Below are 144,179 nucleotides of genomic sequence, written 5' to 3'. Positions count from 1 at the left end.
CAGTTTCGGTTACTGTGGGAAGATAAGCAGATTTCTAGACCCCAAGAAGAAAAGGTTCAGCGGGATGAAGTCTCATGACTGTCACATGATAATGACGCAGATACTCCCGGTTGCCATTAGAGGGATAATGGACAAGCACGTCCGTGACACGCTTACTAGTCTCTGCAACTTCTTCGATGTTATCTCTCGAAAGTCCATAAGTGTGAAGCAGCTCCGAAGGCTACATGAAGAGATTGTTGTCATACTATGTGAGCTTGAGATGTACTTCCCGCCCGTGTTTTTTGAGTCATGGTGCATCTGTGTGTCCACATCGTGGACGACATCATCGACCTCGGGCCGACATTCCTTCACACCATGATGCCGTTCGAGAGGATGAATGGGGTCATCAAAGGATTCGTTTGTAACAAGTCCCGTCCCGATGGGAGCATCGTCCAGGGGTATCTAATGCATGAGTGCGTCTCCTTTTGCGAGAATTATATAAGCGTCGGAGACCCTGTTTTGGTTTTCCCGTCAAGAAGCACGATGGGAAGCTCGAAGAAGATGGTCACAACAACGGCCGGAGGGAATTGCACGTGGACTACTCGGATCGACGGAACGACTTTGACAGGGCTAACTTAATAGTGCTACAACACCTAGATGTGGTAGATGATTATGTGGGACGACACAAAGAAAGCATCGCAAAGAAGTACCGTGATAAGGGGATGCTCAAGACGGACGACGAAGTTATTGTAGAGCACAATGCGACTTTCTTGCGTTCGTTCAAAGAGCAAGATCTTGAAAATCCCGTGGAAGAGGGCAGTTCAGACGGATTGCTCATACACGCCTTAGCACATGGCCCTGCGCCCAAGCTCGCGACCTATCAGTCGTACGATATCAATAGGTACACATTCTACACGGAGGCCAAAGACATGGACAGTGATTACCAGAACTCCGGGGTGACAATTCAATGCGTGCCCGACGCCAAGAGCACAACTGAAAGATTCTACGGAAGGGTCAAAGAGATCTCGGAGCTTGACTATGCTGGAATGCATGATGCAAAGTTTTTCCGTGTCAGATGGGCCAATGACGTCGTAAGACAAAACAAGTATTTCACCACCATGTCTATACCCGACGCGAAGAGCACTCCCGTGAATGTTAACACCATCGCCAAAAATGAGCCATGGGTACACGCTAAGCACGTGACACAATGCTTCTTCATAACCGCCCCGTCCAATCCCATTCGTGTTGTCGTGAGGAGATCCAAAAGGAGTATCGTCGGAATGGATGGAGTCGCCAACGAGGAAGACTACGACCAATATAGCCACCCGATGATGGAAGATGAACTCTGAAAATGTTGAAAGTGATGGTATTTTTCATGCATTTACTTATTTTTTTGAGCTAATTGACCCTGTAATTGAAAAGCACTACAAATGAACTCTAAAAATGTTGAAAGTGATGGTATCATCATTTCACCCACATAGTCATAATTTCACCCACATAGCATGTGCTAAAAAGTTGAGAGGGTTACGACAAAAACTGGATGCACTTCATGTACAGAACGAACAATCTCTTTCGAAGTATCAGGGTTTCGAACGAGAACTCATCTGTTACAAAAGGATTTAATTTTTTGAACTTATTTTAACTCCATATTTTTTGTGTGTTCAAAATGCACCATTCAAAGGCACATCATAAATTTTCAACAATTTCTGACTTCATTTGGTATTTGTCGTGCATTTACTTATATTTTTTGAGCTAATTGACCCTGGAATTGAAAAGCACTACAAATGAACTCTGAAAATGTTGAAAGTTGGCATGGTATCATCATTTCACCCACATAGCATGTGCTAAAAACTTGAGAGGGTTACGAGAAAAACTGGATGCACTTCGTGTAAAAACACACACAATCTCTTTCGAAGTATCAGGGTTTCGAACGAGAACTCATGTATTACAAAGGGATTTCATTTTTTGAACTTATTTGAACTCCATACTTTTTGTGTGTTCAAAATGCACCATTCAAAGGCACATCATAAATTTTCAACAATTTCTGACTTCATTTGGTATTTTTCATGCATTTACTTAATTTTTTTAGCTAATTGACCCTGAAATTGAAAAGCACTACAAATGAACTCTGAAAATGTTGAAAGTTGGCATGGTATCATCATTTAACCCACATAGGAAGTGCTAAAAAGTTGAGAGGGTTACGACAAAAACTGGATGCACGTTGTGTACAAAACGGACAATCTCGTTCGAAGTTTAATACATTACTACACATCACGTAAAGTTTAATACATTACATAGATTTATATTTTGATCCCTTACCTATGATCGCTTTCGAGGTAACCATGGAGCATCTTCATTATTTAACGGGATGGTTGGGTCAATTCTCACTATGAAGGGCGGAATTTCATCAAACTTATTATAATGTGCTGACATGTCTGTCTTGTCCTCGATCTCCATGATGTTTATTTTCCCTGAAAGAACTATGTGACGCTTTGGCTCATCGTCTGATGTATTCATTTGCTTTTTTTTTCCTTTTTTCGGTTTGAAGGACATGTCTTTCACGTAGAAAACCTGAGCCCCATCATTGGCTGGGGCAAATGGCTCGTCTCTATAACCAAGATTCTTGAGATCAACTGTTGTCATTCCGTACAACTGGTCTACCTTTACCCCTTCTCCATTCATTTTCACCCAACTACACCAAAACAAAGGGACCTTAAAAGTAGGTCCATAGTCAAGTTCCCATATCTCCTCTATGTAACCATAGTATGTGTACTTTTTCCCATTCTCGTATGTCGCATCATAGAGGACACCAGTATTTTGGTTGGTGCTCTTATTATCTTGGGCGATCGTGTAAAATGTATTCCCGTTTATCTCGTACCCTTGGAAATGTAATACAGTCGAAGAAGGTGACGCGGCAAACAAGTAGAGTTGATCTCCAAGATTGTTGTCATTCATGAGACGTGCTCGCAACCAACTGCCGAAAGTATCCATGTGTTTTTCTTCAATCCAGGAGATAGCTTTCCCCGGGAACTTGGAGCGTACAAAATTCTTGTGTTCCTCGATATACAAAGCCACGAAGGTGGAACTTTTTAGAATTGTGTAGTGTGCTTGAGTGAAAGAATGCCCGTCCTACATATCACTGCTTTCTTTCCTAGCATGCCTTTTCCACCCAGTCTTCCCTCATGTCGCGATTCAGGAACACCAATCGGCTTAAGGTCACGAAGAAAGTCCACACAGAACCCAATGACCTCCTCTGTTCCATAGCCCTTGGAGATGCTTCCTTCTGTCCTAGCACGGTTATGAACATATTTATTTAAGACTCCCATGAACCTCTCGAAGGGGAACATATTGTGTAGAAATACAGGACCGAGAATGGAAATCTCGTCGACTAGGTGAACCAGGAGATGTGTCATAATATTGAAGAAGGACGGGGGGGCCACCAACTCAAAATTGACAAGACATTGGACCACATCCTTCTGTACCCTTTCCAGACGTTCTTGATCGATTACCTTCTGTACCCTTTCCAGACGTTCTTGATCGATTACCTTCTGTGATATTGCATTGAGGAATGCACATAGCTGCACAATGGGTAATCAAACAGTTTTTGGAGAAGCCCCCTCAATGCAATCGGAAGCAACTGTGTCATAATCACGTGGCAATCATGAGACTTCAGGTTCTGGAATTGTTTCTCTGCCATATTTATTATTCCCTTTATATTAGATGAGGAGCCAGCGGGGACCTTCATACTGCTAAGGCATTCAAAAAAGATTTCCTTCTCTCCTTTGGTAAGAGCGTAGCTGCTTAAGTATTGACGCCCTTTATCAGTCTTCTTGTTGTATGGGTCTTTCATACGTTGCTGCTCCTCCCGTGCTTCTGTTGTATCTTTTGTCTTCCCATACACGCCCAGGAAGCCTAGAAGGTTCACGCAAAAATTCTTTGTCACGTGCATCACGTCGATTGAAGACCGGATCTCTAGGTGTTTCCAATAGGGTAGCTCCCAAAATTAAGATTTCTTTTTCCACATGGGCACGTGTCCGGTAACGTTGTCTTTCGAAAGAGAATGACCGCCAGGAACCTTTCCATAGATTACTATTTGATCCAAATCCTTGACCATAGCCAATAACTCATCACTAGTAGGGAGGTTAGGCTTCTTCCAGTGATCTGCCTCACCGTTGAAATTCTTGCCTTTCTTTCTTACGGGATGATTGGTCCGAAGAAATCGATGACTCCCCAGGTAGACAACCTTCTTAGATTTTTCAAATATGCACCTTTAGTCTTATCTAAATAGTGTGTGCATGCATTGTATCCCATGTTTAACTGTCCTGAAATGTCACTAAGAGCAGGCCAATCATTGATGCTTACGAACAGCAATGATCGTAGGTCAAATTCCCTCTGTTTTTGCTCATCCCACACACGTACACCTGGTTTGGCCCACAACTGCAAAAGTTCATCAACTAATGGCCTTAGGTACACATCAATGTCGTTGCGAGGTTGCTTCGGTCCTTGGATGAGCACTGGCATCATAATGAACTTCCGCTTCATGCACAACAAAGGAGGAAGGTTGTAGATACACAAAGTCACGGGCCAGGTGATGTGATTGCAGCTCTTCTCCCCAAAAGGATTCATGCCATCTGTACTTAGACCAAGCCATAAGTTCCTTGGCTCATCTGCAAAGTTCGGCCACTCCCTCTCGATTTTCCTCCACTGCGACCCATCTGCGAGGTGTCTCAACTTCCCGTCTTTCTTACACTCGTCTTTGTGCCATCGCATCAACTTGGCAAGCTCATTGTTTCTGAACAAACGTTTCAAGTGTGGTATTATAGGAGCATACCACATAACCTTAGTAGGAACCTTCTTCCTGGGGGGCTCGTCATCGCCCTCAACATCAACAGGGTCATCATGTCTGATCTTGTACCGACATGCAGTACATACCAGTCATTTGTCCATATTCTCGTACTTCTCACCGTGGTACTGGATGCAGGCATTAATGCATGCATGTATCTTCTACACATCTAATCCAAGAGGGCAGATAGCCTTCTTTCCTTCGTACGTAGTCTCGGGCAATTTTTTATCCTTTGTAAGCTTCAGCTTCAATATTTTCAGTAGCTTCTCAAATCCCTTGTCAGATAAACCAGTTTCTGCCTTCCATTTCAATAGTTCCAGTGTGGTACCAAGCTTTGTGCTGCCATCTTCGCGATTTGGGTACAACAACTATTTATGATCCTTTAGCATGGCCTCCAACTTCAGCTTCTCCTTGTCTATATCGCATTCTCTCTTTGCATCATAAATGACCCGACCAAGACCATCAGTAGGCTCATCTGATGCTAGTTGTTCTTCACCTCCTTCTTCTTCATTGTCTTCCATTGCAGTATTACCATATTCTTCAGTGAACATAGGATAGTTGTCATCATCATCTTCTTCTTCATTATCTTCCATCATAACCCCTCTTTCTCCATGCATGGTCCAACAAATATATGTGGGCATGAAACCTCCCCGAAGCATGTGGCCTTGAATGGTTTTCGAGCTAGAGTACTCCTTCACGTTTCGACAGTCAACACATGGACAAGGCATAAAATTATCCACTTTGTTTGCCTCAGCCACATCGATAAATTTATGCAGGCCTGCAATAAATACGGAACCGTGTCGTTCGCCGTACATCCATCGCTTCCGTGCATCGATCTGCATCATACATGAATAGTGAAATGACCACCGTACATGGACACATGCAATGTTTTTGTATCAATTACAGATGAAAATGATAAGGTTGCTAACCTCGTTCAAGGATACCATTTTGTGTGAACTTAAGTATAACTCGAGCATTAGTCCTGGTTTGTAATGTACTCCAAAGTGCGTCGGTCACCGTACATCCATTATCGGTTCATCTGTATTACGAAATTAAGTATATCAAAAAACCATTGCAGAACATCATGAATAGATAAATGACCAAATTAATACAAGTTCATCATCACATTAAAACCAAAGCACAATAGTGATCAAATGTTATTATTGCAAAAATAATTCCATAAAGTTCTCTCATAAAACAACATAAACCTATGTAAAACATTTAAATGCAACAACAAATGCGATCAAAATTGCAACTAAGGTAACAATTGACCCAAGAGCATAATTATACCAAGCATCTTTATCAACGGCATATTTTTTAATATTCCTAATCTTCAAGCGCATTTCATCCATCTTCAAGCGCATTGCATCCATCTTCAACCACATTGCATCCATCTTCATCTTGCGATCATTGACGACATCGGCAACATGCAACTCTAGTTCCATATTCTTCTCCTCAATTGTTTTCAATTTTTTCTTTAAGTAATTGTTTTCTTTTCAACCAAATTTAACTTCTCGACAAGAATTTCTATGTGGGTTGGAATTTTTGTTTCACATACCTCCTAGATTAAAAAATATATGTCACGTTGTTCGTCATAATTCTCATAAACACTAAATAAAACAAATAGTTATAAAAGATGATATATATCACATCTGAATCGTAGACATGACGAGGACCGACGGAGGCGGATACCAAAACCATCACACTATATAATAACAAAAAATAATGAAAGTAAGTAGTTTATACAAGTATCTATCTAAATCATATAAGTAAGAATTTTTTTTTAAAAAAGAAGATAAGAACAACAGGCTCACCACAGTGGTGCTCGCGACGAGATCGGCGCGGGCGATTGACAACGATGAGGACGGGCACGGGATGCCACCTAACATATTTGCAGACTCTAAGAAGTTAATTTGAGCTCAAATTTTACATCTAAATCAAAATAACTCCCACATACACTCCTACACTAAAACCCACAAACCACGCTACTTCTAGAGCATTTGAAATGAGCTAAACTAGAAGTGAGAGATGAAAGGATGAAGTAGCTAACCTTTTAGAACACTTGTGTAGTTGGTGCACGGCCAAACCTAGACAAATATTGAGGAAAATGGAGCTTGGAGGTCGAGCTTGGAGAGGAGAAAGCTTAAGTAGTGTGGCTCGGGCATTTCATCGAACACCTTATGTGCATGAAATAGAAGGGTGCCAAGAGCATGGCATGCACAACTCAACAGCCAAAAAACACAGAAGAGAGTGGGCAGGGGCGAGGGTATATATAGGCAAAACTTCAGTCCCGGTTTTTGTCTAAAATCGGGACTAATAGACTACCATTTAGTCCCGGTTACAGCCCCCAACTGGGACTAATGCTCCGCGGCACGCCATGTGGCAGTCGCTGGATCTTTAGTCCCGGTTTTTGCCCCGAACCAGGACTATTGCCCTAGCAACTCGAACCGGGTCTCGGTTTTAATTTGAACCGAGACTAATGGTCTTTTCTGCTTCGGCCGAAAGACCCATTTTCTACTAGTGTTATCATGTGTTTGAACCATCGTGTCATTAGGGCGACATATTAGAATCAAGTCTAGTGGTGAACAATGATGGATACTAAATTTGTTTAAATTTGAAGTTTTATAATTCATTCTAGGATAACTAGAGTTCATTTGGGTATTATTAAAAACATTAATTTTGCAATTCGAAAACAAATTACAACTTATTTGATGCCCCTACAAACATCAAACGTCTGCAAATTTGTTGTAACTTCGATTTCTTTCTTGAGCTTTAACTCTTCCTAGAATCATGTTTATATCCATGAAAGAACTCTCTTAAGTCTGTGTTCTCTCTTGAGAACATGGACGTTTGTGTATCAGGTGCCAAGATATTACTATAAAATGATACATCGGAAAGTTGAAGGAAGGAAGAAACTCAAAATATTACCAGTTTATTGACACGTAGATGTGAAGATAATATCAAGCCTCCCCCCGCTACAAAATAAATAGAAGATAATACAAAGTGTGCGTGTGGGGGGGTGTTGCCTCGCATCCAATGAGCTTTGGGCCATTGACGTGTGGAGGGCCTGCCCCCCCCCCCCCGACGGCAGGAGGGATCCCGTTCTCGTTCTTATTAGGTTTGACGTCTTGGTTAGGGCTATGTGGCGGGGACGAAGTCCGTCAATAGAAATAATGTCTCCCATGTTCTATCCCCGTCCAGATTATGCGTCTAGCTTCATCGGACGGTGTGTGGATGTGTGTCTTCATCATTTCTCGCGGGATTCGGTAGGTGCTGATATTTGGTGGATCTGTTTGAATTTGCTTTTCGTTTGTCTTCGTTTGATGGTTTACATGTTTGATGCTTCCAATCTATGACTTTCTTCATCAGCGATGGTTGCTGCTGTGGTGTGCTAGTCCTATGGGGCCTTAGCCCGACTACTTCTTGACTGTCCACTACAAAAATAGTCTTTTCCTTCAAAGGAGAGATTAATGGGTAATGGACATTGTATTTCGACTTGACGCAGACGATAAGCAAGATGACCAGCATGATGGAAACAACCAAGATGAAGAGGAACCATGAAGATGAGGACATCCAGGATGATGACGACAACCATGAAGATAAGGACACCTAGGATGTTGACTATATCCAGAATGATGAAGTTGAGCAAAATGATGACGATGAACAAGATGATGAGGATTGTTAAGATGTGGTTCCTTCCTTTTGCATGGCCCACATGCCGGATTAATGGACATGGCCATGCAACAGTCTAAGGGGTCTTGGACCGGCCTGATGGTTCGACTTCTAGTGGCATGATGCAACCTTGGGTTGTTACACCGTTACCATGATCTCGAGAACTTGATAGGCATATCACACGTTGGTGGCTCTACTAAGAATGAAATGAGCAATACATGTCTTAGGCCGGGATGGAAACAACTTGTATGGGGTCACACTAACCACCCGTTTGAACATGCATAGTGGTTTCCATTGGCGTCGATCGATGACAAGGTCAGCAAGCTCTGAGATCCAACATGGGGTGACGGGCAGGCTTGGGAACTTGAATGAGCCACTATTATTCTTGTTTCTTAATGTCAATAACATTGTTATATTTCCTTTATCCATACATTCATAGTTGTAGCCTCTCTAGAAAATTTGAATTTGGTGTAGGTTTGTTTAGGTCAAACACATATTCAACGTGAAAAACACTAATTTCTTAAGGTGGGGGGATACACATCCATTGGTTTTTAGTCAACACAAATTCACGTATCAAGCTTGAAACTTATTAAAAACACTATTCCAAAAGGTAGAAATTTCAATTTAACAAAGTTTGGAATGTAAACATCATTATTCAAATTATATTTTGAGCACAACATGGAATTTAAAGTCTCTTGGGCTTTTGGGCGAGGGCCTCGACAAACACATAATATTAGCCTAGTCCTCTACAAGGTATAAATCTCGGAAACAAAACAATTTCAAATGAATCAGAAATTGTTTTTGATCTTGAGTTTTAAAATTTTACAAAGTTTTAATAAATTAACCTAATTTAAATTTGTTTTGAAGGCAGTTTGAATCTAGCTCCAAAGTTTGGGGTTACAAGTATTTCTGACCAAACCAAAATATGCGGAACCTCAATTACCCTCGACAAAAGCTAGAACACACACACCTAATAATTAATATCTTAACTTAACAAAATCAGTTGATCATGGAAACAAATACCTAACACGACACTTTTAATGGATACATGTAAATATAAAAATGCACTCTAACTTTATATACCTATGCCTATATGAAATAATGAGAACAATTAAATTGTCATTTAAGGTAATAATATCAAAATGCAACATGATAAAACATGTTGAAAAAATGCATATATAATTTACATAGCGCTACCAACCATAAAAGTTGTAGATAGTACGTCACGCACAATTAGAAGATGGATGATAAATGCATGACATATATATTTATATATAAGTAGGAAAAGGAACATATCAAAGAATAAACTATGTGTGTAGAAGTCAAATATTTTTAAATTTTATCATGTTCGGTGACAATTTTTCTTGATACAAGATCAATATTACGTTCTCAATATTACATTTTGTAAAAACTAACCCACACATCGAGCATACCATGCATGCATCAATTGATGCAAAGACAGAAAATAACCCTCCTTTTCTTTTTCTTTTTGACCGGCAACCCTCTTTTTCTTACGAAAATAAAATAAAAACTATATATGTTCGGGATAGCATGTGGCGCAGGTACAAATATATGGATTATGAGTTTTCCCTGTCTTCAAACTACCGGTAGATGACATTCACTCATTGCCCATACATAGCCTTTGTTGATTAAAACTTGGCACCGCAGTTTGATGCGTGATGACTAAATAGTTAATTTAGTGATTAGATTGCTGCCTATAGAAAAGTTAGTGAACTGGTCTATTGATTTGCTTCCGTCTGGCTGTCCGTCCGCCTCCATTATACATACGGTGCGCCGTCGGTGTACCTGCCACGGGAAAGATTCCGGAGAGTGCAAACAAGGAACAACTCATTAAACCATGAGAATTTTACCTGCTGCTCCGGAAGACAGCCCACCACATGCAGGTGTTGGAACACTCGGGCGCTATATATGTCCCGGGCTGCTAATCCAGGAGCAGCAGCAGCAGCTTAAGCTTCCCCTGATTAATCAGCCATCGTCGTTTTCTTGCATAGCCAAGGGGAGAGGCGAGAAGATGGGTTCGAGGGCTGTGATTGTGGCGCTGCTGCTCGCGGCGGTGGCGGCAACCTGCGCGCGGGCGCAGCTGCACGAGAAGTTCTACAGCGAGTCGTGCCCCAGCGTTGAGGACGTGGTGAGGAAGGAGATGGTGAGGGCGCTGTCACTGGCGCCCAGCCTCGCCGGACCGCTCCTCCGGATGCACTTCCACGACTGCTTCGTCAGGGTAAGCAGCATTTTGCATGCATCAGCATCAGTACCTGTCCGTACCCCGTTTGTTCGCCCTGCAGTGGCCTGACCACCGCCACCGTGCGACGTGAATGCAGGGGTGCGACGGGTCGGTGCTGCTGGACTCGGCAAACAAGACGGCGGAGAAGGACGCGCTGCCAAACCAGACGCTCCGTGGCTTCGGCTTCGTCGACAGGGTGAAGGCCGCGGTGGAGAAGGCCTGCCCCGACACCGTCTCCTGCGCCGACGTGCTCGCCCTCATTGCCAGGGATGCAGTCTGGCTGGTGAGTAGAGTACTATCCTAGCCATTTTGCAAATGAAATGACACGGTACCTGTGGGTGTGGAAGCCAAATCCTAATGCTGCTCGAGCTCGATCATGGTTTTTCCAGAGCAAGGGTCCATTCTGGGCAGTTCCTCTCGGCCGGCGAGACGGGAGCGTGTCCATCTCCAACGAGACCGACGCTCTGCCACCTCCCACCGCCAACATCACCGTGCTCACCCAACTCTTCGACGCGGTGAACCTTGACGCCAAGGACCTCGTCGTCCTCTCAGGTAACTAGCCGTACCATTTCTACCTCTCAGCTTCACACTACTTCAGTCATGCTCCATGTCTAATTAGTACAGTAATTAATGGATATGTGCATGCTCTGTTTCTCCTACGTACATATATAGCCGCGCACACCATCGGGACGTCGCACTGCTTCTCCTTCTCCGACCGGCTTTACAACTTCACCGGCATGGAAAACGCCAGCGACATCGACCCCACGCTGGAGCCGCACTACATGATGAAGCTCAAGAGCAAGTGCGCCAGCCTCAACGACAACACCACCCTCGTGGAGATGGACCCTGGGAGCTTCAAGACCTTCGATCTCGACTACTTCAAGCTCGTGAGCAAGCGGAGGGGCCTCTTCCATTCTGACGGTGCCCTCCTCACCCACCCCGTCACCCGCGCCTACGTCCAGCGCCACGCCACGGGCGCCTTCAAGGAGGAGTTCTTCGCCGACTTCGCCGCCTCCATGGTCAAGATGGGCAACGCCAACCCGCTCACCGGCAGCCAGGGCGAGATCAGGAAGAAGTGCAGCGTGCCCAATCATTAAATCGCAGAGAACTGCCATGCACTTTTGATTTGTTACCATCCATCTTTTTCTGTGTAAAGTTTATTCATTTATTATTTCGTTACAGCCCTGTAAAGTTTCCACCAAGAACACATGACCATATTATAAACATTGTTATACTCCCCCTTGCAATATAAATTACTCCTGAGTAGATGCAATCAATCATGCATGCGATTGCAAACATGCCATGCATGCAATGAACCGGTAACAAAGTTGGTACGCACATCAACAGGCCACATGCGCTGCCCTACTAGGCGACACCCTGATCTGCTGTTGACGACTATATAATTGGCGGGGCAACAACATCTGGTCAAGAACGGACGTACTCATTATCGATGCAGCTGCAGGCATGACCTGTGTTTTTTCAGATCAGCATCTGATCTGATGTGTGTTCCGCTGTGCTAGCAGCCAGCCCCACAGCCTCTCTGTCGCTAAACATTTCTGAGCCGGCGGCGTGCAACTGATGTGCTGGACGTTAGTACAAAAGGCAAGCACTTGTTTATTTAGCCTCCCACATGCCATGCACAATTATGCATGGCTTCTTGTTGGCGCCATCTCATCCTCACCAAACCTAAAACTAAGCTAGCTTTCTGCAACGGTACGATCGAGCACTAGCACTTGAAATGCCAGTTGCCAGGCGTACTAGAGTTGTACAAAAATGGAACTTGTCCTATAGAAGTATATTCAGTTTTGGTTTGGTGGGATGGCATCAACAACAAGCCATGCCTTCAGGGATCCGGATTCTTCGGCCTTCCCCACCCACTGTTGGCTTCAGGCCAAAATTCTGGTCCCCTTTCTTCTGGATGATTTCTGTTTGAAAAAATTCATCAGAGGTTCTTATACTTGTCTTGATGGTCATTTTAGTCATTGTAGTGAGAAATATCCAAAATACGGTCCTTATAGTTGTCATTGGAGTTCACATATGGTTTAATATATGATTTTGTGTACGTATTTACTTAGTTGACGTTTGACTGGCCTCGCCACATGGCTTTTGACCGAAAACTCAGCTCAAGGTCTCGCTTGGCTGCTATTTGTTGATAAGCCAGGGGGTTTTCGCAAAAGTAACGCACATTTACACCCAGCACCCCACATGGTCGGACCGCAGCAAAACCACCTGGTCAGACTGGAGCTTACCACCTCAGTCGTCTCTTCTCTCCCCGTCGCTTCTCCTCTCCCTCTCGCTCAACCCTAACCAACGCCGCCGGCGTCGCTACCGGCCACCGCCGCAGCCACTGGAACTGCCTCATCCACTGCCGCCACTGGAACCGCCGCATCCACTGACGTCGTGCTTCCCGCCGTCACATCCAATCCCCCATCCTCCGCTGCCACCACGCAAGGGTCGTCGTCGTCATGTCATCTTCAAGCTACGTCCGCTCTGGACTGCGTGACTGCACCGTCGTTGTCCCATGGTCGGTTGTCCCAACTGTAGTGACCCTATGACCTTCTACCGCTCGACCACTGATGACCATGATGGTTGGGTGTTCTACAAGTGCAAGAAACACACTGTGAGCTTCCTGTTTTCACTCCCTGCTCTTGATCTGAATTATTTAACTCAACATGTTTACTGAATTTTGACATTTAACTGAATTTTGACAGTAAAACTGAATTTTGCGAGTTACTAGTTTGTTTGATCTGAAAATGCAGGTGACCTATGATTTTTGGTGCTGGGAGCTAGAATATATGCAGCATCTGATTGAAACTAGGGTTCTTATTGGTAATGCTGATGTTGATGCATTTGGTGCAGCTCATGGTAGAAGGGAAGAGCCTAAGATGAAGAGGAATGAAGCAAATGCAGGAAAAGGGGCATTGTTGAAACAGGCAATGCATGATGAGTCAATTTTGGCATACCTAGTGAGAAGAACTTTGCCACCAAGCAGCAAGCTGCTATGTTGCTTGGACTGGGTAGAGAAATCCTAATTGTGATGAAGCTCGTGCTCGCTAGTGTCATGGTGCTTTGTGTTCTATGTTTCATCCTAATTATGAAGAACTGATTAAGTTAGTTGTCGTAGTTTATAAGTTAGCAGAAAATAAAGTTGCTGGTCTATGAAGTTGTAGTAGTTCTTAAGTGAGAAACCTGCCCAAAGTTTATCTAAGATGTAATGTAATGGTTGATTTTGTTATGGATGTAATGGTTGATCTACGAAGTAATATAAAGCATGTAGCTTCATGCCTACATATTGTCACATAATTGTACTTGTCAATATTAATTGTGTGTTTTTGACTTAAAATGGAGCAAATGTAGATGGCTTCAAATCATTATCTTGAAGTGGCAAATGTTGAAAAGCAGCAACACTCATAAGAAAGTCATTGACATAGCTCAGCTCAATTTCGAAATATAATTACAACATAAAGATACAACATTAATATATTTTATTAAGGATCCCCTTAAGCTTCTTAATCTTGTCCTTTGTCTCCTCTTTGTGGTTGAACAAATCACCAATCATGTACTCAATGTTGGGGAACGTAGTAATAATTCAAAAAATCTACATGTCACCAAGATTAATCTAGGAGATGCTATCAACGAGAGAGGGAGAGCATCTTCATACCGTTGAAGATCGCTAAGCGGAAGCGTTACGATGAACGAGGTTGATGGAGTCGTACTCGCGGCGATTCAAATCGCGGAAGATTCGATCCAAGCACCGAACGAACGGCGCCTCCGCATCCAACACACATACAGCTCGGGGATGTCTCTTCCTTCTTGACCCAACAAGGGGGGAGGAGGAGTTGAGGGAGAACTCCGGCAGCACGATGGCGTGGTGGCGGTGGAGCTTGTGGTTCTCCGGCAGGGCTTCGCCAAGCGCCACAGAGGAGGAGAAGTGGAGGGGTAGGGCTGCGCCAAGGGGGAGTGTTCAGGTGTGTCTGCAGCCCTATCACCCCTCCTTTATTTATAGGGTGAAGGGGAGAGGGGCCAGCCACCCCTAGATCCCCTAGGAGGGGGCGGCGGTGGCCAAGGGGGTGGCTTGCCTCCCAAGTTGGTGGGAGGCATCCCCCACGCCCTAGGGGGTGGCTTGCCTCCCAAGTTGGGCCCCTTTGGTGGTGCGCACCAGCCCATCAGGTAGCTAGTTTCCTCCCACTTTTGGCCCATGTGGCCCTCCGTGATAGGTGGCCCCTCCCGGTGGACCGCCGGAACCCTTTCGATGGCCCTGATACAATACCGATAAAATCTGAAACCTTTCCGGTGACCGAAACTGGACTTCCCATATATAAATCTTCACCTCCAGACTATTCCGGAACTCCTCGTGACATCCGGTATCTCATCCAGGACTCCGAACAACTTTTGGTAACCACATATATACAATTCCCATTACAACTCTAGCGTCACCGAACCTTAAGTGTGTAGACCCTACGGGTTCGGGAACCATGCAGACATGACCGAGACGCCTCTCCGGCCAATAACCAATAGCGGGATATGGATACCCATATTGGCTCCCACATGTTCCACAATGATCACATCGAATGAACCACGATGTCGGGGATTCGATTAATCTCGTATACAATTCCCTTTGTCTATGGGTATTATACTTGCCCGAGGTTCGATCGTCGGTATCCCTATACCTTGTTCAATCTCGTTACCGGCAAGTCTCTTTACTCGTTCCATAACACATGATCCCATGGCTAAATCCTTAGTCACATTGAGCTCATTATGATGACGTATTACCGAGTGGGCCCATAGATACCTCTCCGTCACACGGAGTGACAAATCCCAGTCTCAATTCGTACCAACCCAACAAACACTTTCGAAGATACATGTAATGCACCTTTATAGTCACTCAGTTACATTGTGACGTTTGATACACCGAAAGCATTCCTACGGTATCTGGGAGTTACACAATCTCATGGTCTAAGGAAATGATACTTGACATTAGAAAAGCTCTAGCACACAAACTACACAATCTTGTGCTATGCTTAGGATTGGGTCTTATCCATCACATCATTCTCCTAATGATGTGATCTCGTTATCAACGACATCCAATGTCCATGGTCAGGAAACCATGACCATCTATTGATCAACGAGCTAGTCAACTAGAGGCTCACTAGGGACATGGAGTGGTCTGTTTATTCACACATGTATTAGAGTTTCCGGTTAATACAATTGTAGCATGAACAATAGACAATTATCATGAACAAGGAAATATAATAATAATCATTTTATTATTGCCTCTAGGGCATATTTCCAACACTCAAGATTCCTTTTCTCTTGCTTTAGATGATCTCTCTCTTCTACTAAATTGTCCCTCTCTTGCATGGCTTGGTCCCTCTCTTTCACGGCTTGGTTCCTCTCTTTTTCTGCCTTTGCCCTGAATACCTGATGAATGGTTGTACTTGACTTGTCGGCCATTTTCTTCTTCTCAAGCTCTTCCTTGAGATCCATCATAGCAAGTTTGGTGCTGCCTAATTGGCCAATTGCATGCTCCTTCTCAGCCACAACCTTAGCAAAATCAACCTTATATATTGTGAGCTTATCTTCAATCTTTTTTTCTCCCTCGGAATCTTCAAGTTCTCTTCAGCATTCAAAACATTTTGTCTGGGCATCTGCCTAATCTCCTCACCATGCATGCTCCATATGTGAGCTAGGCTCATCTTCAAAGCATCGGGCCACTCAGGGTCAACCCATTCCACATAGTTGCACTTCAAAACATCCTATCATTTCAAAGAATTCAATTAGATTCACAGAATTCAATAGAAGTGTGAACTTTAATTGAAATTCAATTAAATTGACAATTTAACTGAATCTGAACTGTTAAGTGTACTTTGGAGAAAAACAAATTAACTCGAATTTTTGATCGTTTAAGTTACCTTATGTGAGCAAGCCAAGAACCTCCTACCACTATCAACATCTTCAAATGCCACAGATTTCTCACAAACTGATCCATGGTCACATCTTGCATCAAGATTTGTTGCGAGGCCACTCCATTCCTCCCAGAAAATGGTAGCGAGTGGCTAAACAATGTAAAACAATATCAGATATGATAAATTATAACCTTTTCCCCTTTTCCACAGAAACCCTAGTAGTGGGTAGATAGTAGCTGGTTCAAAGGAGATCACTAACCTTGCTTCTCACAGAGTTGTCTTCAGAACTGGTGGTAGATCATCCTAGTTCCTTGGTAGATCATCCCAGGAAACCAGGGCTCCAAAGTGGTACTTGAAGAAGAACTGGTGGGGAAGAAAATAAAGATAAGAAAGAAGATGAGGATCTGGTGGTCGTAGGATGTATTGAGCCTTGGACCAAAGTGAGCATGTAGTCACCAAGTTTTTGGGTCATATGTTCCAATGAACATTCACTTTGGACCAAGTGTGAGCATGTAGAGTACAAGTTTGATGATGCAGCAGAAAACTAGGGAATTTGCCTTGGTCAATTTAGTTGAATCTTTTAAGTTTAAATTAGTGGAATTTAGCTTAGTTTTGAAATAAAGTTTTTTTGCTTAATTGAACTTCATAAAAGAGAGTTTCTTTTGTCCTACCTTAATATGTTTTAGTTAACTGAAATGTTAACTGAACTTTGTCAATTAACTGAATTTTTATGCTTCTTCTTGAACAATTGCATGTGTAAATGTTTGTTTTTTTGGAAAAATTTCCATGTTTCTTCTTTTGGCATAGACACAAGGTAAACAAACTTATTCTTTTGGCATAGACATTTTAGTCTCTTTTGCTTCTTTTGCACATGTGGTTACTTCCTCTACTCATCTCTTATTCTCTTGACCTCCTCTTGTTGTTTCTTCTTTGCTTCTTGCTCTTCTTTTCTCTTCAGTGTTGCAATAGCTCTCTTTGCTTCTTGTTCTTATTTTTTCTTCAAGGTTGCCTCTGCTTTAGCTACCATTTATTTAATTGCACTTGTTTCTTTCTCTTGTTGCACTTCAGCTTTTCTTCTTGTTGTACCTTCATGCTTTGGAGTTGTTTCCTCAGCGTTCTTCTCTCTTGCTGCTCTTCTTCTTATTGCTGCCTGCTCAGCTTTCCTAATATTGATTTCTTGTCCTTTTGCCTCTGCCTTCTCTACTCTCCTCTCTGCCATCTCATTCATTGCCTCAAGTGTTGCATCTCTTCTAGCTTCCATCTGCCTTTCTTTGTCTATTTTCATCTTGAGCACCTTCATGGTGAGGTTGCCATCATTTGTAGCTATGGATGTTTGTATTGTTGCTTCAGAGCTTAATGCCCCTAAGATGAAGTTGAATCTGGCACAGTGCCCTCACCATTTTCCCTAGGAACAGGTCTAGAGAGCAGCATCCTATTAAGCAATGTGCATCCAAAGTCTTGAACATGTATAAAGACAGAGATCATCTGGTATAGTCAATACATTTATTAAATTTTTAAGTACAAGTTAAAATAAATGGACAAAAGATTATAACTTGCCTGAAAAATGACCGGTGTTTCATTGTCATCATCATCTTGTGTGACATTGACTTCATCCTTAGTGAATTGGTCACCATCTTGTGTCACATTGACTTCATCTTGAGTGACTTAGCTATCATATTGTGCCACATGAACCTGATCCAGTGTGGCCTGGCCATCATCTTGATCCTGAGTGACTTGCTCATCATCATCTGACACATCATCACTAATAGCCCTTGGCCCCCTTCTAATTTGTAACATTGGCCTTGGCAAAAGACTTGGCAAAATGCCAGCTTTTCTCTTGCCACACCCTGCCATGTTGTAGCCTTGTTCATTGCAGTGTACACATGTTATTGTACCTTCATGTATGCTCAGCACCCTTGTTCCATCTTTCTTCTCAATCTCATAAGGTTGCTTTCTCCTGCTCTTGTTGGAAGGCCTCCCTACCTTTTTTCATAGACAGGTGGCTTGATTTCACACCCATTCATCTTCTCCCACTCACTCCTATCTCTGCAAGGCTTGATAATGGGTTTGTAAGCTAGCTTGAAAGCTTCTATGCTGTAACAGAAGTGCACCACGGTCTCAGGTTTAATTCTCTCATGCCTGCAACATGCAATTGCATGATGACAAGAAACTCCACTTACATCCCACCTTTTGCATGTGCAACTCTCAGCCTTTATGTCAACAATGTATGTCATGTTCTTGATGTCAACTTGGAAAATGCCATCACCGGCACATGAAACCATGCATGTAGATGACAGTTCTATATTCTTTTCTATTATTTTCCTTATTTGTGGACATATGGTTCCAGCCACTTCTCTGCCTCTTTTCTCTTGTTGTAGAATCTGACCGTTAGCTAGGCTTTGATCTTGTCAATCATTGGTCGGCGGTACATCTCCCTTGCCTCAATAATATATTTGTTGAAAACCTCACAGTTGTTGTTCAGAAGGATATCACACTTGGGAAAAACTCTCTAGAACCCTCTAGCCCAAGTGTTTGGTGGAAGTTGCTCAAGCCATTTGTAGGCTTCTAAACTGATGGCCTTCATCTCTTCCATATTTGCAGTCCACGGTTCTGGTGTTGTGCTCCTTGCACATTTCCACAGATGGTTCTTAAGAACATCTCCTTTGTGTGTTTGCTGAAAGTTTTGCCATATGTGCCTGACACAGTGTATGTGCTCTGCATCAGGAAAGTGATGCCTCACTCCCTTGATGAGCCCCTTTTGCTTGTGTGACATTATAGTCCATGGCTATGTATTCAATATTCTCAAGTCACTCTTCAGATTTGACAAGAACCATTTCCATGTGTCAGTGTTCTCAACTTCGACAACTGCAAATGTTATAGGGTAGATGTAGTCATTGGGATCCATCCCTACAGCACACATCCTAACACCTCCATACTTCATCTTCAAGTGGCATCCATCTAAGCATATGACAGGCCTGCAAGCTTGCATGAACCCCCTTTTGCAGGCATCAAGAGAGAAATAACAACTTGCAAAGATACCATCATCCACTCCCACATAGAAAGAGTTGTCTCGGTTTGATCTTGTGAATTCTTGTGCATAATCCCGCATGTTATTGTACTGTTCTAACTCATCTCCTTCAGTGACTTTTTTGACTAACCTCTTAGCCCTTCTCAGTTTCCTTCTTTATGCTGTCATATTCTAGTCCTTCTAAACCACTCTTGAAAAAATCTTCATGTTCATATTTTCATCAGCTCTGAAAGAATCAAGGTACTTTCAAGCCATAAAAGGAGAAGTGAATGACCTAACACTCCATTTCTTTATGCAGATATCTTTGGATTGTATATCTTGACCATGAAGCAACCAATTCTAATGTCATATGGAGAAGACAAAGACCAAGGACACCCATCTTCACACTTAGCAGCAAGTCTTTTCCTATCAATTCTGGGGCACCTAATTTCAACTCTTTCCTAACAGCTGTGCTCTTTGATGGCTTTCCTCAGTAACTCAACTGTGTCAAAGGTCTGACCAACTTGGAACTCAGGTTTAGCCAGGTCTTTTTCTCTGAAAGATTTGAAATTCAGGTTAACCTTATCTTCATCAGAGTCACGCAAGCACATGTCACCATCTTCAGTAGGATCATCATGGTGTTCTTGGACTGCTTTACCTTTCTCAAAATCAACATTGTTATCAAACAAGTCATCATCTTTAATATCAATGTCTGAATCAACAAACTGTGGATTGTAATCATCATCTGAGTCATGAACTGCTAAATCAAACATACCATCTGTTGCATCCATGTTCAAAGCCCTGCAGGTTTTTATGGCCCTATGCTCAAACTCATATGAAGGAACATGATATCCTGGTTGAGGGGGTCCTGGTATGTAATCATCTTCTGACTCTTCCTCATTTTCAGATAGTGCATCTCCCTCACTTGGATCCTTGAGCGCCCTCTTAATCACCATCTTTCTATTGGTTTGCATGATTAAGTTGAACTTGGTTAGCCTGCTCCACCTGCTCTGTCTCTACTTGTTCCACTTGTTGTGGATATGCATGGTTAAGTTCTTCTTGGTTAGGTTGCTCCACATGCTCTGTTTGTGCTTGTTCCACTTGAACTTGAACTTTAACTACCTGTTGCTCTTGTTGGTCATGTGACTGCTTCTCTTTCACTTGCTCCTTCTTTGGCCTAATGACATTGAATTTGACCACAGAGGGGTCCTCATCATCTGAATCAAGAGGAACAGTAGTAACATATGATCTCAGGTTGTGATCATGATCAAGATAAATCTGCTGGAACTGGTTTCCATTTCGAACACAATCCTTCATGTTTTCAGTCATAGTGTTGTCCCCCCAGCTTAATGTCTCTTAGTCCCTTCTTGTAAACTGTCAACCTAGGAACACACCAATAAGCCCTGATCCTGCCCTCAAACTCATAACCTATTTCCTCCACTAAACTCGCAACAACATTAGGTGTCCAATTATCTATATCACATTAGTCATACCAAATAGAGTTGCCTTTGTGATAACCCCTATGCTTACCTGAGAAGAAGTTGCCTTTGGGTTCTGCAAAACATGCACATGGATAAAATGGTCACACAATGAAATCTTCACACATATTCAGTACAGTACAAATAGACAGTGCAAAGTGTAAAATGTGAAATCTTCAGACTTTTATTGCCATCTTGTTGCAAAATTAAATAACATACAGAATATGGGTAAAGTAATACAATCATATGCACAACATTCATAAATTTTGATACACACAAATTACACTAGTGTTCATACAATAAAAAGAGACATTGCAAACTTTAGACATGGTTTGGCAGTTATATCAGATAGTGCAATCTTCAGACTTTTTGTGGCATTTGTTTGAAACTTCAATCATCTCCAAAAAACAAGACATATGGCCTTTGTTTGCACTGCCAAATACACACGCATCCACAGGACAAGTGCATGATCCAAAATCGTGTCCTTTGTTTGTACTCTGATCAACAAAATCCATTTGAAAGAAGCACACTTTTTTGGGCAAAATTACCAAGTATTGCAGTAACAGCACCAGCGAAACCCTAATCATATGAAAGCATACTTATATTTCACCCACTACTCGTAATCTGCAGCTGCAGCTGCTAAACCCTACTTGGAGTACCTAAAACCCTACAAACATGTGGCCTCGATACGTGACGACGGAGAAAACCCCAACAAAACAACGCTATTGAAGACATGACGGAACCGTTCCATCGGCTACCGGAGAAGGGCAGGAAGGCAGCGACGTACTGTAAAGAGGAAGGTCACCATCGACCGAACGGCGTGTCGGGGTGAAAGGGACGCCGCACAGGTCTGTGCCAAAGGGGACGGGCAGCGGTGGCTCGGCATCCAATGACGAGCCCATGTCGCTGTCCCCGCATGCGGCCATGCCAGCGAGCTCGAGGGCGCCACCTCGGGCAGCGACGACGGGTGTGCGAGGAGGAACAAGGAAGGATCAACCAAGGAAGAACAGGGGAGCAGGTGGTGTTGATCGGATGCGGTCTGACCAGGTCTATTTCTTTTAATGTGTGTTATTTTTACAAAAACACCCTCGCTTATCAGCGAATAGTAGCCAAGCGAGACTCTTAGCTGAGTTGTCGGTCAAACGCCATGTGGCGAGGCCAGTCAAACGCCAATTAAGCAAATACATACACGAAATCGTATATTGAACCATATGTGAAGCCCCATGACAACTATGAGGACCGTATTTCGGCTATTTGTAACTACAATGACTAAAGTGACCAAAAGACAAGTATGAGGATGTCTGATTAATTTTTCTCTTTCTGTTTCATGTCTTGTTGCATCTTTTGCAAAGCTAAAGTGGTTGTTGTAACTTGATAATATCATACGGAATTTTTGGTTTTATTAAGTTAAATATTGGATTAGGGTATAATTAGTATTTCTATTATTAAAAAGATGGTGCTTTAGCCGCAAAAAGAAGATGGTGCTTATTAGAAAAAAGTAGTGCAAACTAGTGGAAAGTTTAGCCCCCAAACATTGTGAAAGTTTTTCACTCAAAAAAACATTGTGAAAGTTCATAAGTTATTGTTGGAAGCCATCTAATGTCAGATGTGCTTCCCCGGCAACGGTGACAAGAATAGTCGTGTCGACGGCACCAGGAATCCTTCTGCCACGGCTATGGAGCCTTGCGTTGGTGTTCCCTCGAAGCGGAAAGGATGATGTAGCACAACGGTGGTAAGTATTTCCCTCAGTTTGAGAACCAAGGTATCAATCGAGTGGAGGAGTATCACAAGATCCTGCACAAACACAAAAAACCTGCTCCCAACGCTATGAAGGGATTGTCAATCCCTTATAGATTGTTCGCCAAGTGAGAACTGAAAGCAACAAAGTAACAAAGCAAAGTAAAAGCGGAGGTGTAAACGATAGATGTGAATAGACCCGGGGGCCGTAGTGTTTACTAGTGGCTTCTCTCATGAAAGCAAGTAGACGGTGGGTGAACAAATTACTGTCGAGCAATTGATAGAACCGCGCAAAGTCGTGACGATATCTATGGCAATGATTATATCTATAGGCATCACGTCCAAAACAAGTAGACCGATATTGTTTGCATCTACTACTATTACTCCACACGTCGACCGCTATCCAGCATGCATCTAGTGTATTAAGTCCAAAAGAACAGAGTAACGCCTTAAGCAAGATGACATGATGTAGATGGACAATCTCATATCAACGATAGAGCCCATCTTGTTACCCTTGATGGCAACTACTTAATGTGTGCCTTGCTGCCCCTACTGTCACTAGTAAAGGTCACCACATGGTAAGAACCCAAAACCAAGCACTTCTCCCATTGCAAGAATCATAGATCTAGTTGGCCAAACAAAACCCAAGACTCGGAGAGACTTACAAGGATATCAAATCATGCATATAAGAAATCAGCAAAGACTCAAATATATATCATAGATAATCTGATCACAAATCCACAATTCATCGGATCTCGACAAACACACCGCCAAAGAAGATTACATCGGATAGATCTCCATGAAGATCATGGAGAACTTTGTATTGAAGATCCAAGAGAGAGAAGAAGCCATCTAGCTACTAACTAAGGACCCGTAGGTCTGAAGTGAACTACTCACGAGTCATTGGAGGGGCGATGATGATGATGAAGAAGCCCTCCAACTCCAAAGTCCCCTCCGGCATGGCACCGGGAAGGGTCTCCAGATGAGATCTCGCGAAAACGGAAGCTTGCGGCGGCGAAAAAGTATTTTCGAGGATCCACTGATTTTTTGCTGTATTTTAGGGAATATATAGGCCAAGGATCTAGGTCAGGGGCGGCCAAGGAGGCCATAAGCCCTACCACCGTTGCCTCCCCATGGTGGCGGAGTGGGGGCTTGTGGGCTCCCAGGAGCCCTCCTGGCTTGGCCCACAGGCCCCCTGATCTTGTTTTGCTCGGGAAAAAATCATTTCGGGGATTTTATTCCGTTTGGACTCCGTTCCAAAATCAGATCTGGAAAGAGCCAAAAACACAGAAACAACGGGAACTGGCACTTGGCACTGAATCAATAAGTTAGTCCCAAAAAAGATATAAAAGGTACATAAAACATCCAAAGATGACAAGATAACAGCATGAAACCATCAAAAATTATAGATACGTTTGAGACGTATCACCATCTCACTGTTTGACAATATTGTGGCAGGCATAACGACTCTACTAATTGACCGTACAAGTACTTAGACTATCCACAATAGGAGTAACATAAGTAGTAACATAGATGTCACCTAAGCAAGAAATATGATGTGGCAACTAATTAATGAAAAGAGAGAGAAATTGAGTAACTTAACATGTTACTCATACTAAGAGTAACATAGAGGATATCAAGGCAAGATGAGTCTATAGGCTAATAAATGAAAGTCTCAATGATACTACCACTATGTTACTATCCACTATGGGGGTAGTAACTTAGGCTAGTAACATATGTATGTTACTACTCTATGTTACTCCCCATTGTGACTAGTCTTAACGCATGATCACGTGATAATTCACCACGGGAATGTGGGCCCGCACTGAAAAAATATTCTACCAGGGCGAATAACCACTATGCTAATCATCCAACCATTAGTACTACCTCTGTCACGGTTTAGAAGGAACGGTTAAACTTACGTGCATTTTCATAATAGACAAGGTTTAAGGCGCATTGCATTTACTCATAGCAGCTAATTAGTACAAGTACTTAACCCACGATCACGTGATAAATCGCCACGGGAATGTGGGCTCGCATTGGAAAAATATTCCACCAGGGCGTATAACCACTATGCTAATCATCCAACCATTAGTTACGGGTAATCACGCTCTTAGAAGAGATGACTTGGGAGATATCACATGTCTTCTTCGGCGGAAAACTCATGATAATTTCCTGATTTTGTTTTTCCTTGGACCACTGATTTGGTTACAACATTACACTTTTGCTAATGGTAAGGTGTATGATGTTTCTGTTGGGGGGACGTTGCATGGGGAACAAAAAAAATCCTACGCACACGAAGACCTATCATGGGCATTCATACGGGATTATATCTAACACCCATACAATCTAACACCAAACTATTATTACATCAGCTATTATTACATGGGCCCCAGGCATTCGTCATGATCAACAGCAGAACTGTATACGAAGATCTTATGTGAATGCCCGAGATTCGATCGTCGGTATCCGCATACCTATTTCAATCTCGTTACCGACATGTCTCTTTACTCATTCTGTAATAAAAGATCCCGTGAATTACACTTAGTCACATTGCTTGCAAGGCTTGTGTGATGTTGTATTACCGAGTGGGCCCCGAGATACCTCTCTGTCACACGGAGTGACAAATCCCAGTCTTGATCCATACTAACTCAACGTACACCTTCGGAGATACGTGTAGAACACCTTTATAGTCACCTGGTTACGTTGTGACGTTTGATGCACACAAGGTATTCCTCCGATGCCAGTGAGTTATATGATCTCATGGTCATAGGAATAAATACTTGACACGTAGAAAACAATAGCAATAAAACGACACGATCAATATGCTACATTCATAGTTTGGGTCTAGTCCATCACATGATTATCCTAATGATGTGATCCAGTTATCAAGTGACAACACTTTGCATATAGCCAGAAAACCTTGACTATCATTGATCAACTGGCTAGCCAACTAGACGCTTGCTAGGGACATTGTTTTGTCTATGTATCCACACATGTATGTATGTTTTCATTCAATACAATTATAGCATGGATAATAAAAGATTATCCTTAAACAGGAAATATAATAATAACTATTTATCATTACCTCTAGGGCATATTTCCAACAGTCTCCCACTTGAACTAGAGTCAATAATCTAGTCCTCACATCGCCATGCGATTTACATTGTAATAAATCTAACACCCATACAGTTCTGGTGTCGATCATGTTTTGCCCGTGGAAGAGGTTTAGTCAGCGCGTCTCCTACACTCAAATCCGTGTGCACTTTGCAAATATTCACGTCCTCTCCTTCGACGTAGTCGCGAATGAGGTTGAAGCATCGTTTGATGTGTCTGGTCTTCTTCTGAAATCTTGTTTCCTTTGCTAAGGCAATGGCACCTGTGTTGTCACATAAAAGAGTTCTTGGATTTAGTGTGCTCGGCACAACTCCAAGATCTGTCATGAACTGCTTCATCCAGACACCCTCCTTTGCTGCCTCCGAGGCAGCCATGTACTCTGCTTCACATGTAGAATCTGCTACTACGCTCTGCTTGGAACTGCACCAGCTTACTGCACCCCCATTAAGAATAAATATGTATCCGGTTTGCGACTTAGAGTCATCCGGAACAGTGTCAAAACTTGCGTCGACGTAACCTTTTACGACGAGCTCTTTATCACCTCCATAAACGAGAAACATTTCCTTAGTCCTTTTCAGGTACTTCAGAATATTCTTAACCGCCGTCCAGTGATCCACTCCTGGATTACTTCGAAACCTGCATGCCATACTTATGGCCAAGCTGACGTCTGGTCTAGTGCACAGCATTGCATACATGATAGAACCTACGGCTGAAGTGTAGGGGACGGAACTAATTTGTTCTCTATCTTCCCCAGTTGCTGGGCACTGAGTCTTACTCAATTTTATACCTTGTAATACTGGTAAGAACCCTTTCTTGGGCTGATCCATTTTGAACTTCTTCAAAACTTTATCAAGGTATGTGCTTTGTGAAAGTCCTATCAGGCGTCTTGATCTATCCCTATAGATCTTAATGCCTAGAATGTAAGCAGCTTCTCCTAGGTCCTTCATAGAGAAACTTTTATTCAGGTAATCCTTTATGCTCTCCAAAAGCTCTACGTTGTTTCCAATCAGCAATATGTCATCCACATATAATATTAGAAACGCCACAAAGCTCCCACTCACTTTCTTGTAAATACAAGATCCTCCAACCACTTGTATAAACCCAAATACTTTGATCACCTCATCAAAGCGCTTATTCCAACTCTGAGATGCTTGCACCAGTCCATAAATATCGCTGGAGCTTGCACACTTTGTCAGCATTCTTTGGATCGACAAAACCTTCGGGTTGCATCATATACAACTCTTCCTTAAGAAAACCGTTAAGGAACACCATTTTGACATCCATCTGCCAGATTTCATAATCAAAAAATGCAGCTATTTCTAACATGATTTTGACGGACTTAAGCATCGCTACCGGTGAGAACATCTCATCGTAGTCAACTCCTTGAACTTGTGAAAACCCCTTTGCCACAAGTCGAGCTTTATAAACGGTCACACTACCGTCTGCGTTTGTCTTCTTCTTAAAGATCCATTTGTTCCGAATAGCCTTGCGGCCTTCAGGTAGTACTTCCAAAGTCCATACTTTGTTCTCGTACATGGATCCTATCTCAGACTTCATGGCCTCCAGCCATTTGTTGGAATCCGGGCCCACCATTGCTTGTTCATAATTCGCAGGTTCATTATTTTCTAACAACATAATTGATAAGACATGATTACCGTACCACTCAGGAGCAGTACATGATGTTGTCGACCTGCGAGGTCCGATAGGAACTTGATCCGAAGTTCCAATTATCTGCTAACATAATCATTCAAACTTTGTTGTTTGACAACAAAGTTATCAAATTCATCCATGCATAGGTTAGCAGGTTTATCAAAAGGAATATCACTCTCATCAAACCTACGCAGAGAATTTACTTCTACTACCTGTATCGGGTTATCGAGACCATGGATCTCTTCGATAGGTGGTAGATTTTTGACATCTTCAGATTTAATGCCTTTCTCTCGCATAGATTTCTTGGCTTCTTGCATATCTTCAGGACTGAGGAATAGAATACCTCTTTTCTTCGGAGTTGGCTTAGGAGGTGGTTCGGGAATAGTCCAAGCATTCTCATTGCACAAGATGTTATTCAGTAGAATCTCAGCTTGTTCTACGGTTCGTTCCCTAAAAACACTACCGGCACAACTATCTAGGTGGTCTTTGGAAGCATCGGTAAGTCCATTATAGAACATATCAAGTATTTCATTGTTCTCAAGAGGGTGATCAGGCAAAGCATTCAGTAGTTGGATGAGCCTCCCCCAAGCTTGTGGGAGACTCTCTTGTTCAGCTTGAGCAAAGTTGTATATTTCCTGCAAGGCAGCTTGCTTCTTATGGGCAGGGAAATATTTTTCAGAGAAGTAGTAGACCATATCCTGGGGGCTACGCACACAACCAGGAGCAAGAGAAGTGAACCAGGTCTTAGCATCATCCTTTAGCGAGAAAGGAAACAGCTTGAGCATATAGTAGTGGCAGATCTTTTCCTCACTAGTGAATAGAGTGGCTATATCGTGCAGTTTGGTAAGATGGGTTACAACCGTTTCAGACTCATAACCGTGAAAAGGATCAGATTTGACCAGAGTGATTAACTTAGGGTCGACAGAGAATTCATAATCCTTATCGGTCACAAAGATAGGCGAAGTGGAAAACTTCGGGTCGTATTTCATCCTAGCGTTCAGAGATTTTTCTTTCCACTTGCGCAGTAATTTCTCAACATCATAGCTATCCTTACACGCAAGAAAGTCCTCAGCTATCTCTCCCTCCATAACATAGCGTGTATCAGGCATAACAGGCAATTCAGGCTTAGGAGAGCTAGGTCTAGCAGGCAAAATAGCAGGCTCTACTTCAATAGTATCAGCAGTTTCAGAAGTATCATCACATCTAGCAGCAACTCTAGCAATTTGTGCATCAAGGAATGCACCAAGTGGCAAAGTAGTATGAGGCATAGCATCATCAGGCATAGTATCAAGCATAGCATCATCAGGCATTGTATCAAGCATAGCATAATCAGGCATAGTATCAAGCATAGCATCATCAAGCACAGGCGACATATCAAGATTTCTAACAGGAGGCGATGTCGCAAACTTACTCATAACTGAATGTGAATCAAGTGCAGAGCTATATGGCAGTTCCTTACCTCTCCTCGTAGTGGAAGGCAAGATTTTAGTTCGTGGATCTTTCGGATTCCTCATAGTGATCAGCAGACGAAAATCCCAAGTGACTCAGAGAATATAGTTGTGCCTCCCCGGCAACGGCGCCAGAAAAAGGTCTTGATAACCCACAAGTATAGGGGATCGCAATAGTTTTTGAGGGAAGAGTATTCAACCCAAATTTGTTGGTTCGCCAAAGGGGAAGCGAAAGAATATTCTCAAGTATTAGCAACTGAGTTTGTCAGATTCAACCACACCTGAAAGATTAGTGTCTGCAAGCAAAGTATCAGTAGCAAAGTAGTATGATAGGAACGGTGCCAGAAACGATCTGTTGACGGCTGACTATTCCTAACTGTTGTATCAATGGCGCCAGTAGGTTGCACGTGGGCGAGTAACTATTCTTCCCCGACAACAGTGTCGGAAAAGATCTTGCAACAAGTAACAGCGAAGTAGCAAGTAACAGCAGTAGCAGCAGCAGCAGAGTAACAGCAGTAGCAACAGTAGTAGCAAAGTGGCTCAATCCCTTTTGTAGCAAGGGACAAGCCTAGACAAAGTAACGTAGCGCGGACTAGTAGTAAAAGACTCGTAGGCAGTGGATCGGTGATGGATGAGTATGACGGATGTGATTCATCATGTAACAGCTATAACACGGAGAGATATGTAACTAGCTCCCGTTCGTCAATCTAATGTAGGCATGTATTCCGTATGTAGTCATACGTGCTTAGGGAAAAGAACTTGCATGACATCTATGGTCCATCCCTCCCGTGGCAGCGGAGTCCTAATGGAAACTACGGGATATTAAGGTTCTCCTTTTAATAAAGAACCGGACCAACACATCAACACGCAGTGAATACATGAACTCCTCATACTATGGTCATCACCGGGAGTGGTTCCGGCTATTGTCACTCCGGGGTTGTCGGGTCATAACACATAGTAGGTGACTACAACTTGCAAGATAGGATCTAAAACACACATATATTGGCGACAACATAATAGATTCACATCTGAAATCATGGCACTCGGGCCCTAGTGACAAGCATTAAGCATAGCCAAGTAGTAGCAACAGCAATCTAGAACATAGTGGATACTACGGATCAATCCCCGTCAAAAACAAACTTGATTACATGATAGATCTCATCCAACTCATCACCGTCCAGCAAGCCTACGATGAGATTACTCACGAACGATGAAGAGCATCATGGAATTGTCGATGGAGGAAGGTTGATGATGACGATGGCGACGATTTCCCCTCTCCGGAGCCCGAAACGGACTCCAGATCTGCCCTCCAGATGAAGAACAGGAGTTGGCGGTGCCTCCGTATCGTAAAACGCGATGAAACCTTCTCTCTGATTTTTTTTTCCGGGCGAGACGGAAGATATAGAGCTGAGTTTGGGGGCGGTGGTGCCACGTGGGCCCCACAAGCACTCACGGTGTAGCCTAGGGGGGTGGCTGCGGCATGTGGGCTTGTGGCCCACTGGCACGCCCCTTCCGGTGGATCTTTGCGCAGGTATTTTTCTTTTATTCCAGAAAAAATCTCCGTAAATTTTCAGGACATTCCGAGAACTTTTATTTCTGCACAAAAACAACACCATGGCAATTCTGCTGAAAACAGCGTCAGTCCGTGTTGGTTCCATTCAAATCATGCAAACTAGAGTCCAAAACAAGGGCAAAAGAGTTCGGAAAAGTAGATACGACGGAGACGTATCAGTCGTCTCAACGGATTTTGATGGTGCCCTATTTAAAGTGAATGAAGGTGTATCTAATGCATAACCCCAAAACGATAATGGCAAATCGGTAAGAGACATCATAGATCGCACCATCTCTAATAAAGTACGATTACGACGTTCGGACACACCATTACGCTGTGGTGTTCCATGCGGTGTCAATTGTGAAACAATTCCACATTGTCTCAAGTGAGCACCAAACTCGAAACTCAGATATTCACCCCCACGATCAGACCGTAGGAACTTGATCTTCTTGTTACAATGATTTTCAACTTCACTCTGAAATTGCGTGAACTTCTCAAACGTTTCAGACTTGTGCTTCATCAAGTAGACATAACCATATCTAATCAAATCGTCAGTGAAGGTGAGAAAATAACGATATCTGCCGTGCGCCTCCACACTCATCGGACCGCACACATCGGTATGTATGATCTCCAACAAGTCACTTGCATGCTCCATTGTTCCGGAGAATGGAGTCTTAGTCATCTTGCCCATGAGGCATGGTTCGCACGTGTCAAGTGAATCAAAGTCAAGTGACTCCAAAATTCCATCGGAATGGAGTTTCTTCATGCGCTTTACACCAATATGACCTAAGCGGCAGTGCCACAAAAACATGGCGCTATCGTTGTTAACTCTAACTCTTTTGGTCTCATTGTTATGTATATGTGTATCATCTCAATCAAGATTCAATATGAACAATCCTCTCACATTGGGTTCATGACCATAAAAGATATTACTCATATAAATAGAACAACCATTATTCTCTGACTCAAACGAGTAACCGTCTCGCAATAAACAAGATCCAGGTATAATGTTCATGCTTAACGCAGGCACTAAATAACAATTATTTAAGTTCATAACTAATCCTGATGGTAACTGAATTGAAACTATGCCGGCGGCGACTGGATCAACCTTGGAATCATTTCCCACGCGCATCGTCACTTCATCCTTCACCAGCCTTCGCTTATTCTGCAGTTCCTGTTTCGAGTTGCAAATATGAGCAACCGAGCCGGTATCGAATACCCACGCACTACTACGAGAGCTCGTTAAGTATACATCAATAACATGTATATCGAATATACCTGATTTTTCCTTGGCCGCCTTCTTATCAGCCAAATACTTGGGGCAGTTGCGCTTCCAGTGACCCAGTCCCTTGCAATAATAACACTCTGTTTCAGGCTTAGGTCCAGCCTTGGGTTTCTTCGACGGATTGGCAACAGGTTTGCCGCTCTTCTTGGAGTTACCCTTCTTGCCTTTGCCATTTCTCTTGAAACTAGTGGTCTTATTCACCATCAACACTTGATGCTCTTTACGGGGTTCTGACTCTGCAACTTTCAGCATGGCAAATAACTCATCGGGTGACTTGTTCATCCCTTGCATGTTATAGTTCAACACAAAGCTATTGTAGCTTGGTGGTAGTGATTGAAGAATTCTGTCAGTGATAGCCTCTTGCGGGAGTTCAATCCCCAGCTCAGCTAGACGGTTTGAGTACCCCAGACATTTTGAGCACATGTTCACTGACAAATGAAATCTCCTCCATCTTGCAAGCATAGAATTTATCGGAGATCTCATACCTCTCGATCCGGGCGTTCTTCTGAAAGATAAACTTCAACTCTTGGAACATCTCAAATGCTCCATGACGCTCAAAGCGACGTTGAAGTCCCGGCTCTAAGCCATACAAGACTGTACTAAGCCATACAAGACTGCACATTAAACTACTGAGTAGTCCTCCTTACGTGTTAACCAAGCGTTCTTAACATCTTGGTCAGCCATAGCGGGTGGTTCATCTCCTAGCGCAGAATTAAGTACATAATCCTTCTTCCCAGCTTGCAGGAGCAACTTCAGATTACGAGCCCAGTCTACAAAGTTGCTTCCATCATCTCTCAACTTAGCTTTCTCTAGGAATGTATTAAAATTCAGGGTGACTGTCGCGTGAGCCATTGATCTACAACACAAATATTTCAAAGTGGACTTAGACTATGTTCAAGATAATTAGAGTTTAACTAATCAAATTACTTGCTAAACCCCCACTCAAAAAGTACATCTCTCTAGTCATTTGAGTGGTTCATGATCCAAATTCACTATTTCAAGTCCGACCATCATGTGACTTGAGAATAGTTTCAGTGGTAAGCATCTCTATGCTAATCATATCAACTATACGATTCATGCTCGACCTTTCGGTCTCATGTGTTCCGAGGCCATGTCTGCACATGCTAGGCTCGTCAAGCTTAACCCGAGTGTTCCGCGTGTGCAACTATTTTGCACCTGTTGTATGTGAACTTTGAATCTATCACACTCGATCATCATGTGGTGTCTCGAAACGATGAACTATAGCAACGGTGCACAGTCGGGGAGAACACAATTTCGTACTGAAATTTTAGTGAGAGATCACCTCATAATGCTACCGTCGTTCTAAGAAAAATAAGGTGCATAAAATGATTAACATCACATGCAATTCATAAGTGACATGATATGGCCATCATCATGTGCTTCTTGATCTCCATCACCTAAGTACCGGTACGATCTTCTTTTCACCGGCGCCACACCATGATTTCCATCATCATGATCTCCATCAACGTGTCGCCATCGAGGTTGTCGTTCTACTTATGCTATTACTACTAAAGCTACGTCCTAGCAATATACTAAACGTATCTCCAAACACAAACGTTAGTTTAAAGACAACCATATGGCTCCTGCCGGTTGCCGTAGCATCGACGTGCAAGTCGATATTAACTATTACAACATGATCATCTCATACATCCAATATATCACATCACGTCATTGGCCATATCATATCACAAGCATACCCTGCAAAAACAAGTTAGACATCCTCTAATTTGTTGTAGCATGTTTTACGTGGCTGCTATGGGTATCTAGTATGATCGCATCTTACTTACGCAAAAACCACAACGGAGATGTGCAAATTGTTATTTAACCTCTCCAAGGACCACCTCGGTCAAAACCAATTCAACTAAAGTTGAAGAAACCGACACCCGCCAGTCATATTTATGCAACGAGGTTGCATGTCGATCGATGAAACTAGTCTCTCGTAAGCGTACGAGTTACGTCGGTCCGGGCCGCTTCAATCCAACAATACCGCTGAATCAAAAAAATACTAAGGAGGGAAGCAAATCGAACATCGTCGTCCACAAAACCTTTTGTGTTCTACTCGAGATAACATCTACGCATGAACCTAGCTCATGATGCCACTGGTGGGGGAACGTTGCATGAGAAACAAAAAAATTCCTACGCACACGAAGACCTATCATGGTGATGTCCATCTACGAGAGGAGATTTGGATCTACATACCCTTGTAGATTGCACAACAGGAAGCGTTAAGAAACGCGGTTGATGTAGTGGAACGTCTTCACGTCCCTCGAACCGTCCCACGATCCGTTCCGATCTAGCGCCGAGCGGACGACACCTCCGCGTTCAGCACACGTACAACTCGATAATGATCTCAGCCTTCTTGATCCAGCAAGCAAGACGGAGAAGTAGATGAGTTCTCCGGCAGCGTGACGGTGCTCCGGTGGTGGTGATGATCTACTCCTGCAGGGCTCCGCCCGAGCTTCATAGAAATCCGATCTAGAGGTAGAACTATGTGGTCTAGGGTTGAGTTGCATGTGGCAAAAGTTGTATCAAATCAGCCCTAAAACACCACTATATATAGGAGGGAGGGGGAGGGGCCTGCCTTGAGGGACAAGGCCCTCAAGGGTGCGCTGGCGCTAGGAGGAGGAGTACTTGTCCTCCAATTCGGTTTGGGGAAGGAGGAGTCCTCCTCTTCCTTCCCACCTCCGTCTTTCCCTTTTTCTTTTTCTTTTCTTTTGGTATTTCTTTATGTGGCGCCATGGGGCCCTTGGCCTGACTCCACCAGCCCACTAAGGACTTGTGGCGCCATCCTAGTGCCTTGGGCTCACTCCCGGATGGGTGGGCCCCTCCCAGTGAACTCCCGGAACCCATTCGTCACTCCCGGTATAGTGCCGGAATTGCCCGAAACTTTTCGGTGACCAAATGAAACCATCCTATATATCAATCTTCATTTCCGGACCATTCCGGAAACACATATATAACTCAACTATACTAAAACATCATCGAACCTTAAGTATGCAGACCCTGCGGGTTCGAGAACTATGTAGACATGCCCCGAGGCACTCCTTGGTCAATATACAATAGTGAGACCTGGATGCCCATATTGGATCCTACATATTCTCCGAAGATCTTATCGGTTGAACCTTAGTGTCAAGGATTCATATAATCATGTATGTCATTCCCTTTGTCCTTCGGTATGTTACTTGCCCAAGATTCGATCGTCGGTATCCGCATACCTATTTCAATCTCGTTACCGGCAAGTCTCTTTACTCGTTCTGTACTACAAGATCCCGTGACTTACACTTAGTCACATTGCTTGCAAGTCTTGTGTGATGTTGTATTACCGAGTGGGCCCCGAGATACCTCCCCCTCACACGGAGTGACAAATCCCAGTCTTGATTCATACTAACTGAACGGACACCTTCGGAGATACGTATAGAACACATTTATAGTCACCCAGTTACGGTGTGACGTTTGATGCACACAAGGCATTCCTCCGGTGCGAGTGAGTTATACGATCTCATGGTCATATGAATAAATACTTGACACGCAGAAAACAAAAGCAATAAAACGACACGATCAATATGCTACGTTCATAGTTTGGGTCTAGTCCATCACATGATTCTCCTAATGATGTGATCCAGTTATCAAGTGATAACACTTTCCATATAGCGAGAAAACCATGACTATCATTGATCAACTCACTAGCCAACTAGAGGCTTGCTAGGGACATTGTTTTGTCTATGTATCTACACATGTATCTATGTTTTCATTCAATACAATTATAACATGCATAATAAACAATTATCCTTAAACAGAAAATATAATAATTATTATTAATCATTGCCTCTGGGGCATATTTCCAACAGTTTCAAATCATGAGCTTGAACAAACGTTCTACAATTCACAAAATGTTTGGGAGTTAAAAAAATGTTTTAAGAATTGAAGAATATATTCTCGAGTTCAAAAATGTTCACGGTTTCAATAACAAACTCGAATTCAAAAAATGTTCATAATTTGGAACAAATTTTCACGGATTCAAATATATTATTTAATTTTCTAAAAATACGTTCACAAAAATAAATTAAAAATCACGAAATATAAAACAAGTTCATCGATTCATAAAAATGTTTGTTGATTTAGAAAATGTTCATGAATTCGAAAACATGTGCATACATTACCAAATTTGAAAGTAAATAAAAAATGTTCACGGATTTTTACATACTGCTCGCAAATCAGTAAATTGTTCGTGATTAAATAAAATAAGTTCATCAATTTTAAAATTGTTGACGACTAAACATAAATGTTTATATTTCAAAAAGAATGATCGAAATTTTTCGAAAAGGTATTCAAAGTATGAAATTATATTAAATTAACGAGAAAAGAAAGCAAAAATGAACATGAAAACAAGAAAGGGAAATTAGAAAAAGAGGAAAGGCAAGTAAAAAAGAGGAAAATTGCTGAAAATAAAAATACAGAAAAGAGAAATTGGTCTGAAACGTTTTAGAACTTCCCAAAAATCGGCAAAAAGATAGTTGGTCCGTCCCAAAAACGTAAGTACGGGGATCTGAGTGGCCATTGTTTTTTCCTCTGCCTGTAGCAGGCCATGGCCGATACTGGCTGGCTGGACTGCAGGAGCTCCTACCTGCCGGTCTTTGCGGCAGGGACTCCTGCGCTGCACAGGGGGGCGTCCCGACTGGGCCAGCCCAGCTTTGTTTTCTTTTTTTTTCGGTAGTTTTTCCTTTTCTGTTTTTTTTGTTCTTTTTTCTTTCCTTTTTCCTTGTCTTTTTGTATTTGAAGCAAAAAACGTTTTTCAAATTTCAAGAACAATATTGAAACATTCTGAACAGATTTGGATGGGCGGAAAAAACACTAAAAAACAAATCTATTTTTTATTTTGAGAACAAAATTATAAAAAGGAGAACAGTTTTGAAAAAGCCCAAACAAATTTGAAACCATGAACAACTTTTTAAAGCAAAGACATTTTTTAAATTTTGAGAACAATTTTGAAAAAACATGAACATATTTGGAAACACGAACAATTGTTTAAAGCATGAACATTTTTTAATCTTGAGAACATAATTTTGAAAAGGAGGAAAAATTTGAAAAACCCCAGACAAATTTGTACGCGCGAACAAATTTTGAAAGCACGAACATTTTTTGAATTTTGAGAGCAAATTTCAAAACCTACAAATATTTTGAGAAATCCTGAACCAATTTGGAAGTGCGAACAATTTTTTGAAAGGCCGAAATTTTTTTGAATCTTGAGAACAAAATTTTGAAATAGAGACAAAATTGGAAAACCCCAAGAAAATTTGGAGCCGCAAACAATTTTGAACATTTTTTAAAACGAAGAACAAATTTGAAAGTGTGAACAAATTTTTAAAGCATGAACATTTTTTGAATCTTGAAAATAAGTTTTTAAAATGAGATTTTTTTTGAAAAATCGTAAACTAATTTGGAAGCGCAAACAATTTCTGAAACATTTTTCGAATTTTAGGAACATTTTCTGAAAATCCAGAACATTTTTCTAAAAAACAGAACATTTTTTAAAAAGCAAAAACATTTTTGGAATTTGAAAACAATTTTTCATACTCCCGAACATTTTTTAAATTTATGAACAAAGTTTGAAAACTGATAATTTTGAAATTTTGGATCATTTTGTAAAAACCAAGAACATTTTCCATATTTTAAGAAGGTTTTTTGAAAATCAAGAACATTTTCTGAAACAGAAACAGAAAAGAAAAAGGAACAGAAAAGAAAAATGAAAAAAATCAGTTCAGGAAACCTTCTAGAAGTTCTTAAAACCGAAAAAAAACAGCTGGTACCTTTAGGAGGTTCCCAAAACCGGTTGGGTGATGTGACTGTAGGTGGAAGTGGGCCGGCTCGGTATCGTTGCTAGCATCGCTGCCGTGTGCGAAGTCGTGTAATTTGCTGCAACGAGTGGTGAATAGGGTTTTCCCTCGACTACGGCCCTCAAAATCCTATGTACAAGGGGCTGATTGATTTACACAAATGATAACGCTCATATGTGTAATGTGTGGTATATCTCTACTTCGTCCACACACATCAATCTCTATGTATTACGTTTTGCATGAATTTAAAAAAATGTTGGAATTTTAGTGTCACATGGGCATAACATGTTGTGTGGACGTTAGAGCACTCACTAACACGACCCACGGCGTGCGGTTGTCAGCTGCGTCATGTAGGTGAACCAGTCCTGGTCACACAATCACTACCTAGTCTTCAGGGTGTGGTTGAACTACTCTTCGTCCAAACGACGCTCGTACGGTGCTAGATGATAACTACAGTTGCACGTGCGTGACAACTAGGTAATCACACATGACAACTATGATTAATCATACGTACATGGCAATTTTGCTTGGATTATACGTGGCAACTAGTTAATCACACATGACAACTATTGTTTGATCATATGTGGCAAGTAGTTAACCACACACGACAACTATGGTTTACTTACATGCGGCAACTACTATTATTTAGACATGACAACCATAGTTAACCAAAACAAAGAAGTTTCCATAATTTACAACTACAGTTGCCATTCCCGGATATCTAAAGTTGGCATCCTCCACGTAACTAAAGTTGTTACTCCAGCATTGTGGCACGCATGGAATGGCGATGAATAGTAGTCGTTGAGCGTGTGGCACGAAGTAGCTATGTTCACACGTGTGTGCAGCTAGAATATTCGCTCACACATGACCGTATAGATTGTATGGTATGCCACACATGATGGGTCAACGTATGTTTAATATATCACACGTGTGATGAAAATCGAGATCCTTAATTTATTATGCCATGTACCAATATTTTATTTTTGCTCTGGATGTGCAAAATTTTGTTTTGGTCTGATATGTGATTTTAATATAGTTTCTACATATGAAGAGTAAATTAGTCATCAACATTACTACTTTATTATTTGAACATTTGGGCATAAGATGGATTGTTTATATTTGAGTTACTCTACTATAAGTTTGCTTTTCAATATTGTGGAGTAGTGCAAATTCTATGTGCTATGTGTAGAGATTTTTACTTGTTTCTCTCTTTGTAGTATTTTTTCATTATTTGAGGTTATACAATCACCCTTTCATTCATCCTCAAAACAAATGTTTTTGTTTCGAGAAACACCATTTCATGATTATTTCTTCTTTATTTGAACTTTATTTTTTGAATGTATACGATTCATTTTTGTTAAGTTTTTATGTTTTTATATGTCTTTGATCACTAATAAGAAAAAAAAGGCGAGTATAATGAAAAAATAAATAAATAAAACTTGCTTATGTTAGTAGTTCTTCCTTTTTGTTCTTTGTTGCTTAGTCGCCTTTTAGGCGGTTGAATTTCTCAAATACTTACGCATGTAACAATTTTTTCATGTTGCAATCGTGTGACTACTTAAATTAATGGTATGCACTTAAAATCAAATCCATCTTCGGTTAGTGTAACACGCTCGATTTTGATCGTACGTTAATCATATACGCAAATGCGTACGACCAACATCAAGGACTCACGGAAAGATATCACAACACAACTCTAGACACAAATAAAAGCATACAAGCTTCATATTACAAGCGAGGGGCCTCGAGGGGTCGAATACATAAGCTCGGGAAACACACAAGTCAGCGGAAGCAGCAATATCTGAGTACAAACATAAAACAAGGTAATGCCTTAGAGAAGGCTCGCATAAGGGGGAGGGGGTTTCCTTTTTTTTTTACCTTTTACTTTTATTCCTTTCTATTTTTAATATATTTTGCAACAAAATATTTTTATAAAAATTATGAGACTGGGTCCATAATTCCCAATGAATTTTTATACAGTGCCACAAATGTTCTTGGTTTTTTTAGAATTTACTTGAACATGGAAAAATGCAACAGTGCATTTAATAATTGTTTTAGCCCCGGTATGATTTATTTTGAGGCACTTAAACACTTTATAAAAAATGGTTACAATTTCATAAATTCTTGTGGAATATTCGCAAGCCATTCATGATTTTTATCTATCGGTTTGAATAACGTTTAAATCCACTTTTCAAATGAATTGGAATTGCAAAGGAATTTGAATTGAGCTTGGTTCCAACACTGATCATACTTGGATTAGGAAAAATGGATTAGCTTAATCCCCATGTTACTATAGCTTAATTACAAGGGTTACTGTAGCATACTCCGGGGATGTCACAACTCTCCCCTACTACAAGAAATTCTCGTCCCAAGAATTAAGAGGTAGAAGGAAAGAGCTCGGGGTATTCATCACGAAAATGATTCTCGCGTTCCCAAGTGGCTTCATCTTCAAAATGATTTGACCACTACACTTTAAGGAACTTGGTGACCTTCCAACGAGTCCGACGTTCAGTCTGATCGAGAATGCAAACCGGATGTTCTTTATAAGAGAGGTCTTGTTGCAGCTCAAGCATATCATGATCTACTGCTTGGACAGGATCTTTGAAACAACGGTGGAGCTGAGACACATGGAAGACATCGTGAACCTGAGAAAGGTTCATTGGTAGCTCCAATTGATAAACCACTTTTCCACGTCTTTCAAGAATAGTGAATGGACCAGTATAGCGAGGAGCTAGCTTGCCCTTGATCCCAAAGATGTGTGCACCTCTCATTGGTGTGACTCGAAGATAAGCCTTTTCGTCAGGTTGATAGACCATATCTTGATGATGACAGTCATACTGACTTTTTTACGAGACTGAGCAGCCTTCAGATTCTCATGAATAATATGGACTTGATCTTTGGCATGTCGGATAATATCCGGACCAATTCAGAGGAGTTCTACACCTTTATCCATTCAATACTTCAAAGGGGGGCATCTTCAGACTAGCTTGATAGCTAATGTTGTAGAAGCACTCAGCATACGAGAGAGATTCCTCCCATTTCATACCGAAAGAAATGACACAAGCTTGAAGCATGTCTTCGAGAATTTGGTTGACTCGTTCAACTTGTCCTTGGGATTCAGGGTGAAATGCGGTGCTAAAGGACAGATGAGTTCATGTAGCTTTATGTAAACTTTCCCGGAATTTTGAAGTGAATAAGTTGCCACGGTCCAAGCTGATTACCAACGGAATACCATGAAGTGAAAAAATTTTGGACATATATAGATCTACCAGCTGACTAGCAGTAATTGTTTCTTTGACAGCCAGAAAATGTGCAACTTTGGGTAGTCGGTCAATGACGACAAGAATAGCATCATTACCTTTCGGAGATCTGGGAAAACCAGTGACAAAGTCCATTTCAATATGGTCGCATTTCTATTCGGGAATAGAGATAGGTTGGAGGGTTCCAACAGGATTTTGATGTCCCGCCTTGATTCGCCGACAAATATCACATTCTGCAACATAGCGTGCAATGTCTTGTTTCATATTTGGCCACCAGAATCTTTGACGGATGTCTTGGTACATCTTGGTAGTACCTGGATGAATAGACGGTGATGTATCATGAGCTTCTTTCATTACCCTTCCAGTCATTCTCAGGTTTTCCCTCTTACTTGGTACGTAAAGACGACCCTTGAAGTACGAAGCACCATCATCAGCAAGAGTGAAGCAAGAGGGTTTACCTTCTGCAAGGTAGCTTTTAATCTTATCGACTTCAGTATCAAAGAGTTGAATAGCTTTCATGTTGCTCACGAGATCTGGTTCAACAACCATATTACTGATGGAACCCTGCTTAACAACACGAAGGTTCATCTTGCGAAACTCTTCAGGAGGGGGAACAAGATAACCCTAAGGAACAATACGGGGGTTCAGCTTACGGAATTCCTCTTGAAGACGTCGTGAACCTTATGAACCTGGAGGTTGTTGCAGTACGACTTGCGGCTCAAGGCATCAGCCATTACATTAGCCTTGCCATGTGTATAAGAAATATCCAAGTTGAAATCTGCTATGCGCTCCATCCATCTATGTTGACGGAGGTTCAGATCCGGCTGAGTAAACATGTACTTCAGACTTTGATGGTCGGTGTAGATCTCACAATGATTACCAAGAAGGTAATGTTGCCACTCTTTCAGTGAATGTACTACTGCATCAAGTTTGAGGTCATGAACTGGATAGTTCTCTTCATGAGCACGCAATTCATGAGAGGCATAAGCAATCACTTTGCGCTTTTGCATTAGGACACATCATATTCCTTGACGAGAAGCGTCACAGTATATGACGAAATCCTTTTTAGTATCCGGAGGAGCAAGTACTGGATCAAATGTCAGTTTGTCCTTGAGTGCCTGGAAAATTTCCTGAGACTTATATGTCCACTCATATTGAACACCTTTGTGAAGCAGATTGGTTAAGGGCTTTGCAATCTTGGAAAAGTTCTCGATGAATCGACGACAATAGCTGGCGAGTCCGAGAAAACTTCTGACTTGCTTGACATTCTTTGGGGGAGTCCAGTCAAGAATAGCCTAAACTCGTTTGGGGTTGACCGCAATACCATCCTTGGATATCACATGACCAAGGTAAGTCACTTCGTCCAGCAAGAATTCACATTTGGAATACTTCACATAAAGTTGATGCTCCCGAAGCTTTTCCAGTACAAGACGAAGATGTTCGGCATGTTCTTCTTCACTATTTGAATATACCAGAATATCATCGAGATAAACCACGATGAATTTGTCCAGGTAGTACATGAATATATAATTCATCAACCGAGAGAAGGTTGTCGGAGCATTGGTTAAGCCAAAGGACATGACAGTGTACTCATACGAACCATATCGAGTAACGAAGGCGGTCTTTGGGATATCCTCTTCGCGAACACGGATCTGGTGGTATCCCAACCTCAAGTCGAGCTTAGAGAAGACTAGGGAACCAGCAAGTTGATCATACAGATCGTTTATTCAAGGAAGAGGATATTTGTTTTGAATAGTGGCCTCATTGATAGGACGGTAGCCTTGAACCAAACGATTTGTTCCATCCTTCTTCTTAACAAAGAGAGAAGGTGCTCCCCAAGCACAGGAACTTGGACGAATGAAACCCAGGCGAAGTGAATTGTCAATTTTTTGCTTAAGTTCAAGGAGTTCAGGTGGTGGCATTTTATAAGGACGCTTGGCGATAGGAGTGGTACCGGGTACCAAGTCGATGACAAACTCGACACCTCGAGCAGGGGGGATCCCTAGAAGTTCTTCTCGAAAGACATCTTGGAATTCCCGAACAATTGGAATGTTTTCGATCCCTTCAAGAGGTGACACATTTAACGTGTTCAGGGCATATAGTTGTGCTTCAGCATCTTGAACGAGATGAGCTTGATAGCTTATTAATTAATTTGAAGGATGTAGGAGGTGGACGGTTTTGGTGGCACAAGGGGTTGAAGCTGTATGAGCCTTCAACCAGTCCATTCCCAGTATGAGGTCAATGTTGGAAGACTTCAGTAATATGGGAAGGGCAAGGAATTCCAATCCTTCAATTTCAACGGGAACATTGGGGCAAACCATGGAGGTTCGACATTGGCCCGCGGAGGTGTTTACCACTATCGAGACGTTTATCCCTTCGTATTTAATGCCATGCATGAATGCAAAATTTTCCAACATGAAGGAATGTGATGCTCCTGTATCAAACAATACAGAAGCTAGTACTGAGTTAACGAGAAGTGTACCCATCACGGTAGCAGGCTGGTCTTGAGCTTCACCCATCTCAATGTTGTTGGCCTGACCACGAACATAAGCAGGCTTGGCATTGTTGTTGCAGTTCTGATTGTTGCCACTGCTAGTTGAGGGAAGTGCCAATTGAATCTGATTATGTCTGCAGACTCTAGCACAGTGACCTGGACGACCACACTTGAAACACAGCCCGTCCTTAGGACGGTAAGGAGGAGCTCGTGGTGGTGGAGCTCGATACCTCGGCTTGCTAGCTGGTGGAGGAGGCACACTAATTGCACCATAAGACAGCCTTGGAGCAGGAGCATGTGCATGGTATATGTTGTGGGGAATCCAGATCTTCCACTTCCATGCACATGAGCCCGAAGATGAGCCCATGTCATGGTTGCGCCTGCTGCTATCCTTGTATTCCTGTAGACCAGTTTCAACCTGAATGGCCTTGTTCACCAAGGTGGCGAAATTAGTGTAGTCCCGAACAAGGAGTGCCAGCTTGATGTCAGGGTGGAGGCCATCATGGAACTTCTCCTGTGTGCGAGCATTAGTTGCAATGCCTTCTTCAACATAGCGGGATAAGTCCAGAAACTCCCGCTGATAAGAATCCATAGTCTTGTTTCCCTAGACGAGGTTGCGGAACTCACGCTTCTTCCGATACATGATTCCCTGAGGAATGCAGCGGGCACAGAAAGCAGCTTGGAACTCCGTCCAAGTGATGACAGTTCCAATAGGCTGAGAGCGCCTGTGAATGTCCCACCATTGAGCAGCGGGACCCTTCAGAAAGTAAGCTGCAAAGTTGGCATAACTCTCGAGGGGAACATTAGCAGACTCTGGCTCATAAGCAATGTCACGAAGCTTGTCATCAGCATCAAGAGGCTGAGTTGAGATGCGGTAAGTCGCAGGGTTGAGGCGGCAGAAGTATTGCAGTGTTAGGCCTTGTTGTTGGTTGATACGTCTCAAACGTATCTATAATTTTTGATGGTTTCATGTTGTTATCTTGTCAACTTTGGATGTTTTATATACCTTTTATATCTTTTTTGGGACTAACTTATTAATTCACTGCCAAGTGCCAGTTCCTGTTTTTTCTGTGTTTTTTACTCTTTTCAGATCTGATTTTGGAACGGAGTCTGATGTCTACTACGCAACCTTCTCCTTGTAGACGTTGTTGGGCCTCCAAGTGCAGAGGGTTGTAGGACAGTAGAAATTTTCCCTCAAGTGGGTGACCTAAGGTCTATCAATCCCGGGAGGTGTAGGATGAAGATGGTCTCTCTCAAGCAACCCTGCAACCAAATAACAAAGAGTCTCTTGTGTCCCCAACACACCCAATACAATGGTAAGTTGTATAGGTGCACTAGTTCGGCGAAGAGAAGGTGAAACAAGTGCAATATGGATGGTAGATATATGTTTTTGTAATCTGAAATTACAAAAACAGCAAGGTAACAAATGGTAAAAGTGAGCACGAACGGTATTGCAATGCGTGGAAACAAGGCCTAGGGTTCATACTTTCACTAGTGAAGTTCTCTCAACAATGATAACATAATTGGATCATATAACTAGCCCTCAACATGCAACAAAGAGTCACTCCAAAGTCACTAATAGCGGGGAACAAACGAAGAGATTATTGTCGGGTACGAAACCACCACAAAGTTATTCTTTCTGATCAATCTATTCAAGAGTTCGTACTAGAATGGCACCTTAAAATACATATCAACCAAGACCCTAATGTCACCTAGATACTCCATTGTCACCTCAAGTATCCGTGGGTATGATTATACAATATGCATCACACAATCTCAGAATCATCTATTCAACCAACACACAGAACTTCAAAGAGTGCCCCAAATTTTCTACCAGAGAGTCAAAACGTGTGCCAACCCCTGTGCATAGGTTCCCAATGTCACGAACCCGCAAGTTGATCACCAAAACATACATCAAGTACTCACATGAATCCAACGTGTGCCAACCCATATGCATAGGTTCCCAATGTCACAAAGCCGCAAGTTGATCACAGGAGATAGACACGTGCAAGACATACATCAACTGTTCTCAAAGACTCAATCCGATAAGATAACTCCAAAGGGGAAACTCAATTCATTACAAGAGGGAGAGGGGGAAGAACATCATAAGATCCAACTATAGTAGAAAATCCCATGCTACATCGAGACCAAGACATCTCAAGAACACGAGAGAGAGAGATCAAACACATAGCTACTGGTACATACCCTCAGCCCCGAGGGAGAACTACTCCCTCCTCGTCATGGAGATCGCCGGGATGATGAAGATGGCCACCGGAGATGGATTCGCCCTCCGGCAGGGTGCCGGAACGGGCTCTAGATTGGTTTTTGGTGGCTACACAGGCTTGCGGTGGCGGAACTCCCGATCTAGGTTTTTTTGGGGGGTTTCTAAATGTATAGGAATTTATGGCGATGGAATTGCGTTAGTTGGGCCAACGAGGAGGCCACAAGCTTGGTCGCCACCACCTAGGGGGTTGGTGGCGGCGTCAGGGCTTGTGACTCCCTCGTGGCTCTTCTAGCCCTTCTTTCAAAGCTTCGGGGGTCTCTTTTGGTCCCAAAAAGATCATCGTAAAGTTTCATTCCATTTGGACTCCGTCTGAAAATGGGCCAAAAACACGGAAAAAACAGAAACTGGCACTTGGCACTGAGTTAATAGGTTAGTCCCAAAAAATATATAAAATAGCATATTCATGCATATAAAACATCCAAAGTTGACAAGATAATAGCATGGAACCATCAAAAATTATAGATACGTTGGAGACGTATCAAGCATCCCCAAGCTTAACTCCTGCTCGGCCTCGAGTAGGGAAGTGATAAAGAATGAATTTTTGATGTTCCATGCTACCTAGCATAGTTGTCCTTTGTAACTTCTCTCATGTGACATGAATGTTCAGATCCGTTAGATTCAAAACAATAGTTTTCTATTGGCGTGGAAACAATAATAGTTCAAGCAAACTAGCAAGGTAATCATGAACTTTCAAAATAACAAGGCCAAAAGAAAGTTATCCCTACAAAAGCATATAGTCTGGCTATGCTCTATCATCATTGCACAACGAATTTAAATCATGCACAACCCCGGTATTGGCCAAGTAATTGTTTCACACCTTTACTTTCTCAAACCTTTTCAACTCTCACGCAATACATGAGCGTGAGCCATGGTTTTAGCACTATAAGTGGTGTGGAGTGTGATGGAGGTTGCAAGGCAAACAAGGAGAAGATGGTCACATTGACTAGGCATATTAATGAGCTATGGAGATACTCATCAATAGATATCAATGTGAATGAGTAGGGATTGCCATACAAATGATGCACTAGAGCTAGGAGTATGTGAAAGCTCTTAAAGAAAACTAGTGGGTGTGCATACAACTTGCTTGCTCACGAAGACCTAAGGCAATTTTGAGGAAGCCCATCATAGGAATATACAAGCCAAGTTATATAATGAAAATTTCCCACTAGCTATATGGTGGTGACAAAACGAGAGACTCTCAATCATGAAGATCATGGTGCTTAATATGCACAAGTGTGGAACGGTGGTAGCATTGTCCCTTCTCTCTTTTTCTCTCGTATTTTTTTGGTGGGCTCTTTGGCCTCTTTTTTTTATTTTTTTGGGTGGGCATCTTTGGCCTCTTTTATTTCCTCACATGGGACAATGCTCCATCAATGATGATCATCACACTTTCAACTCAAAACTTAGAGCAACGATGACTCTATATGGAATGCCTTCGGTAGTGTACTAGCATGGCATAGACATTAATGGAAACATCATGCTAGCTATCTTACGATCATGCAATGGCAATGTAGATTTGGTGGCACATGTCATGGTGGTAGTTGCATGGCAATATATCTCGGAATGACTTTGAAAAAGCCATAGTAGGTAGGTATGGTGGCTATTTTGAGGGAGGCTAATGGTGGGTTTTGTGCACCGGCGAAAGTTGCACGACACTAAGAAGATAGTTATGGTGGAAGGTGAAAGTGCATCTAAACCATGGACTCAACATTAGTAATGAAGAACTCATATTCTTGTTGCAAAAAAATTATTAGTAATTGAAACAAAGCATTCAACGCATACTCCTAGGGGAAGGGCTGGTAGGTATAAACCATCGCGCGATCCCGACCGCCACGCAAAGGATGACAATCAAAAGACTAATCATGCTCAGACTTCATCACATAGTGGTTCACCATACGTGCATGCTACGGGAATCACTAATTTCAACACAAGTTTTTCTAGATCCACAACACCTTACTAGCATGACTTCAATATTACCAAAACCACAACTCAAAACTAATTGAGATGAATCAAACTTCTCTAACTATTCAATGCACATGAAGGTGGAAGTTTTCGTATCCCTTTGGATAACTACCCCTTTTGAGACTACTTTAAAAGCATATATCAACTACCAAGCCACGCACCACTGCACTCTAAAAGATATAAGTGAAGCACATAGAGCAAAAGTATCTAGCTTAAAAGATATAAGTGAAGCACATGTGAGCTGAATTGTCTACCAAAGGATATAAGCGAAGCTCGACAAAATCACGGTGAGCGCATGTCTCTCTCTAGGTGTGCAGCAAGGATGATTGTGACACAACAAAAATAAAATACTCCTACGATACAAGACGCTCCAAGCAAAAACACATAACATGTGGTGAATAAAAATATAGCTCCAAGTAACATTACCGATGGATTGAAGACGAGAGAGGGGATGCCTTCCCAGGGCATCCCAAGCTTAGGCTTTTACGGCATCCTTGAATCTCTTGGGGTGCCTTGGGCATCCCCAAGCTTGATCTCTTGCCACTCTTTATCTCTTTGTCCATAAGAACTTCACCCAAAACTTGAAAACTTCACAACACGAAACTTAAACAGAAACTCATGATAACATTAGTATGAGAAAGCAAACCACCACTTCCTTAGGTACTGTAGAAAACTTAAATTATACTTATGCTGATGTTGGGTTACTGTATTTTCAATCTTCCATGGCTAATACCCCCCGATACTATCCATAGTTTCATCAAAATAAGCAACCAACACAACAAAAACAGAATCTGTTAACAGCAGACCAGTCTGTAGCAATCTATATATTTCGTATACCTCTCGTACTTAAAAAATTCTGAAAATTTACCAAAGTCTGGAGAATTTGCGTAGAAATCAGCAGCAAAAATAATCAACTCAAAAGCTCTTACAGAAAAAAACTGAAAATTCCTTTCGTGAGCAGAAAGTTTCTGTCTTTTTCCAGCATGATCAAACAATCATCACCAAGACTAATCATAACGGTTTTGCTTGACACAAACATAAAAATAAACACAAAAGACACAATCATAACAGAATTATTATGGTGTGGAGAAAACAAAACAGGAAGCGAAAAGCAAATAAAAATTTATTCATTGGGTTGCCTCCCAACAAGCGCTATCGTTTAACGCCCTTAGCTAGGCATTGATTTCAATGATGCTCACATAAAAGGTAAGGATTGAAACACAACGAGAGCATCATGGAGAAAATGGCTAGCACATTTAAGTCTAACCCACTTCCTATGCATAGGGATTTTGTGATCAAATAATTTATTGGAGCAAGAATCAACTAGGAAGGCAAAACAAGCATAGCTTCAAAAATTTCAACATATGGAGAGGAAGCTTGATACTATTGCAATAAGTAGAAGCATATGATCCTCTCTCATAGTAATTTTCAGTAGCATCATGAATGAATTCAACAATATAACCAGCACCTAAGGCTTTCTTTTCATGATCTACAAGCATAGGAATTTTACTACTCTCCACATAAGGAAATCTATTCTCAAGAATAGTAGTGGGAGTATCGTAAAAGACTTGAGCACTACAAATTGTGTCCACAATGAAAAAGCAAGGTTTAGCAAAGGGGTTCTCGAGAGTATGACAAGTTTTATCATCCCTCTTCTTTAAAGCATAAGTATCCTCACAATAATCATCATAGATAGGGGTCATGCTTTCATCAAAATGATTTTGATCATTCAAAGTGGAAGACCTAAAAAGATCATCATTATCAAATATAGCATCCCCAAGCTTGTGGATATGCATATCATTAGCATCATGGGTATTCAAAGAATTCATGCTAAGAACATTGCAATCATGCTCATCATTCACATATTCTATGCCAAGCATTCTATGTAATTCTTCTTTCAACACTTGAGCACAATTTTCCTTCCCATCATGCTCACAAAAGACATTGAAAAGATGGAGCATATGAGGCATCCTCAATTCCATTTTTTTTGTAATTTTCAGCGAAAGAACAAGAAACAAAAAGACTCGATTGCAAGATCTAAAGATATACCTTCAAGCGCTAACCTCCCCGGCAACGGCGCCAAAAAGAGCTTGATGTCTACTACGCAACCTTCTCCTTGTAGACGTTGTTGGGCCTCCCAGTGCAGAGGGTTGTAGGACAGTAGCAATTTTCCCTCAAGTGGGTGACCTAAGGTTTATCAATCCGCAGGAGGCTTAGGATGAAGATGGTCTCTCTCAAGCAACCCTGCAACCAAATAACAAAGAGTCTCTTGTGTCCCCAACACACCCAATACAATGGTAAGTTGTATAGGTGCACTAGTTCGGCGAAGACAAGGTGAAACAAGTGCAACATGGATGGTAGATATAGGTTTTTGTAATCTGAAATTACAAAAACAGCAAGGTAACAAATGGTAAAAGTGAGCACGAACGGTATTGCAATGCGTGGAAACAAGGCCTAGGGTTCATACTTTCACTAGTGAAGTTCTCTCAACAATGATAACATAATTGGATCATATAACTAGCCCTCAACATGCAACAAAGAGTCACTCCAAAGTCACTAATAGCGGGGAACAAACGAAGAGATTATTGTCGGGTACGAAACCACCACAAAGTTATTCTTTCTGATCAATCTATTCAAGAGTTCGTACTAGAATGGCACCTTAAAATACATATCAACCAAGACCCTAATGTCACCTAGATACTCCATTGTCACCTCAAGTATCCGTGGGTATGATTATACAATATGCATCACACAATCTCAGAATCATCTATTCAACCAACACACAGAACTTCAAAGAGTGCCCCAAATTTTCTACCAGAGAGTCAAAACGTGTGCCAACCCCTGTGCATAGGTTCCCAATGTCACGAACCCGCAAGTTGATCACCAAAACATACATCAAGTACTCACATGAATCCAACGTGTGCCAACCCATATGCATAGGTTCCCAATGTCACAAAGCCGCAAGTTGATCACAGGAGATAGACACGTGCAAGACATACATCAACTGGTCTCAAAGACTCAATCCGATAAGATAACTCCAAAGGGGAAACTCAATTCATTACAAGAGGGAGAGGGGGAAGAACATCATAAGATCCAACTATAGTAGCAAAGCCCATGGTACATCGAGATCAAGACATCTCAAGAACACGAGAGAGAGAGATCAAACACATAGCTACTGGTACATACCCTCAGCCCCGAGGGAGAACTACTCCCTCCTCGTCATGGAGATCGCCGGGATGATGAAGATGGCCACTAGAGATGGATTCCCCCTCCGGCAAGGTGCCGGAACGGGCTCCAGATTGGTTTTTGGTGACTACAGAGGCTTGCGGTGGCGGAACTCCCGATCTAGGTTTCTTTTGGGGGGTTTCTGAATTTATAGGAATTTATGGCGGTGGAATTGCGTCAGTTGGGCCAACGAGGAGGTCACAAGCCTGGTCGCCACCACCTAGGGGGTGGTGGCGGCGTCAGGGCTTGTGACTCCCTCGTGGCTCTTCTGGCCTTGTTTCAAAGCTTCGGGGGTCTCTTTTGGTCCAAAAAAATCATCGTAAAGTTTCATTCCATTTGGACTCCGTCTGAAAATGGGCCAAAAACACGGAAAAAACAGAAACTCGCACTTGGCAGTGAGTTAATAGGTTAGTCCCAATAAAGATATAAAATACCATATTCATGCATATAAAACATCCAAAGTTGACAAGATAATAGCATGGAACCATCAAAAATTATAGATTCGTTGGAGACGTATCAGAGTCCAAATGGAATAAAATCCTTGGAAAAAAAATTCCAGAACAGAAGAAGATCGGGGGACTTGAGGGGCAAGGCAGGACGCCCACGGGGAGCCCACAAGCCCTATAGCCGCGGACAGGGGGGCCCACGGCCACTAGGCTTGTGGCCTCCCTGTCGCTCCCCTGCCCTAGCTCTTTGGCCTATATATTCCCTAAAATCCCAGAAAAAATCAGGGCGTCCACGAAACCACTTTTCCGCCGCCGCAAGCTTCCGTTTCCGCGAGATCTCATCTGGAGACCCTTCCCGGTGCCCTGTCGGAGGGGACTTTGGAGCTGGAGGGCTTCTACATCAACATCATTGCCTCTCCAATGACTCGTGAGTAGTCTACTTCAGACCTACGGGTCCGTAGTTAGTAGCTAGATGGCTTCTTCTCTCTCTTGGATCTTCAATACAAAGTTCACCATGATCTTCATGGAGATCTATCCGATGTAATCCTCTTTGGCGGTGTGTTTGTCGAGATACGATGAATTGTGGATTTGTGATCTGATTATCTATGAATTATATAAGAGTCTTTGCTTATTTCTTATTTGCATGATTTGATATCCTTGTAAGTCTCTTCGAGTCTTGGGTTTTGTTTGGCCAACTAGATCTATGATTCTTGCAATGGAAGAAATGCTTGGTTTTGGGATCATACCGTGCGGTGACCTTTCCCAGTGACAGAAGGGGCAGCAAGGCACACATCGTGTGTTGCCATCAAGGGTAACAAGATGGGCTTTCATCATTGATTTGAGATTGTCCATCTACATCATGTCATCTTGCTTAAGGCGTTACTCTGTTCTTATGAACTCAATACACTAGATGCATGCTGGATAGCGGTCGACGTGTGGAGTAATAGTAGTAGATGCAGAAAGTATCGGTCTACTTGTTCTGGACGTGATGCCTATAGATATGATCATTGCCATAGATAACGTCATGACTTTGCGCGGTTCTAACAATTGCTCGACAGTAATTCGTTCACCCACCGTCTACTTGCTTTCATGAGAGAAGCCACTAGTGAACACTACGGCCCCCAGGTCTATTCACAACTATCATCTCAGCTTTTACTTTTACTTTGGTCTGTTTACTTTTTGCTTTCAGTTCTCACTTTGCAAACAATCTATAAGGGATTGACAACCCCATCATAGCGTTGGGTGCAAGCTCTTTCTGTTTGTGCAGGTACTTGTGACTTGACGCGATTCTCCTACTGGATTGATACCTTGGTTCTCAAACTGAGGGAAATACTTACCGCTGATGTGCTACATCACCCTTTCCTCTTCAAGGGAACACCAATGCAAGGCTCCAAGGCCGCGGGGGAATCCTTTGCATATTTGCCAAGGAAATCCCTATAGGCGTAGCCAGCAGCATTGGTTCAGATTCGGCCTTGGGAACTGGTCCATGAGCCCTTGCATATATTGGCGGTTCAGTTCAAACTGTTGGACCATCCCAGCAATATAATCAGGGGGCGGGGGTGATGTATTGTTTGTGGCACCACTCGGGCGGTCAGCTTGTCTAACCATCCTGCTAAAATTTGACAAGGGTAATTTAGCATAACACAATTGCACAGGTATGGAATCGTTCATGCAGTAATCAAAAACAACAAAAGGAAAATGGATAGATACTTCATAGTAGTCAAGTTCGACATACAGATGAAAGCACAATTTCTCCCTAAGGTGGTTTTGATAATTAATCACAATGTATGCATCATTGGACTAATGACTTCACTCAAGTATATTTGAGAAAAGTTCAAAGATGCTTTTGATGGTGAACGTTGCATGGGAAACGAAAAAAACTCTACGCACACATAAGATCTATCCATGGTGATGACCATCTATGAGAGGAGAGATCAGATCCACATACCCTCGTAAATCGCTAAGCAGGAAGCGTTAATAAACGTGGTTGATGTAGTCGAACGTCTTTGCGATCCAAATCACAAGCCGTCCCACGATCCAATCACGATCGAGTGCCAGACAGACGACACCTCCATGTTCAGCACACATGCAGCTCGATGACGATCTCCGCCTTCTTGATCCAGCAAGAGAGACGAAGAGGTAGCTGAATTCTCTCACGGCACGACGGCGTGATGGTGATGATGGTGGAGCTAATCCGGCAGGGCCTCGCCGTGCTCTATCGGAATAACCTACGGGGTGTCATGAAGTAGTGGAGGGAGAGGGGTTGCACCATGGCTTGAGGTGCGGCTAGCCTCTCTCACCTCCACTATATATAGGTGGGAGGGACGGATGGAGCCCTAGGGGAAATCCCTAGGGTTCAGCCTCCGCACCAAGGAGGAGGAGGACTCCTCCTCCAATTCGGATTGGTGGAGAAGGACTCTCCTTCTTGGTGTACTCCTTCCCCTTTTGCACTTCGGCTGAATAGGCCTATTTGGGCTGGCCGCCTAGCCCACCAGGGCTGGTGCGCCACCCTTAAGTCAAATACACCCTTCCTATATATCAATCTTCGTCTCCGGACCATTATGGAACTCCTCGTGACGCTCGGGATCTCATCCAAGACTCCGAACAACATTCGTTCACCAACATACATAATTCATCTATACTGAAATGTCACTGAACCTTAAGTGTGCAGGCCGTGCAGATTCGAGAACTATGTAGACATGACCGGGACACTGTCCGGTCAATAAACAATAGCGGGACCAGGATGTCCATATTGGCTCCTAAATATTCTACAAAGATCTTTATTGGTTGAACTTCTATGTCAAGGATTCAGTTAATCCCGTATAACATTCCCTTTGTCCTTTGGTATGTTACTAGCCCGAGATTCGATCGTCGGTATCTCTATACCTATTTGAATCTCATTACCGACAAGTCTGCTTACTCGTTCCGTAATACAAAATCACATGGATAACTCTTTAGTCACATTGTTTGCAAGTCTTGCTGTGATGTTGTATTACCGAGTGGGCTCCGAGATACCTCTCCGTCATACAGAGTGACAAATCCCAGTCTTGATCCATGCTAACTCAACAGACACCTTTGGAGATACCTGTAGAGAACCTTTATAGTCATCCAGTTACGTTGCGACATTTGATACACACAAGGTATTCTTCCGGTGTCAGTGAGTTACATGATCTCATGGTCATAGGAACATATATTTGACATGCAGAAAAACAGTAGTAATAAAATGACACGATCACATGCTACGTTCATAGTTTGGGTCTTGTCCATCACATCATTCTCCTAATGGTGTGATCCAATTATCAAGTGAGAATCCTTGTCTATGGCTAGGAAACCTTAACCATCATTGATCAATGAGCTAGTCCACTAGAGGCTTACTAGGGACAGTGTGTTGTCTATGTATCCGCACATGTATCTGAGTTTCCATTCAATACAATTCTAGCATGGATAATAAACGATTATCTTGAACAAGGAAATATAATAATAACTTTTTAATTATTGCCTCTAGGGCATATTTCCAATAGTCTCCCACTTGAACTAGAGTCAATAATCTAGCTCATATCACTATGTAATTTACAATGTAATGAATCTAACACCCATACAGTTCTGGTGTTGATCATGTTTTGCTCGTGGAAGAGGCTTAGTCAGCGGGTCTACAACATTCAGATCCGTGTGCACTTTGCAAATATTTATGTCCTCCTCCTTGATGTAATCGCGGATGGAATTGAATCATCGCTTTATGTGTCTCGTCCTGTTGTGAAACCTTGGTTAATGGCTAGAGCAATGGCACCAGTGTTGTCACAGAACAGATCATTGGATCCAGTGCACTGGCACAACTCCAAGATCTGTCATGAACTGCTTCATCCACACACCTTCTTTAGCCGCCTCCGAGGTAGCTATGTACTCCGCTTTGCATGTAGAATCAGCTACCATGCTTTGCTTGGAACTGCACGAGCTTACTGCACCCCCATTTAGAATAAATAAATATCTGGTTTGTGACTTAGAGTCATCCGGATCAGTGTCAAAGCTTGCATCGACGTAACCCTTTACGACGAGATCTTTATCACCTCCATATACGAGAAACATTTCCTTAGTCCTTTTCAGGTACTTTAGAATATTCTTAACCGATGTCTAGTGTTCCATTCCTGGATCACTTTGAAACCTTCCCTCCATACTTATGGCAAGGCTGACATCAGGTCTTGTGCACAACATTGCATATATGATAGAGCTTATGGTGAAGCATAGGGGACGACACTCATCTTTTCTCTATCTTCTGCAGTCACTAGGCATTGAGTCTTACTCAACTTCATACCTTGTAACACAGGCAAGAACCCTTTCTTGGATTGTTCCATTTTGAACTTCTTCAAAACTTTATCAAGGTATGTGTTGTGTGAAAGTCCTATCAAGCGTCTTGATCTATCTCTATAGATTTTGATGCCTAATATGTAAGCAGCTTCTCCTAGGTCCTTCATTGAAAAAATTTTATTCAAATAACCCTTTACGCTTCTCAAAAGATCTATATTGTTTCCAATCAGCAATATGTCATCCACATATAATATTAGGAACATTGTACAGCTCCCACTCACTTTCTTGTAAATACAAGCTTCTCCATAAACTTGTATAAATCCAAATGACTTGATCACCTCATCAAAGCGTTGATTCCAACTCCGAGATGCTTGCACCAGTCCATAAATGGATCGCTGGAGTTTGCATACTTTGTTAGCATTTTCTGGATCGACAAAACCTTCCGGTTGCATCATATACAACTCTTCCTTAAGGAAACCGTTAAGGAATGTTGTTTTGACATCCATCTCCCAAATTTTATAATCGAAAAATACAGCTATTTCTAAATGATTCTAACAGAGAAAGTCTCATCGTACTCAACTCCTTAAACTCGTGAAAAATACTTTGCCACAAGTCGAGCTTTATAGACGGTGACTTTAGCGTCCGTGTCCGTTGTTCTTTTTAAAGATCCATTTATTCTGAATGGTCTTTCGCCCTTCAGGTAATACATCCAAAGTCCATACTTTGTTTTCATACATGGATCCTATCTCGGATTTCATGGCCTCTAACCATTTGTTGGAATCCGGGCCCACCATTCTTGTCCATAGCTCGTAGGTTCATCGTTGTCTAACAACATGATTGATAAGACAGGGTTGTCGTACCACTCAGGAGCAGTACGTGCCCTTGTCGACCTACGAGGTTCGATAGCAACTTGATCTGAAGTTTCTTGATCATCATCATTAGCTTCTTCAACTGTTGTAGGTTCCACGGAAACATCTTCCTGTGCTGCGCTACTCTCTAGCTGAAGTAAAGGTTCTATAACCTCATCAAGTTCTATCTTCCTCCCACTCAATTCTTTTGAGAGAAACTCTTTCTCAAGAAAAGCTCTGTTTTTAGCGACAAACACTTTGCCTTCGGATTTGAGATAGAAGGTGTACCCAACTGTCCCTTTTGGGTATCGTATGAAGACGCACTTTTCCGCTTTGGGTTCCAGCTTTTCACGCTGAAGCTTTTCGACATAAGCATCACATCCCCAAACTTTAAGAAATGACAACTTGTCTTCTTGCCAAACCACAATTCATATGGCGTCGTCTCAACGGATTTTGATGGTGCCCTATTTAATGTGAATGCAGTTGTCTCTAATGCATAACCCCAAAACAATAACGGCAAATCGGTAAGAGACATCATAAAACGCATCATATCTAATAAAGTACGATTACGATGTTCAGACACACCATTATGTTGTGGTGTTCGAGGCGGTGTCAACTGTGAAACAATTCCACATTGTCTTAAATGATTGACAAACTCATAACTCAAATATTCTCCTCTTCGATCATATCATAGGAATTTGATCTTACATTTCTAATCTAAATTTTAATTTCTTCGTATTTCATCTTTGTTTGGTTCTTCTTGTAGGTACACGGTCCAATAATCTGAACGGTGATTTTTAGTATTTTATTTTTCATGCATTATTTTGATTTAAAAATTGGCTATAATCCATTGTAATTTATTATTCCACACTTGCTGCCAAAAATTGGCAAAAAGATAACCTCGGCATGATCCAAGTTTGTATCAAAATCAAGTGCTAGTTGTATAGACAAAATTCTAATTAGTGGTCTACAATACGACAGGTTAGCTTCCAAACGGCAAGCACCCGTATTCTAACAGTCCATGGCAGGTGCAAGGGCCGTCACGTAGTAAATACTACTACAAATGTCCGTGCGTTGCACCGGGCTAGAAAAAAAATGCAAAACCTACTTAAATTATTATAAAAGAATTTGTTATTACAAAATCTTCCAAATCGTATTATTTTTATCAGATTTAAATTGAATTTTCATGATACAACTGATGAATTCAATGTCATAATGTCAATTGAAAATCTCAATTGAATGTGGGTTCTTCAATCCTAAAAGATTAGTGTTATAGTACATTTCAACGATAAAAGCTAGACTGGAATAAAATAACGATTGTAGATATACTCCACAAAAAATTAGAGGAGATCACAAAGAAAATTGTAGTATGAGGCCATGAAATGCTTAGAAATTCCCAGTACCCACATAATTCCTTTATTGGAAGCACCCCTACAACGAAATTTGAAATGGCATTTGTACAAATCTTCAACATGGGTTGAAATCCTCCAATTTCTGATAGTTTGTTACTCCTCTTTAAGAAAGCGAAAATATCCCAGTTCCCACACACGGACGAGGATAACACATGCACGGCCTTCATTCTTTTCTCGTCTTCCCAGTCCCCACAGACGGACGAACGGTCACAACTCACACTCCCAGAGGCCACAACACTCCAAGCATGCAGCCATGGAGCTGCTCCTTCTCCCTTCCCGTGCCACTGTGTCCCGCCGGCTCCTTCCCACCGCTCCAGTCCGCCGCGCCAGCGCGGCCACCTTCCGGCCGACGGCCAGCCCCGGCAACGTCGAAGCCACCACCGATGCCACGGCGACGACGTCAGTAGCGAAGACCGGCCAAGAATGGGGCGCAGGCGGCCGCCAGGGCCAGACGCCGTTCGGGCTTGGCCTGGACCTGTCCGAGGAGATGAGGCGCGGGATGATGTGGCGGATGCTGGCCTTCCCCGCGGCAGCCGTGGCAGCGGAGGCCGTGCTCCTGTGGGTGCTCGACAGCGGCGTCGACGCGCCCGCGTGGGCCGGCAAGGCGGGGTAGGCCGTGCTGTTCGCGGCAGGGCTGCTCGGGTCCCAGTAGGGGTTCTTCTCCTCAAGGTGGGACGCGACGGAGACGGGTCCATGGTGGGGTGGGAGCTCGCCGTCCGGCACTGGAACGCGTTGTCCATGGCCAGGGGTTCGTCCACGGAAGAACAATATGACGAGGATGACGAGGAGTGGGAGTGGGTGTACAAGGATGACGACGAAGAAACTGAAGATTAATTATGTAGATGGAGAGGAGGGGCAGGTGTCGTGGGTATAAGCCTGACAGTAGATGTGTAGGGTACGAATGAGATGGGCAGAGTCCTAGCTACGGCGAGGTTGTATGAGTTCGGGCCCCTCTGCGGTGGAGGTAACAGCCCTACGTCTCAGTGCTCTCGGAGCTTGTTACCGAGTGTAATATGGAATACAGTGATTTGCTAACCCCTTGACCAGTGGGGGAGGGCGGCTTATATAGAGTGTGCTGCCCTCCACAACGGTTCTGACTCAGGGGTGGAGTAGTGGCGATTGAATGCATACGTTACAGGTAACGTATGCTCTAAATGCTAATAAGCGCACCCGGAAACGTACGGCAGTTTCCCTCCAGAGAGGTTACGACGTACCGAGTGTATCCAGTCGGTTGGCCTGGTGCCCTCCGAATGCTAGTCTCCGACTGGATGATTCTGGGCCTGTTACCGACTGGATGATGGGGACTCCTTAATTCAGTCGGGGCAGACTTAAGGTCCTGTCCTTTGTGTGGGGTAGTCCTTGGGTAGGACATGTAGGGCAGGCCGATGACCGTACCCTAGGACTATGACCCCATCATTAGTCCCCGAATGGATTGGGGTTGAAACGCCGAAGCAGTGCTTGAGGTTCAGATCCGACTGGACTAGGTTCGGCTTGGGCGTTGCTTGCCTCTATCCATTTTATCTCTCCTGACCAGCGCTCCGAGTGGAGATGCTTGCGAAACAGACTGTCGGGAACCGAGTGCTTCCGCGGCATCTTTTGACGCGACCGGTCAACTGACAGCAGCGGATTTTCCGGGATATCAAATTTCGGGTTCCGCGCGCTCAGCGGGGACGATGTCAGCGTGCTCGAGTAGCGCCTGACTCCTCGATCCTCGCGCCTTCAACTCCTCCACTGATATCGCCGCGGCCGGTCGGGCGGATAAGATTTCGGGCCCGCTCGTCAGCGACCCAGTCGGCGCTCTATTTAACTCTGGGCGACGAGACTCCTCGGTTATGCTCGCCGAATCTTTCGCTCTTGCCTGCTCCGTCTTCCTCGCCACCTCCTGCGCTCATACACTCCTTCCTCCTCCTCCTCCTCGAGGACTCGCCGTCGCCCCCATGACCAAGGGTCAGACCGGCAAGATGGAGGCGCGGAAGAAGAAAAGCAAGGCGGCGGCTGCTCAACGGCGGCAGCGGCCGTTGCTGGCGGGGTGGATCCAAGGAGACTTCCTCCCCTCCACGGTGACGGAGGGTGATTTGCTGGAGCTGGTGGAGCACGGAATGCTCGTGCATAAGTCCTGGAGGCTGCTGGCGGACGACGGGGTCGAGCCGGCGCCTCGGGAGGGGGAGCGCGTCCTGCTCCTCAGCCATGTTCACAGAGGTTTTTCTTTGCCCCCGCACCCCTTCTTTAAAGGCATCATGAATCACTTCGGTGCTCAACTCCATCACTTTCCTCCGAATGCCATCTCCCATCTTTCTGCCTTCATCGTTTTGTGCGAGTGCTTTATCGGTTGCCCCCCCATTGGGGTTTATTCAAACACATCTTCTTCGCCCGCTCCCAAACCATCAAACATCTTAGTCAGTCGGACGACAAGACGCATCTCCTCTAGCTCTGCAGGGGTTTAGGGTTCCAGAAGAAGAGTCGGAGCAGCTATCCTGCTCTCCAGTTGAGCGAGTCGGTTACGAACTGGCAGTCGACGTGGTTCTACTGCCAGGACATAGCCTGTCCGAATGCATCTACTGGGCTGCCTCCGTTTAGTCTAGACCGTCCCACTCCGCCTAAGCAACTCACGCTCTCGAAGGCCGAGAAGAACGATATCCAGCCTTTGGTTGAGGCACTCGTGGATGTTGTCAGGAGGGGGGTCACCGGTATAGACCTGCTGGAAGTCTTCCTCGGTCGGCGGATCCAGCCTCTGCAGGCCCGCGACCACACTATGTGGCACTACACAGGGCCCGAGGATTCCACTCGGACCAACGTGGTGGGCATACCCGAGGAGAGGGTGACCTCGTGGGTGCTCCAAATCACGGGTCCCTGTGAGAACCCCAAAGGAGCCCGCCGAGTGACGCCTTACAGCGCGGACCACCCTCCACCGAATCAGGTGAGTGGCATTAGCCGAGTGCATTGAATCGTCTTGATTCCAGTCGTTTACTTATATCTCCGTGTGATGCCTAATGTTTCCGACTGAACTCCATGCAGGCGTGGACCAACTGGTTCTCCCCCGTCTCGAATGGGAATCCGGAGGAGGAAGAGGAGGAAGGCAGCCAGGAGGGGAGCGTGGAGAGCGTCGAATACGTCTCCGACAGCGGGGAGTCGGAGGAGGAGGACAGCGAGGAAGAGGAAGAGGACGAAGAACGAGACTCGCCACCTCCACGGCCGGAGCATCGGAGTAAGCGTCGACACGAGCCCGCCGTCCCTTCAGCTCCTCCTGCGTCGTCGAGTGCTCCGCCTGCCGCTCCGGTGGCCCGAGTGTTCGAGGCACCAAAAGGGCCAGGGACGCAACCGCTGAGCCCGCAGGCCAGTCTTCCAGGGCGCCCAAACCGTGTGGGCCCAAACTTCGGAAGGCTCTGCCGCGAATGAGGGTTGCCATCCCCGTCACATCCACGTAAGTGAATCTAACTTTCGGCTCTTTCTGTTATCCGAGTGAACTCCTGCTTTACAAGTTGAATGGACTTCACTCGACAGGGTCGCCACTTCTGCAACCTCTCCGGCCCGCCAAGGGGACGACCCCATGGACACGGACAACGTCGTTTCGTCCCAGCCAGGTGTGTTGTGGGAGAGTTGGGTGTTTTATTCCTGCGGACTGCGCCATTCTTTCTTTTTCTGAGACGTCGTGTCATTCGGCTTGTCAGGGGCGATTTGCCTGGACGAGGACGACCAGGGGAGAGCCGACCCCGCCGTGGAGCCTGTCCTGGAGCCTGTCCCTGAGGCTGCTCCTCCTGCTGCCACCCCTGCCGGTGACGCTCCACCGACCGAAGCGCCTCCACCGACTGAACCGGTGCCAGTGGGGGAGGAACCGACTGGGGCGAACCTTGGGATGCCCCAGGAACTTCCCACGATTCCCGGTTCGTCGAATGCTGAATTCAGCATCCGGTGTGTCCCACAGGAACAGGTGGGAGCGGCCAAGGGGGCCATGGTGCAGGCGGAGTTGATGGCTGGAGAAGCCAAGAGGGCTTACGACTCCGTTGCGGCCTTGTACCAGCGGAGCTTGGAGCTGCGCGATGATATCCGAGTAAGTAGTCTAGTAAGTATTTACTTTTCTCCTGTAACCCACTGGGTGGTATTGATTTTTGCAATGGGTTCACTCCGAGTGAACCCAGTGGGTGTAGTCCCCGAGACTTCTGTCGAGTGCTTGCACCGACAGTTGTCTTTATACATTTTGTCTTTAGTTTGGTTGTGTCCGTAGACAGGATTTCCGAGTGCGAGTACTTGTTGCAGTCGGAGCGCTCTTGTGGCAAGAGTCTCCGAGAGTAAGTTGCACGCAGGTCGAGTAGTATTGGCCTTGGAGGCGTAGGTGAAAACGTGCACCTCAATAGGGCGGGCCTGCTTGAGGTGCATGCCAGTGGGGTCACTCTTAGTGAACCCACTGGGTGTAGTCCTCGAGACCGCTGTCGACTGCTTGCGTCGGCAGGGGTCTGAAGAACTTAGCCTATGAACTGATAAACTTGTTGATTACCCTTTGTTTCTTGGTGCAGAAAACTTGTGAAATGGGAACGGCTTATGAAGCCCTGAGAGAGGAGAGGAACCAGTATGCTGGTGAACTTGAAGCTGCGATGCTCGCCATGGCCGGCATGAAGGATGCTCTGGAAGTACGAGAGAAGTCCTTGGAGGAGGCTCTGGAGGCAAACAGGGTGTTGACGGCGGAGGTGGAGAGGATGGGGAAACAGAGGACTGAGCTGCACAAACAGATGGGCATCCTGAACAAACGATGCATAGCTCAAGAGAAGTATGTCACCGACTGGGCTGCGCAGATGATGACTCGTTTGGCTGGTAAGTCTTATGCTTTGTCGAGTGGTTGTACCGTGTGACGTACACTCGGTTGTTATTGTCTGCTTGCTCGTTTGTTGCAGACTTTTGCGGAGACGCTGAAGCTGAAGCAGCGGCTGTGGAGCGGTCTATTAAGGACAATGTTCCACTCGGCGAGGACGCCAATCGGGATCTGCTCTGGGCACATATCCGCGTAGGCAAAGTAGGTCCTTTCATCGGTGGACTGAGAGAAGTCGTCGGCCGAATTGACAAGGAACTTTGGCCGGAAGACGAGTCGCGGCAGGAGATGGAATCCTTGATGGCGCGACTGGAGGAGATTCCTGACCGAGTGCAATCGTGGAAGAAGTCAGCAGCGCGTTGTGGTGCTGATGTTGCGTTGTCCTTGGTCCGAGTCCATTGCAAGGAGGTGCGGGAAGATAAGCTAAAAGCATTGAAGGTCGCCAACACGAGGAAGCTTCGATTCGAAGACTTCATGGAGACGTTCCTTGAGACTGCTACCCGCATCACTGATGGAATCGACTTGGACACTTTTGTGGAGCCTTCTAGTCCTGGCGCCGGCCCAGCTGACGCGTAATCAAACTTTATCCTCGGTATGCCGAGTGTTTACCTGTAAGATACTCTGGCCACTTCTATTGGCTGTCATACTTTTAAATCGGTGCGGGTAAGCTTGATCCGCACCGAGTCAGCTATCGTTTTTGGACTTTTGGAGTCGGAATGAAAACATTTAGTCTTTTGTTTGAATGCTGTTTCGAGTGCAACACTTAGTGCATACTCGGAGAAGATTAATACTTAGGTGATTCTTGGTCACGTCTAAGTCTCCGAGTGCGACGTGTAGTACACACTCGGAGGAAGTTATTACTTAGGTGATTCTTGATCATGTCTAAGTCCCCGAGTGCGACGTGTAGTGCACACTGGGAGGAAGTTGGTACTTAGGTGATTCTTGATCACGTCTAAGTCTCCGAGTGCGACGTGTAGTGCACACTCGGAGGAGGTGATTACTTAGGCGATTCAGGATCGCAGCTAAGTCCCCGAGTGCGACGTGTTGTGTGCACTGGGAGGAAGGTGGTACTTAGGTGATTCTTTATCACGTCTAAGTCCCCGAGTGCGACATATAGTGCACGCTCGGAGGGGGTTAGTACTTAGGCGATTCAGGATCGCAGCTAAGTCCCCGAGTGTGACGTATAGTGCGCACTCGGAGGAGGTTAGTACTTAGGCGATTCAGGATCGCAGCTAAGTCCCCGAGTGTGACGTATAGTGCACACTCGGAGGAGGTTAGTACTTAGGTGATTCTTGATCACAGCTAAGTCCCCGAGTGCGACGTATAGTGCACGCTCGGAGGAGGTTAGTATTTAGGCGATTCAGGATCGTAGCTAAGTCTCCGAGTGTGACGTATAGTGCACACTCGGAGGAGGTTAGTACTTAGGCGATTCAGGATCGCAGCTAAGTTCCCGAGTGCGACGTATGGTGTACACTCGGAGGAAGTGAGTACTTAGGTGATTCAGGATCGCAGCTAAGTCCCCGAGTGTGACGTATAGTGCACACTCAAAGGAGGTTAGTACTTAGGTGATTCTTGATCACAGCTAAGTCCCCGAGTGCGACGTATAGTGCACGCTCGGAGGAGGTTAGTACTTAGGCGATTCAGGATCGTAGCTAAGTCTCCGAGTGTGACGTATAGTGCACACTCGGAGGAGGTTAGTACTTAGGCGATTCAGGATCGCAGCTAAGTTCCCGAGTGTGACGTATAGTGCACACTCGGAGGAAGTGAGTACTTAGGTGATTCTTGATCACAGCTAAGTCCCCGAGTGCGACGTATAGCGCATGCTCGGAGGAGGTTAGTACTTAGGCGATTCAGGATCGCAGCTAAGTCTTCGAGTGTGACGTATAGTGCACACTCGGAGGAGGTTAGTACTTAGGCGATTCAGGATCGCAGCTAAGTTCCCGAGTGTGACGTATAGTGTACACTCGGAGGAAGTGAGTACTTAGGCGATTCAGGATCGCAGCTAAGTTCCCGAGTGTGACATATAGTGCACACTCGGAGGAGGTTAGTACTTAGGTGATTCTTGATCACAGCTAAGTCCCCGAGTGCGACGTATAGTGTACACTCGGAGGAAGTGAGTACTTAGGCGATTCAGGATCGCAGCTAAGTCCCCGAGTGTGACGTATAGTGCACACTCGAAGGAGGTTAGTACTTAGGCGATTCAGGATCGCAGCTAAGTTCCCGAGTGTGACGTATAGTGCACACTCGGAGGAAGTGAGTACTTAGGCGATTCAGGACTGTAGCTAAGTTTTTTTTTTGATGACCGGAGTCTGCGACCGTGGGAGAACTCTGTATCTGCACAAAACTGAATCTGCTGTATATATTATTTCTTCAAAACTTGTTCGTTACACTGCTTCAGTCGACGATCACGTATAAAAACGCTTGAGGAGATCTCCGTTCCATGCGCGCGGCTCGTCTGTCTCCCTCTGAATGTTGTAGAGTCTGTATGCTCCGTTGTTCAGCACCTTGGAAATGATGAAAGGCCCTTCCCAGGCCGGAGCCATCTTGTGCGGTCTTTGCTGATCCACTCGGAGCACCAAATCACCAGCTTGGAATGTGCGACTCCTGACGTGACGTGCATGAAAGCGTCGCAGATCTTGCTGGTAAATTGTTGAGCGAGTAAGTGTCATCTCGTGCTCCTCCTCTAGAAGATTGACTCCATCTTGCCTTGCTTGTTCTGCTTCGGCTTCGGAGAAGAGTTCGACTCGCGGGGCATTGTGAAGCAGGTCACTCGGAAGGACCGCTTCTGCTCCATAAACGAGGAAGAACGGTGATCGCCCCGTTGATCTGTTCGGAGTGGTGCGGAGGCCCCAAAGCACTGAAGGTAACTCGGTGACCCATGCACCAGCAGCATGTCCTACCTCTCGCAAGAGTCGGGGCTTCAAACCTTGAAGGATAAGTCCGTTCGCACGCTCAGCTTGTCCGTTGGATTGCGGATGTGCTACGGAAGCAAAATCCACTCGGATACCCTGACTCGCACAGAAGCCTTTGAATCTGTCCGAGTCAAAGTTTGTCCCATTGTCTGTGATTATGCTGTGAGGTACCCCGAATCTGGAAGTGATGTCCCTGACAAACTTGACAGTTGTTGAGGCATCGAGTTTCTTGATGGGCTTGGCTTCGATCCATTTTGTAAACTTGTCGACTGCCACCAACAGATGTGTGTAACCTCCTTGGCCTGTCTTGAATGGTCCGACTGTGTCTAATCCCCAGACTGCAAATGGCCACACAAGTGGGATCGTTTTTAAAGCAGATGATGGCTTGTGGGACTTGTTGGAGTAGAACTGACAGCCTTCACATCGGTCGACCATATCTTTAGCCATCTCGTTGGCCTGCAGCCAAAAGAAACCGGCTCTGAACGCCTTGGCGACAATTGCTCTTGAAGAAGCGTGATGACCGCAGGTTCCCGAGTGAATGTCTTCTAAGATCAACTGTCCTTCCTCTGGGGAAATGCAGCGTTGAAGAATGCCTGAAACACTCTCCTTGTACAATTAACCGTCAATGACAGTGAATGCCTTCGACCTGCGAACTATTTGCCTGGCTTGGACTTCATCTTCTGGAAGTTCTTGCCTTAGGATATATGCGATGATCGGCACAGTCCAATCGGGAATGACAACCAGAATCTCCGTGACCAAATCAACCACAGCAGGTACATCGACTTCAGTCGGATCTGTTGCGCTCTTGGGTTGTATCGGTTCTTCCGTGAAGGGATCTTCTTTGACTGAGGGAAGATGAAGGTGCTCGAGGCAGACATCACTCGGGACTGGTCTCCGAGTGGATCCGAGTTTCGCCAACTCATCAGCTGCTTGGTTCTTCAGTCTCGGAACATGATGGAGCTCTAGACCTTCAAACTTCTTCTCCAGCTTCCTCACTGCATTGCAGTATGTTGTCATCGTGGGGTTCCTTACATCCCATTCTTTCATCACTTGGTTGACCACCAAATCCGAATCGCCGTAGACCATCAGGCGACGGTCGCCGAGTGAGATGGCCATGCGCAATCCATAGAGGAGAGTTTCATACTCTGCCTCGTTGTTGGAGGAATCAAAGTGTATCTGAAGCACGTACTTGAGCTTGTCACCCTTAGGTGATATGATCACAACACCAGCGCCGGATCCATTCAACATCTTAGACCCATCGAAGAACATTGTCCAATGAGCCGAGTAGATGTGAGTCGGTTGCTGTTGTTCTACCCATTCTGCTATAAAGTCAGCCAGGGCTTGAGACTTAATATCTTTCTTGGCCTCAAACTTGATGTCACAGTACAGCATCTCCATTGCCCACTTCGCCACTCGGCCTGACGCGTCTCGATTGTGGAGAATTTCCGACAACGGAGCATCAGAAACGACAGATACCGAGTGGTCTTGGAAATAATGGGCCACCTTCTTCGCAGTCATATAGATCCCATAGATAAGTTTATGATAATGGGGATACCTCTGCTTGGAAGGGGTTAGGACTTCGGAGACGTAGTACACTGGCCGCTGAACTTTGTATGCTTTGCCTTCTTCTTCTCGCTCGACTGTAAGAACGGTACTGACGACTTGATTTGTAGCCGCGATATATAGAAGAAGGGGCTCTTTACTGAGCGGAGCAGTAAGAACCGGCTGGGTGGAAAGTAGGACTTTGAGGTCGTCGAATGCGACTTGGGCTTCGTCTCTCCACTCGAAGATATCTGACTTCTTCATGAGTCGGTACAGAGGAAGTGCTTTTTCGCCGAGTCGACTGATGAACCTGCTCAAAGCCGCTAGGCAACCTGTGAGCCGTTGAACATCGTGTATTCTAACCGGCCTCTCCATTCGAACGATGGTCCCGATCTTTTCGGGGTTAACGTCGATCCCTCGTTCGGAAACGAAGAAACCGAGTAACTTTCCGCTGGGAACACCGAATGAACATTTGGCTGGGTTGAGCTTGATATCGTACCTACGAAGGTTGGCGAAAGTTTCTGCCAAGTCAGTCAGCAGGTCGGAACCTTTGCGTGACTTGACTACGATATCATCCATGTATGCCTCCACATTGCGACCGATCTGGTCGAGGAGACATTTTTGGATCATGCGCATAAAGGTAGCTCCTGCATTCTTCAGACCGAAAGGCATAGTGATGTAGCAGAAGCACCCAAACGGGGTGATGAAGGCTATTTTTAACTCGTCGGGACCATACATACGGATCTGATGATAGCCCGAATAGGCATCAAGAAATGACAACCGCTCGCATCCCGCAGTCGAGTCGACAATTTGATCTATGCGGGGGAGCGGAAAATGGTCTTTCGGGCAGACCTTATTGAGATGCTTGAAGTCAATGCACATTCGGAGTGACTTGTCCTTCTTGGGCACCATGACGACATTGGCGAGCCACTCGGAGTGGTGAACCTCGCGAATGAAGTTGGCAGCCAATAGCTTGGCCACCTCTTCTCCGATTGCCTTCCTCTTGTGCGCGGCGGACCGGCGCAGGCGCTCTCGGACGGGCCGAGCGGCGGGATCCACATGCAGTCGGTGCTCAGCCAACTCCTTGGGTACACCTGGCATGTCAGATGGTTTCCATGCGAAGATGTCCCAGTTCTCACGGAGGAATTGGGTGAGCTCGGCTTCCTATTTTGGATCGAGGGTGGTGGAGATGTTCGTCGGGGCGGCAGACTCGTCCGTCGGGTGGATGCTGACCTTCTTTGTCTCCCCCGCCGACTGGAATGCGGACTCAGAAGCTGGTTTCTTTGAGCGCATCAGGTCAGCAGGGTCGACTGTCTTCTTGTATTCGTCGAGCTCGAGTACCGCCATCTGCTGGTCGGCGATTCTCGATCCCTCTTGCAGACACTCCTCTGCTCGCTGGCGGTTGCCCGTAATGGTGATAACGCCTTTTGGGCCTGGCATCTTCAACTTCAAGTAGACATAGCATGGACGTGCCATGAAGCTCACGTATGCCGGGCGGCCCAGAATTGCGTGGTAAGCACTCTGGAAATCCACCACCTCAAATGTAAGCCTTTCCTTGCGAAAGTTTTTATCGGAGCCGAAGATGACGTCCAATGAGATCTGGCCGAGTGACTTGGCCTTCCGTCCAGGGACGACTCCGTGGAATGGCATGCTGCTCTCGCTGAGTCTCGACATCGGAATGCCCATTCCCTTGAGAGTGTCGGCATACATGATGTTCAGTCCGCTACCGCCGTCCATGAGGACTTTGCGCAGTCGGACCCCTTCCACCACCGGGTCGACGACTAGAGCCTGTCTTCCCGGGGTGGGGATGTGCGTTGGATGATCTGACTGGTCAAAGGTGATCGCAGTCTGAGACCATTTAAGAAACTTGGGGGCAGTCGGAACGGCCATGTTGACTTCTCTGTTCACCAGCTTCAGTCGACTCTTGCTTTCGACGTCAGCAAAGATCATGAGGGTTGCATGGACTTGGGGGAACGGATCCTCCTTATCCTCCTCATCCTGTTCGGGATTCTTCTCACTCGGTTGCCCTTCGCTGAACCCCTGAATCAGGAGACGACACTGCCGAGTGGTGTGCTTCGCGTATATGGGGTTGCCCTCTTCGTCCATCTTCGTGTGAACCGGACAAGGCTGGTCCAGGATGGGATTGTTGAACGGCTTCTTCTTGGGGGCAGACTGCGCTTTCCCTTTGCCCTTGAACTTGGCGCTGGTCACAGCTGCAGCTTCTGCCTGCGGTGTGGGCGGAACTTTCTGTTTTTGCTTCCGAGTGTTACCTCCGTCGGCATCGCCGACTGTCTTGTGTTTGCCGCTCCGGATGCGGTCCTCTTCTTCGCCATTTGCATAGCAAGCCGCTATCTCCATCATCTTGCTCATGGAGATGTCGCCCGTTCGACCGAACTTCAAGTACAGCTCTCTGTACCGTACGCCTGCCTTGAATGCACAGACCACTTGATGCTCGATGACGTTCTCCACCGTGTGGTAAAGAGTAGTCCATCGCTGGATGAAGTCGCGCAAGGGCTCATTCGGCTTCTGGACACAGTGCTGAAGCTCCACGAGGCCTGCAGGGCATTTGCACGTCCCTTCGAAGGTTCTGATGAACACTCGGGCCAGATCTGCCCAACTGTAAATGCTTGAGGGGGCCAACTGGTTCAGCCAAGCTCGAGCCGAGCCGTCGAGCATCAGAGGGAGGTGCTTCATAGCGACATGGTCGTCCCCTCCTCCGATCTGGACTGCCACTCGGTAGTCGTCTAGCCATGTTTCAGGCTTGGACTCCCCTGTAAATTTACCGATTCCCGCTGCCAATCGGAAGTTGGGCGTGATGTCAGCCGAGCGGATGGCTCGACTAAAACACTTGGGGCCGGACACGATGGTCCTGCTTCCACTCGGACGGTCCATATCGCGACCATCGCGGTGGGCTCGACCCCTGTCGACTCTTCGCTGGGCGATTCGCCCTCTCGCGTCGGGTCTTGGGTCGTAAGTGTCGTCGACCGAACGCCGATCATCATGATGTCGGGGCCCATAGGGCCCACCCCGCGGAGGGGTGCGTGAGCGGCGGCGATCTTCACGGATCATGGAACGGCTGCCCCTGTGATGCTGATGGGAACCAGGGTTGTGAACCGATCGATGCGTGTTTGCATGGACGGAACTATTGTAGATCCGATTGTCTGAATGGGAGACTGCTGAATTCTGCTGCTGTGCCGTGCGCAACAAAGCTCGGATCTGCTCGATTCCCCTTTCTGCCTCTGAATCAGTCGGTTGGAGGGAATCGGCAATATGGGCAGCCGTAGCCAAGTTGAGCAGAGGTGTGCGGAACAACTCCACGTTGCTCCGCCGAGTGTGCCGACTGGCAGAACGACGAGGTGGACGACGTGCACCGGATGCTTCGCCGATTTCATGCTCGCCCCGGCCGGCTTGACGGGGATCTTCATGGGAGTTGGCCATGTGTACTTCTGCTGCAGGCCCACGACCCGCGTACTCGGAAGGGAGCTCAGTCGGAACCGAGCCCGAGCACTGGGAACGCGGGGCAACCACAACAGACTCCAGAACTGCCACTTGAGAGGACGCGATCTGACGCGCTCGGGCATGCTGCACCCAATGTTAGAGACGCGGACTGCGAGACTGCTTGTTGCGGCGCACGACGGAGGTGCAAGCCGATAATGGAGCCGATTGTTGGAGAAGAAGAACGCCGCGAGCGTCAGCATGGAAGTGTGTGGCCCCGCGACGGGGAAGCGCCTCGACGTCGAGAGGCGCCTCCCGAAGCCACGTCGAGTCGTCGATGGTGAAGGAGAGAACGCCGAAGAGGATCTGGTGGTCCATGCTCGAACCTCCACCAGACGACATGACGAAAGGAAGTAGTCGCAAACTCGCCGGAAGTCGCTTAGATGCCTGCCCCACGGTGGGCGCCAACTGTCGTGGGTATAAGCCTAACAGTAGTGTTGGAATTATGCCCTAGAGGCAATAATAAAAGTGTAGTTATTATTATAATTCCTGTATCAAGATAATAGTTTATTATCCATGCTATAATTGTATTGAATGAAGACTCATTTACATGTGTGGATACATAGACAAAACACCGTCCCTAGCATGCCTCTAGTTGGCTAGCCAGTTGATCAATGATAGTCAGTGTCTTCTGATTATGAACAAGGTGTTGTTGCTTGATAACTGGATCACGTCATTGGGAGAATCACGTGATGGACTAGACCCAAACTAATAGACGTAGCATGTTGATCGTGTCATTTTGTTGCTACTGTTTTCTGCGTGTCAAGTATTTATTCCTATGACCATGAGATCATATAACTCACTGACACCGGAGGAATGCTTTGTGTGTATCAAACGTCGCAACGTAACTGGGTGACTATAAAGATGCTCTACAGGTATTTCCGAAGGTGTTAGTTGAGTTGGTATGGATCAAGACTGGGATTTGTCACTCCGTATGACGGAGAGGTATCTCGGGGCCCACTCGGTAATACAACATCACACACAAGCCTTGCAAGCAATGTAACTCAGTGTAAGTTGCGGGATCTTGTATTACGGAACGAGTAAAGAGACTTGCCGGTAAACGAGATTGAAATAGGTATGCGGATACTAACGATCGAATCTCGGGCAAGTAACATACCGAAGGGCAAAGGGAATGACATACGGGATTATACGAATCCTTGGCACTGAGGTTCAAACGATAAGATCTTCGTAGAATATGTAGGATCCAATATGGGCATCCAGGTCCCGCTATTGGATATTGACCGAGGAGTCTCTCGGGTCATGTCTACATAGTTGTCGAACCCGCAGGGTCTGCACACTTAAGGTTCGACGTTGTTTTATGCGTACTTGAGTTATATGGTTGGTTACCGAATATTGTTCGGAGTCCCGGATGAGATCATGGACGTCACGAGGGTTTCCGGAATGGTCCGGAAATGAAGATTGATATATAGGATGACCTCATTTGATTACCGGAAGGTTTTCGGAGTTACCGGGAATGTACCGGGAATGACGAATGGGTTCCGGGAGTTCACCGGGGGGGCAACCCACCCCGGGGAAGCCCATAGGCATTGGGGGAGCCACACCGGCCCTTAGTGGGCTGGTGGGACAGCCCACAAGTGCCCAATGCGCCAAGAGAAGAAAAATCAAAAGGAAAGAAAAAAAAAGGAAGGAGGTGGGAAGGAAGGGGGACTCCTCCCACCAAACCAAGTCCAACTCGGTTGGGGGGGGGGAGTCCTCCCCCCTTTGGCTCGGCCGACTCCTTGGGGGTCCTTGGACCCCAAGGCAAGGCCCCCCCTCCCTCCTCCTATATATATGGAGCAATTAGGGCTGATTTGAGACGACTTTCTCACGGCTGCCCGACCACATACCTCCACGGTTTTTCCTCTAGATCGCGTTTCTGCGGAGCTCGGGCGGAGCCCTGCTGAGACAAGGTCATCACCAACCTCCGGAGCGCCGTCACGCTGCCGGAGAACTCTTCTACCTCTCCGTCTCTCTTGCTGGATCAAGAAGGCCGAGATCATCGTCGAGCTGTACGTGTGCTGAACGCGGAGGTGCCGTCCGTTCGGTACTAGATCGTGGGACTGATCGCGGGATTGTTCGCGGGGCGGATCGAGGGACGTGAGGATGTTCCACTACATCAACCGCGTTCTCTAACGCTTCTGTTGTACGGTCTACAAGGGTACGTAGATCACTCATCCCCTCTCGTAGATGGACATCACCATGATAGGTCTTCGTGCGCGTAGGAAAATTTTTGTTTCCCATGCGACGTTCCCCAACAAGTAGATGTGTAGGGTACGAATGAGATGGGCAGAGTCCTAGCTACGGCGAGGTTGTATGAGTTCAGGCCCCTCTGCGGTGGAGGTAACAGCCCTACGTCTCAGTGCTCTCGGAGCTTGTTACCGAGTGTAATATGGAATACAGTGATTTGCTAACCCCTTGACCAGTGGGGGAGGGCGGCTTATATAGAGTGCGCTGCCCTCCACAACGGTTCTGACTCAGGGGTGGAGTAGTGGCGATTGAATGCATACGTTACAGGTAACGTATGCTCTAAATGCTAATAAACGCACCCGGAAACGTACGGCAGTTTCCCTCCAGAGAGGTTACGACGTACCGAGGTGTATCCAGTCGGTTGGCCTGGTGCCCTCCGAATGCTAGTCTCCGACTGGATGATTCTAGGCTTGTTACCGACTGGATGATGGGGACTCCTTAATTCAGTCGGGGCAAACTTAAGGTCCTGTCCTTTGTGTGGGGTAGTCCTTGGGTAGGACATGTAGGGCAGGCCGATGACCCTACCCTAGAACTATGACCCCATCAGCAGGGGAGGTGGAGGAGGCCGGGGAAGGCGCCGGGGGTGGCTGGCGCGGGGCGGCCCTGGCGGCGCAGTTCGCCCGTTCGAGCTCCGGGAGTGAGGACGGGGCAGGAGGCGGCCGGCGGCGCACGGGGCGCGTCAGGAGGTGGGTGGGGAGGGGCGGAGCGCTGCGTGGTGCGCGCGGATAGGAGACGCCGACCGCGGGTGCGTGTGGATAAGAAGACATTAACTACGGGAGGGGTGCTTCTATAAAAACGGAACATTTTTTCATTAAACAAAGGACCGCGTGTTGATTTCAATAAACCACATGGGTTTTTTTTACAAAAGTCACCACATACGACAGAAGCGTTCCGGACTTTATTATTAGGGAAGATAGGATATCATATAGTGCTACTACCTTCGCTCCAGCTAATAATATAGCAATATGTAATAGTGGACGGAAATCCAATTCAGCGTCCGGGAGCATGTGCTCCTGCGCGCGAAAAAAAAATCAAATGCCAAAAGAACCTCAACAAAATTTTCATGTATTTGTAGTCACATCTAAGTGTCACCTGCAAATATTTAGGCAAAAAGTTTAAATATTTTTCCTGTGCAAAAAAAATTTGAACAAAAAAGTTACCCTAAAATGGCATCTAATTTTTTTGTTCACCGATAAAACACCACTGCTCTGTTTCGGATGAAAATTGTCAAGCATGTTTGCGATACTAACATAAATATCCATAAAAAAGATCAGAATTTTTTAAAAACATCTTACGTCAAATTTTACGGTACTATTAATCAAGGAGCAAATGCTCCCGGGAGCCAAAACGCCCCTTCCGTAATAATGGGTTATTACAAAAATCTTGACCGGCGCTCTAACGAATTTCATAGCAATATACGGCAATAGTGTGTTACTAAAAAAATTTGACCGACCCTCTAAAGAATTTCAGTTGGCTAATGTTTAGTGGCCCCACATACCATTAACATACTACTCCCTCCGTCCGGAAATACTTGTCTTAAAAATGAATATAATGAATGTATCTATAACTAAAATAAGTCTAGATACATTCATCTCTAGAACAAGTATTTCCGGACGAAGGGGGTATATGATTGAGTTCTTACTCGGAAGGACGTTTGTCCTTATTCTTAGGAAAGAGTCAGTACACAAATAACAAGTTCAGAACTGAGCGTGGGGCTAGTCCATAAGTAAACCAGCTTCAAAACAGGTGGAAAGATAATATCACTTGGAAGAATTAACATACTACTCCGTATATGATTGAGTTCTTACTCGGAAGGACGTTTGTCCTTATTCTTAGGAAAGAGTCAGTACACAAATAACAAGTTCAGAACTGAGCGTGGCTAGCCCATGAGTAGACCATCTTCAAAACAGGTGGAAAGACAATATCACTTGGAAGAATTTTATAGGAATCCTATGGATAAAATTTTTGTAGGAAAACCATTATTTGGAGCCATTTGGTTTACAAGAAAGAGATTCCTATTCCTATGCATGATAAACACCAATCCTCCACATTTCAAAGAAAAATGTATCATTGTAGATTCAACGAAAATTCATGTCCTATGAATTAAGTGACATAACTTTGCATGTACGAACCGAGATGCATGTCACCTCACTTCGAGGTCTCCTTTGGTTTGTAGAAACTTCGTAAGAATTCTGTAGGATAGGATTCTCTAAGAAAGAATTCATTTGAAGCCCTTTGGTTTGTAGGGATGAATTCCTATTCCTATATAGGATAGAAATCAATTCTTCACAGTTCAAAAAAAAGCCTATACTCAATGGAAAAATTCCTATCATATGCATCAAATGGCATCTCTATCCCTATACTAATAAAGATGCATGTCATCTCACTTTTCATAATTTTCCTATTCCTATGACATTCCTATTCTATGAATCAAAGGAGGACCTAATGAATTTTCTATTCCTATGATATTCCTATCATCTAAAGAAAAGGGGGCCTCATAGGGTAAGAATATCATATTACTATGAAACTTGTAGGAAAATGAGATGAAATGAATCTCAAATCTTATGATTAGGAATAGAGAAAGAGAAGTCATTTGGTTCACAATGTAATATTGTTTTTCACTAAGCCTAAGCTAATATTCATTTTTCTATGAGGGTGTCCTTTGGTTTCGAGGAATTCTATTTTTCCGCAAAAGAATTTCGAAGGAATTATCGTATAGGATTTCTATAGGAACATTTTCTTTGGAGTCCTTTGGTTTGTAGGAATGGAATTATATTCTTATGAAGGAATTTTGCCTATCTCCACATTTCACAAAAAAATATGCCTAGACTCAATAAAAAATATCTATGATGTGAACCAAAGGACATATCTTTTCCTATTCCTATTCATAGGAGTTGAGATGCATGACATCTCATCTTTTACAAATTTTCTATTGCTATGATATTCCTACCTTATAAACCAAAGGAGGCCCAAATGTAGAGGATAAGAAGAATTCCTCCATATAAATAAGATTCTTTTCATGCAAACCAAAGGACAATCAAAGAATTTATTTTTCTTCAAAAATTCTATCCCACAGAATTCCTACAAAATTTCTCCAACCAAAGTAGACCTAACCATTTGACACCAAGGGGTTAAGCATATTAGGGAAACTCCAACACGCTGACACAACGGCCACGGATTTTATTTGCTTTCATGTGTTTGGGTTGACTGGAGGCGTGTTGTCCGGCCGCGTCCGCATTTCGTCCATGTGTCTGAATTAAATTTAAGGCCAACGACCATAGTTCATGTTGGCATACATACCGGCGGCCACCATACATGCCAACCTAAAAAATAATAGTCATAGTTCATGTCGGCACACTTACTAGTACACAAAAAACAGCCATACTGGTTCATGTTGGCATACAAAAATGATGGCTATCGGCCATAGTTTAACCATCTAGCTCGAGCATCTCCTTCTGCCTATTCTCGAACCAAACCCTACTTTTGGGGGACACCTTGGTCAAGCCGACCGCCATGATCTCCACCTCCTTCGCCATTAGCGAGAGCGTGCACTTCTTTTTTCCTTTGTACTCACATTGATCGCCTCAATCTCGAGCTTCTTTGTTTGGATGTTCTCCTCGATATTGAGTTTCCTATTTTGTATCTTGATGTAGGCCTTCATTTGCTCCTCTTTCTCATGTTGCTTCCTCTCCTCCCTTTCTTACTTTTGGGTCATGAAGCCTTGCAAAGTTTTCTGCAAATTGAATATCATCGCATCACGCTTCTCATCCAACTTGGAGTTGGTATTGCCCCCTCATCCGCTTCTCTCCTTCACCATGCTCAATGATGGTCGTCGGCACCCCATTCTTCTTTTGGATGGCATCTTGCTCAAACTTTGGGCAATTACAAATTATCGCCCAACAACGGGCGAGGGTGAATGGCTTATTCCCATGTTGGGCTTGGAAGGATTCCAAAGCTTGGTATGCCTACAAATGAAAATGTAGGCAACAATGTACATTCATATGCAATGGACATGAAAGCATCAATCAACAAGATACACACATATGAACATTGAGAAGGGATTTATACCATGTCTTTTACGCCTAGGCCACTCATGGGAGGACCTTCAATGCTCTCAAGGATGGCAATACAATTATTGCAATCTTGTTGGATGAACCCCCAACTCTTTGAGATTGACATGCCGCCATGGTTGCTCTCAAACTTGCAGGACGGGAACTTCCTACGTTCATGCAAGTATGTATGAACTCTCGGCCAAAATGTTGATCTTTTTTGCTCGACATCGATCTTGGGATCTTGTTCAATTTTCTTCCAACCTTCGCAAATTAAATTCCCCTCTTCCTTTATGTATGTGTTCATTTGAATGATTCGTCGTCTCTTCTTTTGTGCATTGGCTTCTTGATTGAGCTCATCGGTAAAAAAGGCTCCTCCTCGATGTCCACATCATCTTCTTCCTCTTGGTTGTAGTCGTCTTGCCATAGGTCGCCTTGGCCGTTGGTGTCTTCATGGCTGAAAGGCTCGGCCATGCCCTTTTGGCCTTGAGTGAAGTGGTCGCGGTTATCCTCGAAAATGATGTTCTCCATGATGAAATCATTATAGTTGGTTGGGTCATCATGCATCCTCGTCAGAGCCAGCGTATCGACAAACAGTTGGTGAGCGTCGAGGATTTTGGCCGCACGGATCTCCCACAACCGCTTCCCTTTGCTTCCCGGTGGACAACTCGCCAGCCATACGTGTGGCGTTGGGATCGATGACCACATGTGCGTTGAGGGGGGTGGTCCGCGCGATCACACTCCCTTCTGGCGAGCAGTCCCCGGGCGAGGTGAAGAAGCGGGACGTGAATGCCAAGGTGTGTTGGGAAGGGAAGTCGTGCATCTGGGACATGGTGGATATGGGCAACGACTCCAGTCAGGGCGGACGAGCAGCTGACGAGCCTGCGCTCGTCGGCTCCATGGTGACGGCTAGCCGCGACGGAGCCGTAGCTTAAGGATGGCCTATTGTGTGGCCTTGGCGACGAGGGCCCCATTCTTCGCAATGGCGGCTTCCTGTTGCGCGGCGGCGACTTCTTTTTTGTCGGCCTCAACCTTCTTTCGGCCAGCCCTCTTCGCCGATTGTATGGCCTTCTGCTCTCCCGTATACTTTTTATTGGGTTGCTTCTTACGCATTGAGTAGGGGCGGATGGCCAGGTGGGCAACTGTGGCGGCTGGAACAGTGGCAACGACGAGATTTGAAGCGTCGTTCATGACGAGCTGCCGAAGGACCGAGTTACAATGGACGGGCATCCATTTGCGTGTTGGATGGGAGTGGAGGGAAGGAGAGTGAAGTGGCTAGGGTTTGGTCCAGCTAACGGATGAGAACGAATATATGTGGGGTCGATGCGGGCCAGTGTGGGCCAGACAGACGTGCCCGGTCGCGCCCGGGCTTCCTCATATCTGCACCATATTTGGGCTGGAAATGGGGGGTGCCGGTCAGCCCGGACGTTTGAGGTCGGTTTGAGAGGCCCATTTGGGTCGATCTTTTATGACCGGCCGGCCTGTCCGGACGCTTAAGAAGGGTTTGAGAGGTCCGTCTGTAGATGCTCTTAGACCAGATATTTTTTCATTTAAACTCAAATAGAGGCGCACGGACGAAATACGTCGATGCGTTGTAGTTGCTATTAGAGCAACTTCAATGCGGCGACCCATTTTGTCCGCCGCCGTCCGCTTGGGTCCGCGCAGACAAAAGTGATGTCCCAACGCGCCGATCCATTTTCGTCCCAAATTTAGGACTGAAATACGTCGGCGAGAACGCCTCTCGGTGTCCACCCCAAGCACCGCGGTCAACATAATTTATGACGGGCGCCCTTCTCAGGCCCACGCGTCAGCGACCGCGGTCGGCCTTTCTTAATCCGAGCATGCGATGGGGTTCGGCCATCTGCTTCCAGAACTCCCCCTCCCCATCTCTTCACCCCGTCGATGATCCTAGCCAGCAGCCATGGACAACGGCGACCTCGTCGTCGCCTGCCTCCAGGCTGAGAGGGCGATGCGTCAGGCGTACGACCGCGCCCGTGCTACACCCGGCTTCGCCCAGAACACCATCATCCTCTACCCCCGCGCGCTGCTCCCAGAGGAGGCCGCCTACCTCCATGCTAAGATGGCGACCCGCCTTGCGAACGAGCGCGCCCATGCTGCGCCACCGCTGCCGTCGACGAGCCTAGTTTTTTTTCAGTTAATAATGTAACGGGGACGCGTGAACCCTCGCCGACCTTCGTGGTTGGCTTTTAATGTTTAATTAATGCTTACTTATTATTTTCATAAATGTTTTTTTTTCACGCGTCGGTAAAAATGAATCGGGTCAGCGTTGGAACCCAAACGACGGAACGAAAGTTGGTGTTCGCTGGACCGATCAAAATGAACAAAATAGCTGTTTGTTTGTGTCGGCCCGTTGGAGTTGCCGGTACAGCTGACGCCTGGCGTGACTCCGAGTCCCCGAGATACGACCGTTTCCGGCAAAGTGCCAGCCATAAATCGCCAGCGATGAGGATAACGACAACACGAGCACGCGCCCGTCCATGGAGCCGACACCGCTGAGCGAATCAGTCGCACCCGACGAGCGCATTCGAGTCCGGCCGACGCGCGCAAGCCCCCTCACCTCACCTACCAACCCAACCAACCAACCAACCAACCGATCCCTCCACCCCAAGCAAAAGCAAAGCAACGCAAAGCCTAGCGTCGAGGCGGAGTCCGTCCTACTCCATCCATCGCGTCACACACCGGGCCGGGACTACAGTCCGAAAAGCACAGCGCAACCACACTCTTTGACCTTTGCCCCGTGATCTCAGTCGCCATCCTCCATCCATTCCACTGTGCTCCGCTCCCCATTTCCACCCTCGCACCCGCACGCTCTCCCGTCGTCTCTGCTCTCCTCTGCTCGTCGGGGAACCGACCTCGTGTTTTCTTGATGTCGGGCGGGCCGCGGCTGCCGCGTGCCCTGGCCCTGGCCCTGGCGGTGGCGGTGGCGGTGGGGTCGGAGGCGGCGCTGCAGGTCGGGTTCTACAATGCGACGTGCCCGATCGCGGAGGGGGTGGTGTTCGCGGAGATGCACGGCATCCTGCACGAGGACCCCACGCTGGCGCCCTCCCTGCTCCGGATGCACTACCACGACTGCTTCGTCCAGGGCTGCGACGCCTCCATCATGCTCAGGTCCAGGCGCGGCACGGCGGAGCGGGACGCCACCCCGAACCGGAGCATGCGGGGCTACGACGCCATCGAGAGGATCAAGGCCAAGCTCGAGACTCTCTGCCCGCTCACCGTCTCCTGCGCCGACATCATCGCCATGGCCGCCAGAGACGCCGTCTACCTGGTACGTACATGAAAGAAACACCACCACAGGTTAATTCTCGATCGATCTCCAGCCGGTTAGTTTGCTACTAGAGTAGCTGATTCGGTCTGGTTTTGGTTTGCACTTTGCAGAGCAAGGGGCCGTGGTACGGCGTGGAGACAGGGAGGCGGGACGGCAACGTGACGGTGGCCGAGTATGCCGAGAACGACCTGGCGCCGCCCGACTCCAACATCGTGGACGTCAAGACCTTCTTCAGCGTCAAGTCCCTCACCGCCAAGGACATCGTCGTCCTCTTCGGTACGCACCTTTCTTTCCTCTCCATCGCTTCACGCCTAGTACCCGCACTGACAAAGTGACAATGGCATCCTCCCTCCACCTCCACCTCCACCTCCACCTCCAGGGAGCCACAGCATCGGGACCTCCCACTGCGAGGCGTTCCAGAAGCGGCTCTACAACTTCACGGGCGCCATGGAGCAGGACCCGTCGCTGGACGCCGGGTACGCGAGGCAGCTGCGGAGGCTCTGCCCTCGCCGCGGCCGCCGCGGCAGGACCAAGGTGCCCATGGACCCCGGCAGCGGCTTCACCTTCGACCTCAGCTACTACCGGCACGTGCTCGCCACGGGGGGGCTCTTCCAGTCCGACGGCAGCCTCCTCCACGACGCCGCCACCAAGGCCTACGTCCAGAGGATGGCCAACGCGTCGTCGCCGGACGAGTACTACCACGACTTCGCGGCGGCCATGGTCAAGATGGGCCGCACCGAGGTGCTCCCCGACCACCTCGGCGAGGTCAGGGCCACCTGTGGAGTTTTTGTTGACTAGCCTTAGCCCTTAGGTTCGGAGCACATACACACATACACTGGTTGATTTGTACGAGGATTTCTGTTTATACCTTCTCTTTTTTGGTCTCTAATAGGAGTAATATTATTGACTCAAGATGCAAAAAATATGCAAGGCAGTTTCACGAGCCTTTTATTATCACTTGTAACTGGGTTGTACGAATAGTCCACGTACTAATACTGTGCTGTAGATGGTCGTCGTCTCATGACGAGTCCTGCATCGAGCTAAGTATCTCTTACAGTACATCTCGTTGTTTGACCAACCACCTGTTTGGTCTACCACATTTGGGTCAACAAATCTGGCCAGATAAACAAAATAGTTTAGCTACAGAGCGCGTCAGCCATTATGCAAGTTATCTGGTGTGAACAAACTTCTGTATTGATACAAGTTGTACTAAATAGTACTACTCCCTCTCTTCCTAAATATAAGAGCCAAAACGAACTGGCAAAACGTCATACTAATAAAATCAAGTGCTAGCACAGTAATACTGATGCACTCAAAAACTTGTACAATGCACTACAATTTGCAAGTCAAAATGTTGAGTCCACGTATGTGCTTCGCTCCTGATAATAAAATCAAGTCAAATCGTCTTCCTATTCTAAATTTGCAACTTAAACATTTTGGCGGAGTTTTCTGTAGCAATGAACAGGTTTCACCCTAGTAAAATAGGAAAGCTTTGGAAAGAGCCACATCCAGTGTATGATGCAGTGAAGTTGTTCTTTCATTTGTTCAAGTTCGGTTTCAGAAATTACACCTATTGTAAAATGAAAAACTGTAAGTAAGAACTACACAAGCACCGCTTTTCAGAGACTACTACACATGACAAAGAAGGGACACTCGGCACATTGGTGCATACATTGTTATTTTTTACCCCATATATAGATCCCAGATGCTACTACTGCGCTTACTGCTCCAATGGATGCCAAAATTTTCAACTTTGAAGGACCTTTCCTAGTCACAGGTAATTCCATTAAACTTTGTACCTGCAAGGAAATTTGATTGAAGTGAGTATTATGAAAAACAAATATGTTCTCCCTGTCAATTCACCAAGGAAAGTAATCTAAAACTAGTATAACAGACGAAATGTTAAAAGAAGATCTTACCTCGATTGGTTGTTGCCAGTTTTTCTTTATCCCAGAGACATGCCCTTTTCCCACAACTGCCACCACCGAAGAATGTTCCCTTGCTACCTTCAATAATTTGGAAGACATGTACCTACAAAGCGTCTCAAGAAGTTAAAGCTCAACCATTGTTGTAACATTGAGAATAGCAACAGAAAATGATTTACAAAAGTTAAGTAATTTTGAAGTAACTCACATGTCGCGTTCATGCAAAAGTGTCTCCATCAGACTAGGAAACGCCTTACTCATCTCTTGAATGACAAGTGTTAGCATGTCAACGTCATCCATGTCCTTTAACTGAATAAACAAGCATTGGCATTGCTATGTTAATACAGTGAAGTAATTATTTCTTGTACATTTGATCAAAAAACAAAAAAGTATCATGGTATATTAACTCTCACAATAGTGGAGAGAAACAAGAAGGCCAGATGATATAAGTGCTCGCTGTAGCAAATGTATTGCCGAAGACAACATACCATTTTATTAAGATCTTCAGGGCTCGGTAAAAATAAGGACTGGAAGACAATGTAGTACAGAAATTTAGCCCTGTGCCACAATGACATTTTCCCCCAAGTTCTCCTCAGAGTGATCTTCAAAAGAAAAATGGAAAACATAGAAGGGCATCAGTTCAGTGCTTACAAAAATTAATTGGCGACCTATCTCCTACTTCATCAGTTCCTAAATATAAGTCGTTTAAGAAATTTCACTAGAGCACTACATACGGATGTATATAGACATACTTTAGAATGTAGATTCACTCATTTTGCTCCGTATATAGTCCCCTAGTAAAATCTCTAAAAAGACTTATATTTAGGAACGGAGGGAGTAGTACCAAGATTTCAAGAGAGTCAGGACCAATATGACATGCTGAATGTAAATAATATTATGCCAACAATAGCAGCAGTCAAGAGGTACGAGAATGAACACAAGATAACCCCGGGTGATGTTCTAACTTTAATCACTTAAAGTGGATTCTACTACAGCACAACACCATGACAACTAGGATGCATACAACCTTTTGGGTCCAATGTCCATAACCAACCTTGTCAGTTTATGGTAAATCACATTAGAAGATTGAAATTAAAAGCTTAAGAACAAGCAAGCAGTATTAACCACCGTTCAATCAATCCAAGCAGGCAGATGAGATGTGTATTTTTTCTAAAAACAAAAATCTATATCAGTAATATGAGTGGAAAAATTAATGGCACACGAATCAACAATTTATGTTTGATTCATTTGAATTGTTGGAATAAATTGTCCGTCGTTCTATTAGATGCATAGAAATAAGCGACAATAAACGTTGATCACATGTATCCATATGGAAACAAATTGGAATAATCAGTGAACTACTTATCTATGTAGATCCTTTCATGTAATTTGTTCTGTCCAGTACCCTTCTGAATGATAAGCTCAACCACTAAGTTCCGTACCTGGACAGGGCGATCTCCAAGGATAACTTTTCCACCATAAGTCATTGCTTCCTCAAATGCCACTCGAAATTCGGCTCCAGGTAACACATCAAGCTGGCTAGCAACCTTGGGTGCCAAAAGCAACATCATATCGGCTACCATGAACACTAGTTAAATTAGTACTGACTGCACAACAAAATCAGTGCATACCTTTGCAAGAAACCAGCTATAGAGAATCCCAAAGGTGTTCATCTTTTTCTTCTTCCACATGTCAATCATTTCGTTCATGGTAGGAACCTATGGGCAAAATCAGATCGAATGATGAACAAGAAATAATAATACTCTATAATAGAACATGCCAAACTGGAGATGATATCTTGTACAATCTATATGGTCTAATTTTTATGATACAGATAAATGTAGAAACAGGTTAAATACATGGCACTTAGATGAAGGATCTGTAGAAACTATACACCAAGAGAACCACTGTTAATGCATGAACAAGCACAACTATCCAACATTACAGTGATATATAATCCCAACGAAGATGCAGCACAAATATGTTTTTATTAAATTGGTGTCCATGAGAATATGCAATGCCATATCGACAGTGTGCATCCCATTCTGTCAATTAAGTCAAGTAGGTCAAATTATGAACAACTTCTGTTTTTACCAACAAATTCTAAAACAAGTTTCTTCTGGAGCAAACTTCACTCGTGTTATCCAATCAAATCAACTTGTAATTAGAGATATCTCTTGGACAAACTTCACTCGTGCTTTCTTATCCAACTTTATATTAGAGATATCCAACATCCGACAGAGAGTTGCTCTTCATTGATCAATTTTGTGAACCCCAACGCCATATTAAGTGGCTTTCACACTATTTGAGGGAATAATAGATGAAGATCAAAGCACAACAGACTCAAAATTCTTATAGTGTTTCATGGTAATTTGATTCACACAAGTACAATAGCTTCAATGTAATGAACCACTGATCATTATAGGATAAGCATCTATTTCCTACTTTGCTTATGTTGACAGTTTCATACCTGAAGGTTTTGTGGTGTCAGAATAGTAACCCTGCTGGAACACAATTCCAAGAACACGGCCTACAATTCCAAAAAAAAAAAAAGTGTTCCAAATAAATTAGTTTAAAATCTCCCATATCAATTACAAAAGAAAACACACCAAAACTGGCAGCCAACCTGCCAAATGATCCACCAATTGTTGAAACTACTGATGATAAGTAAAGAGAGGAAGAAACCTGAGGTTTCAGAAAGTTGATGACGGCTTTGACTTGATCACATGACTCCTACAATGAAACCAACAGTCAAGTTATCATTCCAGATTGCAAATGCCCTGATGTGGCCTTTTTTTAGCACATGCTGCACACTCAAAGCAAAACCACTGGGATACCAGTACTTATGATTTAGTACTAACACCCTTGCTGTATCTCGCACAGGACTAGTACTATGCCCAAGAACAATGCAACTTGCTTGCCGGGGCCAATGCAGGTTACACTAATACATCTCTACCTTTTGTGCTTGTGCTCTAAATCTTGGATCCACAGAACGTTCTTCGCTTCAAGAGTAAAATTACCGCCAAAACTGAACCAATGTACGCGCGCAGTGGTGTAGAAACTAGAAAAACCAATACAATGCCCACAAAGGGACCAGGCCAGACGGAAACGTGCAAGCAGGGGTCCTGCAATTGACGCTCGAAATCCGTGGCACAAGGGCAGGCAGGCTCACCTGCGAGACATGGGCGGTGCCGACGACGTAGACGCGGCAGGTCTCGCCTTCTCCGGCCGCCACCGCCTCGGGCGAAGTGTAGCACTCGAGGCACACCACCCCCCTGGCGAGCTCCTCGGGCAGTTCCCTGGGCCCGTCGGCGCCCGCGTCCTCTCCCCCCGCTCCCGCCTGGGCGTCCGCGAACTCCGAGTCGTCCGCGCCGGCCTCCCCGTTGGCCTCGGCGTAGACGTCGGCATCGGAGGCGGGCGTGGCCGGATCCATCAGAAGGCAGAGCGGCGCGAGGCGGCGAGACGCGAAGCTACGGAGAATCGGGGCCGGGGCTCGGCGGGCGGGGAGCGGGCGGGCGCGAGGCTGTTGCGGGGTTGGGAGGAGGAAGGGGGCGCGGTGGAGGGGGAGGAGGCGAGGCGGAGGCGGGCGGATCATGTGCCGGTGGGCGTCAGTTTGGGGTGGGATTGCTCGTCGTGCCGGAGGCGGAGGCTATGGGATGGGACGGGACGGCCTGTGACGTGGCCTCCGTCGGTGCAGCGGCTGGGATCGCTCTGAGAGACGTGGGAGACGGGATCTCGGCCGTTCGAACCACCGACGTGGCCGCGCCTCGCTGACTCGCTTTGATTCGTTGCTTTGCTTGATCTGTCGTCCCCGCGCGGTTGCATATGCATCATCGTCGTGCTCTGTCGATGGCCTCGGGAGAACGGCTCTCGTCGTTCGCATCACACCGGGGCGACCCATTAAGTAGTTTTTTTTTCTCGCATACGCATCATCGACGTACTATATCTCTATTATTAAAGAAGGAATCTACGATCGTCGTGATGGTTCAACCTCGATCACCTTCTCACGTACGATCGGCACCCCCTTCCTCCTGCGCGTAAAATAGGTAGCTCATCCGGTGTTTGACGTGGCCCAGAAATCAGCCCAACGCTTGCTCCCATCCCCGACCGAACACACAGAAAAAAAAATCGCTAACACGCACACACATCTCCGCCTCCCTCCCGCTCCCAACTCCCTCCCCATCCCGATCACAATCCCATCTCTCACCATGAGAACTCGCCGCCACCGCCGGTTGTGCTCGTCGCCCCGTCACCTCTCCATCCGTTGTCACGCGCCTTCTAGATCGGTGAGGGGTGCCTCCCGTCCCTTGCGCCCGCCTTGGTAGAGAGAGGGGGAGAGAAAGAGATAAGAGAGAGGGAGGAGCGGACATCAGCGGCGCTGGCCTAATCACCGATAGAGGAAGACGAGGTCGTGGTTCCAACGCGTGGCGGATCGGCGCTACTAATTCACGGCTGTCGACTTCTTTGTTTGCTTCTGGTCGTGGGCGCGGCGCACCTTGCCCTGATGTCGTCCAAGAGGTATGCAATCCATTACGGTCATTTCATAACTCGAACGCCAATGCGACCATCCTTGCTGACATTCACTTCTGGGCAGCCACAGGAAATACCCTGATATGTCGTCGTTATGCAGATAATGAAAGACTCGAGCTGACAATCTGTGAACGAAGCTCGGGGATGGCGGTGTCTATTTTTTATATATGTTTGGTCAACGAAACCTGTGGCTTTTGGCTGTAGATGCTGCAGTGACATGATCATGGCATCAGACTAATACACAGCAGCTGCAGTTGGAGGGAACTATGGAGCTGAAGGTGTGCAGGCACACGAGAGTATGGATGCCCCACCAAAGGTATCAGTAGTGGAGGAGAACCTAGCTGGTGAAGGTCACAAGGTGAGATTGAAAACTTCATTTTTTTTCATGTATAATTTATGCTGAGCATGGCAGTTATCATTGCCCTGAAATTGTATTCTGATTTCTGTCAACGATTGATGTGCACAATGCTCCCAGCATTATTATTATCATCATCATCCTTTTTGATGTTGTTTCCTGTTGCTGTTGATGTGCACAATGCTCCCAGCATTTCTATATGCCTAACTAGATGCTATTAGTTGGGGTATAACACGCTTCACTCCATCTAATACATCTAGATGCTATTAGTTGGGAAATTATTTTTAGAAGGTGTTCTCAGAAATGGGCTATCATGTGTGAAGATTCATAGTTTTCAAGCCAAATGATCAATCTTATGACGACATTCATGACATAGTTTGTTGAAATGATCTAATATTATGCAAAAGTGTGCATATTGGAATGGAAAACAATGTTGATTAAGGAAATTTTCATTTTCCTTGTATGTAAAAATCATTTTCCATTTTTCAAGTGTCCAAAATGAGTATTTTTGTGAAGGACCTACCATATATTTGTTTTAAAATTGTACGGAATCATTTTTCTAAAATATTAGTCCATATTTATTGTACAATTGACAAAATGTGTGGGTGTTAAAATCTTTTATCCACCTCTCATGAAAAAGACAAATTTATATCAAATTAGTTAGAAGCGGGTGAAATTTGAATTGTAGCTGCATTATAGTTTGCTCTTTATTTTCCCGAAAATCATTTATAGGTACATAAGTATCTATTTAATCAGAAATACATGGTGTGGTGGCTTGACGTCGAGGTTTGGATAGTGGTCAAGGGCCCCAACACCAGAGCGCGTAAACTTGCATGCCAGCCGCATGGTCACCGCCTGACTGTTGCGTTGTCACGCGTTCTATGTGGAATATGCATGTCTAGTGGGTTGGACAATCTCTCGATAGGTGTTAGGAAGAAGAATACAATAGAGAGAATCTCACGAGGAGACTGAACTAAGCTCAAACATGAATTAGCAACCAAGTGTTTGATTAGTGATGCGGGTAATGCGCATAGAAAATGGGCCTAAATTTTGGCTGAGGATGATCATCTACTAAGGAGACTCTCTTGGCAATTTTTTAGCTCAAATGGATGAACTTAGGTGGCACTTGCTTTGCAAAGTACCACACTGTACAGAAATATGGATGTTGAAGTTGGGATCAAATGAATGAATGGATTGAGCTGGAATTTGGTGTATGATGTTATTTTGGGCATATGAAGGCATTGTAAAACATTTATACCATCTGGACATGCCAAAGTGACACTTCCTTCACAATGTGCCAATCTGGACAGAAAATGGTAATTGAAAGTGGGCTCACATAGATTATTGGATTGAGCTGAAATTTGAAGGAGGATGATAATTTGGGCACATTAAGGCACTATAAAAAATTCATAAAATTTGGATAAACAAAAATTGCACTTCCTTCACAATTCTCTCTACTGAACAGAATATTGGGAAAAATATTGAGGAAAACAGGCTGAATTAAATGAGCTAAAATTTGATGGAGTGAGGTTAGATGGTTAGTTTCATTCCGTGGTAAATTTTGATCAATTATAAAGCAATATAAAATGTAGTTGCTTCACAAATTGAAAATATTACCAGAAACAAAGACTGGATGATGAGCTCACATGGATTGTTAGCTGGGGCTGAAATTTTGCGAAAAGCTATGGTTTTGGCATATAGAAGATGTGGAAAAAATTCAACTCATCAGGATATTCCTAGCTAGTACCTCCTTCACAAAGATGTTAGCTGAACACAAACTTTGGAAATTTGCTGAGAAAGTTTACTAGGCAAATAGATACGAAAGTTTTCATGAGGCAATTATTTGGATAGTCAAGAGTGCCCAAACTTTTTGAGGGCAATCACTAAAATAGAATTAGCACTTCCTTCACAAAGTGCTATTTCGAACAGAATATGAAAATGAATATTGCTGAATTATTTTCGAACTATGGAAGTAAGGGTTTTCACATATTTGAGGAATATATGATCCAAAGTATTTATGAGATTTTTTGAGAATTTTTGGAATGACAGAATTGTAGGTTGCTTCACAAACTAGGGCAAAAATTGACACATGGACATGACACGTAGGCAAAATTGATGATGTGGCACCTAGTCATAGCTATGACCATCTATATTGGTCGTAATTAGCTACAAATTAGGCAGCGGACCAGGGCTATCTGTTTTATGACCATTTCCAGTAAGGAAGTTATGACCTTTTTTTGATGAAAATAGTCGTTAGTTTTCAGGGTTAGGACCCCTCCGGACATCTTACGGCCAATTGGTCTCAAATGGTCGTAGATTTATGACCATTTTCGCGAGCGTCACTGCCATAAGGTCATTAGTTGACATATTTCTTGTAGTGACATGACCTGTCATTGTTACGGTAAATAGCTAAACCAAGCAATCTAGCATACCTGGTAGATACTTGAGCCATGTTGTGCCTTTACTCTGCTATGCTTGTTATGATTAGAGTTCTGTCAGGTCTGATTCATCTAGGTGATGAACCGAAGTGAAATGAATGTGTTCTCGTGACAAGAGTTAATGTTGAACCTGATTTGGTTAAGGTAGCGATGACAGGCAGTGCAGGAATACATGGCGGGTTGTCTCACTTGAACCGCTCTAAGGAACTGAGTTCCGTGTATGTGATCCAAGATTAGATACTACCACATGTTGGGCCTTAAAATATGACCCCGCTCGACTTATTAATCACCTTGTACAATGTCCAGGAGTTGCAAGCAATTTCTTGTGTTTGTAGATTATGTGGGAGGTCGCGTGTAGTGTCGACCTTAGGGTTGGCTATGAGGCGATAGGCACTTGGCACGGTGTACAAAGTGGCACCCGAATGGTGGGCTTGGGAACCTTACACACATCGTTTGAAGTCGTACTGGAAACTTCGGCCGGACTTCCGTGCGGGTTCAGTGTCAAATAGGCAATAAACCTGGACTAGGTTCTTGTGTGGTTAACGGTCATGGCCGACTCCCTCGCTGGGCTTTCGCTTGAAGGTTGCCGAGGTGCATGACGTGCACAATGCGATAAGTAGAGAGAGCGTGTGTGAAGAAGTACAGCCCTCCAGGGTTATGAATATGTTCGAATAGGCACGTCCTCGGATATAGACTACTTGGAAACGTATGTTGTTCATAGATAACTTTAATGGTTACTTATAAAAGTATCAAGACAAGTGTGAGTACCATGGATGGCACTCTCGTAGGAAAACGAGAGAGAATCCATGGTAGTGTATTGTTGTGGTGTTACTGGACTCGTGTACGCTTTCTCAAACTTATTCAAAGTACTCATAGACGTATTATAGGTTAGCCAAGAGTCAAAGATGGCTTCCTGCATGCAACCCCACGAGTCTCCTTTGTTGATACATATGATTGAATAGACTATATCTGATTTAAAGACTTGTTGAGTACTTTCGTACTCATGTTTGCTTAATAACTTTTGTAGATGGAATCCACGATCCTTCTGGTGGGCTTTACCTAAATGTTGATGACGCTGAGTAGCTGGTATCCCAGCTATGGTCCGGCACCCTTGGGAAGGGTTGTAGATAGTGAGGTTGTATGCCTTTTTATCCTTTCACGTGTGTGTACTCGGACAACTTTACACTTCCGCATGGTTTGTAAGACTTGTTTGTATGAGTTGAGTGTCGCGTCATGTGACCCCTATCTGTATGGACAATGCTAACTTCTAGTCGACTCGAGGTTAGCGGTTAGAGACAGATCTACACGATTCCTTCAGTACGTGATCGCTATCATCCCATGCTCACTTGCATTGATTTTTTCCTTCTCTCAAAAACCGTAGTGAAACGCTAGTGGTTATTTCTCGTCTTTCGCTGCATAATGTGGAAATAAAATAAAAGTTCTTGAAAGAGGATTCGAACCCAGGCCTATGCAATAGCTATGGAGCCCAATAACCAACAAAGCCATCTTTTTTTGTTGTCTATTGTAGGTAACCAATGTTATTTGAACCTTTCTTATTTCTGCCATATCAGAAGAAAAAAAGATTGGCTTGGTAATTTTGGCATGACTAGCATGATAAATATAATATGAACAACATGATAACTATGCCATGATAAGGTTGGTAGCTACAGTACGAGAAGGTTAAAACATGATGTAGTATGGTAATTTAACACATAAATTACCGGTGAAATGTTTCAAAAACCTTTTCACCTTGGATGAAAGAAACCATGGTGTTTAAACATAAGATATTAGGTGTGTGATGCATAAAATTGTCATAAATTTACATGGAAGTTACTGGAGGAGTTGTGTTTCAATGTTTTTTCCTCGAAGTCAAAGTAAACATGGTGTTTAAGCGTAATTTATGAGGTCCTCGGTGCATAAATGACCATACTATTTACACCGAAGTTACCGGGCTTGTTTCAGTAACGTTTTTCCCATGGGTAAAAAGTTATCAATGTGTTGTATGTAAGTTATCCGGAGTCTGATGCATAAATTACCATGCTATTTGCACTAGGTTATGAGGGGATATTTCTAAAACTTTTCGCGCGAAGGTGAAAAGTTATTAGTGTGTTAATATGTAAGTTGTGAGGTTAGTTGTACGTAAGCTATCATCTTATTTACACTGAAGTTACCGGGGGTATATTTCAACAACTTTTTTCACTTCGGATGGTAAAAAAAATGGTACTTTATTTGAACTTCTCAGGAGCCAAGTAGTGGTTGAGTTGTCTAGTGTGTTAAGATCTCAATATTGAAGTCTTGAGTTCAATTCTTAGTTTTACCTTGATATTTTTAGGCTAAAAGACTACAAGTATGGAAACTGTTAGCATCAAGATTTGTTTCCAACATCTTTTTCTCTCGGTCAAAAATTTATTGTGGTGTTTGTGTGTTAGCTATCATATTTTTGATGCGTATATCACTATGCTATTAATAGAAGTTATGGGTGTGTCTTCAACAACATTTTTTTGGGGTCAAAGTTATCACGATGTTTCTACCTAAGTTATCAGGTGTGTGGTGTGTATATTATCATGCTATTGAGGTAGAAGTTATCAGGTCTGTGGTGTGTACAAAAAAATATGACGTTAGATCCAATCTAGAGAAAAATCGCGATGGTTAACGTCAACTCTCTGAAAATCTTCCCACTAAATGCGACATCAAATTAGCAACCCGTTTAGATTTTTAGTCCTAAACGAAGAGCCGGCACGCATTAAATTCAAATTGTGAGTACTTATCCCAACAACAATGTTTAGGTGGAGTGGTTAGTGTGGTGGTGTTCCTTTTGAAGGTCTAGGGTTTGATTCCAATCCTTGCCTCTTTTCTTTCGGGTTTTTTCAAACTCGGAAGTTAGTGTTGATTTCATGTGGCCGATTTGAAATGAACGGGATGTGGGTCATCCGAATTTTTGCTTAATTCATGTCGATGTCATCTGAATTTATTGCTTAATTCGTGTCGATTAAAGGTTAGCATTCACGAACAAACAAAGGGGTCAACAGTTTATGACATCCATCTATGGATGAGACATAGATAGATCCTACAAAAAATTTCATAGAAAAAATTTCTATCGAATTCAATCTATGAAATCAAAACCAACGTAAGAAAAATTTCTAAGGATTTCAATCCTTCAGAAATTCTATAAAATTCTTTTGAATCGGAGAGGCAGTGAGCATAGTAGCGGAGCTGGCCCTGTTCATCGATGTGGAGCTGCCATGTTCCAAGACCAGGTATGCATCGCTGCAGACAGAGGCATGCGTAGAACAAGATAACGAGCAGTGAAAAATGTAAATGCAGATGCAGACGACAGGAAAATGCGAGTAATGCTACACCTACAAAGGCTTACTTAAAGATTTTACGTACAAACTGATGTGTAAGATTGTGATTGGTAATTGAGGGATGAGTGGCCCCACCCTCACTGAAAATTAGGGGAAAAGAAGAGTTAGTTTGGAAGGTTAAATAAACCTTTATAAGTTTTTGTATGTCCATCATTATTGGAAAAATGCAGATTAAGCGGTCGGTGTTACATGCCAGGATGACGCTAGATGCCTAGATCTCAACAGCGCGCGATGCAGTAGTGTCGCCGCCGGCGACGGCCTCCCTTGTTTCCATCAGATCGTCGATAAGCCTGCGCAGATCACAGGACGACGACCCGCCATCGGACACGGCCGCGTGAGCCTTCACTGCAAGCTCCTGCGCTCGGCCCCTCGCCGCCTCCCCCGTTCCGCCTGGTTCCATGAACCTCGCCACCGCCCGCGCCACCGCGTCGGCCGGCACCATCTCCCTCTCATCCTCCGTCGTGCTCCGTGGCCCGTCCCACACCTTCCCTCCGACCTTCAGAACGTCCGTGACCAGCCTCTCCTCGATGAACTGGTCGAACACCAGCGGCCACGTCAGCATCGGCACGCCGGCCGCCGCCGCCTCCAGCAGCGAGCTCGACCCGCAGTGCGTCAGGAACGCCCCCACGGCCGGATGCGCCAGGATTGCGGTCTGCGGGGTCCACCCTCTGACGAGCATGCCCCTCTTCCCGACACGCTCCTCCCACCCTGCCGGCGGTGCCCACCCCTCGGCCCTCAGCACCCACAGGAACGGTTTGCCGGAGGCTTCCAGTCCAAGAGCCAGCTCCCGGAGCTGATCTCCGGAGATGGAGGCGTAGGTGCCAAAGCATACGTACACCACCGAGCATCTAGGCAGCGAGTCCAGCCAACAGATGCACGGTGACTCGTCGGCGCTTGCTCCGGCCTGTGGCAACGGCAGCGACACTGGCCCGACGAAGTAGGCGCGCTTCACGTAGCCGAGGCGCGCGTACAGCTCGCAGTACTCGCTCTCCAGGTCCCAGAACGTGTTGACGACTACGCCGAAGCACCTGGCTAGCCCTGCCATGATCGGGTTGCCGAACCGGTCGCCTTTCTCTGTGCACCTCAAGAACTCCGGCAGTTCGGCCCTCGGGATCCGTATCTTCGGGCCTGGAAGGCTTGGCACAGTCACCTCCTGGTTACCGGAGTCGCTGTCGACTGTACCGTCGAGGTGGTGCATGACAAGGTTCGAGAAGGGGCCAATGACACTGAAGGTAACACACGGCACGCCCAGCTCGCCGGCGATGATGGAGTTCCAGGAGAAGTGGACGTCGGTGAAGACCGCGTCAGGGGACAGCTTCCTGACGAGCTCCTCCTGCGCGGGCCGCGTCAGCCCCTCATCGATGGCCGCGGCCTCGATGCGCCACGCGTCGGCCCCGGCGGTGGAGAGGTTCTCGACGCCCGGCGGGAGGCCTCCCACCTCCGGGAACGGATAGGTGGCTATCCGGACGGCTCGGCTCGCCATGGTGGAGCCGTGCCGGTCGAGCGCCGACCGAACGATCGAGACGTTGGCCGGGGTGACCGCCACCGTAGGTTCGACGGTGCCTGGTCTGACCGCGGCGAGCCGGACGGCGAGGTCGGTGTGGGGGCCGACGTGGCTGGTGGCGAAGAAGGGCACGATCAAGATCCGCAGCTTGTCGGCGTGCACTTGCTCTCTCGAGGCCATTTTCTTGATGCTGCTTTAGAGTTTGGAATGCTGCCCAAATAGTGGCTTCAACTATTGTACATTGTCACGGAACTGCGTCGATGCTAAAGAAAAGCAAATCGTGTCAAATTTGGTACCAGTAGCACTGAATTGAAGCACATCAATGCACCTACTAGCACATGAATGCTTGAGCGGCGACGGAGGCCCAGGGGCGGGCCCAGTTCAATTCATGGGTATTCAAGTGAATACCCATTATTTTTGCCAAAATATGATGTATATATAAAATGTGTACATGTACTGTATGAAAGAAAACGAGATTTACGCGGAATAACAGGTTGTATAGCTTCCAGCCGGCCCACCTCGTGCTTCCCTCCCCTTCCCCGCTTCAAGATGGCCTACTGGCCCAAATCTCTTTCACGTGGTAGGACAGTCCCAGCCCAACTCAAAATTATATACTGGATGTGGGCACAATGACATCCAACCCTGATCAATCGATCGGTCGCATGAATCGCGCCGCCCACGCTCCCAACTCTCATCGCTAGAAAATGCACGGTCCACAGCCGCACGGATGCAGGAGGGCACGGGGCGCGGTGGCGGGCTAGCACACGGCGACGCTGCACATGCATCCAGCTTGGAGATTGAGTCGAGCTCATTCATCACTTGAGAATTGACACATCAATCTTTTCAGATACGTTCTTTTTTCTCAGATGTGTGTTACGGCCTTTTAGGTTAATTCTTGAATCCCCGCAAAAAAGGTTGATTCATGGATGATTGTCTAGATTCACTTTTATGGAGGCGCTTCAAAGTTGTTTGTTGGGAAAAAATTCTTTTGTTTTCGATGCTTTGGAGATGTATATTGTTGTCAGAAGTTGCCACTTCATATGTTGAATAATTAGTACTTTCATATGTTTAACAACTCAAAGTTATGATCCTATATCAAAAATTCAAGTTAAGATCAATTACATGAATCAATGATACTATTGCTAATCCATGTTTTATCTTTTATATATTATACAATTTGTATAAAAAATGGTGCTATAATCATTTCTACAGGCCAAAAACAAGAGGCGGTCAAAAATCTATAAGCTTTTAAGATTTTGAATACACACCCTTAAAATCCTGGGCCCGCCCCTGCGGAGGCCCCAGCAGCGACGGACACCGAGGATGATGATGACGATCACGAGGAGGACAGGAGTACGTTCTATAGTAGTGGCACCGTAGTTTTTATCTAGTTGTACCGTAATTTTTTATCTATCTATACGATGTATCGTTTTATCTATGTATTGTAAAATATTTATGCATCGTTTTATCTATCTATCTATGAAATATCTATGTATATTTATGTATTGTGCGAGAGGGCGTGCTGCATTTTAGCGCGCTCGCAGGAGCCAGACGCGAGCTGCATTTTACAGCGATCGCTGGAGCCAGCGTTGGCCGCCACGTCAAAACAGACGAACGCCGCGCCGCAAACTCATTTTTAGCGCGCCACGTGTTGGACGGTTGTTGGAGATGCTATGACCCTGTTTGGATTCATAGGTTAGAGTTAGAGTTGATTAGATTGGACCGAACTAACCCAAAACATCCAAACAGAAGGGTTAGAGTTGGTTAGATGCACAACACATCTAAAAAAAACTAACCCATCCAAAAGGTGCTTATTTGGGTTAGAGTTAGGTGGGGCCCAGAAAAAATTGCTTTTCCCTCTACCTCCTTCACACAAAATCCTGAATAAAGGAGTCAAATGATTGAAAAAGTGCATTTATTGACAATCTACCCTATAAAGTTAGTTTAGGATTAGCTTAGAGATAGAATCTAAGAAGGTGTTTGGATCTAAGGCTAGCAAATTTTAGTCTCATTGTTTTTAGTCATGGGACTAAAACGTATCCAAACACCCTCTAAATCATCAACCGCCCACCTAGCCCTTTTCTTTTACGGGTGAAATACATGTATTACTCAACTCATAAAGTCCTTACAATCAGCACCATCTAACTCTAAGGAATCGGTGGAGCCAGAACCGATCCAAGTCATGGTTCTTCCCTCAATTCCACGATAGCCCTCTTCTGTTGAAGCGGAAGATGCTGATACAAACCAACATTCCCCCGCGTCCATTCCATCTCAACCGAGTATCACAAGATTCTGTTACTCGTTCTATGAGACAGTATGAGAATGTGGGGTACATGACGTCCAAGGTAGGAGGGCACATGTTTTTTTAGTTGGAAGGGCACATTTTGATGTGTGAATTGGCGCGTTCCAGTGTTGGCTATACATGAAGCATTTGTAGCTCCTAATGCCTCCTATGTCATACACCTTCGATAATGTGTACAGACCACACAAATAATGGGTGGAGTAAGAGTGAATAATTTCGCTCCAGAGAAGTACACCATTCATTAGTTAAGGCTCGCTCCTTATAAAAGATTTGGGCACATGATAGATGTAGTGTCATGAAGTCATTGGTTCTCTCATAGGTCAATAGCTAAAAATTCCTTAGCTACAAGAATGGGGACGTCATGTTTTTGCATCCGAGCTCATATGAGCTTGGGTGAACAGTAAATTTTAAAAAATATTATAAAAATATTTAAAAAAATATGAAAATTTTTCTGGACAAACTTTGACAAATGTTCTAAGCGCTCGCCAAATTTCGTCATGAAATCACATTTACATTTTTGGAAGTCGTGGCCAAAAAAATAAAACCGAAACTCTGAAAATGCTACTTTTAAAAGCATTTTGGAGCACTAATTTTGTTTTTTTGCCACGACTTCAAAAAATGTGATTTCGTACTGAAATTTTGCAAGCTACTAGAACATTTGTCAAAGTTTGATGGAAAAAGATTCAGATTTTTTTGAACATTTTTCAAATATTTTACGAATTTACTGTTCATGCGAGCTCATTTGAGATTGGGTGTAGAAGAGCACTTTCCTAAGAGTGGTCCTTACATAGTGTAAGAGCATATGTGCTTGTTTCTCCTCGGGTAGGTCACACATAATGTGAACTTTGGTAAGTTCATATGGCTAGCATGGTGTGTGTGATTGAGATGAAAGCCCTCCCCCTCGCCCCCGCGTCGTCCCCCCGCGGGCGACCCGGGCGGCGATGCCAGATCCCGCCGCAGGGGACCTCTTCTTCCTCCTCCCCCCGCCACCGCCGCCGGCTTAAGTCGCCAGGGCAAAGTCCCTCGCGGTGGCTGGCGGCGGGGGACCCTTTCTCCTCGTCTCAGTCGTGGTGGGCGTAGGGCTGCCATCCTGGGTGGAGGTGCCGGGCTTGCACAGGGCCCGGCGGAGTGCGGTGTTCTCTCCGTCGATGACGTGCTGCGGTGCAGCGACGGTGGGAGAAACTCTCGCGCGGCGACTGGGGTCCGGATCTGGACTTCTGGTGGCTACGGGTGGCTCTCTCCCCGACGACGACGACCAGTGCGTTCGGCGGTGTGGAGGGAGTCTTCCTGGTGGGGCGTGCTCCCTAGCAACGTACTTGTTCTTAGGTCCGGCCCTTGGTGGCAGGCAGCGGCGCGGGCCGGGAGCGGCGCAGATCAGCGTCTGCTGCAGGGCCTTGGATGGCAGCGACGGCTGGTGTTGGTGGACCAGTGGCGTTTGGGGTGGCGCTGTGGTGCTGGCGTCCGATGGTTGTCGAGGCTCCACCACTCTCTGTGGCGCGTACTCGAGGACGGATTGCACGATGGCGGCCATTGGTAGGTTACAGTGGGGGCTGGCGTTGGTCTGGAGGCGTGGAGGTGGCTGTGGCAGGTGTTGTCGTGGCCCCCCGACCGGAGTTGCCGGTGTCGGGTGGCTCCCCGTCCGGATCTGGAGTGGACAGATCTGACGGGGCACTGGCTGCCGCTCTCCTCCCGAGGTGCTGTTGGCAGAGGGCCGGCGGCGTGGGCTGTTGGGGACGTTGCATGGGAAACAAAAAATTTCCTACGCACACGAAGACCTGTCATGGTGATGATCATCTATGAGAGGGAGATCGGATCTCCATACCCTTGTAGATCGCTAAGAGGGAAGCGGTAAGAACGGACAGCACCTCCCGTTCAGCACATGTAGTGGAACGTCTTCGCGGTCCAAATCGCCGCCGTTCCACGATCCGTCCCGATCTAGTACCGAACGGACGGCACCTCCGCGTTCAGCACACGTACAGCTCGATGACGATCTCCGCCTTCTTGATCCAGCAAGAGATACGGGGAAGTAGATGAGTTCTCCGGCAGCGTGACAGCGCGCCGGTGGTGGTGGTGGTGATCTATTCCTGTAGGGCTTCGCCTAAGCACCGCAGAAATCCGATCTAGAGGAAGAACTACGAAGTAGAGGTTTAGGGTTGCACATGGCAAAGTTGTGTCTCAAAAACCCTAAAACCTTTAGTATATATAGGAGGAACCAAGGGGTGGAGGCTTGCCTCCTACTCCAAGTAGGAGGGCTTTGGCCGAGAGGGAGGAAGGAATCCTCCTCCACTTCGGTTTGGAAGGAGGAGTCCCTTCCTTCCTTCCCACCTCCTCTTTTTTATCGTTTTGCCTTTGTTTTTCTCCTTGGCCGAAATAGCCCTATTGGGCTGGCCTCACCAGTCCACTAAGGTCTGGTGTGCCGCCCATGGGTCTATTAGGTTCTCTCCCAGGTGGGTGGCCCCTCCCGGGTGGGTGGCCCCTCCCGGTAAAACCTCGGAACCCATTCGTCACTCCCGGTACTTTATCGAAAATGCCCAATATCTTTGTAGAAGCCAAATGCAACAATCCTATATATCAATCTTCGTCTCCGGGACATTCCGGAAACCCTCGTGACGTCCGGGATCTCATCCAGGACTCCGAACAAAACTTCGGTCACCAGCACATAGAACTCAACTATACATAAACGTCACTGAACCTTAAGTGTGCAGACCCTGCGGGTTCGAGAACTATGTAGACATGACCTGAGACACTCCCCGGTAAATATCCAATAGCGAGACCTGGATGTCCATATTGGATCCTAAGTATTCTACGAAGATCTTATGGTTGAACCTCTATGTCAAGGATTCAAACAATCCCGTATATCATTCCCTTTGTCCTTCGGTATGTTATTTGCCTGAGATTTGATCGTCGGTATCCCCATACCTATTTCAATCTCGTTACCGGCAAGTCTCTTTACTCGTTCCATAATACAAGATCTCGTGACTAACTCTTTAGTCACATTGCTTGCAAGGCTTGTATGTGATGTTGCATTACCGAGTGGGCCCCGAGATACCTCTCCGTCATACGGAGTGACAAATCCCAGTCTTGATCCATGCTAACTCAACGGACACCTTTAGAGATGCATGTACAGTACCTTCATAGTCACCCAATAACGTTGCGACGTTTGATACGCACAAGGCATTCCTCCGGTGTCAGTGAGTTACATGATCTCATGGTCATAGGAATGAATACTTGACATGCAGAAAACAATAGCAACAAAATGACACGATCACATGCTACATTAATAGTTTGGATCTTGTCCATCACATCATTCTCCCAATGATGTGATCCCGTCATCAAGTGACAACACTTGTCTATGGTTAGGAAACCTTAATCATCCTTGATCAACAGACTAGTCAACTAGAGGCTTACTAGGGACATAGTTTTGTCTATATATCCACACATGCATTTATGTTTCCTTCAATACAATTATAGCATGGATAATAAACGATTATCTTGAAACAAGAAATATAATAATAACTGTTTTATTATTGCCTCTAGGGCATATTTCCAACACGGGGCCGGTGCGGGGGTGAGAGGCATCCTTGCAATGGTCGGGCTTTCTCCATTCCGACGGCTTAGTGCTTGTTCACTCGGCAGCGGTGGTGGCGGGGCTGCCCGGCTATGGCCCCCCTCCGACCGACTGTGTGGTGGGTTTGCGGACTGGCGGGGAGGTGACTGCTTCCCCTCCTGGTGGTGGCGTGGGCGTGTTGTGGCGCTAGGGTGTGGGCTCTCGGCGGTTGCGGTTGGTCCCTTCCGTCGCGGGCGTGCGGCGGGGGTGCAGCTAGGCCAATGGCGGTCCGGCGCCTTGGTGGAGGTGGGCGACGGTGCGCGTGGTGGTGGTGCTTCCACTTGGCTGCGGGGCAGACTGGTCGTGTGCCCGCGGCCATGATGCTCCCAGTGCGGAGGTGTGGAGGAGAGGCTTGGACGGGGCGCGGCTTCGCAGACGGTGTGCTTTCTACAGCGTGACGGCAGGAGCTTTAGGGCATCTGAAGTCTCAGCGGGGCGTGTGGCTACGGGCCTGGTTTGCTCCTGTTATCGCGTCCGGTCGGTTCCCGTCCTTGACGGGGGAGGCTGTGCCCTCCCGCGTGCCATTGGCGATGATGCCCCTAACCCCGGCTCCTCTTCCTCGTCGTGCAGACCCCTCCTTGCGTTGCTGTGGTGAGCCGACGTGGAAGCTTCAAGTCCGTGTTGGCACGGGGTGGTGGTCAGTTTGGTGGCGGGCTCCGATGCGCCTGAGGTGGAGGTTGGGATCGGGAGAAATCCCAGTCGGCCTAGTCGACACCGTCGCGGTGGCGCCTGCGGGTGCCGCCAGACCTTCCTGGAGGGCGTCGGGGCTACCCTTCATTTCCCCTCTTTCCGTACCGAGGGAATCCCTTAGCAGCAGCGTCGTCATCGCCGCGTCCCTTCTTCGAGGTGTTGATTGGTACCGGTGTCTCGGAGTCTAGGAGCTTGGTGGGTGTTCTTCGATGGGCGCAGCGGTCGCGAGGCCTCTCCGTTTTCGTTGATCTGCCGTTATCGGCATTTATTTCTTTTACTCTTTCTTTGTTGTTCCTTTTGGACGTGCATGTGTTGTTTCCGCCCCAGCACCTATCATTGGATGTACCGGAAGTGATTGCTTTGTAATACAAAGCGAGGCGAAAGCCTGTTTCGAGTGTGTGATTGAGATACCAATGGAAAATGAGCCTAGAGAGAATGTGTGTGTGTGTGTGTGTGTGTGTGTGTGTGTGTGTGTGAGAGAGAGAGAGAGAGAGAGAGAGAGAGAGAGAGAGAGGCATACCGGTTGGGAGAGAGGGATAGAGCGTGTGCATGAAAGAGTGTTTAGAGCATGGTTAATAGTACGACCTCATGATGTCTATATGATGTTGATCTATAGTCAAGCTTATAGCCGGCAAGTATAATAGATAGATGTAAATAAGTATTATTTTATTGATGCAATGTCTACCATCCTTTCTTATAAAGTGTCTACGAGCACGTGTTACAGCTAGCTGTTAGTTTGTAACCCGTTTATTTTCTTTTCTCTTCTTTCTCTTTCAACTCATCACAAATATATTATTTTAAAATCTTACAACCCTCCTACATCATTCTATTGTACTCGAAGGAGGGAGGGAGGAAGGGAGAGCACTATGGGAAGTGTGCTGGTGAGATAGGGAGACATAGCTAGAGAGAAATGTGTGTGTGGTATCGGGTGTACGTCAGAGAGGATGTGTGAGAAAGAGATTGTGTGTGCGTACTTGACAGAGTATGGATCTTGGGGACAGCCGGGCTAGAGCATGATGGAAGCCGTTGGAGGCCGCCTCTAAAAGTGCAGTTTTGATGTGCGCTCTGTGGCGGCCATAGGCTAAGGAAGCACCTGAGTGGTTCAAGACCATACGGGGAAACTAACTAGGGGAGAGGCGCTTTGCTACAAGTGTGGGGCCGGTTCTTTGGAAGAAGCAATAGTTGTGTGTGATGCTGTTTAGCTGGTTTAGAGCATCTAAAATCGGACTCCTCTAACCTGACTCAAACACCCGGACGACCCGTCCGATCACTGATAGATTATAAAAAATTGATTCAGTCGAACCCCTCATACAAATCTCAAACGTTCGCATTGACCGACATTCCTGATATTCATTTTAAATACGAGGATAATATGAGGGCTCGTGGCTGCGCTCGGGCACGCCCGATTAGTCCATCACGTAGGACGCGACGCCATCCCAGACCACTTTTGTCTTTCTTTATTCATTTTTTATTTTTTTATCTTTTTCATCAATCACATATAATAAGAGTTTAAAAAGAAAACGCCCGGCCGTTGTTTAAATCAATAAAGTTTGTGGTTAGAAAAGGAGTTACTTAAACCAAGGCAAGCGGAATGCATAGTGGAAAGCTTTTAAAAAAAAGGATTTTATGCATAATGGGAAGCTAATGGGGCAATGAGCAGTTGTCTGCAAAACAACCATCCAGACGCCCAAAGGATTCTCATCAGTCGACCCGAATGGCACATTTTTATGCGGTTGTGTGAGACGGGCCAAGTTTCTTGCGTAAACTCAAACATGTGTGAAACACTACCATGTACTCCCTCCGTTTTTAAATATAAGTCTTTTAAAAGATTTCACTAGGGATCTACATATGAAGCAAAATGAGTTAATCTACACTTTAAAATATGTCTATATATATCCATATGTAGTCTACTAAGAAACCTTTAAAAAGACTTATATTTAGGTCCCTCCGTACCTAAATATAAGTTTTTAAAGATATTTCACTAGGTGTCTACATACGGAGCAAAATAAATGAATCTATACTCTAAAATATGTCTATATACATCTGTATGTAGTCCATTAGTTGAACCTCTAGAAATACTTATATTTAGAAATGGAGGAAGTACTACTCTGTATATATTAAGAGAAACCAAGTGCAATATCTTGAGAACAGGTGAAACATTAAAGCCTGTAATAACTCTCTAGACGTTGAACATGCATCAATGGCTCTGTCGATCTTGTTCATATAAATAGGTACCCTGGCCTTCTCCGTGTATAGCAACATCCAGTAGTCAAACGGAAGCATGTCGACGGTGGATGATACCGACTACAGAGAAGTGGCTGAGAAGGGTAACAACGACGAATAAAATGTGTTGTCGTGAGAGTTATAAAATTCCATCCTTCTCTTATTTAGTGGATGAGGCAAAAAATTTACCTCCATTGCAAAAATCGAATAAAATGTGGTGTTGGAGCAGCCTAAGCGTGGTATCCTAGGAATAAGACACATCGGGGTTTAGAGTTAGAGTTACATATCTTCTACACGTACTATCGTGGTGGTTGCGACTGCATTATGTTTTGGTGTACCATCGTTGCCAGAAGGCAAGGTGCCATCGACCATGCAAAAAAAGTAAAAAAGGCAAGGTGCCATCGAACAAGTTTGCTCTCTTTCACATTAGAGCCATGCTCCAATTAGCGAATTTCCTTTCAAAATTCAGGACGGACCATTGGATGCACGGGCAGAGCTTGAATGAGCTTTTCACCCAGACCTCTTCAGGCAGCGCACTCTGTGACCATAAAAACCGCCATGGAGAATGACAAATGGACGCGACACTTCAAGGCTGACCTCATCGGCCAATTAAGAACAGTAAAACTGAGCCTAAACCAAGCTCTCTCAACGATTAGAAGTTTTGACCGTTCATTTTTGTGATCTGGATGTTTCTGGCCGTTAGATCTCGTGTAAAAATTGTTCTGACCCATTACGCTCAATCTGGCCCGATTGTCCTGTGGGCTGCTACTCCATGGACTGAAACGAAGGCCTCTGGTACACTGGGCCGTCGACCAGTCCGTTCCAGCTCTTCGCCAATCCATCGAGCCCAACCGCCGCCGATACAGAGTCAGGAGGATGCACACGGTCATTGTGGATCGATCTGAGGCACAACCTCGCCGCAACTGCAAAATCCCTCCTCGCCGTTGCCCCCATCCATGGCCACCTCGATGTCGTTGCTCGCCGTCGTCAGCAGCCGCGCCATTGCCGTGCGCCCTCTTCACGCCTCGGCGGCCTCGGGAGAGGCGGCAGCCGCCATCATAGACCGGCCGGCGGAGCGGAGGCCGGTGAAGATAATACTACCGAAGAAGAAGCCATAGAAGTGGTCCACACGGATGGAGCCAGGGTCGTATGGCGGCGGCCCGACCACCATCGAGCCGCGTAAGTACTGGATGGGGAAGGAGGACCGCGACCCCATTTGCAACACCGACGACTTCATCTCGAACAAGAACTTCCTCCCTCACATGTAGCACATCATCGCCAACGGCAGCACCGACCCGCCCGCCACCATCCCCCGCGTCATTGCCGGTAGGCCCATTCCCGCAGCTGACCGGGCAACAAGGGCACGCTCGTCTTAGTTCCGCATCTTAGTGATTGAACTGGACTGGCCCGCATCGCCCATATGTTTGGAGCATAAATTTTCTGCAGCGGTGTCGTGGTGATTGTTATTATAAGCTCCTAACCAAGCAATTTGTTCGAGCAGGAGGATGAGTATTCAAGGTTTCTAAGCATCAACTGTGCAATGGACCTTGACAGCTTACTCTCACCTCATCTGCTCCTCACTTGGTGTCTCGACAATTGTTTCACAGGGTTTTGTAACATAGGGTGTGCATTGTAGTGTGGATGTTGTTCTGAGCAAGGAGCTTATGGCGCCAGCCAAGTCAATCTTGAAGACCCAGCTCGTGGCTACCCGACGTGGTCGATCCACATGCACTAAGGTTATTCGATGAAATGCCTTACCCTCAAAATTTAGCCTTATTCTCTTGCCTCTTGGAGATGTCAGTGAGTTGAGTTCTTTGAATTCGAATGTAGGCTGTCAATAGACCCACCTTCATTCGATGGAAGCTAGCTCTGACTCGACAGGAGCAGGAGCAATGCGACCAAGCAACCAGGGAAACCACATGTGGCATTGTAAGTTGTTGCAGTTCTGGCATGAAGGGAGGGTGCCCGGTGCCTGCCGCCGCTGGAGAAGGACAGGCACAAGAAGGAGAAGCCGCTGTCCCGCTCCGCACCGACGGCTGCTCCTGCTGACCTCCCGAACCCAGGTCCAAATTACCACCCTTGAACTCTTAAATTATTAATCCTCGAGCACCCTTGGAAGCCGAGTTTCACCGTCCATGTTGTCTTTGATTTTTGTATTGTTGCGGGGAAGAAGATGTGCCCCCAAAAATTCTGTTCCGTACATCCTCTACAGGCCTGTTTCTGTACCCCTTCCGTACATCCCCTATTTTTGATGGATTCACTTGATCCGATCTCTGTGTCGGGGGAAGAGAAGATGAGAGGATGGGAACCAGAGGATCCGATTTCAGAAATTGGGAAAAACCAGAGGCTTGCCAACTATGATTTAGTGCTCTTTATATTGTGCAGGCGTTCTAGAGGAACATCACACCTTGCACGACATCGAGCGCCACTGCTCATCACAGCTCGTCAGATTAGGCCGGTTCAAACAGTGTCTTAGGCATGCTAATACTATCCAAGGCATCCTTCGCGATTGCACCCTACATCCACGGTATACATATCTCTCCCTAGGTGTGTGGGGGAGGAGCAAGCAAGAGGGCAAGGAGGAGCACGCCACTGTCATGTATGTATTTTTATTTCATGATATATCGAAAACAGGTTACTATAGATTAGTACCCATCACTTTTTCCTAGATTGGTGCATATATGAAAATTGAAACAACTCGTTTAGCTTGATTGGTTCTGAAAGCCTTTCATATAGATTGAAACAACGTGTCAGATGGAAGGACAATCTAATGTTGTGCTAACCCGTTTATAATTGTAGGCCACATCCCACATGATCATTTTGTGAGCACCAAACATATAGTGCTTGATGCTTATGTGTGTGTGTGCATGTGCGTGTGCGTGTGCGCGCGTGTCTATGTAAAAGCGTAGGAAAATCTTCTCTTAAGCTAGCCTGGTTTTCACAACTGAATGTTCAATTTTTATTTAAGATACACTTTCCTACTGCTAGCCAAAATTATTAGAGCTTGTCATTCCATAAATTAAAACTTGTGAATTTGATTGTCAAATATTTATTTTCAGGGCCATCAATACCTAAATTTGTTCATAGTTATTCAGGTGCACTATATGTTATACATGGGCAAATCTCCCTCGGTGAAGATCCTGCAGTACTATAATTTTGTAGCCTCCTTGTAATTTATAAGATCACGATATACACCACATTCAATTGCGAGGACAATGACAACAAAGAGAGCCGCCTGCGTGGGAAAGACGAACAGAAATTGGCACCACCAGCGCTGATGTAGTCGTCCATTGACCTAACTGCTGCCGCGGAAGAAGCAGGTACAACAACTATAAGCACATTCTCATGTATTTTCGATTGGAGGGAGTAGTATTTCTGGTGTATTTGACTCTTATTACTTATGATACTACATTTTCATGTATGGATGTGAACAGAAAAGCCATGGTTGCATTTTGGTTCTATATAAGTAGTACTTCCACTGTTTTTTCCCTATAGAAATATACAAGGCTCAAGCATTGGGAGTATCAAATGCAATGGTTAAAATTGCTAATCCATCCACTGAGATTGTTGCGCAGCTTTCCACGTGTCCATTGATTAACCGATCTGCTGCGTAGTAGCATCAGATACTTCTGATGGCATTTACATATATGTGACACAGAAAATGACTTTGTAAGGATGTCACACTGTTATTATTTTGAGGTGTCTTGTTGACAAGTTCTGTCAATATTAGTACAATAGTGAGTAGCATGGAACGCTGGGCTTCACTTTCCTGCTATAAAAACCTTTTGGCACATTGGTGGTCATAAAGCGGGGTTGTATATTTATGATCCAATTTATGAAATGCTACAAAAATCTTGGTAGACATGAAACTAAGAGGATGGCCAATATGACATTCAAATTATAGATGAGAGTTACTTAAATGATTAATATTTGGTTCCCCTTACATGATGGTTTTGATGTTCTTTCACTTGAAATAGAAATTCAGTTCTTCCCTGTCTATATATTTGTAAAAATTACTATCATTCTATTGAAAAAATAAATGGACGCAGCAACGCGCGTCAATCATGATCTAGTTCAATTGTATGATCTCCAATCGGTGCAGTTGCGACAGCAAGAGAAGGATGCCCTCACGTAGCGCTGGACTGCCAATGGGAAGTTCTCCGTTAACTCGGCGTATTCGGTGCAATTCTTCGGTTGCATCACGCCCACTTTCGTCAAGCTGGCCAAGTTCTCCGATGTGCCTTCCGCAAGATGGTCGTGCAAAGCCGTTGCCAACCTTTCGTCAAAAAAGAAAAACATCCCTTCAATTTTGTTCTGAATGTTGAAAAGGGATGATGAACAAAGATGGCTATTGCTGGGTGTTAATCTAAAGCTTTTAAACACCTGATTTTTGCCATTTGCCGGCAACCGAAACTTCCATGATCCACTGGAGATGCTGTGCAAATGAAGCCCGGATTTACAAAACCAAACATGTTGCTGCAGCACCACCCATTTTCAGAGTTTCAGGCAATGGCGCAGCATAACAAGGAAACTCAGAAGACGCCGCGAACGCACGAGTCCAAGGTGACCAATCTCACTCCTTCCCCTTCCTTCCCGTGACGTTGGACACGAGCTCCCTGAGGAACCTGGCCGACTTGGTCACCGGCGAGTTGGCGGCCATGAGGTTGTACATCATGTTCTCCACCTCGCCGGTCGTCGGCCGGCGCTTCATCCGTGACACCACCTTCAACTCCGGCTCCTTCTCCTCGTCCTCCATCATGAGCACCCAGCTCTCGCCGCCGAACCTCCCGCCCTCGACGCACCGGAGCAGCACGCCCTTCTTCTTGCTCAGCAGCCCCTTCACCTCCAGCCCCATGAAGGAGTACACCACGTTGAAGGAGCCCACGAAGCCCTTGGCGATGCCGCCGAACCCTTCCTCCTCCACCTCGTAGGTCCACCCCGGGTTGAACAGCACCGCCGGCTTGGGGTCCAGCGCGTTGACGGCCGCGCGCAGCTTCTCCACCTGCGGCCGCCCGGGAGCAATGAACACGGCGGCGTCGCAGGCGCCCAGCGCGTCCGGCGCCACCGAGTCCAGCTGCGCGTGCGCCAGCGCGGACGAGTCTCCCCAGCTCTCGAACTCGCGCACGGCCACCGCCAGGTCCCCGGCGGAGGGCCAGACGAGGAGCAGCCTCGCCGGCGAGCCCTTCCGGGACACGCCGAGGCCAGAGAAGACGTCGAAGGCGAGGCGCGCGAGGGAGCCCGGCGAGTCGTCGACGACGGGGATCTCGGCGCGGAACCGGGGCTGCCGCTGCTGCTTCTTGCCCTTCCGCGCCGGGAGCGAGTTGTTGAGCGGCTTGCGCAGCGCCGTGGCGAGGCAGGACCTGGCCTGCGCGACCGCCTCCTCCCTCGACGACGGCGGCGTCGGGGAGCCGTCCGTCGGAGCGGACGGTGCCGCTGCCGACGAGGACTGGACGCGCCCCGGCGGACGACTGCGGAGGAGGAGAGCAGGCAGGCGCGGCGTCAAGAGGAGAAATGAGCGGCTCAAGGGTGGCGGGCCTGCGGCTTTGAGTGCAATCCTGGAGGGAGCAGGGTTCAAGAGGCTGAGCGCCATTGGCGCCAAGAGAAGACGATAAGGTGCGACGTTCTGCTCTCCATAGTGCCGGGAGCGAGTTGGCGGAGCTGGGCTTGGTGCCGCTCACGCTGACAGCGTGGCCCCACAGCCAACTGCCCAGAAGATGTGTGCAGTATCAGGAATATCATATTTCATTTGGCTTAACTCGACAAATAATAACTTGTATAGGAGGGCTTCTCTGATCAAGTTGCTGGAGTTTCTCAGAGAAAATGAATCAGTGAACACTGAGCAGAGGAGCATCGGCAGACACCAAGTGACTGACGTGGTAAGATGGGCAGCAAAGCAGACAGGTGCTCGTCAAATCACTGGGATGCAACAAACTCCACATATATCGGCCGATTTTTTTTTAACCTTTTGGACAAAGAAAATACGGTTTTGACCTCCGTTTGAAAATAATTTTAAATCTGACCTCTTTACGTGACGCCAATGTCCCTGGCGTCTGGGTTGCACTGGAGACGCCAGGAACCATGGCGTCTGGTACGGGCCTACATAACCGGCTGAGTTTCTGACGTGGCATGGTACCAAACGCCAGGGACCCTAGCGTCTGGTACCAGACGCCAGGGTCCCTGCCGTCTGGTATCAGACGCCAGAGTCCCCGGCGTTTGGTAACATGCCACGTCAAAACTTAGCGGATCAGCCGGTCATGCCACCCCGTACCAGACGCCAGGGACCTGGGCGTCTCGCATGTAAACCATACGTCAAGGATGTTGGCGTCAGGAAAAGAGGTTAGATTGGAAAAAAAATTCAAACAGAGGTCAAAACTGCATTTTCTTTGATTCATAGGTCAAAACATAAAAATTGGCCCATATATCAGACCTACCTACAAAGCTATATGCTTTTTTGAACAAAAAGATATGGTACAAAGCTGTAACTCTGAAACTGACAATGATTTAGCTATGTGGAGGAACTATAGTGCAAGGCACATCTGATAAGTAGTTTGCAAATGACAGAGCAGAGACAAGTTTGTTCAAGGAATACCAAGAAAAAAGAGAGGATCAAGTGCATCAACAAACGAGTATAACCGAGTTACATTATCACGACAAAACAAAATGAGGGGGAATCCACAACAAACCGATTTGATACAACATCGGCTTGAGGGAGAATGAAGCGACGCCTTTCAGATCGCATATACATACATGATCCCTCTACATATTTTGATATTTGATTCTTACATGATCCCTCTACATATTTTGATATTTGATTCTTACAGCTCCCTGCTACAACTACTTTCCAACGCTGGTTGACGAAATAACAAGTGGCCCGGGCTGCTCCAGGAACGGGAACATGAATTTGTAATATATTGACCATGCTGATGGTTTCTCACACTTTAGTACGAGTGGAAAAATAATGAAGATTCGGCAAAAGAACATGTCAGGCTATGCTTCTTATTCAGGCAAAAGTGGGAAGTTGTCTAATACCCCCTCCGTATCAAAATATAAGACATATTTTGCATTGTCGAAAAATGTCTTATATTTTGATAGTGGGGAGTACATACAAATGCACTTTCTTTTTGAAGCTGCTACATGCAAATAGGTTTCATATTGGTAATAAATCTAAAGTTGCCACATAACTTAGGACGGTACAAGCTCGCATAGTTGTATGTGTCTTCAGAAACGGTCAGCAGTTTCATCAATATGTATCTGCTTTCACCAATCTTCCTAACAGTTTCTACATCAATATAAGAGCTTGCTCTCCCCTGTCCTGGACTACTGGCTCAACCTCGAGTACAAGAGGTGTTCATCGTCACCACTCATCAGCTTTGCTGTTATACTTGTAGCCTCTTACTGTACAGCACCAGCAGTACTAAAACATGAAAACTGGCGCCACTCTAGTGCCATCCAATATAATAGCATCATAAATTATGAGCTATTTCAGGGTGAATTGCAAGGAAGTTCAGGGTGGAAATTTGAAATGACCAACCACATAAAACAATTCCATTTCGTCAAATAACAGTGAAGCAAATCATGGTGAAGACTTGTGACCAGCAAGTTGATTCATGATTCAACTTGGCCAACTTAAATGAACTCAAAGTTTCACTTTATGAAATCAGAAAGTAAGTAGAAATGGACCCCCAATAAACCAGAACTGAGTTCACAAATAACAGTATTTTAACACTGGCTAAACAATTCTTCCGATGGAGGTGAACCAAATAATGGATCTTAATGGATGTGCTATCAATTTAAAGTCTGAGCCCAAAGGTAAGGTACAGACAGACAAAAAAAAAGAGAGGCGGGAATTGACCACATATGTGTAGCTCCGAGTGTCGTGGTGAGATGCTTGTCCTTATTATTGGTCATGGTCTCATGGAGCAATTCAAGTCTAAGTTCACTGTTTGATATCTTCTGGAGCTCTGGTCTTTCGCGGACACTTTCGCCAAAGCAGGAACTCATGTCTAACAATACAACAACAAATACATTCCTACATCTCCCAGTGAGCAAATTAACTTTCACCACAGTGTCAAAGTACTATCTCCCTAATCCCTATGAAGATTTAGTTTGCATCCTGCAAATATTTCTATAAATGTCTGACCAACCATTTTAGTGCATACCAAAGCTAAAAAGTACACCAGTCCATCATGATAAGCTAATTTGAGTCACATAGAGCTGCCTAAATTGGCTAATTTGTTCATCAGAAACGACAGCAAGCCCAGCACTCCAACCAGCACATGTTACTCTCCACAACGATCCATCGATATCTCAAGTTTTATTTCAAGAAATCACAAGCACCAGTATACAGCCAATGATCACACCTTTGTACCCATGAAACCTGGCAACACCCAAGATAGATAACACGACAGCAGCATAGGGGTGCTTATCTCCTCGTGCTCAGAACACGATGCGGAACTGCGGCGCGCCCTCGCCGGTGGCGGGCACCAGCTCCCAGCGGCACGGCTCGAGCTCGTCGGAGACGGGGCAGTAGCCCGCGAGAGTTACGGCGGCGCCGGACTCCGCCGCCGACCCGAACTCGAAGACCGTCGCGTCCGGCTGCCGCTGCCGCAGCACCTCCACCGCCCCATGGGTGCCGGGGACGGCCACCTGGGCCTGCGCGCCTCCCGCTCCCTTCGCCGGCTGCTGGCTCGGGGGTTGCTCCGGCGAGCCGCGGCGGGAACCCCTCCACCACGAGAAGAGCCCCATCGGCAGACGTGGGGAACGGGCGGATTGGATTAGGGTCTTCTAGGGTTTTGGTGGGGAACAATCTAGACGAGAGGTTTGGCGTTCGAGATTCGCCGAGAGCGTTCACTGCAGGGCGGGCCCGAATGCCAGCATGATCATCTACTCTTTATCTATCACACACAATGCTTTGTCAACCAAAAAGGTTAGGAAAACGTTTCCAGCCGGAGCGCCGGCTGGAAGTCTCGCCGGACTCGTTTGGTCCGTTCGATCTACAGCGATCGAAACACGTCCGCAGCGTCACGTGCATTTTTTTTTCACCTGACATCGATTGCTTCAACCGGTCATTTGCATCTTATCCACTCGCTGCATTTCGGACGACAGGGGCGACTGGGAGGGCGACAGGGCCGACGGCTGCTCCGGCGACATGACCGGCGGATCCGGCGACAGGGCCTGCGGCGGCGGCGGCGGACACGTTCTCTAGCGACCTATGGCTCCTCCCGAAGGTAACCCCTATTCTTCTCCCCAATTTCCCCCCTCTCCCCTAGGGTTTCGCGGCGTGTTGTCGATGGGCTGCAGAGGAGCGGCGTGGTCTCTGATGGGGACGCGATGGTGGGCGCGACCTTCTCCCCCTACCCCTCTCCTCAATTTCCCCCCTCCCCCCTAGGGTTTCGCGTCGTGTCGTCGTTGGGCTGCAGAGGAGCGACGTGGTCTCTGATGGGGACGCGATGGTGGGCGCGGCCTTCTCCCCCTACCGGACATACCCTTTCTTCCAGCCTGCTAAGGGCATGTGCAACTCTCTAGACGGCTCTGTTCATGTCAGATTTAGTCTGCAATACAAACATTTTTATACAATGCATTGTCCAGTAGTTAGTAGTCTGCATAGAGACTCTAGAATTACAAGAAAATGTGACCCTATCCTTGGTGGGAAATGGATAGTTGCACACACCCATCATACAAGGGAGAAATGCCGTAGTTAAGAAGATATTTTCATGGTTTTAGTCGATCGGTAATTATGCAGACGGACAGTTTTTTTGCTGGAGGAATCAGCAAAGCCGCGCGGGTGGGATGGGTAGATTCCCTTGAGGCATTCGGTCCTACTAGTTCATATTTTGCTATTGATGTTATTTTTGTTGTTGGTTCATGTTGTTGTTGGTTCATAGTGCTGCTTCAGGCTTTAGTATCTCATGGTTTTTGCAAACAACAGACGCAACATTCACATTGCTGTTGGTTCCAGGACTTATTAGCATATTAGGATCAACAAATTACTATTTTGCTTCTGTATGTTACATTGTGATTTTTAATTCATGATTGTTTTTTTGTTGCTACCTACTGTTTGTATGTCGCACATGTCGTTTAGTTTTTTTAGCGCGTGTATATTGGGGTGTTTTCTATCTGCTGTTATGATGCATCATAGGTCATGATTGAGTTCTTTTTTTCTCTTTTTTGCAGTTGTTGCAGGCACCTCTGCTGAGAATGAGGGGAGTAAGAAGGTTAAGAAGAAGAAGATCAAGAAGAAAGAAGATTTTTGTGGCTTCAAGATGAGGTTTAATTCGAAACGTCTAGGTGATCTTGCGTAACAGTTATCACCAGCGAAACAGGGTATCATTCGGAATGGCCTATTTGGAAATTTGTTGGATATCAAGCCCTTCAAGGTACCGCATGCACTTATCGAGTTTGTGGTTGTGGTGATGCACACAAATCATGCACTTCTAGAGTTCAAATACAAGAATAAATCAATCAAGTTCAGCAAAAACATGGTGAAAAGGATTTTCAATGTGCCACCCGGTGATAGTCCTATGAAGCTTCTCAAGAAGAGCGATGAAGATGACCTTCGCAGTATTTACAAGGAGGGGAATAGAGCGCCGATTGCCCATGTTTTCAAGTTGCTCAGAGATTGCAATGATACGGACGAGGCTATGATAAGGAGAACATGGGCCCTTGTTGCGTTGGCAATAGTTGTTTGCCCAGGCACCGGCAACATGGTCAACCTTGAGTATCTTCATTCCCTTGAAAACATGGATTTGGTGCACAACCTTGCGTGGGCTGAGCACTTATTGGCACGAGCTATGGAGGAGGTTGCAGTCTTTCAAGAGAAGAAGCGGGGCCAAGCAACAATTGAAAATCCAAAAGAATTTCAGATCGGCTCATGTCTGCCCATGTTAGCGGTATGCAACGTTTTCATGATGAAACACATCCTTTCCTTTTCATTGATGCACATACATCTGTATATCTTTGCATTCATGATTTTTTTGTCAGTTGTTATGCAGATTATATACATGGATCATCTTGATATCCCGCCCGGCCTCCCAAATGAGCATGTCATAGATTATTCTGTGCCAAGGATACGTTATGTTTGTCAAAAGGATTTCGATTGGGTGGATAAAGTTGACAAGAACAAGCTTACTCTTGTCCAGCCTTTCTATGGGAAGCACACACAAGTATTTTTTTATCCCTTTTATGTTCCTTCGTGGCATACGTTTTTTTGTTAATGAGCATGTCGTAGTAATTCAGCCTATGGATGCAAAGTATGTATGTAGCAATTAGGATGCAACATGTAGCAAATTAATATGCTGGTTGTAGCAAATGAACAATATGGATGCAACATGTAGCAAATTAACATTATGGTTGTAGCAAATTAACAATATGGATGCAACAATTAGGATGCAGCATGTAGCAAATTAACATTATGGATGCAGCAAATGAACCATATGGATGCAACAATTAGGATGTAGCATGTAGCAAATTAACATTATGGATGCAACAAATGAATCATATGGATGAAACAATTAGGATGCAGCATGTAGCAAATTAACATTATGGATGCAGCAAATGAACCATATGGATGCAACAATTAGGATGCAACATGTAGCAAATTAACATTATGGTTGCAATAATTAGGATGCAGCATATAGCAAATTAACATTATGGATGCAGCAAATGAACAATATGGATGCAACAATTAGGATGCATCATGTAGCAAATTAACATTATGGATGCAGCAAATGAACCATATGGATGCAATATGTAGCAACTGTCAGTTTCAGATTTTTTGTTGCTAGCTACTTTTTGTATGTTGCACATGTTTTTAGTTTTTTTAGCGTGTGCATATGTGTGTTTTATAGCTGCTGTTTTTGACCGCATCACAGGTTTTGGTTCCATCTCATGCATACCAACCAATTTTTATTTCTCCCTCATGATTTTTTGTTTCTTTTTGTTCCTAGTTTCGGACTCTGTGCAACACTCTGTATGCTGAGGTTATTGGTCCAGAAGTTGATCGTGAAGCAGCCACCGGGCAGGGTGCTGGTGCTGAAGCAGCTAATGGCCAAGGAAGCCAAAATGAAGTACCTGAAGCTCAAGAAAATGTTGAGGTCCTACCAAATTTATCCTCATCGTTCGATGATTGGCTTCAACAACCGTTCCCTATCATGGATGATCTAAAGGTACCTTTTTCTACAAAAGTTGCATGCATTATTTTTTTGTTTTAAAGATACATGTAAAATGACTAATTTTTGAAATACGTGCCTTCTTGTAGGTACCAGCTCAGTTCCAAACATTGTATGACAAGCACAAGGAAAATTTCTCAACCGAGGTTGATGATGCAATACGCAAGTTTGGGCAAAGTTTAAAGCGATTGCAATCCAGCCGGATGGCCTCTATGCTTCGTGACGTGGGAGATGCCATCCCTAATACCATGGATGAAGCTCTGGAGAAAGCTAAGGATCCTCAAGATGAAGCTGCAACACCTACCATGGACGAGGCTCATGAGAAAGAGAAGGATGCTCAAGATGAAGCTGAAGCTGCAACACCTCCCATGGACGAGGCTTGTGAGAAAGAGAAGGATGCTCAAGCTGCAACTTCATGCATTGGTGATCAAGCTGAAGGTACGGTTGCAGTGATGAGCAAAGATGAAGTTGTTGGGGAGATGGAGAAAAACCAAGAAGTTGTAGAAGATGCTGGTCAAACTTGTGAGCAACAAAGAGTGAGTATGGAGGTGGAAGTACACGTGCCACCTCAGAGCCCCCCTCTATTCCACGATGCACCCAGGAGTGCAACAGCCGGTGTTTGGGATGACGAGCCTTCACGTGAGCTGTTCCCAAAGGGGTCTGAAGACTTCAACTTGATGCATGGCATGGACGAGCCTACAAATAATAACAAAACATGCAGCAATCTCTACCCCAACATCCATGTGTTCCCTGTCTCAGATGATGATGGCAACCCTACTATCCCAGGTATGCTTCCTACCTTCGTCATCATTTCTCTTTTCTTTGAGCACCTTGTTTCATGTTTGCATCTTTTTTTTGTTGTGTCTATGTTTATTATTGTGTTTGTGTGATTGCAACAAATTCTCATAAAATCCCTCCTAGCTTACCATGTCCCCCCACACAATACTTACATGTCTTCTTGTTGCAGCTCAAACAATGGGCGTCGTGGACGAGCAGCCCATTGATGTCGGCAGTGTCCTAGCACACACGACAAGAACACTAGGAAGAAGAGGATGGCTAAAGTGCCAGCTGTCAAACCCAAGGGAAAGAAGCAGAAGGTTGAAGTTAAAGAAGATAAAGTTAAAGCAATTTATGAAAAGTATATTACGCATGGGAAACCACTAAGGAGGTCAAAACCCAATGAACTACCGTGAGCTTCCTATCCCCTATCTAGTGTCTTAAATTGATGTTGTTGAAACAAATTATTCATTCGCTTGCAACTATTGTACCAGGACATCTTTCATCAAAATAGGTGGGTTTTATGTGGGGTATAAGAAGTTTCTTGCATGCTTGAAGCCCCGAGGGGACATGAATGATGAGGTCATGTTGTTGTGTATCGAGCGGCTCAATATGGCATCTTATGCAACACACAATAGGGCTGTAAAAATATATTTCTTCTCAGTCTATGGGGCGGTAAGTTTTGTAAAAACAAAGAAATGCTTCATGCTTTTTTCACTTTGCATTCATTAGACAGTAATCCTTTTTGTTGCTATTTCAAGCAGTCTCTACTCAAGCAAGACCCATCAATTTTCCAACCAAATGCACTCATGGCTGAGCTTGAAAGGGCCGTGACTAAGTTCAAGGTTCAAAAATAGGACCTCGTAAGTCACCGCAAGGCATTTATGTTTTCATAGCACAAATACTTTCAAATATGGTTCTAGCGATGCGACACACGTAACATTTCTTGTTAATGTTATGAGTACCTTTGCCTTCTTTTTGCATTTTTCAGCTATGGTTTGCCGTTGTTCATGAGCGTCATTGGATAGTTGTTTGCGCAAACTTGCTTCACAAGCAATGGAATGCATTTGACTCAATTAATACAAAAGGAAAACCATCTCCCTTGAAGAAGCAGGCAAACAACCTGGTCAGCTCTTTTCTCTCTTTTTTATAGTTGTGTGTGCCCTCGCTCCGACTACTTAAATTTGCTGGTGCCATCTTTTAATTGTTTCACATGTTCTTTTCAAACTTTTTGTGTGTGTTTTTGGTGGTAGATCACAAACTTTACAATCCTCACACAAGAGTGTGATGCATTTAATGTAAATGTTGCATCCTTCACCCGGGCTGATCTGGAAGACTATCCAAAGCAAAATAACCTGTGAGTTTTTCATATGCTTCAAACCATGTGTTCCTTTGAAACAAGTTTGTTGTTTTCACTATATACGGGATTGTCATTTTTTTCATTTCAACTCACAGGTGTGATTGTGGTTTCTTTGTTGTCAAGCATGCGAAAAACTTTGATGGAAAGGCAATGAAAGGGTTTGAGCAGGTATCCATTTTTATCTTTGTTGTTTTTTCTATTTTTGTTAAATCTACTTTTTTGTTTGTTCAAAATATATGCAGCAAAAAGAATAGCAAGTAACAAACTGCTTCTCAACTTTTCATGTTTTACAGGAAGACATTGCGCGGTACCGCATGGAATGGGCGTACAACCTAATCCATCACCCACTCAACACAACCTCAATGGAGCTGGCATTCAGGGAAGAGTTGTCAGACTGATTTTAGGATGGTTCAAGGCGAATGGGCTTTTTCATTAGGTATAGATAATGTCTCAAATGGTAGCATCTTGATAGCACCAATGGTACTTGTGTAAAGAATGATAATTCCATTGAACTTTGTTTTTGTTTGCGGCATGTATGAACCAATGGTACTTGTTTTACTTTGTATGTCTGAATCCGGATGAAGCATTTTTGGTGCCAACATGTTTGCACGATGAATACGACACTTTTGTCCATTGCTGCATCTTTTAGTGTATATTTGAACATATCTGCTGGAAGCATAATCTATAAAAGCTTCAACAGTACACTTTTTCTGCAAACATGTTTTTCATGTAATAATTGTAGTGCTACTTTCTGGTAAATTATTTGCTTCAAGATGACAAAAAAAATGCTTCATCCATGTTTTACAACCATTACACATACACTACAAAATTTTGTTCCACATCCAAAGCCTGGGAGCTTGGCGGAGCTGCAACATCAGTTGTAGCTTTTTCGTACCATGTTAAAGCTTTTTTGTACCAGGTTGTAGCTTTTTCGGTCGCCAATTTGTAGCTTTTTTGGTCGTGAGTTGTACCACTGGGGTGCCCAGTGCTCGATTATTTATGCAAGTTGCACACCGGGGATGAGCGGCGGCGAGCACGCCGACAAGCTTTAGTCGTCCCAACAAAGCAGAAATCATGTACGGTTGCATCATTCAAAAAATAAGCTTCAACTACTATCTGTGTATGCTACAACTACTGACTATATTTGTTACAAGCAAGACTGTTGTCTCCATAATGATATTTAATTGTAAAAAAACCATGCAACCATTGCAACAAACTAAGTATTCATCATTCTACTAAAAACCACAGCTTCACAAACTTATGAATTTAAATATTTTTAAATTCACACATGTAGTAACATGTTGCATTCTAAAGCTGTTTCTACAAGCAAGGTCACAAAGCAATACATATTTTCATCATCATTGAAACATCCTAAAGGGTAAGGACCGTTTCTACATATGGAAGTTTTGTGGCCGCACTAGCAGCAAGCATATCAGCAAGCAGTTTGTAGCTCTTGGCATTGTGATCCTCATCTCCACAAAATTTGCAAGGTGTCTTCTTATCCCTTGGCTTTGGAGCTTTCTTCGGTTTTTGCTTCATCTTTCTTTTCTTTCTTCCTCATCTCATCTTCTCGTATCTCAATAAGTGGCTTCATTCGCTTCTCTTTTTTCCTTTGGCCTCCCTTTCTTCGCAGACTTTGGCAGGTTCCGCAAACCTACGGGGCTGTTTCCTGCTGCCCTGTTGCTGGACCTGTTTAAGCATGCACTTGTTGATCGGCTTCATGGCCTTGGGATTCTCCGGCTGGTGGAACCCCATCCCTTGCTCTAGCTTTCAGTGCAGCAACCCCAACAATTCCTTGATTAATAAGTCCAGACACGAAATTATAAGCTTCATCACTAAAGCATGCATCAGAAGCAAGCTTGCCAAACTTCCTGCAAAGAGAGTTGAACTTGAGTGTGTTTGTCGTTGGGACACCAAAGTGCATAGCCCTATGCCCATCACCGGGATCAGGTGCTACGTCAGTTGTTCGCTTGGACCATCTTTCAAGCATGTAAGTTGTAGGGATCGTTTGCACGTTTAGGTGCACCATGACACGAATGATATGTGGGCAGATCAACCCACACATCTCAAACATGTCGCAACTGCACATGTAGCTCTCATCTTCAGGATAAACTCGCACAACGTAAACTTTAGGGTTGGCACCACCATTCGCAACAAGATGAAAGATTATGGAATCCCTCTGGACTTGATGTTGCAGCCCAAAACATGTTGATTTAGTCAACAACTTTTGGAACTTGGAAAATACCTCCCTGGTACAGAAATCTGCTGCTTGCTTTTCAATGTTGTAACTACAAATAAAAAAGCTTCCACCATTAATAAAATTTGCTTCATATGTTTCAAATAAATGTTGCAACCAAAACTGTAGTGCCAAAAACATTTAAAAAGCTTTCCAGCATGATTTTTTTCGTACTTACTTCCCCCATAGTGGTGGCCTCGTTGTTTCATTGATGAAGCCAACATTGTCCTCACGGTCTAGAATTAGCTCTTGGCAAAGCTCAATTTGCTGAATGAAAGTCCAAACCGAGTCTCCATGATGGTTCAAGGTCTTAAAGTAGGAATTCAGCCCCTCGGACCTGCCAATTGTTCCTGTAAATGGGAAGAACTTCTGCCTAAAGTACACGGGGGCCCATGTCTTCCTGGTTTTCCACATATTTTTGAGATGTTGCTTGTCAGACAAACCAAAGAATTGAATCATCTGCTGCCACCTTTGTTCAAACTCCTCAATGGTATCTGAACCATTGATGCAACCATAGAATGCTTCGGCAAAAGGCTCGTCCTTGCCCAACATCTTCCCAAGTTTTGTCCTTGCAACCCGAAAGACGTGCCACTTGCAACATCTGTGTGTCGAGTTTGGAAACACCAATGAGATGGCTGTAGCCATTGCTTAGTCTTGATCAGTCATGATGTTTAATGGATGCTCGTTATTCATTGCCAACATCCATTGTTCAAAGACCCATGTGAACGTCTCAATCTTCTCATCAGGCAGCAAAGCACACCCCAAGCAGACCGTGTGTGTTTGGTTGTTGATCCCAACAATCGGTGCGAAAGGGAGGTTATAGCGATTTGTAAAAAATGTGGTGTCAAAAACACACAATATTTGTACTTTGGGTACAATGCCCTTGTTCTCCCGTCAACCCAGAAAAGCGCCCTAACAGCTCCATCTTCCACTAGCTTGGAGAAGAAGAAGTTGGGGTTCTCAACCTGCCTCCTTTTAAAGTACTCTATTGTCAGCTCCAAGTCATGCTCTGATAGGCCCTTTCGAAGCTTAGCTCTTGCATTCGTCACATCTGTCTTAACATACGGTAAACTCCTTGGATCGCAACACCGTTCATCTCCCAGCAAGCCCATCACATTTGCTATTGATATGTTGCGGTAGTGCAGTGAAGTGATGTACTGCATGTCCGCTTCCGGGATCTTTCTGTGAGATCGGCAGAATCTCCGATGACTTTTTTGCAACATCAGCAGGTGGGTGTGATCAACCTAAAAAACAGTCACAACCCAGGTCCCGTCTCGCAGGCTAACACCCATATGCGCCTTGCAATCATATCGCTCCAATCTGTTTCTTTGCCTCTTGTCACTCACATCCATAGAGATTCCAGCTTGTTTGCTTGCTGATTTTTTATTAGCAGCATAGCTCATGTCAGCATCATCACAGTGATTTGTTGCAGCACCGTCAGAAATGCTACCATTGGCATTCTTTGATGGATTTTTCCGAGAGTGTATGCACTCAAAAACTCTACAGATCAGAATGCCCTTCTTCTCCGAGGCTCTTGTCCTACTGTGTCTCGATGTCACAATTTGAGTACCAAAGCCAATCTTCAATGCATATTCGTTGTACACTCGCTGTGCTTCTTCAACATTGTCAAACAGCATTCCAACAAAGGGAACAATTGGTTGCGACGAGATATCTTTGTCTGGTTCATCAACAAGTGTTGTAGCATTTTCATTGGCATCATTACCACTAAGTTGACCGTTGTGATTAGTTGCACCATCCGTGAGCTGCTGCAAGGTGTCCTCATCACTATCCATTCCCGGAGGATCATTCAAATCAATTGCGTCATGTTTTTCTTGCTCCACAACATTTTGCATTTCATCATAAAAAAACCGATGGTTCCATAGCAACATTCTGCAACAAAATCAACAACCAAGTCATTTACAAATAAATGCTTTGAAAATGATGCAAAAAACTGCCAAACATAAAGAATAAATAATTGATGCAACATGTGAAACACAAATACAAAACAAGTTTTTGTTGCTAGCAGGGTTCAAACACAAATACAAACATTTCCGGCAACAGGGTTCAAACATCTTAGAGCATACAAGTATGCAACATCTTTTTTTGTGTTTTCATTCATACTTGACAAAATTAATCCTTGTAGCATGAAGGCTTGTAGCATGCAACAATTATTATGTAGCATGCAACAATCAGTATGATTCATGTATCAAATGAACACTTGTAACATCAACATTGTTTCCTATTTTTTGTGAGAGAAAGGATCTAGGGTTCATACCAGATCAATCTCATCACGACCATGGCGTGCTGCATCCTCGAAGACCACACTAGGGTTCATGTACCGTTGCATCACCCCAGCGTCTTGCCGCAGGATTCCTCCATGAACGGCAACGGAGCTCATCCCAGAGCTTGAGCCCAAATCCATGGAAGAAAGTAGTTGATTTCGGATGTACGACATGGTTGAAGCAAACTCAGGTCCCGTGATAGATGGGGAAGAACCTCCTCGAGCTAATCCTATCGCCGCCGCCGCAGATCCTGCCGCTGCAGCCGCGGATCGGGGACGGGCCGACGTGGGGGCAGAAAGATCTGTTTTCCCTCTGTGCGCGCGTGTGTGTGCTGAGGTTGCAACATTTGCTGCAACGTCTATGCTTCAATGGATTCGGTGGGATCATGCGTAGATCCAACAGACGCGGATCTCGGCATCCGACGGTCTGGGCTGGACCGGCCGAACCGTTGTGCCGGTCCGCCGGCGCAGATCGCTGCCCAAAAGGTTAACCGTAATTCTACCGCCAAAAGAATCACACTCTTCGTAGCCTTTGTAAGCCAAAACCGTATTAGGTAGTTCAAAGAATGACACTCTATGAAACCAACATACACTAAAACACGTCACACTATCGCAATCACAACCTTCCTTTGACAGTAAAGATCTCAAATCTTAGTATATACCGGTACAGCATAGCCCGCCGATTTCCGCTCATGATGGCAACAAGGACATGAACCGTGATTTGGCCAACCAGTCCAGCAGAGCTTATCCAGTGTCCACAGCAAGTATTTTGCTACGCAAACAACTTGCACATGAGAGCCATTTTTTTGTCAATCATTGACTTTGTCCTAATATAATGCCCCTTTAATGTGGATTTCACAAAGTACACACTTATCAAGAGTAAGATTTTGTTGAATCGTGTCGAGAATGCATTTGGGGTAAATTTTGTTGAGCACATGCCTTGAATGTCAAAATTCGTGAGTAAGCTCAACAGTGGTTTCATACGTCAACCAATTAGTTCATATGTGCTCTTTATTCTTCAGTTGTTATGAATGACTAGAAAACCAAAATGAAACTTTTGTGCCGTTACCTAAAAAGAATACTCTCGAATGAAAAAGGTACCCATGTTGGCTTTATGACAAGGTCTTCACCTCGTCCATGTTTTTAATCATTCAACCGATCCATCCATAATTGTATTAAAACTTAAAGCTCTAGCAAATTTGTTCAAGTGTGCGCCATCCAGGAGCGTCAAAGTTGTGATGGTACACAACTCTTTTCATTAGTCTCGCAATTGCCTCTTAAGACGTCATCCATACTCGGATGCTTTCATTGGTGATCCTCTTACTATTTACTGGTGCTAAGACTGAGATGTATGAAAGAAGGGCACAAATTGACCTATCCGCAATGTGAGTCGTTGTCTTCATTGTGTTGTTGTTAGTACGTCATAAGTTCCTTTTGCCATCGTTATTGGTGCCAATTAACCACCTCCTTCTTCTTTCTTCAAGTTTCTCCTCCTCCTAAATTAGACGGTGTTTAGAGCTCCCCAAGACCAAGAATCACCAATTTCACATAGTGAGAAAGAAAAAGCATACCAGGACAGACAAATACTACGTATGCATGTGACCTAAAAAGCCTTATAAAAGTGTATAGAGGTAGTACTAATTATTTAAACTCATATGACACAAAATTAAGTTCCCACAAAAAAACCTGAAAAGGAAATTGCATAGTCGCCCTTGGCCTCGCTGCAACTCCCCCCCCAATCGACGTCCTAAACGCCCTGGAAGCGACAACCCGTGTGAATCAAACCCCTCTGGTTGGCTACTACAACGTGACACCGTCTCCTCATCGCGACCTCCACCTCGCGGAGTTGGGTCGTTCCTTGGTGGTGATTGCAGTCAATTCGGATGTCGCACGCGCCACTGCCGCCTCCGACGTCTACGACTGCCTTGAGGCGAGGCCGCGGGAGAAGTCTCAAGGTTAGTTCAAGCTTGTTATTCGTTTGGTCCCAAGATTGTCATATAAGTATCATGCATAATTTAGGAGTTGTACCTTGCAAACAATATTATATGTCTCTCTACCTGTAATTTAGAAGGTGAAGAGCTATTGGAGGATGGGCGGCAAGTTTCGATCGTAAGGGCATCTCCAACTACAACCCGAAAATTAGCTTCCGCATTCGTCCGCGGATAGTGGGCGGCGAGTCCACGGGCACGGATATGGTAGGCCGCCACCCACCCTATTCGGTATATGTCTACTAGTAAATTCAAAGTAAAAATGTACTCTGATCCACATAGCGCATCAGATCACACCAGAACTGGATCAAATGTATGTTCACAACCAAAAAGAGGCAAATAGCTTAGTTTTTACATGCCCGAATTCAAAAGAACATTAGTTTGAGATCCCATGCATTTATGCCCGGTCTAGACCGTCACTCTGAGTTGTCTACTCCCCGATCAAGGAGGTGTCGCCGCTGCCACATAGGTAGCTCTGACTACGTGTCCGTGTCCGCCTGTGTCACGTCCTCATAGTCTACCCTCGCCAACTCATCTTTCTGTCCCTGTCACATCTGGTAGCGGACAAATTGCACGATCATTCTTGCGTTGGCATCCAAAAAGTCGACATTCAAGATAAAACATCTTGGCATCTTCCGCACTAGTGGCAATCTTCACCCTCTTTTTCTCGAGCATGACCTTCCTATATTCGATCATGGTCCTCCTCTCTTCGAGCGTGAGCTTCTTGTCCGTCGCCTCCATCAACTATTAGTGAGCGACAAATCAATAGATGTGCGACTAGTGATCAACAAAACGAAAGAATGTCCGGCTAATGATCTACTTACTTGCTCGCTGATTTGTGCACCGCTAGGCCACCATGCACTGATATGCTTCAAGTGCCCGCAATACTTGGACACGGCCCTTGGATTGTTGAGGGACTTCCATTCACGGTTGCGGATGAGTGCGTCACAGTATGGCGCAAAATGTTTGTGTTCATGAAACCATATGTGGATGTTCCTCCAAAAGGTTGTACCCTTTTGATCCGTGCCATGGATTAGATCAATGCTAGTGGCAAACCATGCATCATACAATATCTCGTCCTTCCGCATTTTGAATATTTCTCCTCTACCCTGCTTCTTTGGATCGCCCGTTGTACCATCCGGATCATCATCGTCGTCCTCCTCCGCCGCCCCCTCTGGTTGCTGCTCTCCGACTGCCCAATGTTGTTTTTTTCTGTGCCATCGCCAGTTCGGGTTTAGGATTGTTGTGTGGCCGTCTTGATGTAGGACTGCTGCTGGTAGTAGTTGCCGGACTAGGTGGGATCAGAGTCTTCCACCTTCTTGTCCTCATAGCCCCCTCCTCCTCCCTCGCCTCTGTCGTGGATGATGTGCTCCAGAGGGGATTTTGTGTGATGTGGGTGTGTCACACTCCGATGTGGCGGCTCCGTTGATACCCCAAACTTCCCCGATTATGTTTCCAGACTGAAGAAATTTAGACATGAGGACCAATCCAAGAACATTTGATGCATGACGTTGGATGACACAAAGTATTCAGACGTTCAACAACTTTTTGCTGGACGGCGTCGGACGTGTAGTGAAACGCATACATGACTTCCCTCATTCAGACTTCCTGACCATGTATATTTCTACACCTTTGTGTCTTTTTTTGTCTTTGTTTTAATCTACACATCTCCGTTGTTGGGGAACATTGCATGGGAAACAAAAAAATTCTTACGCACACGAAGACCTATCATGGTGATGAACATCTATGAGAGGGAGATCGGATCCACATGCCCTTGTACATCGCTAAGCGGGAAGTGTTAAGAAATGCGGTTGATGTAGTGGAACGTGTTCGTGATCCAAATCGCCGCCGTCCCACGATTCGTCCCGATCTAGCACCGAACGGACGGTACCTCCGCGTTCAGCACACGTACAGCTCGATGACGATCTCCGCCTTCTTGATCCAGCAAGAGAGACGAAGAGGTAGCTGAATTCTCCGGCAACATGATGGTTTGGCGGTGATGATGGTGGAGCTACTCCAGCAGGGCTTCGCCCTGCCGTACCGATCTAACTACGAGGTGTCACGAAGTAATGGAGGGAGAGAGGTTTGCACAAAGGCTTTAGGTGCAAAAACCCTCTCAAACCTCTACTATATATAGGAGGAACCAAGGGAAGGGTGCCTTGCCTCCTACTCCAAGGAGGAGGCTTCGTCCGAAGCAAGGAGGGAGGAGTCCTCCTCCAATTAGGTTTGATGGAGGACTCCTTCCTATCTTGTCCACCTCCTTCCTTCTTTTGTTTTTCTTTTTTCCTCTTTATTTTTGCCGTGGCCGAAATAGGTTTATTGGGCTGGCCTCACCAGCCCACTAAGGTCTGGTGCACCACCCATGGGCCTATTAGGTCCTCTCCCAGGTGGGTGGCCCATCCCGGTAAAACCCCGAAACCCATTCGTCACCCCAGGTACTTTACCGATAATGCCCCAAATCTTTGTGGAAGCCAAATGCAACAATCCTATATATCAATCTTCATTTCCGGACCATTTCGGAGACACTAGTGACATCCTAGATCTCATATGGGACTCCGAACAACATTCTGTTACCAACATCAATAATTCAACTATACTGAAAACGTCACTGAACCTTAAGTGTGTGGACCTTGCGGGTTCGAGAACTATGTAGACCTGACCGTGACACTCTCCGACCAATATCCAATAGCATGACCTAGACGTCCATATTGGATCCTACATATTCTACGAAGATCTTATCGGTTGAACCTCTATGTCAAGGATTCACACAATCCTGTATATCATTCCCTTTGTCCTTGGGTATGTTACTTTCCCGAGATTCGATCGTCGGTATCGCCATACCTATTTCAATCTCGTTACCGGCAAGTCTCTTTACTCATTTCGTATTTCAAGATCTCGCGGCTAACTCTTTAGTCACATTGCTTGCAAGGCTTGTTTGTAATGTTGTATTATCGAGTGGGCCCCGAGATACCTCTCTATCACACGGAGTGACAAATCCCAGTCTTGATCCATGCTAACTCAACGGACACCTTCGAACATGCCTGCAGAGTACCTTTATAGTCACCCAGTAACGTTGCAACGTTTGATACACACAAGGCATTCCTCCGGTGTGAGTGAGTTACATGATCTCATGGTCATAGGAATTTATACTTGACATGCAGAAAACAATAGCAACAAAATGACACGATCATATGCTACGTTTATAGTTTGGGTCTTGTCCATCACATCATTATCCTAATGATGTGATCCCATCATCAAGTGATAACACTTGTCTATGGCTAGGAAATCTTAACCATCCTTGACCAACAAGCTAGTCAACTAGAGGCTCACTAGGGACATTGTTTTGTCTATATATCCACACATGCATTTATGTTTCCATTCAATACAATTCTAGCATGGATAATAAACGATTATCTTGAAACAAGAAATATAATAATAACTATTTTATTATTGCCTCTAGGGCATACTTCCAACAGTCTCCCATTTGCAATAGTGTCAATAATCTAACCTCACATCTTTATGTGATTTACAATGTAATGAATCTAACACCCATACAGTTCTGGTGTTGATCATGCTTTGCTCGTGGAAGAGGTTTAGTCGGCGAATCTGCAACATTCAGATCCGTGTGCACTTTGCAAATATTTATGTCCTCCTCCTTGATGTAATCACGGATGGCATTGAAGCGTCGCTTTATGTGTCTGGTCCTCTTGTGAAACCTTGGTTCCATGGCTAGAGAAATGGCACCAGTGTTGTCACAGAACAGATTGATTGGATCTAGTGCATTTGGCACTACTCCAAGATCTGACATGAACTGCTTCATCCAGACACCCTCTGTAGCCGCCTCTGAGGCAGCTATGTACTCCGCTTCGCATGTAGAATCAGGTACGACGCTTTGCTTGGAATTGCACCAGCTTACTGCACCCTGATAACCCACAAGTGTAGGGGATCGCAACAGTCTTCGCGGGTAAGATAACCCAATTTATTGATTCGACACAAGGGGAGTCAAAGAATATTTATAAGCTTTAACAGTTGAGTTTTCAATTCAACCGCACCTGAAAGATACTTGCTTGGCAACGAAATATTAGTAGCAACGGTGATATGGAAGTGATGGTAGCAACGGAAATAATAGTGGCAAAGCAACGAAACTAAAACAGCAAAAGTAAAGCAACTTGTGACTAGTGGGATTAAAACACTGTAGGCTAGGGAGATGGATGGTTGGTGATGGATGAGAGATATCATGTATTTAACTTGGGGCAAGGCACATAGAAAAGTAATGGTCATCTAGGCATATATCAAACATTAAGCATGTATCCCGAGGTAGTCGTGCGTGCTTGCAATAAGAACTTGCACAACATCTTTTGTCCTACCATCCCGCTATCAATGGGGCCAAAAGGAACTTATGGATATTAAGGTGCTCCCGTCAAAGAGCACCGGAACAAAGCATTATCAATCAACGGATACATGGAATCCTCAAACTATAGTTTATCCCCTTTGGTGTCCCAAGCTGTCACCATTGGGATCGCCGGTTCCGGACTATAATAGGTGCATACTACTCATAGATAGGATCTAGAACACAAATATATTCATGAAAACATAAGGTATTCAGATCTGAAATCATGGCACTCGGGCCCAAAGTGACAAGCATTAAGAGTAACAAGTAGTAGCAAAGATGATAAGCACCATAGTAGATGATAGGCAACATGCCCCCAACAATCCGACGAACTATTACATGATCTAACTCATCCAATCTCTCCCATCCCCTTCACCTACAGCAGGGAATTACTCACACATGATGGGGAAGCCATGGGAGAATGATGGAGTGGTGATGGTGATGACGATGGCGATGATTTCCCCTCTCCGGAGGCCAAAGCAGCCTCTAGATTAGCTCTCCCGAAGAAGAACCGAGGGTGGCAGCGGCTCCGCATCGAGAACTTGCAAAACGACTTCTGTTCTGGGATTTCCGCGTCACGGGTAAAAATAGAAGCCTAAGTAGGGCACCAGAGGGGGTGGACCCCACCCAGGCGGACTCCCGACGTGGCGAGGGGCAGGCCGCGCCCATAGGTCGCTTGGAGGCCCTGTGGCTCCCCTCTGGCCCATCTTCTAACCCAAGGTTCCTCCCGGTGCATGGATTTTCTCTATTTTTAGAGAATTTTCTGGGATGTCTAAATATCCATTTTCCTGCGCACAATAAAACCATACAGGCAGCTCTGCTAAAAACAACGTTAGTCCGGGTTAGTTTCATTCAAATCATGCAAGAATGAGGCCAAAACAATAGCAAAAGTGTTTGGAAAAGTCGATACATTTGAGACGTATCAACTCACCCAAGCTTAGCATATTGCTTGTCCTCAAGCAATTCAGTTCAACGAACTGAACGCGACAAAGAAAACTTTGACAAACTCTTTTGCTTCATCAGATGTATATAAGCATGCACTACGAACAAGTCCAACAAGTATTGAAGCAATGCTACAAAGACAATGCACGAAGCAATCCTTCGATGGTGTGAAGAGTTTCAAACAATTAAGAATGAATAATATGTAACTGAAAATCATAACAAGATCACAGTGCACATGACTTGGACATACTAGAGTGGTATCTCGCTAGCCCCCATGAGTGAAGCAAAACATAAATGCAGACGCTCCTTCAGAGTCTTAAATGAGACTAGAAATAAATATTTCAGAATAAGTGATATCACAATCATACAGAAGACAATGTGGTACTTTGGGACAATGCACATTACACTCAGAATGACAATCATGCTCTCTATAGTTGGTGCTTTTTATAAGAAGAGGATGACTCAACAGTAAAGTAAAATAGATAGGCCCTTCGCAGAGGGAAGCATTGATTTGCAGAGGTGCCAGAGCTTGAGTTTTTAAAACAGAGATAAATCAAAATTCTGGGTGGTATGCTTTCATTGTCAACGTAACAACTAAGAGATCTCAATATCTTCCATGCTAAATACATTATAGACGGTTCCCAAACAGAAAAGTAAAGTTTTTACTCCCCCTCCACCAATCAATCACACTCCACGGCTGGCCGAATCCACGGGAACCGTCCATACAAACAACAATCCTGGGGGAGTTTTGTTTCATTAAATTTGATTTGAATTTTGAGCATCGAACTGGGCATCCCCGTTACCAGCCACTTTCTTGTGAATGATAGTGAATCAACACATATCTTGAGAATAACCTACTTAGCATAGAAGATACTGATAGCCCCTAGTCGCTACATGAGCGATTCGGGCATACAAAACAAAATATTTATTTGAAATTTAAGAATACGACACATGCAAATTTACTTAGGACGGCACATAAGTACCGCATATAGGTAGGTATGGTGGACTCATATGACACAACTGGTTTCAAGGATTTTGGATGCACAAGCAGTCAGTCCACTTAGTACAGGTGAAGGCTAGCAAAAGTTGGGGAAGCGACCAACTAGAGAGCAATAACGTTCATAATCATGCACAACGACAAAGCAACATTGAATCGGGCATGAAAGCGATATAACTATTCTGAAATAAAAAGATCGTCAAGGCTTGATAGACTTCTAGTCATAAACATGTGTAAGCATGTTCCAAGTCAATCCAAAAACTCTCCGAAGGGAAATACCACTCTAATATGCCAAACCATGAACAATGCAATGCATGCTAAACATTTCAATAACACATTATGCACTCCAGTTATTTGAGACTAGTCACAAAGAAAGCATGAACTACTAGGAAAGATTTGTAATCATAACACTATGTCGCTATAAGCTGGTCTCTAGATTGTAAGTACAAGCATATGTACAAAAGTAGAAACAAATAAAGTTCATACCGGCTTTCCTTGTTGCATTCCTTCCATCGATCTTCGTCATTATTGCATCGTCACTTGCATGATCGAACGTTGAAAGATATAATCAAGTGCAATTACAACCATGGACGTGAGCTGAACTATGCAAACAAAGCAAACTAAAGAGAGAAAATAAATCTTTCTGGGTTTTCCAAAGGTTAAACGAAATCAAAAGAAAAGAGAAATCTTTTTGTTGTTTTTGCAAAGAAAGAACAAAAACTCCGAAAAGATTAAAAAGGAAACCACGGATGGTACAATGAAAGGGGAGAAGGGTACGTAATCCCCCAAGCTTAGGCTTTTGGCCTAAGTTGAGCTTGGCTACTGTGGGCTCCAGGAGCTCCCTCCGGCTCCGGAGTGGTATGGGTGGCTCCAAGAATCATACGGGGCCTCGGGCGCGTACACTGATGCCCGGCTGGCCTCCCAAGAAGAAGGCTCTTCTTCTTCGGGGACAACCCCCTCCATGGGGTTGTGGAACTGCTGCTGGATAACGAACTCGTCCAACTCAATCGAGGTGAAGGACCACCCGTTCCTGCTAGTGTAATCAAACAAAAGTGGTGCAGGTAGACGGATCTCGCGAGTAGTAAGCTCGCCAAACCTCATAATATAAACAAGGTTACCAAACTCGGAAGTCCTAGTAACAAACTCATGCCTCTTCATAGCGGTAAGATCAAAGCTTATGAATGAAAAACGCGTATCATCCGTGCGTACAGTGCGCCCGAGGTGCTGGAGGATAAGCGTGGCATAAATGCCACCAAAGTGAGGCCCCTTGCCGCTGTTAGTATCGTTCGTTGAGAGCTCAAACCATTTGCATCCTTGCATCATACTTCTTGGTTCTTGTTTGGTGTTTCTCTTTGTGAGTTTTAGAGCTTATGGTCATCTTCGTGACAAGCTCGAGTTCATCGAAGACGGAGTCCATATGCATCTACTATGATGTTTTCGATGTTGGAGTTTTTGCCAGTTCTTCATTCATAGAGGACTCACATCTCTATATCATTGGCATTTTCATTTTCATAGCTGTTTGGATAGCTCTTGTCGTCCTGAATCCAACAAGCTTGGGTTTGCTCGATTCGGAGCTCGTATGCGAAAGTTATGGCTGTTTCAGTGGCGAGCGGTAGTACCGCTGGACCTAGCGGTAGTACCGCTAGAGTTGGCGGTAGTACCGCTGGCTGGCGGTAGTACCGTCCCTGGTCAGCGGTAGTACCGCTCCAGGAGCTAAGTACCGCCTGCCTAGCGGTTGTTCGTGGACGGACCTTTTTGCGAAGACTTTCTTGGCGGTGGTAGTGCCTTTGCACTACCAGGGGCCCAGCGGTAGTACCGCTGGAGTGCCAGCGGTAGTACCGCTGGAGTGCCAGCGGTAGTACCACTGCAGCCAGCGGTAGTACCGCTGGAGCTCGGGCAGAGAGTTGGGGTAACGGTCTGATTCCTTCCCCCACTATATAAAGGGGGTCTTCTTCCCCCTTGGCTTTATCCATCTGTTGAGCTCTTGTTCTACCTCCATTGTTGACATTCTTAGAGCTTGCTTACTCTCAATCCCTCCAATGATTCTTGCTTGTTCTTGAGGGAGAAGAGAGAGGAGATCTAGATCCACATCTCCACCAATCACTTTCTCCTCTATGTGAGGGGAACCCCTTGGATCTTGATCTTGGAGTTCTTTGTGAGCTCCTTGTTCTTCCTCTCATATTTCTCCATAGCTTTTGTTGTTGTGGAGGGATTTGAGTGTGAGGGACTTGACCACTTCGTGTGTTCTTGCCATTGCATTAGTTGCATCGGTTTGAGTTCTCCACGGTGATACGTGGAAGTGAGAAGTTGAGAAGCTTACTACCTTTGGTACTTAGTACCCTAGATATTGTTCTTCGTGGATGCTTTGGCATCCTAGAATCTTGGTGGTGTCTCGGAGCTCAATCATTGTGGTGTGAAGCTCCGAGCAAGCGTCGGGGCCTCCAATTAGGTTGTGGAGATAGCCCCGAGCAATTTGTACGGGTACCGGTAACCGCCCCCAAGGGTTGCCACGTGTACGGGTTCGGTGACCGCCCCCAAGGTTTGCCATTTGTACGGGTTCGGTGACCGCCCCCAAGGGTCCCTTAGTGGAATCACGGCATCTTGCATTGTGCGAGGGCATGAGGAGATTACGGTGGCCTTAGTGGCATCTTGGGGAGCATTGTGCCTCCACACCGCTCTAACGGAGATTAGCATCCGCAAGGGTGTGAACTTCGGGATACATCATCGTCTCCCCGTGCCTCGGTTATCTCTTACCCGAACCCTTTACTTATGCACTTTACTTTGTGATAGACATATTGTTTATTGTAATATATCTTGCTATCACTTAGTTGTTTATCTTGCTTAGCATAAGTTGTTGGTGCACATAGGTGAGCCTAGTTGTTTGTAGGTTTTGTGCTTGACATATTAAACGTTAGTTTTATTCCGCATTTGTTCAAGCCTAAACCTTAATTATTTTAAAGCGCCTATTCACCCCCCCTCTAGGCGACATCCACGTCCTTTCAATAGGTGAGTTTTGGATATTGTTGCACACGTCATGTTACGAGATGTGTCAAACCTGCAGCTGCACAAAGGTTATCAAACTCATCCTTAATACATGCCGCCATAAGGAAATGTGAACACGGGTATGCCATGGCAAGTGCCGTGTCCGTCTCGTGGAACAACTCCGGTGGCTCTAGTTAGAGGGGGGGGGGGGTCTAGTTGAACTTGTCCTCACAGTAGAGGATGAAGCTGCAGCTCTAGTTAGTATATCGGTAGGCTCGGGTCTCTTCTTCCCAAGCCATCCTTCTGCATTTCCAAAAAAATTCATTTCTGAAATTTTTGGTGCATCACAAAAATGGAGGTTTAAGAAAAAATGAGTTGGAGCAAACTATTCTACTCACTTCCCTGCTACTTCTTGAGCTTGCGTTGGTTTTCCCCTTGAAGAGGAAAGGGTGATGCACCAAAGTAGACATAAGTATTTCCCTCTGTTTGAGAACCAAGGTATCAATGCAATAGGAGTATCAAGATGAGGCACCAAGGCACCTGCGCAAGAACAAACAAACTTGCACCCAATGCGATAAAGGGGTTGTCAATCCCTTTACGATTACTTGCAAGGTGAGATCTGATAGTGATAATAGGTAAATATAAATAAATAAAAGTGCAGCAAGGTATTTTTGGTATTTTTGTATGTAGATCCGAATATATAATTTCTAAAATAGACTCGGGGGCCATAGTGTTCACTAGAGGCTTCTCTTATGATAGCAGGTATTACGGTGGGTGAACGAATTACTGTTGAGCAATTGATAGAATCGCGCAAAGTCATGACGACATCTAAGGCAACGATCATACATATAGGCATCACGTCCGAGACAAGTAGACCGATACTTTCTGCATCTACTACTATTACTCCACACATCGACCACTATCCAGCATGCGTCTACTTTATTAAGTTCATAACAAATAGAGTAACGCCTTAATCAAGATGACATGATGTAGAGGGATAAATTCATGCAATATGATATAAACCCCATCTTTTTACCCTTGATGGAAACAACACGATGCGTACCTCGCTACCCCTTCTGTCACTAGGTGAGGACACCACATGGTATGAACCCAAAACCAAGCACTTCTCCCATTGCAAGATTTATAGATCAAGTTGGCCAAACGAAACCTATAACTCGAAGAGAATTACAAGGATACGAAATCATGCATATAAGAAATCAGAGGAGACTCAAATAATATTCATAGATAATCTGATCATAAATCCACAATTCATCGGATCTCGACAAACACACCGCAAAAGAAAGTTACATCGGATAGATCTCCATGAAGATCATGGAGAACTTTGTATTGAAGATCCAAGAGAGAGAAGAAGCCATCTAGCTACTAGCTATGGACCCGAAGGTTTGTGAACTACTCACGCATCATCGGAGAGGCAATGGTGTTGATGAAGAAGCCCTCCATGTCTGAATCCCCCTCCGATAGGGCACCAGAACGGTCCCCAAATGGGATCTCGCGGAAACAGAAGCTTGCGGCGGCAGAAAAGTATTTTCGTGGCTCTCCCTGTTGGTTTGAGGATTTTAGGGAATTTATAAGCGAAAGAGGTAGGGAAAAGGAGGCACGGGGGGCCCACGAGCCTGCTAGGCGTGCCCCCCTGGGGCGCGCCTAGGGGGCTCGTGACCTCCCACGAGGCCCCTGCCTTGGTTCTCAAGTTTTTTGGATCCCTTCTGTTATGGAAAAAATCACCCCAAAGGTTTTATTCCGTTTGGACTCCGGTTAATATTCTTATCTGAAAAAGGCCAAAAACACGGGAAAAACAGAAACTGGCACTGGGCACTGAGTTAATAGGTTAGTCCCAAAAATGATAGAAAATAGCATATAAATACATATAAAACATCCCAAGTTGATAATATAATAGCATGGAACAATCAAAAATTATAGATACGTTGGAGACGTATCATTCCCTGATGCACAAACTTGCATCAACACTTCCTAAATAAATTCCTAAACATGCATGCAAGCTCATATGAAAGCACCAAGAACTCCTAAATACTCACAAATAAGACCACCAATCAAAATTTTAATTGGAGGAGTGGATGAGTCACATACCAAGGAGAAAATGCCCAAATTCTCAATGCAAATGATGGGCTGTAGAGAGACATCGAAATTTTCCACCAAGAACAGCAAGAACTCGAGCTCCAAGAGAAAAATCGGGATTTTTGGAGTGAGAGAGAGAGAGAGAGAGAGAAGGGAGGAAGAAGTTCCTGGAAAGGGGACGAGGTGGGCCCAGGCGACCCGTGGACGCGGCTAGGGGGCACACCGCGCCAGCTGGCCGCCTGGACCAAGGGTGCCCCCTGGCTGGCTCCAGGTGCCCCTGCGTTTCTTATTTGATGTAAATTTTTATTGTAATTTTTCTGACAACTTCAATTTTGAAAAAAAGTCGAAGTACCGAAAGCTCCAAAACTTCCGGAAAGCTCGAAACAATGGTTAAACATACGAAGCTTCAAAAACATAAAGCTTTGGTACAACAAGGAGGATGAAAGATAAAGGAAATGAAAACATAACAAGCTTATCTTTTTACTCATATAAATCATATTTGTTAGCAAGGTTGATCCAGTGTAACTACCAAATAGGTGTTATATCGAGCAAAAAGTTTCACTTCTTATAAAGCAATCATGGTACCTTTATTTCAATGGATATTGTCCCCACCATAATGGTTTTGTATTTGTGGTGCACATGTAGAGGACATTCGCACTCTCCAACCTTCACGGTCTCAATATTCTCAATAGAATGAAGGCCATGCCTTTTATCAATCTTCTTCCGAAAATATACTTGGTGCTCCTTCTCATTAACATTGAAGGTCACCTTTCCTTTATTGCAATGAATAATAGCACCTGTGGTGTTAAGAAAAGGTCTACCAAGAATAATAGACATGCTACCATCCTCGAGCATATCAAGCACAACAAAGTCAGGAAGGATCAAGCAATTAGCAACTTCAATAGGAATATCCTCACAAATTCCAACAGGAACGGCCGTTGACTTATCAGCCATTTGAAGAGAGATGTATGTAGGGATTAGTTTATCTAGACATAGCCTTTTGTAAAGAGAGAAAGGCATAACACTCACTCGTGCACCAATATCACATAAAGCAGTTCTGACATAATTATTTTTATGGAGCAAGGAATGGTGGGTATACCTGGATCACCAAGCTTCTCGAGAATCTTACCACTGAAAGAGTAATTAGCAAGCATAGTAGATATTGCCTCATTAGGAACTTTTATTTTATTAGTAACAATATCTTTCATATACCTCGAGTACGGAGGCAACTTAATAGTATCAGTCAAAGGAATTTGAAGAAAAAGAGGTTTCATCCATTCATAAAATTTATTGTATGCTCTTCTTCTTTGGTTTTGAAAGACTTACCTCGGAAGGGCATTGATTTATGTACGCATGGTTCTCTTTCCTTCCCATGTTTTCTTGCAACAAAATCTTCTCTAGTATACCTCGTGTGCTTGTCGGGTGCTTCTTATTCTTGTACCACAGGAGGATCAATCTTCTAATTATGTTTATCAGGTTCATCACCATCTTCACTTTCAACATCGGAAATAGATATACTATTAGGATCAACAATAGGTTCTTTATTAATTATGGGATCATTGGAGTTGTCAGCTTCCTTGTGTTTCTTCTTCTTCTTCTTCGGGGAGCTGACAATGCCTTCTTCCTGCAATTGAGAATCTTGCTTGATACTCTTTGGATGCCCCTCCGGATAGAGGGGGTCCTGGGTGTGTGTACCACCTCGGGTCTTTATACCATATGCATGCACATCAACTTGTTTGGTATTGTTAGCAAGCAAATATTTTTGCATATTAGAAATTTGTTCAAGCTCAGTTTGAACCATATGAAAAATGCTTAACAAGACCTTTAACATCATTAACAGTTCTACTTAAAACATCAAGCAAACTTTTGATAGAAAGGGAATTATCATGTAATTGGCTTTGAATCCTCTCATTAAAGTGATTTTGCTTGACAATAAAATTATCAAGCTCATCTAAACATTGACGAGGGGGCTTACCATGAGGGATGTCACTTGCATTGAATTCTAAAAGAGAGTGTACCTCTACCATAGGTGGGTGAGTGGTAGGCTCACATAATTTCTCAATAGGAGGTAGATTATTCACATCTTCAGCTTTAATACCTCTCTCTTTCATAGACTTCTTGGCTTCTTGCATAACTTCGGGGCTCAAGAAATACATGCCCCTCTTCTTAGGTGGTGGAGATGGTTCAGGAACGGACCAATCGTCATGATTTTTAGCTATCCTGCCCATTAGTTCTTTAGCATCGTCCGGTGTTCTTTCCATGAAAACACAACCAACACAATGCTACCTCTTGATCTTGCGTTGGTTTTTCCCTTGAAGAGGAAAGGGTGATGTAGCACAGTAGCAGTAAGTATTTCCAGCAGTAAGTATTTCCCTCAGTTTGAGAACCAAGGTATCAATCCAGTAGGAGTATCAAGCCAAGTCTCTTGCACCCAACGCTACAAAGGGGTTGTCAATCCCTTCACGATTGATTGCAAGGTGAGATCTGAAGGCGGAAAGTGCAACAAAGTAAAAGTGTAGGGCTGAAAATATGATGTGAAGTAGACCCGGGGGCCATAGTGTTCACTAGAAGCTTCTCTCATGATAGCAAATATTACAGTGGGTAAACGAATTACTGTCGAGCAATTGATACAATCGCGCAAAGTCATGACGATATCTAAGGCAATGTTCATACATATAGGCATCACGTCCGAGACAAGTAGACCGATACTTTCTGCATCTACTACTATTACTCCACACATCGACCGCTATCTAGCATGCATCTAGTGTATTGAGTTCATGAAAAATAGAGTAACGCCTTAAGCAAGATGACATGATGTAGAGGGATAAATTCATGCAATAGATATAAACCCCATCTTTTTACCCTTGATGGCAACAACACAATGCGTGCCTCGCTACCCCTTCTGTCACTGGGTGAGGTCACCGCACGGTATGAACCCAAAACCAAGCACTTCTCCCATTGCAAGAATCATAAATCAAGTTGGCCAAACAAAACCCACAACTCGAAGAGAATTACAAGGATATGAAATCATGCATATAAGAGATCAGAAGAAACTCAAATATGATTCATAGATAATATGATCATAAATCCACAATTCATCGGATCTCAACAAATACACCGCGAAATAAGATTACATCGAATAGATCTCCATGAAGATCATGGAGAACTTTGTATTGAAGATCCAAGAGAGAGAAGAAGCCATCTAGCTACTAGCTATGGACCCGAAGGTCTATGGTGAACTACTCACGCATCATCGGAGAGGCAATGGTGTTGATGAAGAAGCCCTCCGTGTCCGAATCCCCCCTCCGGCAGGGCACCAGAACGTGCCCCAGATGGGATCTTGCGGAGATAGAAGCTTGCGGCGGCGGAAAAGTATTTTCGTGGCTCTCTCCCGTGGTTTTTGATTTTTCGGGGATTTATAGGTGGAAGAAGTAGGGCAGAGGAGCCACAGGGGGCCCACAAGCCTGCTAGGCGCGCCCCCCAGGCTGCGGCTAGGGGGCTTGTGGCCTCCCCTGGTGCCCTCTGCCTTGGTTCTCAAGCTCCCTGCGTATCTTCTGTTCCGGAAAAAATCGTTTCGGAGATTTTATTCCGTTTGGACTCCGTTTAATATTCTCCTCTGAAAAGGGTCAAAAACACGGAAAAAATAGGAACTAGGATTTGGCACTGAGTTAATAAGTTAGTCCCAAAAAAGATATAAAAGGCATACAAAACATCCAAAGTTTGACAAGATAATAGCATGGAACCATCAAAAATTATAGATACGTTGGAGACGTATCAAGCATCCCCAAGCTTAACTCCTGCTCGTCCTCGAGTAGGGAAGTGATAAAGAATGAATTTTCGATGTGCAATGCTACCTAGCATATTTGTCCTTTGTAACTTCTTTCATGTGACATGAATGTTCTGATCCGTAAGATTCAAAACAATAGTTTGCTATTGACATGAAAACAATAATACTCCAAGAAAACTAGCAAGGTAATCATGAACTTTCGAAATAACAAGGCCAAAGAAAGTTATCCCTACAAAATCATATAGTCTGGCTATGCTCCATCATCCCCACACAACGAATTTAAATCATGCACAGCCCCGGTATTGGCCAAGTAATTGTTTTCGCACTCTTACTTTCTCAAACCTTTTTCAACTCTGACGCAATACATGAGCGTGAGCCATGGATATAGCACTTATAGGTGGAATAGAGTGTGGTGAAGGTTGTGAGGCAAAAAGGAGGAGATGGTCACATTGACTCGGCGTATCAAAGGGCTATGGAGATGCCCATCAATAGATATCAATGTGAAAGAGTAGGGATTACCATGCAATGGATGCACTTAGAGCTATAAGTGTGTGAAAGCTCGAAAGGAGAACTAGTGGGTGTGCATCCAACTTGCTTGCTCACGAAGACCTATGGCAATTTTGAGGAAGCCCATCATTGGAATATACAAGCCAAGTTATATAATGAAGATTCCCACTAGTATATGGTGGTGACAAAACAAGAGACTCTCGATCATGAAGAACATGGTGCTATTATGAAGCACAAGTGTGGAAAAAGATAGTAGCATTGTCCCTTCTCTCTTTTCTCTCTTTTTTGGGCTCTTTGGCTTCTTTCCATATTTTTTTGTGTGGGAAACTTTGGCCTATTTTTTTATTTCCTCACATGGGACAATGCTCTAATAATGATGATCATCACACTTTCATTTACTCACAGCTCAATGCTTAGAACGATGCTGACTCTATAGGAAATGCCTCCGACAGTGTACCGGGATGTGCAACGATCTAGCTTGGCGTATGACATTGAAACATATCGCTAGCTATCTTATGATCATGCAATGGCAATATGTAAGTGACGGCACAAGTCATGAGACAGAACGGTGGGAGTTGCATGGCAATATATCTCGGAATGGCTATGAAAAGGCCATGATAGTTAGGTATGGTGGCTCTTTTGAGGAAGGTCTATGGTGGTTTTGTGTACCAGCGAAAGTGGGCGGCACTAGAGAGGCAAGCAATGGTGGAAGGTGAAAGTGCATCTATACCATGCACTCACATTAGTCATGAAGAACTCACATACTTACTGCGAAAGTTTTTATTAGTAATCGAAACAAAGTGCTAAACGCATACTCCTAGGGGAAGGGTTGGTAGGTGTTAACCATTGCGTGATCCCGACCGCAACACAAAGGATGACAATCAATAAATCAATTATGCTCCGACTTCCTAACATAGCGGTTCACCATACGTGCATGTTCCGGGAATCACTAACTTCAACACAAGTATTTCTAGATTCACAACACCTTACTAACATGACTCTTAATATTACCAAATCCATGTCTCAAAACTAATTGAGAGGAATCAAACTTCTCTTTCTAACCAATGCACAAGAATATAGAAGTTTTATTGTATCCTCTTTGGATGCCTATCATCTTTAGGACTACTTTCATAGCACAAGCCAATGACCAAGTTACTCAGAGAGAACACTCTCTAAAAGATATAAGTGAACATCGAGAGTTCTTATTTCTCCAAAATATGACACCGCCGTGCTCTAAAAGATCTAAGTGAAGCACTTAGAGCAAAGTTATCTAGCTCAAAAGATATAAGTGAAGCACATGTGAGCTAAATTGCCTAACTCAAAAGATATAAGCGAAGCTCAATGAGTATTCTAGCAAATTCACGATGAGTGCATGTCTATCTCAAAAGGTGTGCAGGAAGGATGATTGTGACACAAAAAAAAAGAAAATACTCCTATAATACACGACGCTCCAAGCAAAACACATATCATGTGGTGAATAAAAATATAGCTCCAAGTAATGTTACCGATGGATTGAAGACGAAAGAGGGGATGCCTTCCCGGGGCATCCTTAAGCTTAGGCTTTTTGATGTCCTTGAATTTGGCTTGGGATGCCTTGGGCATCCCCATGATTGATCTCTTTCCACTCTTTATCCCTTTGTCCATGAGAACATAACCCAAAACCTGAAAACTTCACAACACAAAACTTAAACAGAAACTCATGATATCATTAGCACAAGAAAACAAACTACCACCTCTTTAGGTATTGTAGAAAAATCGATTTATATTTATATTGGTGTTAGATTACTGTATTCTCACTTTTCCATGGCTAGTACCCCCCCGATACTATCCATAGTTTCATCAAAATAAGCAATCAACACAACAAAAACATAATCTGTCGAAAATAGACCAGTCTGTAGCAATATGTATACTTCGTATACTTCTGGTATCTCAAAAATTATGAAACATTAAGAACATTTGGGGAATTATCATATCAACCAGAAGCAAAAAGAATCAACTCAAAAGCTCTTTCTAGATAAAAACAAAAAAAAATTCCGTGAGCGAGAAGTTTCTGCTTTTTCGAGCATGATCAAACAGCCATCACCAAAACTAGTCATAAAGGTTTTACTTGGCTCAAACACAAAAGGAAACATAAAAAACACAATCATAACATAATTATGATGGTGTGGACGCAACAAAACAGAAAGCAAAAAGCAAAGATAAATTCATTGGGTTGCCTCCCAACAAGCCCTATTGTTTAACGCCCTTAGTCAGGCATTGATAATTCAATGATGCTCACATAAAAGATAGCAATCGGACACGAAGAGAGCATCATGAAACATGTGACAAACATATCTAAGTCTAACATACTTTCTATGCATAGGCATTTTATAGGAAAACAGATTGTCAAGACAACCAATAGTTACCATATGCACGGAAGAAGAAAGAGACAATATCAATCTCAACATAACGAGAGGTAATTTGGTAAAATGAAAGTTTCTACCACAATATTTTCCTCTCTCATAGCAATTACATGTAGGATCATAATCAAATTCAACAATATAGCTATCACAAAGGATATTCTTTTCATGATCCACATGCATGCAAAGTTGACGCTCTTCAAAAATAGTGGGATTATCATCAACTAAAGTCATGACTTCTCCAAACCCACTTTCAATATTATAGCAAACATCATAATCATCATGAGGGTTAAACAAATTTTCAAGATCATAAGAAAAATTATCACCCCAATCACGATCATTGCAACAAGTAGTGGACAAAGCAAAACTAGCATCCCCAAGCTTAGGGTTTTGCATATTTTTAACATGATTGACATTAATAGAATTTATAATGAAATCATTGCAATCATGCTTTTCATTCAAGGAGCCCTCGTGAATCACTTCATAAATTTCTTCATCACGATTTTCAGATTCACGCATCTCAAGCAAAACTCCATAGAGAAAGTCAAGTGCACTCAACTCATTAGCAAATGGTTCAACATAATTGGATCTCTTAAAGAGATTAGCAAGTGGGTGAGGATCCAAATCACTAGATTTTCAGCAAGCGAAGATGCAAGCATATTGAAGGCGCATAGCACACAAGCAAAGGAAATCAAGCAAAAATGGCAAATATTTTTGTAAATTTTTGTTTTTCAGAAGTGGGGGAGAGGAAAACGAGAGGCATAAAAGTAAATGCAAGAGATGAGTTTGCGACGGTTACTTGGATAAGCTTCACTTGATGCTCCCCGACAACGGCGCCAGAAATTGGCACGTTGACGGGAGACTATTCTTGACTTGATCCTCCCCAGCAACGGCGCCAGAAATTGGCACGTTGACAGGAGACTATTCTTGACTTGATCCTCCCCAGCAACGGCGCCAAAAATTGGCACGTTGACGGGAGACTATTCTTGACTTGATCCTCCCCGGCAACGGCGCCAGAAATTCTTCTTGCTACCTCTTGAGCTTGCGTTGGTTTTTCCCTTGAAGAGGAAAGGGTGATGCAACACAGTAGCACTAAGTATTTCCCTCAGTTTGAGAACCAAGGTATCAATCCAGTAGGAGTATCAAGCCAAGTCTCCACCGTACCTGCGCAAAAACAACAAACTTGCACCCAACGCTACAAGGGGTTGTCAATACCTTCACGATTGATTGCAAGGTGAGATCTGAAGGCGGAAACTGCAACAAAGTAAAAGTGTAGGGCTGAAAATATGATGTGAAGTAGACCCGGGGGCCATAGTGTTCACTAGAGGCTTCTCTCATGATAGCAAATATTACGGTGGGTGAACGAATTACTGTCGAGCAATTGATAGAATCGCACAAAGTCATGACGATATCTAAGGAAATGATCATACATATAGGCATCACGCCCGAGACAAGTAGACCGATACTTTCTGTATCTACTACTCTTACTCCACACATCGACCGCTATCCAGCATGCATCTAGTGTATTGAGTTCATGACGAACAGAGTAACGCCTTAAGAAAGATGACATGATGTAGAGGGATAAATTCATGCAATAGATATAAACCCCATCTTTTTACCCTTGATGGGAACAACATGATGCGTGCCTCGCTACCCCTTCTGTCACTGGGTGAGGTCACCGCACGGTATGAACCCAAAACCAAGCACTTCTCCCATTGCAAGAATCATAGATCAAGTTGGCCAAACAAAACCCACAACTCGAAGAGAATTACAAGGATATGAAATCATGCATAAGAGAGATCAGAAAAAACTCAAATAAGATTCATAGATAATCTGATCATAAATCCACAATTCATCGGATCTCGACAAACAAGCCGCAAAAGAAGATTACATCATATAGATCTCCATGAAGATCATGGAGAACTTTGTATTGAAGATCCAAGAGAGAGAAGAAGCCATCTAGCTACTAGCTATGGACCTGAAGGTCTATGGTGA

At 44.9% G+C, this 144,179-nt stretch overlaps 6 protein-coding genes and 3 pseudogenes across 8 annotated transcripts; 5 read left to right on the top strand and 4 right to left on the bottom strand.

Annotated features, from left to right (window-relative positions):
- The first annotated feature begins 10,320 nt into the window (after window positions 1–10,320).
- On the top strand, window positions 10,321–11,968 carry LOC123413265 (peroxidase 1-like). Its single transcript, XM_045106208.1, has 4 exons — window positions 10,321–10,733; window positions 10,834–11,019; window positions 11,126–11,288; window positions 11,409–11,968. Exons 1-4 carry the CDS (start codon window positions 10,353–10,355, stop codon window positions 11,831–11,833), a joined length of 1,155 nt encoding a protein of 384 aa, XP_044962143.1. The 5' UTR covers window positions 10,321–10,352; the 3' UTR covers window positions 11,834–11,968.
- A 46,289-nt stretch (window positions 11,969–58,257) lies between these two features.
- Window positions 58,258–58,838, top strand: LOC123413256 (annotated as a pseudogene).
- A 20,848-nt stretch (window positions 58,839–79,686) lies between these two features.
- On the top strand, window positions 79,687–81,296 carry LOC123443513 (peroxidase 1-like). The gene is made up of 3 exons (XM_045119904.1): window positions 79,687–80,339; window positions 80,450–80,615; window positions 80,719–81,296. Exons 1-3 carry the CDS (start codon window positions 79,938–79,940, stop codon window positions 81,135–81,137), a joined length of 987 nt encoding a protein of 328 aa, XP_044975839.1. The 5' UTR covers window positions 79,687–79,937; the 3' UTR covers window positions 81,138–81,296.
- Window positions 81,263–85,885, bottom strand: LOC123443493 (traB domain-containing protein-like). Of its 3 annotated transcripts, XM_045119887.1 has the most exons (10): window positions 85,437–85,885; window positions 84,950–84,997; window positions 84,735–84,794; window positions 83,896–83,982; window positions 83,707–83,811; window positions 82,753–82,866; window positions 82,473–82,573; window positions 82,259–82,370; window positions 82,012–82,138; window positions 81,263–81,453 (listed from the first exon to the last, which is right to left on the bottom strand). In XM_045119887.1, exons 1-9 carry the CDS (start codon window positions 85,857–85,859, stop codon window positions 82,016–82,018), a joined length of 1,173 nt encoding a protein of 390 aa, XP_044975822.1. In that variant the 5' UTR covers window positions 85,860–85,885; the 3' UTR covers window positions 81,263–81,453; window positions 82,012–82,015. The 3 variants fall into 3 exon arrangements, with proteins under 3 accessions (XP_044975822.1, XP_044975830.1, XP_044975815.1); XM_045119895.1 differs by lacking the exon at window positions 82,012–82,138; XM_045119880.1 differs by lacking the exon at window positions 81,263–81,453 and having other exon boundaries at window positions 81,856–82,138.
- A 7,223-nt stretch (window positions 85,886–93,108) lies between these two features.
- On the bottom strand, window positions 93,109–94,713 carry LOC123443484 (UDP-glycosyltransferase 73C4-like). Its single transcript, XM_045119869.1, has one exon. The coding sequence runs from the start codon at window positions 94,634–94,636 to the stop codon at window positions 93,164–93,166; it is 1,473 nt and encodes a 490-aa protein (XP_044975804.1). The 5' UTR covers window positions 94,637–94,713; the 3' UTR covers window positions 93,109–93,163.
- Window positions 94,714–104,245: 9,532 nt separating this feature from the next.
- Window positions 104,246–105,326, top strand: LOC123400188 (annotated as a pseudogene).
- Window positions 105,327–107,644: 2,318 nt separating this feature from the next.
- LOC123443468 lies at window positions 107,645–108,954 on the bottom strand. Its single transcript, XM_045119845.1, has one exon. It carries the CDS (start codon window positions 108,865–108,867, stop codon window positions 107,851–107,853), a length of 1,017 nt encoding a protein of 338 aa, XP_044975780.1. The 5' UTR covers window positions 108,868–108,954; the 3' UTR covers window positions 107,645–107,850.
- Window positions 108,955–111,556: 2,602 nt separating this feature from the next.
- Window positions 111,557–112,148, bottom strand: LOC123443477. The gene has a single exon (XM_045119858.1). The coding sequence runs from the start codon at window positions 112,020–112,022 to the stop codon at window positions 111,714–111,716; it is 309 nt and encodes a 102-aa protein (XP_044975793.1). The 5' UTR covers window positions 112,023–112,148; the 3' UTR covers window positions 111,557–111,713.
- A 578-nt stretch (window positions 112,149–112,726) lies between these two features.
- LOC123400181 lies at window positions 112,727–117,979 on the top strand (annotated as a pseudogene).
- Window positions 117,980–144,179: the final 26,200 nt, after the last annotated feature.

The sequence above is a fragment of the Hordeum vulgare genome, chromosome 1H (assembly GCF_904849725.1).
Source record: "Hordeum vulgare subsp. vulgare chromosome 1H, MorexV3_pseudomolecules_assembly, whole genome shotgun sequence".
Lineage (NCBI taxonomy): Eukaryota > Viridiplantae > Streptophyta > Magnoliopsida > Poales > Poaceae > Hordeum > Hordeum vulgare.
This window is presented reverse-complemented; position numbering and strand designations above follow the sequence as displayed.

Excerpts from the sequence above, each read along its gene's own strand:
- LOC123413265 (XM_045106208.1), top strand. The coding sequence starts at position 10,353 with ATGAGAATTTTACCTGCTGCTCCGGAAGACAGCCCACCACATGCAGGT. Across the intron at positions 11,020-11,125 it reads CCAGGGATGCAGTCTGGCTG|AGCAAGGGTCCATTCTGGGC; the intron begins GTGAGTAGAGTA and ends TGGTTTTTCCAG. Across the intron at positions 11,289-11,408 it reads GGACCTCGTCGTCCTCTCAG|CCGCGCACACCATCGGGACG; the intron begins GTAACTAGCCGT and ends GTACATATATAG.
- LOC123443493 (XM_045119887.1), bottom strand. The coding sequence starts at position 85,859 with ATGATCCGCCCGCCTCCGCCTCGCCTCCTCCCCCTCCACCGCGCCCCC. Across the intron at positions 84,795-84,949 it reads TCAACTTTCTGAAACCTCAG|GCCGTGTTCTTGGAATTGTG; the intron begins GTTTCTTCCTCT and ends TTGGAATTGTAG. Across the intron at positions 82,371-82,472 it reads CTTTTGCATGAACGCGACAT|GTACATGTCTTCCAAATTAT; the intron begins GTGAGTTACTTC and ends GACGCTTTGTAG.
- LOC123443477 (XM_045119858.1), bottom strand. The coding sequence starts at position 112,022 with ATGGGGCTCTTCTCGTGGTGGAGGGGTTCCCGCCGCGGCTCGCCGGAG.
- LOC123443513 (XM_045119904.1), top strand. The coding sequence starts at position 79,938 with ATGTCGGGCGGGCCGCGGCTGCCGCGTGCCCTGGCCCTGGCCCTGGCG. Across the intron at positions 80,340-80,449 it reads CCAGAGACGCCGTCTACCTG|AGCAAGGGGCCGTGGTACGG; the intron begins GTACGTACATGA and ends TGCACTTTGCAG. Across the intron at positions 80,616-80,718 it reads GGACATCGTCGTCCTCTTCG|GGAGCCACAGCATCGGGACC; the intron begins GTACGCACCTTT and ends CTCCACCTCCAG.
- LOC123443468 (XM_045119845.1), bottom strand. The coding sequence starts at position 108,867 with ATGGCGCTCAGCCTCTTGAACCCTGCTCCCTCCAGGATTGCACTCAAA.
- LOC123443484 (XM_045119869.1), bottom strand. The coding sequence starts at position 94,636 with ATGGCCTCGAGAGAGCAAGTGCACGCCGACAAGCTGCGGATCTTGATC.